Below are 129,029 nucleotides of genomic sequence, written 5' to 3'. Positions count from 1 at the left end.
GGGGGTACAGGCAGTGCTATCGGCCAGTGGAGGTAGGGAGGAGGGTTCAGGCAGTGATAACGGCCCGTGGAGATGGTAAGGAGGGTACAGGCAGTGATCTCGGCCGGTGGAGGTGGTGAGGGGGGTACAGGCAGTGATCTCGGCCCGTATAGATGATGATGAGGGTTCAGGCAGTGATCTCGGCCCGTGGTGGTGGTGAGGAGGGTACAGGCAGTGATAACGGCCCATGGAGGTGGTGAGGAGGGTACATACAGTGATCTTGGCTCGTAGAGATGGAGAGGAGGGTACAGGCAATGATAACGGCCCGTGGAGGACACACGTAGTATTGTAAATACACTGCAATAGGGGATGGATGGCTCTATTGTGACCGCCGCATGTGTTACAACATCATTTTACTCTCATAAGTCCGCGCTATTACAAGGAGGCGCCAACATACCCCGCCTCCAGCACTCATACACACAAGGACCTATACATTACACATGTAAAAGGATCGGTTTTTCTCTTCAAAACCAACACCCAGGTTTGGTGATCTTGGGTCCGTCAGGGTCTTACAGTCTGATATGATTGAAGTTTGGTAAATAAACACAGACACCGAAATATAAAATTCAGGTGGTTTATTAATGACATGGAAATATTTACGCACCGGGATATGAGTTTAGACCACGCTGTCACACACTCGAGCACACATACACATCAATAACATGACTTTATTTCCAAGTGGTACAAGGCCTAACTTACTATATATACAGACGGCAACACGGCCATATGCCTATCGAATAAACGACGAAATGATATACTGACGGCTACACGGCCATATGCCTATTAAACAGACGACGACATGGTTCAAAACACGACTCTAAAACTCCTACAAAAATAGTACATGGCTACAGAGAAACTACTGCTAGTAATGTGACTGGTAAACTATCTACGCTAGCGTTATCCTATTACGTTTTAGAGACCCTATACCTACAGCTACTCCTAAAGTAGAAAAGAAGTGAGCCGAACCAGTCATGTCAAGACTTTCATTCTGACTGCCGAAGCACACATGTGTACCGGCTTAAATAGGCAAAAACACGTCACTTTGCACGTGCAATAGTCGCGCAAAATTTCTCGGAACATTTTCGCTGTTGCTATAGAGTTCCGAACAGTATATCAACTTCCGGTATATCGATCATGATGGACGACTAGGCGTGGTAAGCAGACAGCCGTCAAATATAACTCTTTAAAGTTTTCACATTTACTGAACGTTTACACAATATGGATGCACGTCCCTTAATGGCCCTAGATGTAAATAGGACGTTAAACCCTATATAACCAAACCAAATGTAGCATTCGCTTTGTTACGTAACCTCTGTGAAATGGGTCCATGTCACAAGACAGGGCTGATTTCTGGCGTGCGACCAAGGTGCAATATGTATCACTGTAGACGAAGGCTTCACAACAGCTCAACTTTGAGAAAACCTGTTTGTCGTAGGTTGAGTCTCTAATAGCAAATAGCGAACATAAAAAAGACACACCTCAGTTCTGACCAAAATCACAAAAACTACATCATAATCGCCCCTTTTGTTGACGAAGGGGATTCAGGGTATCAATGGTGATGTCAAATCCGTCTAATTACTGGGATCTGGCGAACTCTGCATAGAAATATATCAGACAATAGGCGATCAACCGCCTTGGAACGGCCAGTTTTGTCCGCATCATTGTCAGTATGAAACCACACTTATCTCTTAATTGGAGCAAGAGCAAAATATATAATATCAATATAATTGAGGCCGACATACTGAATCCGGGTTCCGGAGGAGAAGGTCCCAATCTATGATTTAATATGGATCCTTGCAAGGAAGGACAACAGCATGACCCTTAAACAAATGTATACTAATTTTCTCTGGTCCACGCATTTCATCAACTGTGACCAACAATACAACATTTTCGTTTACATCGCAAATCCCTTAAGATACTTAAACTGTCAAAATAACGATTTAAACGAGAAAACGATAAAGACGGGAAACGGTCGGTCAATGTTGTTGTCATGACGACCAAAATGACAGACATTGGCAACCTTCGTTGTGTGAATTGCGCGGGAAAACATGTTTCTTCGTCTGAGGACTCTCCTGACTGAAGCTTGGAGAATGATGGAAGTACAGAAAGGGCTGCGTCCTCGTAGTCTAGAGTCCAATCTGCAATGTCACTGCTAGGAGTTTATGGTTCAAATTTCAGAGGACATGTCTGCCGTCATCATTACAGAGATCTAGTTCTCTCTTTTCCACATCTCAGTCTCAAATGAGATTCGAATTCACATCAGATGCTGCCGGGACCCGATTTAACTGACTTCTGTACCAAAGGAGTGTCCTACTGGAATGGACACAAATGCACCAGCGCTTCGTACTTCAATTCCATCGAAATCCAGACGAAACAAGAGAAAATGAATAACATTATAACTCAATGGAACATGGATTAAAGGCAAATATAGAAGAGTTTCTTGTCTGTGCAACTTAACACAGACAAATAACTGTTTTTTTTTCATTTATCTTCCTCCGATTGATTTTCTTAATTCTACTCAACTATATAACATTGTCACCCAAATCACAACAACATTCATAATCTTCGATTACTTGAATTTCCATAATAGCCAGTGGGGTTCTCCCAACATAGACAAGAGAGGAAGACTTGATGGTGTAAAACAACCTGAGAATCTCGACGAACTAATCAAAACCTAAAAGTATCACACTATCACATATTTTAGATATGAAAACGTGTGAAGACATGGATCCAAGCAGCCTTTCTGGAGTATACCGTATCACACCTGTACCAGGGGACAGCTTCGACGTGTACTGTCACATGGAGAGCAAAGGAGGTCCTTGGACTGTAAGTATAGCTATCTTCAAACACTGTACTGAAACTCTTTCTTTCTCAACATTTATATAAACACAGGCTATGTGTGGGGATTTAGGTTTTTACTGATGACGTTATTGCGCGCCTTGTATCCTTTATGCTTAATCTTAGATTCTGTGCTAAACCCGAAAATATTATTCCGGGGATAGATAAATGAAAAACCACATTTTGTCAATGATATGAAAGAGTGTTTTGAGAGGCGTAAAGCCGAGTACAGTTTTCAATGTCTAGATTGGAAATTTTGACCGTATGAATGATTTAAGCAAGGTATAAGAAAGTTGGCATCAGCACAGACTCCCTGACTGAGAATGAGAACAGTATCATGAACATGTGTCCTACTAGGACATGCCACCGAGAAATAGGTGATGAATTTTCCTCAAAAATAAGGTTGGTAACATATTTGAAGGTATCGTTTTATATTACCAGGGCTAAAATGTATATATTTCTTGACATTTTAAAATGGGCCTGTAAATTGTTCGTCTCTTTTGACACTGGAAATATACAATCATGTCCTTTGTGTTCTTCCTGTTACGTTCAGGAGCGATATACATATTTCTCATACTACAGGGAAATGTCACATCATAGGCGATGTTAGATTTGTATAACCCATTTTAGTGATGATATATTATTAAACGAGGATTGCATTTTTATGATTTTTTTTTTATATCTTAACATTATCACTTTTTATCCAATTTGGAATTACCACTTTTTGACATTAATTAAAATGATTATATCTGAAGTAGAAGATGGTGTACTATATGATTCTAAAGTAGAAGATGATGTACTATATAATAATACACAGCTGGATGCTGTACGCTTGTTATTCACTATTTATTATGACATTTATAACTGTATCAAACAGGTCATTCAAAACCGAGAAAGCAATGAGGTTGATTTCTTCAGAAACTGGGATCAGTACAAAAATGGATTTGGCAATCTTCTCGGTAACTTCTGGTTGGGTGAGTACTTTCAGCTTTACCAACATTGAATAACACGGTCTCTAATTTGTGTTTATGTTCATACTGTCAAACATTTGATGCCTATTGATATTGAGACTCAGGTGTGTGTTCTTGTTAGGTCACCTAAGCTTTAGCTCAAGTGACCTATTGCTATCCATTTATCCGTTAACATTTTACATTTTCAACTTAAACTGAAATACTGTCAAAGGGATGTCTTTGATACTTCATGGGAATGTTACTGACAACTCCCTAACCAAGTGTTGTTATTGTTCGGGTCGATTAGAAATCCAAAATGGCCACCACGGCAGCCATTTTGAAAAACTATTTCAAACTTAAAGTCAAGTTCTACAGGGCCGATTCAACTGAAACTTGGTAGGAATGAACAACTTATGTTCCTGACAAAGTGGTGTTATTTTTGGGGTCAATCATAAATCCAACATGGCCTCCACAACGGCAGCCATTTAAAAAAACTATTTCAAACTTAAAGTCAAGTTCAAACTGGCCGATTTAACTGAAACTTGGTAGGAATGATCGACTCATGGTCTTGACAAAGTGTTGTTATTTTTGGTATCTATCAGAAATCCAATATGGCCACCATGGCAGCCATTTTGAAAAACTATTTCAAACTTAAAGTCAAGTTCTACTGGGCCCATTTAACTGAAACTTGTCAGGAATGATCAGGTCCATCAAAAATCCAACACTGCCGCCATAGCTGCCATTTTGAAAAAAACCCTATTTAAAACTTAAAAGCAAGTTCTAATATGCCGACTTAACTGAAACCCAGTCTAGGATGATCAACTCACTGTCCTGAAAAACTTAAACTAAAGTTATACTTAACTTGTTTTTATTCAAATGTTGGTAGGGATGATTGACATCAATATCTCCACTTAATATTTCAACAAAAAAATAAATACTGTAGGACTCAGGTGACCGTTAAGGCACATGGGCGTCTTGTTTTATCATGTATGCATGGTTAGAGTGTTGTATTCTTTGTTTGTATGTATATACACACTGTACTGATAAACCGCAAGGTTTAAAGTTATAAAGAATAAATTAATGTTTACCTGTGTTTTATTTTCTTCATTTGACACATAACCCGTCACGATACAGAACCTCTGCAGTTGTTAATGATTTCGCAGTCATTAATTTAAAATTATGACACACAGCATAGGTTCCGAATTTCAATAAGTATGTTCATGGTTTGGTATTTTGTCTTTGTTCCTATGTTACATCTGGGTATATCAGTAAGAAAACATAAAACGTTTGCCTCTGTGTGTTAAAACAGGAAACGAACACATATTTTCCCTCACACGGACCCCGTGTTTGCTCCGTATACAGCTGGAATCCTTGAATGGCACATTTGGTTACGCTGATTACTCGAAGTTCCAGATTTCCGATGAGGGCGGTAACTACAAATTGTCTGTGACTGGTTTTAGTGGAAATATCAGTAAGTATACTATGTTGGTAAATCTTTTGATCATTATTAATGTAACAACTGATTCTTGTTAGGTTATTGGACACTTACTTACAACATATTCGAATTCATCAAATGTCATGTTCATTTTAAATTTTCTGTGATACGTCAGCGAATTTAATCAAGTTCATATTAATATTCGTATACATGTAATTATAATTTTTTGAGTTTTTATATATATAGTATCGTTGATTTCGTAAAAAAAAATACAGTTAAAGATTAACATTAGTATATTTGCTGTCTTTGGTTCTCTCTAGTCCAGGGGATTATTGTTTTTTAACATCTGTTTTATTTAAATTTTGTTCTTATATAATGTATCTGTTTGGCAATCTAATAAGATAAGACTTATGATACCGCTTCGATACAATACACTTATTTCAAACGTTTTTTTTTTTTTTATATATCAGAGTGTATCGTAATGGAAAGGAATTACATGTCCTATTTTGATTAGATTAAACATTTGACAACTTTATATTGTTTACACTGTTTCAAGACTTTCGTTGGTTTGGTTGTCTCCAGTTTGCCCTATTTACAGCTTACGTAATTTCAGGACATGCCTCTGTTTGTGTTATGTTTGCGTTTATGAGTTCTGGAGGCGGTATTTTGATGTATGTTCTTCCTCGCGATAGCACGGATATCTGATGCCGAATTTAGAGTGCTTCCTCACTGAAATACCACGCCGTAAGCACCAATCACAGGATACAATATTCAATATATGACCAATATTTTTAGTATCTCTTACTTAAATGTACTTATCCTTGTCTATATTACAGGTGATTCCTTTAAAAAGAGTGACGGTCAATTGTTCTCAACACTAGACAGAAACAATGATATTTTCGTTTCCTATCATTGTGCTGAAAAACGACACGGAGCTTGGTGGTACAAAAAATGTACACACTCTAACCTGAATGGTATGTACGAACATTACCCCACAGAACTCTTTTCGATGTATTGGAAGGATTTCTTTGGAGACGATTTTCATGATCCAATGAAAACTTCAAAAATGATGTTGAAAAAGCCTTGAAGAAAGCGACATTTAATGTTCTTGTTTTATGATGATGTATCGTCAATTTCCAGGAAGAATAAGTATTAGAAAAATATTTGAACTGAACACAATTTTTACATATCTAGGAAACCGTTTTACATGTAAAATCTCAATGTGAAGGCGGAACAAATACCTCCACGTGTTTAGAGTCTCTCACTTTGCAAAAGTATACCAATGTGTTGATCCCTATCCCTATCACTGATGAGGACGTTTATCTAAACAAAACGTGGATACAAATCCTAAATCCGCAATCTCACAAAGGAAAAACAGGTTGTAACTGTTCTTTATCTAAATATAAACAACACCATCGTCTGAAGAGAATATTTGAAGTAGTGTACCGGGCACTCGAAGATGTAGCTGGAAACCGGAAACTGGAAAATCAAGGATAAACTTGAACGGTGGGTATCATGGATACACCCACTCCCTACATAGCTGTTCCTATATAAATAGTGTTTTGTTCTTGACATCGAGGTCAATAGTTGTACGTTGACATTGTGAATCGCATTTCATTTCACGACACCGTCTGATCATAGCATACCTTCATATCAAGTCTGACGTCCATATACTGTACAGAAAACGTTACCAAGATTTGCTTTGAAAATCAACGCTGACACTGTTTTTATGCTTGAGGTCATATTGAGGTTGCAGGGAATCTATTTCATTATGCGACATTTTGCTTGACTATGAAGTACCCTCACACAAAGTCTGCAGTGTATACATGAAACGGTACTCAATTATGCGTCAAAAAACTCTACTGCACTGTATTTTAGTACTTGAGGTCAAGTTCAAAGGTCAATGTGACCTCATTTTCGTATGCAACTCACCTAGGTCAAGAGAAAATATCAGATATTGATCACATTGACCTCATTTAAAAATGTGACAGACTGCATTCCTTTGATGTACCTTTATACGAAGTTTGATGTCAATTCCTAAAACACGGCTGAGATATGCTGCAAAAGCGAGTCAGCACGGAAGCACAGACGGACGAACAGCATATTATATAAACCTCCGACTTCGGTTGAAGCAGACAATTAAGTTTTCTTCGGTTATTGTATTGTATATTCTTTTCACCGGTCTTAAATATTTGTTCATTTTTAAAGCATTTTACTTCTAGTGTCGCCCAGCTCATTTATAATGAACCATTTAATTTGTATACAAAATATGATGGCATCCGAAGAAAATAAATGAAAAAATGGAAATGTGTGTAAATCTAAGTCCAATCTATGAGATGTCACGTTCTTACATCGCGTATTCATGTGGTGATAACAACAAAATAAGGCACACAATATGGGTAAAAAGCATAATTAAGAACACTCAAAAATTGTCTTTGTAGTTATATTCTTCTTGTTAAATGGACACCGCTAGAAATACATACAGAAATCTATTTTTCAAGAATGTCGATATCTTTTCCGAGGACGTTGTTTCGCAAAAAAGTTTGATTGAAACAGTAAAAAGAGTTAATAACTTAGTTAGGAGGGAATATTCATTTTTGTAATTTTTGACTTCCCCCTTTAATTTCCGCACGATCGGTTAAATAACAGACGATTTCTCCAAAAACCAAGAGAAATCCAACCCTATCATTTTAATTCATAGGTATGTACCAGAGTGTTTAGTCTTAATATTGTAAAAATACTTGACACGTGTAAGATTTTCGTTCAATCTTAAACAGGTCATTCATACGATTTAGACACAGTATCCGAATGGGATTGTAACTGTTTGTATATGTAACACCTTTTTGATTGGACAGAACGACATAAACGCGGCAGTATAATCACAATGTACTTGTCGGAAAATGTGTTGAATCGTTCCGAATATTACATGAATAATGACAGCAGACGACACAAGGGCCACGATAGAAGACAGCCATACATCTGTGCAGATCAGTTGGACAATCGAGTTGCCCGAAGTTCCAGCAAGCAAACAGAAACAAGAGAGCCAAAGGGCATGCATCGCTCACCTGAATATTTTAGCAATCGTTGCATTAAATGTTATACTGTACTACAAATATTTCACTCGGAAACTTCGTCGACTCAATCAGTTGAAACTACCAGTCAAATATTACTATATGATTCTATGCTTTTTGCAAACTTTGGTGACCTCTATCCCAAGAAGCCACTAGTCAAATATTATGATTCTATGCCTTTCGATTATTCAGAAGAAGTTGATTGATGTTTTTGACATATTTGACCGCTGTGACCCTGAAAGTTGGCCAAAGTCATTTTCATGCTCAAACTTTGTCATGCTCAATCTAATGAGGTTACCAGCCAAATATAAAGATTCTATACCTTTCAGTTCCTCCTCCGAAGTTGCTTGAAATGTTTGCCATATTTGACCCCTGTAACATTGAAAAAAGTTCAAGGTAATTTGCACTTTCAAACTTTACTAGGATCCACCCCAAGAAGCTACCAGCCAAATATTAAGATTCTATACCTTTAAGTTCTTTTGAATAAGTCGTCTGAAGTGTTTGACATATTTGACCCCTGTAACCTTGAAAGTAGGTCAAAGTAGTTATCATTCTCAAACTTTGCGGGCTCTATCACAGGAAGCAAGCAGCCAAAATATGAAGATTATATCCCTTCCAGTTCTTCAAAAGAAGTCGTTAGAAGAGTTTGACACATTTGATCGCTGTGACCTTGAAAGAAGATCAAGGTCATTTTCATCCTCAAAGTTTGCGGGCTCTTTCACAGGAAGCTACCAGCCAAACATAAAGATTCAATACATTTCATTATGAGAAGTTCTTTTTACATTAGCGTTTTAAAGAAAAAGTTGACGGACGGACGACGGACACTGCGGTATGGCATAAGCTCGCCATGGTCCTTCCGACCAGGTGAGCTAAAACTGACAAAAACTTATTTAACTTTTTTTTATTTGGTGACTAGACAGACTGATCTTAGGGAACTCGATTCTCTCTACACACACCTTTCCACAGCAATGCATTGAATTTAAAGCGGGAAGAGATGTTCTTTCGATCTGCGAACAGGAAATCATCAAGATAACTATCTAGTGAAGATTCATGTGACTTGGACTCTACCAGCCAATAAATGACTGTAGCTACAAGCTAAGGAACATCCCATTGGTAGAAAATCAATGTAATAATCCCAACCTAACTGATACCCGAGCAAGTCAATGTGCGAAGGATGATTAAAATTCTTTTAACATCGAACTTTCCAAGCAGTGCGCCCTGGTCTAATTTACTTATAGGTATCATTTCAACAATTTTGTAAAACTGATAACCATCACATGCCGTGTTATCGAGCACAAACCTGGGTCAATATGATCAGTAACACTTATCCCTGGAAGATAAGAAGAATAAGTAATCAACACTAACCGCCTAATGACTTGGGTACTACCTCTATCGGTGAAACTTATTGAATAGAAATAGGTATATACTGCGAAGGCCCTTTGATTCTACCCAATTTAATCTCTTTTCCAAAATAGCAAGCAAGTCATTTAATCTGACACTAAGCCTATCCTTGATATAGTATAATGTTATTTACACCAATCAGTGACACTGTTTCCAAACTCTAGGAATTGACAATATGTGGATTAGTGTTTTAAAACCAGATAAAGCTTTAGCTTTGACAGGTGTTCCGGCTTTGACCCAAATATAAATGGCCTTGACATGAGGGCGTCCTCTCGGATGCAGTTGATTATATCCTGTTCCAGATCGGGTATAAAAAATCGAGATGGTCAGATATTTCCTTGTTTTTAAAAACAGCACATCGACGATATGGTGCTATTACAAGAATTTGCATGTCATAATCATAGCAATACACAAGTGTAATAAAACCTTAAGGTGCAGCGATAATTGTGTTAAAAGATTGTTTTTCAAATTATAAATGTTACCTGACACTTAGAACTTTATCAGTCTTATTATTTCATCCTCAGTATATATCATCTTGGTAATTATCTTTTTTTCCAGAATGTTAGTCCGGCTTTGCTTATATTTGTGGCAAACTTCCGGTTTATTTTATTTTTTTAACATCCGGTTTGCCTCTTGTGCAATGTGTGCGTTGCATTGAGCAGATAATTATTGTTTGTCGAAGTGTCTCTTTGGCACGTAAGTTAACAGTTGTCTACGACTGAGACCATATATACTATCTTTTATGTTTCTTCTTTTTGTTTGCATGTTTTACGTTCTGTTTTCTTCTCTATATATGACAGGCCTTGCATGTTTGGTTAATACGTCACAGGGGATCGTTACAGATGATGTGATATACATGAGATGGAACACATGTATATGTGACCCATCTCATTTATTATATCATTTGTCACGAACCCCTGTGATGATGCTGTTTAGACTGTTAGGCAATTGTTGGCTTCTAATAACATAACGATTCTGAGTGCTAACTGTCATGGTTTATCTGATAGATTTAAACGAAAAGATGTTTTCTCTTATCTTAAGAATCAATCGTATAATATTTTTTGTCTTCAGGACACGCATTTTACTCAGGATAAAGAAAGTCTTTTAAGAAGTGAGTGGGGTTATGAATGTTTTTTTAACTCTTATAAATCTAACGCCAGAGGGGTAGCTATATGTATTAATAATAATTTTGAGTTTAAAGTTCACAAAGAAAAGAAGGATAATACTGGTAATTTTTTGGCTCTAGATATTACAATTGAAGGATCAAGAATGACTCTTATTACTATATATGGTCCAAATCAGGATAGTCCTGGTTTTTACAATATTATTTCTGAGACTATTGATGATTTCGAAAACAGTTCTGTTGTGATATGTGGAGACTTTAATTTAGTTCTGAATCCTGAGATTGATTATGACAATAACTATAAAAACATAAATAATCCTAAAGCTAGAGAAAAGGTATGTGAAATTGTAGAAAACTTTGGTCTTATTGATATATTTCGAGAACAACATGAGGACAGTAGAAGGTATACATGGAGAAAGAGCAACCCAGTTAAGCAAGCCAGGCTAGATTTTTTCTTAATTTCTGATGATATGCTTTCTAGTGTTAAAAACTCTTCAATAGACCCAGGATATAAATCTGATCACTCTTTTCCTAAAATTCAGATAGAATTTAATAAGTTTAAGAGAGGGAGGGGGCTATGGAAACTTAACAATTCTTTGTTACAGGATATGGAATATCTTAATATAATAAAATCTCTTATTAACGAAATAAAAACTCAATACTGTTTGCCAGTTTATAATTTAGATAGTATCTCTACTATTTCAGACATAGACTTACAATTGACTATTAGTGACCAGCTATTTTTAGAAGTTCTTTTAATGGAAATAAGGGGGAAATCTATTTCATATTCGAGCTATATAAAAAAACAAAGAAATCTCAGAGAAGATAGTCTGAAAAAAACTATACAAGAATTAGAAGATAAAGATAATGTTAATTTAAATGACTTAGAAAATAAGAAAAAGGAACTTGAAGCAATTAGGTTACACAAAACAAAGGGGAATATTATTAGATCAAGGGCAAAATGGATAGAGGAAGGGGAGAAACCTACAAAATATTTTTTGGGCTTAGAAAATAGAAATTATACCTCCAAAATCATTCCTAAGTTACAGAAACAAAACAATGAGATAATATCTGACCAGGATGAAATTTTAAATGCAGTTAAAGATTTTTATGAAAAATTATATGATGATTCAGATGATATAGAAGATATTAATTTGAATGATTTTTTATCCCATTGCAATGTTCCAAAATTAGATGTTAATGAATCAGAAAAGTTAGAAGGTATTATTACATTGGAGGAAGCAGGGAAAACTTTAAGTAAAATGAAAAATAATAAAAGCCCAGGTTCAGATGGATTTACTTCAGAATTTTTTAAATGTTTTTGGAATCAGATCGGTATTTTTGTTGTTAGATCCATAAATTCTGGTTATTATAAAAATGAACTATCTATTACGCAAAAACAGGGTATTATTACGTGCATTCCAAAAGGGGACAAACCAAGACATTTCATTAAAAATTGGCGACCGATATCACTTTTAAATATTGTTTATAAAATAGCATCAGGAGTTATAGCGGGTAGGGTAAAAACAGTCTTAGGTAAACTTATAGATAATGATCAAACAGGATTTTTAGAAGGGCGTTACATTGGCGAAAACACTAGGATTATTTATGATATTATGAACTATACTGAAGACAACTATATACCTGGAATGCTTCTTATGATTGACTTTGAAAAAGCTTTTGATTCGGTATCATGGAAATTTATAGATAAAACTCTTTCTTTTTTTGGTTTCGGGGATAGTATTAGAAAATGGATAAAAACACTACATAATAATGTTTATTCTGCAATAAATCAGGGTGGGAATCTATCTACTTTCTTCAAGGTTAAGCGCGGCTGTCGCCAAGGAGACCCAGTATCACCTTACATTTTCATATTATGTACAGAAATATTAGCAACCAGGTTAAGAAACAATAACAACATAACAGGTATAAATGTTAATAACTTTCCTATTCTTCTCTCTCAGTATGCAGATGATACTTCGCTGATACTTGACGGTTCAGAAAAATCTTTACGGGAATCAATTTTGGAACTGAATTTATTTGCTCATATTTCTGGTTTAAAAATCAATACTAACAAAACTCAGGTAATATGGATAGGGAGTAAGAAATACAGCGATGACACTTTTTTACCAGAATTAGGTTTACAATGGGGTAGGGAAAAATTTACACTTTTGGGGATAGACTTTAGCGTTAATTTACATGAAATACCTAAATTAAACTTTGACAAAAAATTGATTAAACTTAAATCTCTAGTTAAGTCATGGAGTAGAAGACGATTAACTCCTATTGGGAAAATACATGTGATTAAATCATTATTAATTTCACAATTTAATCACTTGTTCATTTCACTACCCAACCCAAGCATTACTTTTATTAATAAGTTAAATACTGTTATATATAACTTTCTTTGGAATGGCAAAACAGACAAAGTGAAAAGAAAAGTTATAACTAAAGATTATTTTGAAGGTGGTCTGAAAATGGTCAACATCAAGTCTTTTATAGATGCTCTAAAACTAGGATGGTTAAAGAGATTTTTTCAAAATACATGTTCTAGAAAGTGGCAAGTAATACTTATGAATATTATTAATGTTGATTTTATTATGAATTGTGGAAATAATTACCTACGTATGTGTCATAGGACATGCAAAAATGTGTTTTGGTGTGATGTTTTCAAAGCTTGGGAAAGATTATTAAATTCTGATTTACCAAAGGGCAGACAACTCTCTATTCTGAAAACCCCCTTATGGCATAACCCACATATAACTATTGGTGGAAACTCTGTCTTTTACAATAACTGGTATGCTAAGGGTGTTAGAGTGATAAATGATATGTTGAAAAATACAAATCCTGTTACTTTCTATTCCTACCATGAATTTGCACAGAAATATAATATATTTACAAACTTTCTTCATTTTCATGGTCTTGTCAAATCTGTTAAATTAATTATTGATACACAAAGGATTCAGGATATAAAACTTCTACTTCCTTTCATTCCTTTAAACATAGAACCATTTTTTGATAAGACTCCAGGAACAAAATATTTATATAAAATATTATCAAAGAATGATGAAATTCCAACAGGCAGGAAAAAATGGGCAGATCAATTTGACTTTGATAATTCTAATTGGGCAAATATTTTTTCCCTACCTTTCAAAATAACAAACGATTCAAAACTTCAGTGGTTTCAGTTTAGAATTTTACATAATATTTTAACAACAAATTCACTACTATTTAAGGCAAACATAGTTGTAAGTCCACTTTGTACTTTTTGTAAATCAGAGTCAGAAACCATAACTCATATATTTTGGGAATGTCAAAAAGTTCAAAATTTACTGCAGAGCTTGGAAATACTCTTAGACGCACTTTTGATTCCTTTTACTATTAATAAAGAATCATTTATTTTTGGGTTCTGGTCAATTAGAAATGAGTTCAGTAAAATTGATAATGAAATTAACATCATCATTAAACATTACATTTACAAAACCAGATGTCTTGAAACCACACTTAACATAAATTCTCTTATCAATTTATTGAAAGACCACCACAATGTCAAAAAATACATAGCAACCGCTAAAGGTGATGCTTCTCTTGAAAGTTTTTACAGAGAGTGGGGAAAATGGAAAAAAGTTTTACTTCTTTAAACTTAAATTGAAATGATTTCTATATCTAGACCCATTCATATCTATTAATGGACTCTTGAACTCTGACAGTTGGTTAATATAAAACTTTTATACTTGTTTTGAATAGATATTACTATCTTTGAGCAAATGTTGCCAATAAAACAATTGTCGATGATTTAATTTCAACTTCTTTATTTTTGGAAGGCCTGTCTCTCTCAAATCTGTCGTCCTTGTCTCTGTGTCGATTGTCTTTGTGCGTATATGTCTTGTGTGTCTGTCTTTGTATGTCTGTCTATCTGGCAGTTCTTGCCTGTGTCTTGTTTGTCTTTGCCTCTGTGCACATGTCTACTTTTGTTTTTGTCTGTCTTTGTTTTTCCAGTAATTATCTGTCTGTCTCTATTTCTTTCTTTCAATAAAACCACAACACATGACTAATAGGATTAGTGTTTATTCCAATGTTTTGAAATGACATCTTGGATAGATTGATAACATATGCGCTAATACATATATACTATCATACTAAGGTAGTTGCTTGTGTATAATATATTGAATGATAGTGTGAGAACTATTCATATACATTTTTTTTAAATGTACATCATGTATAGAGATGAATATTTTGTACAGAACTGGTGTATATGAAATGTTAAATTATGAATGTTTCTTTACTGATGTATGGTGTATATGAAATGTTAAATTATGAATGTTTCTATACAGATGTATGGTGTATATGAAATGTTTAATAAGAATGTTTCTATACAAATGTATGGAGTGTATGAAATGTTTGATATGAATGTTTCTATACAGATGTATGGCATGTATGAAATATTTAAGATAAATGTTCCATACTGTTGTATGAATGTTTCTGCACAAATGCATGGTGTGAATGAAATGTTTAATATAAGTGTTTCTATACGGATGTATGATGTGTATGACTTTTTTTTTTATATAACTGTTCTTTACAGGTGTATGAAATATTTGATATGCATGTTCTATACAGATCTATGTTGTGTATGAGGATATATGAAATGTTTGAAATAAATATACCATAAATTAGCATGCTCTGTTATGATCATGATAGTACACACGGTCAGTAACTCAGATTAATATTTTCTTCAGACCCAATACTTAGAAAAGTGGGTATATGAAATGAGTATGGTTAACATGAAATGTGTATGGTTAACATGAAATGAGTATGGTTAACATGAAATGTGTATGGATTGTTTAGGATGAGAGTACAGTGAAGTATGTTATAGTCTCCCAAATATTGTCATGTGTATGTGCTTTGAAAAACTGAATAAAAATATAAATTAAAAAATAAATAAATATATCATCTTGTCTTTGTAGTGTTGGTTTTTGTCACAAAATAATCTACCCTGTGGTTTTATCGCCCTTCGCTTTTCTTGGAATCAAAGTCTTTCAAAATAGGAAAACGAATGCGTTCCTTAGGTATGGTAATATATGAAGTGGGAAAATCAAAACTTTAGATAACAGAAATATTTTGAGGAGAGAATATTCAAGACTGATACAAATTTCTTTTCTCGATATTATTTATTTATTTTCTCGCAGCCATATGGAGGTATATATTTTTCGGTACATTTACATTTCCGTAGGTATATGCCAGCATATATTGCGCTTCAGAGTTAACAGTATTTCTAAACAAAGATGAACTAGTTTTTTTGTGAGGTACAGTGTACGCAGGTTGATGAGACTTCGGCAGGATTTCAATACATCTTCATAAGGTAATACAAAACATAATTATTGATTATTAATAAACACAGAGACAGATTTATTGAAAGCATGCATGACTAATATATAACGGTAACAAATTTCAATCACTCATTTAAAACAAATCGTGGTATGTATTTAGTTTCTTGATAAAATAGCAAATAACAAAAATTCGAAGTCTTCTTTGGAGATGCAAAACAGGACGATGAGACTCTATCTCGACAGATAACGATATTATACAGCAGCGACTAAAAAGATGTCATTACGAATACATGATTATATTCAATTAACAGCAGTCAGACGACTATCGTGTAGTGTGCGAAAAGACGGAAGGGAGATAAACGCTATACGCGACGAAGTACTTGCCGATCTCTTCCCAAAGTTTAAGATTTGCAAGGGTAACATCCCTTCCCTCTACTCGTAATACGTTACATTGATATACCAACAAACATATGCTGTAGCAGTCATGGCGTAAACATTTTATTTTGATGTGTGCTGCCCTCATTACATCACTTGGGTTTATTTTGTCTTTGTAAAAATGCTTGGAAAGTACTTCCAATAAAAGCCAGAACTGTGAGCTAAATGCTAACTAAGGCAAATCATTGCAAAGCAAAAGTCTCCCACCAGTAATGCTTTCTTTATTGACTGAGCTGTACCCTTATTTATGTAAATAGGTCACTGACATGCTTCTTGTACATAACATACATACAAACCAAATCTTGTTAGCCCTGATGAACCAGTTTTGCTGAAATCGTCCTAGTAGTAGAGATTCAGTACAAATGTTTTTAACAAATGACCATAACTCATTTAAAAGGGCCGAAAGGATAATATAAACCTACCCTGATGCACGACATCAGGGAGTAATTACCATATCTCTAAACTTTCTTTTAAATTGCCCCAGTAGATAAGTAGAAGTTGTGAGGACAAGGATTTTTCAACAAATGACCATAACTCCATAAAATTATGTTTGGGGGAAAAACCTAGGAAACGAGAAAACCAAAAAGAACGAAATTGCCATTTTGACGCAACAAATGTTATCTTCGTTAGACTTTCTACACAGACAAACTAATGTTTGTTAGTTGATAGTAACTGGTTACTCTATTTGTTAATAAGTAGAATTATGAATCCCACATTATGTTATTGTAAGGGGCGACTAAAGTGGGACTCTTTGCTAAATCGGAGAAATTGTGTGGATTGCTAAGGGACATACACCAAAGTTAATCTACTTTCCAACTTGCAATACTTGGGATCGATATACTTTCTGTTCTGAAATCCTATTTCTATGTTTTCGAATGTGTCCCGCTAGACATCCGTTTTTATATGACTTTAACAACTGCGATGACATGAAACCCTAAAACAAAATCAGAAATAGTCAATAATAGAGTCGAATTTGAGCATTGTCGTTTTTCTCGTCTTTTATGATATCAGTATATGATGTTACAATTATCATGTAATATTTATGAATGTATTTCCAATTCGGAACCTTTTTGTCTGCCTAAGTATATAATCAAGATATGTGCGTGTATTAAAGAGGGTGATAAAATGTTAGAATAATAATAAAAAAAAGACTGTTTCGGCCTTAGTTACTCGTTTGCCCTATAAATCTCCAGTTTTATATTCCACCATACTATATAACATGTGTTGATTTTATCTATTCTACGTAGTTAAATGTAATGAAAATATGTTTTCGTATCTGCCTCGGGACCTTTGCGCCTATGTTTTCAAGCTGCCCTAGAAAATACAATTGCTTACATACGGACGTTTTTTGTGTGCAAGCGTTTTTCAAATGATGCCTTACAATGCCTTCCATTCCCAACAAATCCTCGATGGACTCAAATCGGAGATCAGCTCTATGATATTCACTACGTACGTGTACTAGTACTGTAATTACAAGATACAAGAAACTTTATTTAACGTCGCATACAGGTAAACAAGGAACAGTACCTCTTGAGAACTATTATTACGACAAACATATGTAAAATAACAATAATACATTATATTACAAGTAAAGAAAGATTATCACATTTATTGATAAAAAGCAGTAATAATTATCACAGAAAAAGAAAGTATCATATCCCAGGTTTCTTAGTGATTGGGAGTCTCCTACCTACAAAGGCCCCCGGGATAAGACCCTTTTGAAACAATAAAAATATAAAAAATAGTGTTAATTCATGTATATGGTTAAAATAAATGTCCATGTAGTATTCAGAATAAGTAAATAAAAGATATAGTTAATAGTGAATGAATACTTGTATATCACACAAGAATTACTTAGGACTTATGTTTAAAACACTATGGAGTGGAATATTACTATACATACAATGCTAATATAACAAAGAATAAAAATTGACAGAATATACACTAGTATAGTGTGAAATTAAAAAATGATACCGAAATAAATTAACAAAATTGATCAAGTTTTGTAAACATTTATATTTTAGAATGTATGGAATTGAAATACAAATAAGATGATGCAAAAATATAGAATAGAATTAAAACATTAACGAAATGAAATAAGACAATAATTGTATCACACAATCCAAAATGTCAGGTGGCAGAGGTAACCAGGGCACAGTATGAAGGTTCACTCTTTGCAGATATTGCAAAGGCAGATGGGGCCATCCCAGGAATGGGCCAGTCTCCTGAATTCTTAAAAGTTGTCAACTTTTCGGAAGTCATTTGGGAGACTTTTCCACACGAAAAGTCTCCCAAATGACTTCCGAAAAGTTGACACACCCAGACAGCCTCAACAGCAAACGTATGTCCCTACATCACAGTGTTGACCCTGGGCAACACTGCAGTATTTTCTTTCCTGAAGTCATACTTAGACATCTTAATATTTACAAGGTTATGAACATATTCAGGAGACATTTTGTTTATGATTTAAAAAAACTCACAACCAAAATCCTTCAGACGCCTTACATGAAGCCTGCCGCTGTTGGTAATACTCAGTAAGTGTCTGAAGGATGAGTTGTGATCATTATGTATAAACCTTAAAGCTCTTTCTTGTATCTTTTCTAACTTTTTGACACTCTTCATGGAACAAGAGTGTAAGACTAAAGGACAGTAGTTAAAATTTGAAACCAGTCTATTACATTTTGACAGTCATTTTCTATATCATATTTTAAAACATCTGGGTTTTTATTTAATTAACTGACAGTGTTGACGTCTGCATAATTATAAACATATCATTTACAAATACATTAAAAAGCAAAGGTCCTAAAATAGAACCCTGGGGTTCCCCCTTCAGCACTTCCAGCCAGTCACTGCATTTAGAGCCAAATTTTACCTGCTGCTTCCTGCTGCTCATGTAGCTGGACACCAGGTTAACTGAGGCTTTGCTCAGGCCATAAGCCTCCAGTTTCCCGACCAACAAGTTATGAGGAAGACAGTCAAAAGCCTTGGAGAGGTCCATCAGTATGGCAGCGACATACTCATGGTTGTCAGGGACTCTACGCCAATCCCCAACAATTCTCAACAGGGTGGATTGACACGCAAATCCTGGTCGGAAGTCCGAAAGGAAAGGATGAAAAACATTAGTGAAAAAGGCAGTCAGTTGATCACACGTGATTCTTTCAAACATTTTCGATATACAAGGTAAAATGTGACTGGTCGGTAGTTATGTTTATCTAAAATATCCTTTTTCTTAAAAACATGAACTATCTGTGCCTCCTTTAGTCTACAAGGGAACTCTGATTTATAAAAAAACAACAGTGGTCAATCCTGTCGTTCAGGGGCACACTGATGTCTGTACAACAGGACTCTTAAGGAGTTTTGAAGATATGGCATCGATACCAGTGGCCTTCTTTGCCTTCACCTTGGAGATATTTCAACCACGGAAGGAGAAAAACGATTGAACAACTTTTTGACTCATCATTATTGTGTGCACTAACCTCTTTTAAAATAGGTTCATCAGAAGAATCTTCTGTACCAATATCAGAAGAAACATTCCCATAAAAACTATTAAAATCATTGCTGACCTCTGTTTGATCACTGATAAAAACAAAACAAAAAACTCTTTAAATTACATTATTGCATTGTGCAGAGCCATTATTTGATAAAATTGTTTAACGGTGGGACAGAAATCTTTTGATTTGGGACCACCTGCACAGCGTTTGAAAAAAATAGTTGCGCATAGATTGTTTACGTAATTTACACATAATTTCTATGGTTACGATATGCCTCCCATTTATAGTCTGTTCGCAACCAATATATTTGTTAAAAAGCATACGTTTTTTATACACAGCTTTACGCAAGTTTTGTTTTCTGTTTAACTACTTTTTCTTTTATAGGAGCATGTTCACCAATAATGTTTGTGATAAAGTTTTGGATTGCATGGAAAGGGATTTTACTTATATCATCACTGAAAATGTTTTCATCAAAATTTTTAAAACACCTTAATTTCCTCTTTTCTTTCCCAACTGGTTTACATATCCCTTTAAAAACAGTCCCAATCATATGATGCCAGTCACTAAGACCACAGTTAAAAGCAAACGTATTAAATAAAAAAGATGTACTATCGTTTAAAATGACATACACAGATGAGGGCTGCGAGTTTTTCATAAAAAATGTTGGAGATGTAATTGTGTTTTTCATATCAAACAATACAATATAACTGACTGAACAACCGATGTATTGACAGTTTTACAGTCATTGTAATAAAGAGTAACGTACATTTAAGAATTTGGCGAATTTAAAGATTTAGAAAATTGTTTAATATACCGATCGGTTATCAAATACGTGTACAATGTACCTTATTTCACACAAGCTTCCGGACTCTTTTCATTCCGTAACGTTGATCAACCGATCTTACCATATCGCACTTAGATATGTGCGCGTATTATCGCAAAAAGGGCCAATCGATTCCTAATTCGTACAGCTGTGCGCACTATGTGTGGACGATGTGCGGACGGTAACTGTGGTGCGTTGTGCTGTCAGCAGTTGTCATATGTCTGTTAAACCCGTACGCAATTTAAAGGGAAAATATAAGACTTACTATTTGCTAATTTGCTGAAATGATAAAAACCAAAGATGCATCGTGCTCGCTGCATGGGGACGACCATTTACCCGTAGCAAGTTGAGCAATTTTGGCCGGTCGAAGTAAAAAAAAGTAACACCAATTGTTCTGATAAAGGTCCGCTCTCCAATCTGGGTATGAAAATCCCACCAGCTGCATTTGGTTTCTAGATTCGGCAGACAATACATATTTAACACTGACGACATAGTTGATACAGTTATGTTTACATCATCGAGAGAAAAAACATCAATCAATCTGTCAACATCTTTCGTCAACACATACAATCAACACTTGACAGGTTTGTAATAACTGTTTCAAGCTAGTTTGGTGGAGTATTCTCATTGGGACTGACAGGTGTTTAGTTGAAACAGGGTTTTATTTTAACCAGTTTTAGCTATTACTCGAAATGCTTAACGCCTTGTAGGGAACAATTGCCATCTCTAAGGACCTTGGTACATGTAATGTATCCTTGCCTGGGGACGGAACCCAAGCGAACACACAACTCCTTATACGTTAGTACTAACAATAAAATTATTAAAGTTAATATTAATAAATGGACAAATACAACTTCACTTATTCCGCCTTATGGTATTAATGTATTCGCCAACCTTGTATGTTATGATAATTCACCGTGTAAATGGACTACAGTATGGTAACAATAATTCACCGTTTAAATGGACTAAAGTATGGTAACAATAGTTCACCGTTTAAATGGACTACAGTATGGTAACAATAATTCGCCGTTTAAATGGACTATAGTATGGTAACAATGATTCACAGTTTAAATGGACTAAAGTATTGTAACAATAGTTCACCGCTTAAATGGACTAAAGTATGGTAACAATGATTCACAGTTTAAATGGACTAAAGTATGGTAACAATAGTTCACCGCTTAAATGGACTACAGTATCGTAACAATAATTCACCGATTAAATGAACTACAGTATGGTAACAATAAGTCACCGTTTAAATGGACTACAGTATGGTAACAATAATTCACCGATTAAATGGACTACAGTATGGTAACAATTGTTCACCGTAAAATTGGACTATAGTATGGTAACAATAATTCACCGTTTAAATGGACTATAGTATGGTAACAATAGTTCACCGCTTAAATGGACTACAGTATGGTGACAATTGTTCACCGTTTAAATAGACTATAGTATGGTAAAAATAATTCACCGTTTACATGGACTACCGTATGGCAACAATAATTCACCGATTAAATGAACTACAGTATGGTAACAAGTGTTCACCGTAAAATTGGACTATAGTATGGTAAAAATAATTCACCGTTTACATGGACTATAGTATGGTGAACAAAAGTTCACCGTTTAAATGGACTACCGTATGGCAACAATAATTCACCGATTAAATGGACTACAGTATGGTAACAATAATTTACCGATTAAATGGACTACAGTATGTAACAATAATTCACCGATTAAATGAACTACAGTATGGTAAAAATTGTTCACCGTAAAACTGGACTATAGTATGGAGAACAATAGTTCACCGCTTAAATGGACTACAGGATGGTAACAATAATTCTCCGATTAAATGGACTATAGTCTGGTGAACAATATTCCGGACAAGCCATCCTTATCCGCGCAAATGTCCTACGCTACCAAATTACATCAGTGTGTAAATTAACAGATAGCAGACTTCGACAATAAAGCCTTTTGTTGATTTTCCTCCCAATAAGTCCTAATTGAGAGGATATTATATTATGTTGTACACGCCCACTTGTTTGTTCACGTCATTAAACTGTCAAAGATGATTGTGGATGATAAACAATATCGCAATATGAAGCATCCTGGAGTAAATCTTTGTTGTGATAGGCCGCCCAAACGACGTTCACGTACACATTTAACCATCTGGCTCAGTTTATGCTCTACATAGAGAGACAGTTCGGTATTTTCGTCGATGCAACTTACTTAAATTTGAGTTTTTAAACTAATTTGAGACATACTTTTTATCTTTAGTGTTTTTACTAAATTTCAAATCAAATTCATTTTGAAATTGAAAGTAACAATGTTGTATTAACAGTAAAATCGATAAGTATTTAGCAAACATCATCTACAAAACCAAATGAAATAAGAAATGAAAGTAACAACGTTAAATAAATAGTAAAATTGATAAATATGTAGAAAATATTCACCTCCTAACTATGATAAATATGAGGAACAAGCATACATATAAACTATAAAATAAAATAAAGCAGTTATGTCTTAAAGTAGGATTGTGTCTATCTGACGTAAACAGGGGTTTTGATAGATTACCTGGCAAGTTGATTTAAAGTCAAAAATTAAATCGGTTGTTTTGGGGATATACAAATAAAAAATGTAGGTTTGTTGGAGTAATAGCATCTTTATTTATGATTAATGATAAGATCAGATAAAAAAACAAATTTCGAGATTGATTAACAGCTATAAAATAATCAATATAAACAAAAGATATCGGTGAGTTGTTAAAAACTGTCAAAGATGTGAAAATATCTTTAGATGACTCTCTGAAGTTGAACATAATCGGTCGATAAAACCTGACAAGAGCTTCGCTCTGGCGCCTTCGGCGCCCGAGCGAAGCTCTTTAATGGTAACACATGCGTGCGTAAACAGAGTTGCTTCCCCTTTCTACACCTTGCCTTTATTTTTTTTCGTCCGGAAGTAGACGTCCAGTGGAGAAACCGGAAGTGTATCCTTGAAGCAAAGACAATTGTGTTTAAACCCATACATGAACATCGTCATATAGTGAAAACAATACCCATGTTTTATTACTTGTTTATTTAGATAAAAACTAATATACATTCTGAGTGAAAAAAAAAATCATTCACATAAATTTTGATACTAGCAGACATGAAACGTCGTTTAGAGATTATCATACTGTGACGTCATCATCACGTCACACTCCATCGGCCTTCATCGGTTATTTCCGGATTGATGAAAAATAAACGGAAAACTTTGAACTGCTGGTCGTTGCATTGATCTCTTTGTCGGTGCTTCATGACTTTTTAATTTCAGTTTTTGCCACAGGCACAAAAAGTAAAAACGGGGATGTTTTCTGAAGATCCTATTTTGTCATCAACCATGTTCTGTTAATATTTCTACCGGGAGATATTTTCAAAGAGAGACGCATTAAACCAATAGGTCAACGTGAACATTTATTTTTCATCGTCTAAAATTTCATCTGCTTTTGATTTCCATTTGTTGAGAATATCAACGAAATACATTTTTGAAAGTCTGGTTATAGTCTTTACATAATTTATGTATGCATCACCACTCATAAAAGAAACAATGCATAATTCATTTATGTCGAAATCAACAATAATTTTCCAGACAACAAACCCGAGTTCAACGCCTTTTTTCAGCAACGTATTACTTTTTCACAACGCTTGCCGATTTATAACTAGTTAAAGACAGAAACTGTTTAATTCTATTTGGCATTATTACCTGTCAAACCTCAGTGACAGTTACACAATTTTAATTTAATCCGGAGTTTTAGGATGGAACAGGAATTCTAAATATCGATATAACGACAATCTCAGTTACATCAAAGTATTGCAATGTTTTCTTTTTTTAATTTCATTTTTTTAACTAATATCTCTATACATTTATTTTTATTGACTTATCGTCAAAAACGTAATATGCACTTTTTTTCTACAGCAATAAACAAACTGTTTTTCCCCACCCTATTTCAATCATTCTTTTTGTGACCTGACGGAAGCACGCAGAGGATTGTATTCCTAATGTGGGAGGAAGCCGGAGTATCCGGAGAAACCCCCCGTGGTCGGGCAGGTAACAGGGATTGAATTCGGTCATCTTGGTGAAGACGAGCGCGCTCTCCGCTGCACCACCCGACCCATCATATACGTTACGCACAAGAACAAATATCTACTTTAGCTTTGAAAATGGCGTCATTGATGCAAAAATTATATTGTGAATACATTTTTACCAATCATCAACGATACAAAAAAACTACATACGGGAGACCGGGGCAAGTTCGGCCACCCCTGCTATTTTTGTTTTTGAGCTAATATTTACAACATAAAGATCTTATCAGTTAAGTTGGCTGGGCATTCACACGAAAAAATGTCGAGGAAAACTCTAATGTAAAATCACTAAACAGGAGAAAATTACTCTTGAGAGGGTAGAAACAAAATCATAATTTCGCTTCTGGTCAGTTATGCGAACTTTCTGTAAACGGAATTGCTATTTTTTTTTTTACGGTCAAACGTGTAACACACTGACAGCTTCAAATGATACACATGTACATAAAAGCAAAACCAAGCACTCACTACCATATTGCTGTACTGCAAGAATTTATTGAAATATCAATTTGGGCCCGGACAGTTTAGGCCAATGATACCATGGCAAGTTCGGCCCATGTAACACATAAAAAGTCGTAAAATTGGCGATAAAATCTGACGTTGCAGGCTTTATAACGTCATAATTAAGCTAGTTCCAATGGGGCCGAACTTACCCGAATGTCTGCCCGAACTTATCCCATTGCGGGGCTCGGTCGGCCATCCGATCATCCGACAGGGAAAATTAAATAATGTTCAAAAACGGACGTGCTGCCATACTTCCAATAACTGACTTTAATAAAAATGGGCAGAATTTGCCCCGATCTCCCCTATTGTTATGTCGGTCTTAATCTCAATAGAGTTTATGTTTTATTGTTATCCCTCGACTAACCGACTTTAAATACATTTTCTCTTGCCTCATTCTGAAAGCAGTATTAAAATAATCTCATTCTAAGTCAGTAATATCAGAGATCAACAAAAGCTTCGCTCTTTTAAGGCTTTGCCTTTTCATATTAACGACTACTTGATCTGATTTTAAATTGGTATTTGTTTGGATATCAAGGACCCTAATGACTTTTACTTCAGCCCCTTTCCCGGATTTTTATTTATAATATGACCGACAGGGAAGGCTTCTTACTAAGCTGTATACTTAGCAAGTCGATTTCGTTTTATTAATGTGAACTTTACATTTCTTGAAAGTAATCCTCCTTATTCAACAATCTAAGTTGTTTACATGTTTCAGTAATAAATGTCGACTGCTGATAGACAAATGTACGACACATTGCTTCAAAAGATTCACGTTGATGAAGACTATGGGCAAGTTCTATGTCACTGTCGCGATCTCATTGAGAAATAAGCTGTTTCTTTGTATGATATGACGGTCGATATTTCTGATTATTCTCATTAGTGTGCTTATTTGTTTTTGCTGGCAATGCCTGGGATTTCTGTATAAGCATGTGACAATTACTAGGCTTTAACCTAGATTAACATAACTGGAATCGTTGATGAAGCAGAAGGCGCTTGTCCTTCAGGAACACGTGGTCTAAATCTCCTTATTCTAATTCAAGGGTCTATATAAGTATATTTTCCTGCTGACATTTTGCCCAATTTTCATCTATTTCAATTTCGAAACACAGTTTTGCTCTTACTTCAGTGTTCTCCTATTGTTTTTTGTTTGTTTGGGGTTTCAGTACTTCAACAGCTGAAGTGTTCAGAAGACGGGTTACTAGGGGGACAATGCCGACGAGAAAGAGCTGGGCAGTGAAAAAAAAAAGGATTAAGATCCCAAGTGAATCGACTGAAGGACCAGAGCAATTGGTGTTTCTACGTTGTCACCTTACAAGAAGGCAAAGTGAAATATATCTTGATTCTGCAGGCGCCCTTCATAAGTTGCCTATTACGATGACATCAAAATCATGTCAGTGTTTTTTGAGAAGTTCAAAATGTGAATTGTTTACGGGTGAACGACGGACAACGCCAGACAAAACGCAATTACAATAGATGACATGGCACTAGTCTCAGCTGACCTATTGCCATCGCGTTTTCTTCGTCGTCGTGCGTCTGTACACACTTCACATTGTCGACTTTGTTTCTAAAACAACTTAACCTATTTCAAAAACTGTTAGGAGGAAGGTGTATGGTCTATGGCAAATCTTAAACATGAATAAAATAGATCTATCCACAACCCCATAGAGGTTCGTCGGACGGGGCTTAACAGTTCAAGTCGGCTTAAATTAAAAACAATCTTTTTCTTCCTTCATCAAAAAGTCTTTAAGAATTAAAAGATCTTAAGGTGTTAATCATAATTGTGAATGTCATTACCCTGGATCCCCAATTCCCACTTGAGAGAGGCTAAAAGTTAATATAGTTATACAGGGAGATTCCACTTAACTTGGTAAGAACTAGCATGGGATTGTAAATTGATTATATACAAATTAAGAATCACCTAGATATGCTAGAATCACATATTTTTCATGAATGAAAGATTCTTTTTCGAGATTGTGAATTTCAATTCCCAAAGGGTCATTATTCCCTTTGAATTGAGGTACAGTTGGGTACATTATTTTTTCACTTTTTCTGACATTTAACACCTATTTATACGATATATTTTTTATCATTCCATAATATCATGTTGTCAGCAAATTCTTACAAAAAGCAGAAATATAACTGATTACATGTATATGTATGATTTTTTAGAATCAAATAATAATTGTACTACAACTTTAGTGACTGTTAAGGCCCATGGTTCTGTTGTTTATCATTGTTTACTTTGACAATGACCAAATATCTGTAAGTATTTCAGCTGATCCCTAAACAAACATGTAGATAAGTTACAGTGTATATACTGGTGCCCAGCGCTGTAAATGACGCGCGTCCCGCTCCGTGACGCAAATGAGTTCCTGTTTACGACACGCAAGACTCTAGACAGTACACGTCTACAAGTAATTACAAAGGAATCTCAGGATTTACTCAATCAATCGTCAAATAAATATCACGCAAATCAATAGCATTCTTTCATTATTGAAAAAAGGATTACTTAGCTATAAACATTGAAGCTTTTCCGCCTCCTACCTACCAGAGGGGAATCACCTATTACAATTTTCGTCAAGGTCATTGACTTGCCTTATATATATTTTTAGACGTTCGAATAGTTAATTACCACATGATGAATTGAAACTCGATGGTCGCGGCTGTATATGTGTTAAACTTTTGTTTTCTATTGATGGTTCTTATTGTGAAGATTTCTTTATGTACGGTTATGAGGTTTGTTGTTGTACATAAACATTTTCAAATGAAGTGAGAAAGTATCCGTATAACACTGTATGGCCTGTGCATAATCGACCTTCTCTCTACGGTGTTTTCTAATAGGGAGTTTTATCCAACATTGGGTCAAATCTCATCCTTATCAATATTATATGACAATTCGTAACCGTAAGATGGTATGTAACTGGCTACATTAAGTTTTAAATTTAAATTAAGTATTGTTTAGGCATAAGGTTGCCAATTAAATGGTGCTTTTGCAGCTTACTCCACCAATGCGTATTCACGGATTTGACATAAGTTGGTACCCATAGTGTCCGGACAAATACTGATAAAAAAAAAGATTTATTCTGTTTAACGTAAATTATGCTATGGGTCTGCTATGAAATATAAGCTGGTGTGAGTGACTGCTATTCAGATTGTGAGTTTTATAATTGGAATAACGGATAATGCAGCACACTATATTATAGTTTTTTTTCTGATCCATTCCATTTTATATCACTCAAGACAAAGTCAGTACCTTATATGAAGTGTTTCGTGTTTCATAGTTTTACAATGTATAATGGTTCATAGTTTTACAATGTAGAATGGTTCATAGTTTTACAATGTATAATGGTTCATAGTTTAACAATGTATAATGGTTCATAGTTTAACAATGTATAATGGTTCAGAGTTGTATAATGTGCAATGGTTAATGGTTTTACAATGTATAATGGTTCATAGTTTAACAATGTATAATGGTTCATAGTTTAACAATGTATAATGGTTCAAAGTTGTATTATGTGCAATGATTTATAGTTTTACAATGTATAATGGTTTATAGTTTTACAATGTATAAAGGTTCATAGTTTTACAATATATAATGGTTCATAGTTTTACAATGTATCATGGTTCATAGTTGTATAATGTACAAGGGTTCATAGTTTTACCATGTATAATAGTTCATAGTTTTACAATGCATAATAGTTCATAGTTTTACAATGTTTCATAGTTCATAGTTTTACAATGCATAATAGTTCATAGTTTTGCAATGTATAATGGTTCATAGTTTTTTAATACTGTTTTATAACTTTAGTTTGATAGTTTATATTGCGATTATAATTTTTGATTGCATAATGCTTAAAAGATGCTCTGTAGTCTATAGCATATTATAGCCTTCTATTGAACGTTTTATATTTTAAATCTTAACCTTGTAGAGTTAGGTATAGTTTTATATTTTGATTTATATGAATGTTTCATACTGTTTTAACATGTTTTGGTTTAATGTTAATTATTTCCATTTGGTCGCGCGTGTTTCTGGTAAGTAGATAATTTAATAAGTCTGTTTGATATATTCTGAGGTGGAAAAGGTATGAATAAACCGGCGATACATCAAGCATCCCTTTGAAATCGCGATGTCGACTTTCACAATAAATGTTTTTGAAATGATTCTTTGTTATTTCTTCAAACTGTTTATGAGGATTTTCTTGGTTTTTGTTTTCGCATATTTATTCCTTTTTAAATAACAAAACTATAGCCTATAATAGTTTAGGTAATGATGTGAATTATAGACGTTAATCAAGGGAAACGCTAATGATATCTTTTCAAGTGAAAATCTTTTTAAAATAGATGCTATTGTGTAAAAATAATTCTCAACCACATATGAAACTGACCATATTTTACAAGAAGACATGTCTAGAAATACATGTCAAATGTAAACCAAGAATAATGTCCACTTTCTAGAGAGAACTCATTTGGCCATGGTACCTATTTGAAATTGACGTTATATACTACATTTATTTGATTCCAGTCTTACCATCATACGTTTCACATGGATAGGACAGCTCAAATTAAACGGTAACATATTGAGATCCTGGTACAGGAGCTGTCAGACAGAGGAATGGTTGTTGATGTTGTAGATGGCCAATAACTCACTGCCTGTAATGCTTGTTTTGGTGTCGCGTCTATCCCCAGAGGACGAAGGCCTTGTAGTGTGATGTTCTGCTGGCAATAATTTAATTCTCAAGATTAATTTGTTCATAAACCCGGCAACTGTCTTGTTTAAAAGAACTTTCGCCTACTTGTATATCAGACTGAAGTGTTTTTAGGTTTTCACATTTCCTTCTATAACACTTTGTTGAGCATGGTTTTGGCCCTAATAACCTTTTGTATGTTGTTGGACCGGTAAGTATGGTATAATGATGATAATGGTGTTATGCACCATATTGAGAATTCCAGATTTCCATGAAAACAAAACTGTTGAATTATAATACATTTTTATTGTTAATAGAAACATTCAAGTCTTAAAATCGCAATCATTCTGCAGATAAATACATGTTTGTTAATTTAAATTATGTATTAGTGATTTTACAAGATAAGCATAAATAAAAAAAAATTGGTTATTTCTAAATTCTAATATGCAAACGCTGTTATGACAAGTATGATTATCTCATTATATATTTGTAACGGTTACAAAACAATAAATACCTCTATAGGTACATTGACGTGTAATTGTATCATTTTTATGATTAAGCGTCCTCTCAAAAAGCTTAGGGTATATACAGATTGGTTTTCAACGTTCCTTAAAACAATGCATTTTGCAAGCGATTTCACTCAAGTTGCTTCTTAGTACGTACGAAAGGATACAGCGGACGTATTCCTTTTTTCCCAAACCAACAATGGCGTTTATGTGCACCTTGATCATTTTGTTACAGAGAGAACATATGCGAACTTGCTATCGGTATTTCATTATAGACTAACTGTTCATGATCACGTGACTCAGTTTTAATACCCTACGCAAACAGGGACTATTGAAGAGATTTTTGAAAAATAAAATTGTTTGGGTCCTTTTATTTTACTTTGAGATATATTGTTGGGAGTTTATATTCGAAGAAGGACTACTACGTACATCTCATTTATCTTCAAGGCTTGAAATTACTGGCATTATGAAATATCTCATGCAACTAAACAATGAGGTATTTATTCAAAGCACAAACAGTATAGCACTACTAAATTCTCGATCGTTAACGTCTATTCCTCCGACAGTAACCCTTCAGCTTCCTCTGCTTATTACGCGTACACATTTTAGTTTATCCTTCTCCAACGCCTGATCTAGCTACCAGTATAGTGTCTGGATAGATACGTCAAATTCACAAATAAATCACTTGTACGTTGGAATTATATTTTACCGTAGTAGTGTCGGTCTACAATGGAGGAATTCTACGGATTCCAGTCATCATCACAATGATTATTGGCAGGTGAAACGCAAACCTCTACCATGAGAGTATGGCAGAGTAGTCTCAACCCGAGGGATGCTATTCTTGGTTGTCTAACCGAGGTTAGCTTCAAGCTGTTGATTACACATTCAAGAATCTTATCCAAAGTATTAACGAAAGGTTTCAATCACCACGGGGATAAATGGTTTTTTCTTCGCTCATCATTTCAATACTGGTTTTGAAGCAAAGATATTTGAGGAGAAATAAGACCTTATTGACAAGTTAGCTTTTCCAGCGGGGCGGTATAACCATTGAACTCACTCCGTAGCTCAGTAACAGTAAGGAACGTGGTCAGTGACCTGATGAGTGCCTCTCAAAGCTACATAAGGAGGCAGCGTCATGACCCTATAAGATACCTGTTGAGGCCAATTCCTGGTGGCTGGTACCTCAGACCCCGGGCCTTGTTCATAGTAAAGCAACACCGAACGTGGTCAGTGGCTTGATAGTTGTCAAAACAATAGTTTTTCAGTTTTATCCTCCTTTTTAGCCCCTGATTTGCACATGCCCTATAGCATCGACAGTTTATTGTGACGTTATGTTTTATTGTTCCCGTAACGTCATTGTTTTGCTCCTTTTTGTACTGCTTGAACATTTGCAGATTCGAAGAAAGAATAGATTTCTTGTATAGCAGTACACACGTTGTGAGAGGCGAGTAATGTTGTCTCCTGGTCTTTCTGAGAACATTGCACGGCGTACATGTAACACAGCAGTTATTATTTATGAGTGAGAATATAGGTCGTTGTGGTTTTAAAATAACGTTGGTTTAAGTGTACATTTATCGAAAGTAATGCTAGTATACAAATAATATTGTCGACTGATCGCCAACGAATACATAAGTTCAGTCTCTGTTCCGGAAAAAAATCCAGCGTAAATCATGACGTCATAATTAAATAACTATGTGAGGGCGAAACCAGTGAAGTGATCAAGGCTTGTTTTCCTGATTGATTGGGATTTAGTGACGTTGTCACAGCTGCGGTCAGACGACATTATTATACCATGTCGCGTAGATGTCACGGACACGGTACATGTAGCACGACACTGGTCCCGATCCTATTCTTCTGACCAAAGAAACATGCCTCGTGTAGACAATATCAAAGGCTATTGGAGAACTATATATACAAATATCAGATTATTGATAACCAAATACTACTACTTTGTACGTGCTGTGCCGTTGTAGAAACATTTAACAAACTTAAAGTCCCATCATGTAAGTCATAATATAATGTTGATATCATAGTAACATTGCTCAACCATTGAGAATCAGTTACATATAACCATGCATAGGACCTTCCACAAGTAACACAAAGTAACACAAAGTAATACAAAGTAACACAAAGTAATACAAAGTAACACAATTGGTCATCCTTCCGCACAAACTTGGAACATGATTTTAATACTAGTACTTTGAGTCCCAAATTAAACCAGGACAGCATTGTGATGCTAATTAATGTAATACCCACACATACAATGTGAAACAGACAACTCGTTAAACATAAATACATGCGTCCTTATAGAAATAGTTCTGCCGTTCAGGGAAATACAGGCAGATTTAATATTGACGCAGTGTAAAATCAGCAAATGGCAAAAAAACATGCTGCTACAACAACATGACAACCCGTAGGCAACGTCCCTCACATTGTTACATTGGTGCTAAATACGTATTAACTGTTAATTCATTTTTCCTATTTTGTAACTTTGGTCTGTACAAGTTTAGCTATTTCTAATGTTTTCTTACAGGTTTCTGGCCATGAGAGATACGGTTTTGCGTTGTCGGAAAGCCATGTAAGAGAAAGATCGTACATCGACATGACGTCACAAATCAAGGACAATGAGATGACGTAATGCCGTGGGAAGCGTTACGTCGTTTTAACCCTTTCTCGCTTACCTTTTTTACCGGTTCAAGTACTTTATCTACATTCATTGCTATATAATGGGAGGTATATTCTTTCAGTGTCAACAAAAGATTGATGCGCCTTTCTCAATTGTATAAATGATTAAGAATAGATTCAGTATTAAAGTTGGGTGCATCATTTAAAAGTAAGGCTCGGTTATTGTTTCGAGCTCTGTATCTTTGATTGGGAAATTTCTAACCTATACTTATATGATAAAGATATAAATAATATATTTTGCACGTTTCAAATTGAGTCATTTTGTTGTTAGTATATCTTCGTTTAGACGTTTGCAAATATAGCGTTTTATCATTTGAAGATTATTTAAGATAAAAAAGTATGCCGCTATCAATGAAATAGTTACTGTAGTGTTTCCATGCTACCACAAACAAAAACCAATACAGAATGTCCTTTTGAAATATGCAAAAAATAAAATGCTTCCAATATGAATCTGGCTCAATAATATATACTAAAATAGAAACAATAAAAAAAAAGATTTAAGTCTACTGTTTTTAGATAATACTGATATAATATACATACACATCATACAAAAAAACAGTGGTTATTTATTCGATTCCCCGTTGAAAGCAATCGCCGCAAAGTCTAATTGTTGTTTCTGTAAGTTGAACGATTCTTTTCCTTAATATTTGTGTTAGCTAACAAATAAACCCTACTTTTCTCATTTCTTATTTTGACAAGTGTAAGGATGAAGATCAAGACTTGTTAAAGGGAACATCTCAAAACAGTTTTTTCGTCATCATTAAACATTTATGTTACATACCCCATATATTAAATATTTTGTTTGAAACGCACGGGGGGAGTATCAAACCAGACATCGATTCAAAACGAAAGTAGGAAATATTATTAAACAGTAAGATAAACCTCCTTCCCAAAGTCTGTTGTGTGCTTTAAATAAAATTGTTACTTACAGTTCCATACTACCTGTACCTTGGAGAAATTGATTATTATTCTTGCAATACTAAACATATCAAACAATACAAAATGCATTAGAACTTTAAAAGCTTTATCAAAGGTTATTTAAGCAATATGATATGACACATATGTCATCTTCAAATTATGATCAAAGAATGTCTGTGTCTCGTAAAAACATTCCCTTGCTATTGGTACGATAGCTTAGCTACATAAACAACATTTCTGTACATTAAATAAAGAAAACAATAAGGTACATACACATGTAACCCCTTGACGACAGTCACGTTCTGTTCAAAGACATTTTAACAGTCCCCAACTTTGACTGCTGACCATATATTTTACCAAAGCAATCAATCCGATAGAGTATAGTTTTTACCAACGTTGAAGTATATAAATGTGATAATTATCAAGTCCCGTAAAATAGATTCGATTTTTCTTTATTGAAAGTGAAGTGCTTGTCCGTGAATACTATTGCCTTCTGTAATAGAGCATATCCTACGTCTTAACCAGGTAAAACATCAGATTTGGTTATTATGATTACTAGTTTTGTTTTAATTCATTACTTCTTTAATTAAAACCACTGGGGACCATTAATCCTTCTGATCAATATTTACAAAACGTCGTAGCTTTTTAGAAAAATATTTTCTCCCCTTTTTAATTACTTATTTTGTTTTCCGATACCTTACTGGGCGTTTACTTAGTTTAGGTGTAGAGCGTTTGTCAAGTCAAGGATGACTATGGATACTGTCCTATGGCAGATACAATCCAAAGTCGTAAATATTGATACTTGCTAACCTTGCTTCACATTTAGTTTTGAATAGAAGGCGGTAAGGACTGGTTAGTTTATGTCGGTATAACTTGACTCAGTGAAGCGCCATGATGCCTAAGTTGTTCAAAGACTAAAAACCCGAAGTAAATCAACAATGACTCACGGTTTGGTCATGGGCATACCGACTTCAATGATTAGTGGCAGACGACATAGTGTAGTAATATTCAAACATATAAAAAAAATATTCTGTGGAACTCGGAGTTTTACTGTCTTTTAAATACGGGAAAGTCCATAACTTTATTGTTTCTTTGTAATTTAATGCTGTTTTCGGGGATCAAAGGACAATCAAAAACAAAAGGAAACTGATAATGCGGCTAGAAGTAACAAGAAGCTTAAAGAACATCGCTTAGCGTTTACTCAGTTAGGATTTCTAGATTAAATCTGACAGAATCAATAGGCTACCATTTCTGACGTGCTTTGTCGCCCACACGATTAAACTGAATGCACAGTTTATCATACGACACAAATGCAAAAAGGCATATAACTCAGTAATATCTTCTTTTTATATCGATGCTTCAAGGATTGTTTGAGAAATGCAAATGGTTTGTGAATTTCCGGCAACCTTATATCACGTCCGGGTATTTACATAAATGGTAGCGCCCGAATGAATCTTTCACACGATATACACATCTCAAAGTACTGGACACTTGTAATGGGGAATTGTGTGACGTACTTGACTTTATATCTACAAAGGATGTATGACATTTATATAGAAACAGTACTAAAGGTCCGCGCAAATTACACCATATGGCTACAAAAGTCATCTTCGCTATCTCTACCTGTGATTCGTTAGGGCTTTGGTGCTTTAATGAGTTACTTTTGTTCAAAATGCATAATAGAATGTGCTGTTTTCGTCTACATGACACATTGTATGATATTTCAAGACATCTATATCCGACAGAAACTTGAAACCATTATTAATATATCATCATTATTACATTTCGTTTTTCATATTACGATATATTTTCTACGTCCAACTTTTCCTCTTTAAACATGTCCTACAATCACCGGGTATGAAGTACAAGTATTTAACGAGTTAATACGGAAAACACCGACAAATGTATTTATACGGGTGACTAATGGTAATGAAATACAAAGTAATAAACAAGGTGAAAATCAGAAAGAGATAACATATACAGACACAAACAATAATATAGAATCATGTAACTAATGACAAAAAAAACATATGCAGTTACCGTAATAAAGTCAAGGAAAGGTCATATTACCAAGGCAACAGAATGGTCACAAACGCAGGCGTGATATAAATGTTTCTTTTGCAGATATCACAAACGCAAGCATGATACATGTTTGCCTTTTGCGTAATTAACAAAAGAAAGCGAGATACATATTTGCCTTTTGTGGAAATCACACACGCAAGCGTGCTATATAAAAAATTATTGCAGAAGTTACAAACGCAAACAAGATACATATCTGCCTTTTGCGGAAACCACAAACGCAAATGTGATACATATGTTTGCCTTCCATGTTAATCACTAACGCTATCAAGATTATATGTGCCTTTCACGGAAACAAATTGTCTTTTGCGGGATCACGAACGCAATTGTGATACATATTTGCCTTTCGCAGAAATCACAGACGCAAGCGTGCTACATAGTTGCCATTAACTGGAATCATCTAACATACCATCGTAAAAATCGTATCTGAAGAGTGGTCTAATATCATTTGTGTACTGTTACTTTGCCTCAACAAAATACATAACCAATGACATCCCATTTTAGTCGCGCAGTTCTGTTATTGGCCTTTAGATTGGTAATGACTACAATACTCTCCCACATGCCTTTGTTGCTATTGATTTCTTGTGACAATGTGCTGTTTGTACTTTCCTTAATTAACTTTACTAAATGTTTCCCCCCAAAAAAGACAGACCTTCTAATCACATCAAAATGTCCTTACCTCAATAGGTGAAATTTGTTTAACAAAGTGTTAGCTTTGCGCCAGCTAATTACCACGCTTACGATTGTTATTTTGTATTTCAGTCCGGTCGTTATATTTTTCTTTTCATTGGTTGTATTTGTAGAAAGTTCAGAACTTCACCAGAGAAACAATAAAGCTATTTACACGTTTTTTTTTTTTTTATAACGAGCGAGAAATTGCAACACAATGGCGGGAACCAATCTTTTAAATTGAGCAAGCATCAGTCAATGGTGTCCAAATTTGACATGTAAAACGTCACATTTATTGTGCGATCATATTAGAAATAACGTCAGAACGATCAAACAGAGGCAAGTAGACTGAAAGGGCTGTCTGTCTAACAGTTTGTGTCTTCATAGTACATAGTTGAGACACTGTGTAAAACGTTAGACATGCCGATGTCTATTTAAAACACTTATTCACTTATATGTAAGATAATTGATGACATGCCTTCCTGGATAACGTCAAAGTGAGTGCCAGCTTAACTGAAACAAATGCTTCAACTACCGTAGCACGTGGTTTCAGCATCTGTTATTGTTCATTCAATGTTTCAAAAATACAAATGGAAGTGGGCTCAATATAGCGTAGTGAGTTATAATCATAGCAAATTTTACTATACATAGATGGATTACACACACAGGTAAGTGGGAGAAATAACTCATATGTCTAGGTTTAGTTCATAAGATTAAGCTTCGTTTGAACAACTAAGGATTTCAGAATGCATTTCCATGTGCGTTACGCACACGCCTGTGATGAAGAATGTTAATTGGAGCCTTTTCTTCCTTGCAGTACCGCAAATCTGATCTCGCCTTTAGAGTGTTACCTAGCGAAAATACCATGTCGAAGGCACCCAGTAGTCGTTACGCTTAATTAATACGAGTCAATTGTCTACCAGGGATTTCCCTAGTTGTCTACCATGGCTTTCCCTTTTTGTCTTCCAGATAATTCCCTATTTGTCTTCAAGGGACTTCCCGATTCGTCTACCAAGGATTTCCGTATGTGTCTACCAGGTATTTCCCTGCGACAAAGCCTCGGGTCTCCTGCTCAATATTTTATCCCTTGGGTTTGAATTGCCTTTTCCATACCTCACATCAGGTATGGATTCCATTAATCTGCAACAATGCCAAAAGTTAGGTTGTGGGAAGGCAAGCGTTACGTTACATTGTTACACTGTTGCAGTTGGGTGCAGTATACACATTATTGTCGCCAATATTCTTTTTTATATTTGTCATGTGACTTAATGACACATAAAATAATGCCTGACAGAAACAAAGGAAAATGCCCAGTAGAAACATAAGGAAATCCCTAATTAACACATAGGAAAAATCCCTGGAAGATACATATGGAAATCCATGGTAGAAAAATAGGGAAATCCCTGGTAGACAAATAGGGAAAGCTCTGGTAGACAACTAACAATCAGATAACAAGATTTTCACTAGAGGTATAATATGCTTACACTTCATTAAGATTATAATACATTAACGACTGTACTTCATATAAGTTCAGTATTGACATCAGTGTCAGCTGACTGTCGAACCCTTGTGTGCCAATTTATACTTCTCATGTGCTCTTAGATGCCGGTAGAACGTTAAACTACCCCCCTCCCGCAAAAACAAATCATGCTGATATTACAAGACGTCTTGGTTGTTTATATGTATTTTGACATCCCGACTACTTGATTCTGACATATGTGCACTGGTTTGTGTTCGACAGCTAGCATACGGCTAGTCAAGTAGTCAAGCCATTGTTAAGTACAGAAAAGGTAGGATACCATCAACCGTCTCGTCCAAAACAGGGATAGCAAACAAAGGTCTGCTTATCATTCACCAAACTACCGAAGACAAAGTAGAATAAATGATAATGCGATACGATCAGTCCCTTACGTACGTACAAAACAATATAGGTAACGTCACAACTTACAGGCAAAGTGTCAGAATAACTTAGTTTTATTTTAGCTCCGCCATTAAATGGAACCGCGGGGAAGGATATGAATATTAGGGAGCATCCCTCGTGTGTATGATTATTAAATTAGAGAAGCATCAATGGTACAATATGGAAACGAGCTAGCCCTGGCAATTACAGCTTCCGATAAATGGTGTGCGATAGCATCACAAGACTGGGCGGTTTCCAACAAAATAGATAATATCCATACACACTGGTTTAAAATAGACCAACTCTATTCATGAAGGTGCCTTAAGTCATCTATTTATAGATAGGAAATGATGCAGTCACCATAATTTTGAAATTTATAAATTGGCTTGCCATTTTTATGTCATGTGTGCTGACATGAGCTTTACTCAACTAATGTCCTGAATGATACCCAAGGGTGTCTTGTGTATTTCATATTCACTGCCCTGGATAATGATTGAAGTATATAAGATATTGCTAGAGAAAAGGCGAACTGATACGGCGTGTCTGTCGAACAGTGAATGAGATTCAACCGTGACGGAAAGGAATTATCACCAACTATCACATTACACTAGCACGTTAACTCGAATGACCAGTGCAGTTTTAATTTTCTGCAACACGTACACATAAACAAATTTTAGAGCCTAGTATACATAATTATTATTTAACATAATACATCCGGAATTGCCTTTAAACTATTCTAATTGAGTTGTAAGCTATGGGGTTTCCTTTTAAATGCAGTAGATATGCACGAAAGATACGAGTTACCTGCCTTTGTAGTTCTACACTGCACACTCAACAACGCCGTAAATACACTGTGGTGGACAATGTCTATCAGACTTTGATTGCAAACTGACGTTGTTACCAAGCATTGCAAACTGGCAATTATTCCTCGTAAAAACTTCGTTACGATACAATTCCTATATCCTGCTCAAAATGTAACTGCGTGATAGCCGCCACCAATCCACGGATATACCGATCGATGCTGTACATGATAGGCGACACGCTTTCCTGGACAATGCTGCGTTATCAGGGATATTCATTTACTGACTTAGTTATATCATACTCATATGCGTTATGTCAATAGAAAATGCCTTACTGCATACATGAAGTGTTGAAATGATGGATGGTCTTGGTGTATACTAAATCTTTCTTTTTGATTTGTTTTTGGTTCGAAGTTGCATTTTATTAATGTTATCAAATAAAACATCGGACCGTAGCAAATCTCGTTGCAACACCAGTTTTTCTTATTATGTTATTAAAATCTAAGGTAATTAGAAGATTATAAAAAAAAATATGTAACAGTACTAACCGCACGTGTTATACCTTATAATAGGAAACAGGAAAGCATTTATGCACGCCTACAAATTTTGTCATGCATACCCTGTTCGGGCGTTAGACACATATACACTATAGTATGTTGATTGAAAGGTTTAAGTCATATTCGTGAGCAGACTTTACTCCATACTGTTAAACGAGACTTACAAACAAGTATAACCCCAATGAACGGATTTTATTTGTGGATAGAGAGAAAGCTGGGTGAAAACTCAAGCCGGGTGAGAAAATATTTTACCATTCAACATATTATTTTAAGGATTTAAACTCTCTTAGAAAGGAGAAGAAAATAGAGGATTCCAATCGTTGCATTGCCTTTTTGGTCACTTTCGGGCCAGAATGTAGAAGGGAAATAAAAAACAAATGCAGGGGATTCCACATGGCCTGCCTCTGACAATAAATCTGGTTTAACGGCTGGGTGCCGTTTCACGACGCGTACGTAAATTTACGGGTACCCGTAACTTATTTACGTACACTCTAACCTACAAAAAACTTACGTACGGTTTACAGGTACCCGTTGATGTACGTACGCGTCGTGAAACGACACCAAGGTATTTATACATTATCACAGTCTTTTCACTGTTTTTAGCGTGATACATTTTCTTATCGCAATCAAGTGGATGAAATCAAGAGTCAAGCTTTCAGAAGTGAGCCCCACGTGGTGGCGATGAGAAAATTGTTCTAACAACAAACCCTGAGCACATGGTACGATAAACTGTTATCATCTATATACAAATCGTCTTTTATATTTCATCAATATAAAAGGTCGAGAAAATACAATAATTTAATTTTGCCTATCTCCCCCATAATATCTTTTTGGGGTTTATATCGTATATACCTAAAAAGTAAAACAACTGATGACGGAACTTCTTTTTACACTTCAGAATGCAAAATTACAATTTTTAGCGCAATTGTTTAGTTTACGTAAAAATTAAATAAATCTTTAACTGTGCATTTACAACGTGTTTGTCTACTTTTTTAAAATTAAATTATAAAGAATGCCCAAGATTTGGTTTTGGTATATACGGTATATACCGAAACAAAATCTTGGTCATTCCTTGAATATTCTTCGACTGACTTTTAGTGATCGTAGAGATACAGTGTCAACAAATACAGAGGAGGAAACAGATTTCAAAATGCATTCTTTTCCAAATGTTCCATTTGCATATTTATGCCAAAACTGGTGATGTTTTCCTTACACCATAATACTGGTAGGTGGTATACAGTTGTGTATAGAAGATACAAGCTTTACACCATAATACTGGAAGGTGTTATACAGTTGTGTATAGAAGATACAAGCTTTACACCATAATACTGGTAGGTGGGATACAGTTGTGTATAGAAGATACAATCTTTACACCATAATACTGGTAGGTGGTATATAGTTGTGTATAGAAGATACAAGCTTAACACCAGTATACTGGTAGGTGGAATACAGTTGTGTATAGAAGATAAAGCTTTACACCATTATACTGGTAGGTGGTATATAGTTGTGTATGGAAGATACAAGCTTTACACCATAATATTGGTAGGTGGGATACAGTTGTGTATAGAAGATACAAGCTTAACACCATTATACTGGAAGGTGGTATACAGTTGTGTATAGAAGATATAAGCTTTACACCATAATATTGGTAGGTGGTATACAGTTGTGTATAGAAGATACAAGCTTTAAACCATAATACTGGTAGGTGGTATATAGTTGTGTATGGAAGATACAAGCTTTACACCATAATATTGGTAGGTGGTATACAGTTGTGTATAGAAGATGCAAGCTTTACACCATTATACTGGTATGTGGTATACAGTTGTGTATAGAAGATGCAAGCTTTACACCATTATACTGGTAGGTGGTATACAGTTGTGTATAGAGATACAAGCTTTACACCATAATATTGGTAGGTGGTATACAGTTGTGTATAAAAGATACAAGCTTTACACCATTACACTGGTAGGTGGTCTACAGTTGTGTATAGAAAATAACGCTTTACACCATAATACTGGTAGGTGGTATATAGTTGTGGATGGAAGATACAAGCTTTACACCATAATATTGGTAGGTGGGATACAGTTGTGTATAGAAGATACAAGCTTAACATAATTATACTGGTGGGTGGTATACTTTTGTGTATAGAAGATACAAGCTTTACACCATAATATTGGCAGGGGGTATATAGTTGTGTATAGAAAAGACAAGCTTTACACCATTACACTGGTAGGTGGTATAAAGTTGTGTATAGAAGATACAAGCTTTACACCATAATATTGGCAGGTGGTATATAGTTGTGTATAGAAGATACAAGCTTTACACCATAATATTGTAGGTGGTATACAGTTGTGTATAGAAGATATAAGCTTTACACCATAATATTGGTAGGTGGTATACAGTTGTGTATAGAAGATATAAGCTTTACACCATAATATTGGTAGGTGGTATACAGTTGTGTATAGAGATACAAGCTTTACACCATAATATTGGTAGGTGGGATACAGTTGTGTATAGAAGATACAAGCTTAACATAATTATACTGGTGGGTGGTATACTTTTGTGTATAGAAGATACAAGCTTTACACCATAATATTGGCAGGTGGTATATAGTTGTGTATAGAAGATACAAGCTTTACACCATAATATTGGCAGGTGGTATATAGTTGTGTATAGAAGATACAAGCTTTACAAAATTATACTGGTAGGTGGTATACAGTTGTGTATAGAGATACAAGCTTTACACCATAATATTGGTAGGTGGTATACAGTTGTGTATAAAAGATACAAGCTTTACACCATTACACTGGTAGGGGGTATACAGTTGTGTATAGAAGATACAAGCTTAACATAATTATACTGGTGGGTGGTATACTTTTGTGTATAGAAGATACAAGCTTTACACCATAATATTGGTAGGTGGTATACAGTTGTGTATAAAAGATACAAGCTTTACACCATTACACTGGTAGGTGGTATACAGTTGTGTAAAGAAGATACAAGCTTTACACCATTACACTGGTAGGTGGTATACTGTTGTGTATAGAAGATAAAGCTTTACACCATAATACTGGTAGGTGGTATACAGTTGTGTATATTAGATACAAGCTTAACACCATTATACTGGTAGGCGGTATACAGTTGTGTATAGAAGATACAAGCTTTACACCATAATACTGGTTGGTGGTTTACAGTTGTGTATAGAAGATACAAGCTTTACACCATAATACTGGAAGGTGGTATACAGTTGTGTATAGAAGATACAAGCTTTACACCATTACATTGGTTGGTGGTATACAGTTGTGTATATAAGATACAAGCTTTACACCATTACACTGGTAGGTGGTATACAGTTGTGTATAGAAGATACAAGCTTTACACCATAATTCTGGTAGGTGGTATACAGTTGTGTATAGAAGATACAAGCTTTAGACCATAATACTGGTAGGTGGTATACAGTTGTGTATAGAAGATACAAGCTAAACACCATTATACTGGTAGGTGGTATACAGTTGTGTATGGAAGATACAAGCTTTACACCATAATACTGGTAGGTGGTATACAGTTGTGTATAGAAGATGCAAGCTTTACGCCATTAGACTGGTAGGTGGTATACAGTTGTGTATAGAAGACACAAGCTTACACTATAATACTGGTAGGTGGTATATAGTTGTGTATAGAAGATACAAGCTTTACAACATTATGCTGGTAGGTGGTATACAGTTGTGTATAGAAGATGCAAGCTTTACGCCATTAGACTGGTAGGTGGTATACAGTTGTGTATAGAAGATACAAGCTTTACAACAGTATACTGGTAGGTGGTATACAGTTATGTATAGAAGATACAAGCTTAACACCATTATACTGGTAGGTGGTATACAGTTGTGTACAGAAGATATAAGCTTTACATCATAATAATGGTAGGTGGTATACAGTTGTGTATAGCAGATACAAGCTTTACAACAGTAAACTGGTAGGTGGTATACAGTTGTGCATAGAAGATACAAGCTTTACACCATTACACTGGCAGGTGGTATACAGTTGTATATAGAAGGTACAAGCTTTACACCATAATATTGGTAGGTGGTATACAGTTGTGCATAGAAGATACAAGCTTTACACCATAATATTGGTAGGTGGTATACAGTTGTGCATAGAAGATACAAGCTTTACACCATAATACTGGTAGGTGGTATACAGTTGTATATAGAAGATACAAGCTTTACACCATAATATTGGCAGGTGGTATACAGTTGTGTACAGAAGATATAAGCTTTACATCATAATACTGGTAGGTGGTATACAGTTGTGTATAGAAGATACAAGCTTTACACCATAAAACTGGAAGGTGGTATAAAGTTGTGTATAGAAGATACAATCTTTACTCCATTATACTGGTAGGTGGTATATAGTTGTGTATAGAAGATACAAGCCTTACACCATTATACTGGTAGGGGGTATACAGTTGTGTAGAGAAGATACAAGCTTTACACCATAATATTGGCGGGTGGGATACAGTTGTGTACAAAAGATATAAGCTTTACATCATAATACTGGTAGGGGGTATACAGTTGTGTATATAAGATACAAGCTTAACACCATTATACTGGTAGGAGGTATACAGTTGTGTGTAGAAGTTACAAGCTTTACACCATAATACTGGTAGGTGGTATACAGTTGTGTATAGAAGATACAAGCTTTACACCATAATACTGGTAGGTGGTTTACAGTTGTGTATAGAAGATACAAGCTTTACACCATAAAACTGGAAGGTGGTATACAGTTGTGTATAGAAGATACAAGCTTTACACCAGTATACTGGTAGGTAGTATACAGTTGTGTATAGAAGATACGAACTTTACACCATAATACTGGTAGGTGGTTTACCGTTGTGTATAGAAGATACAAGCTTTTCACCATTATACTGGTAGGTGGTATATAGTTGTGTATAGAAGATACAAGCTTTTCTCCATTATACTGGTAAGTGGTATACAGTTGTGTATAGAAGAGACAAGCTTAACACCATTATACTGGTAGGTGGTATACAGTTGTGGATAGAAGATACAAGCTTTACACCATAAAACTGGAAGGTGGTATAAAGTTGTGTATAGAAGATACAAGCTTTTCACCATTATACTGGTAGGTGGTATAAAGTTGTGTATAGAAGATACAAGCTTAACAACATTATACTGGTAGGTGGAATACAGTTGTGTATAAAAGATAAAGCTTTACACCATTATACTGGTAGGCGGTATACAGTTGTGTATAGAAGATAGAAGCTTTACACCATTATACTGGTAGGTGGTAAACAGGTGTGTATAGAAGATACAAGCTTTACAACATTATACTGGTAGGTGGAATACAGTTGTGTATAGAAGATACAAGCTTTTCACCATTATACTGGTAGGTGGTATAAAGTTGTGTATAGAAGATACAAGCTTTACAACTTTATACTGGTAGGTGGTATACAGTTGTGGATAGAAGATACAAGCTTTACACCATAATGCTGGTAGGTGGTATACAGGTGTGTATAGAAGATACAAGCTTTACCCCATTATACTGTTAGGTATTATACAGTTGGGTATAGAAGATACAAGCTTTACACCATAGTACTGGTAGGTGGTATACAGTTGTGAATAGAAGATACAAGCTTTACACCATAATGCTGGTAGGTGGTATACAGGTGTGTATAGAAGATACAAGCTTAACACCAGTATACTGGTAGGTGGAATACAGTTGTGTATAGAAGATACAAGGTATATAGTTGTGTATAGAAGATACAAGCTTTTCTCCATTATACTGGTAAGTGGTATACAGTTGTGTATAGAAGATACAAGCTTTACAATAATTGTTTCAGGTGTAACACGTCGTCGTACATGTTTGAAGTACACAAATAAGACAAATGGTATTTTGTGAGTTTTTTTCAGATAAAGATAAATACGTCGAGTCATGCATTTTCCTTTGAAGACCCTTACGTTGCTCAGCTCACCGCCATACCAAAAACAGTTTAAAGGTTCAATAGGCCCCCTAAAAATGCTACAATCATCAAAAAATCCAAACCCCTGATGAGTCTTATTCGAAGAAAACCAATTAGGAATCGGATCTCCCATTTGTATTTCAATAAAATGAACTTGTAAATGAGCTAATGAAATGATGCATAACGAGGTTATCATAACCAATTATAAGACATAAAAGATGTTTAAAATCGTTCGACGGACTTGTAACAAGAGGTCAATCTCTTTTGCGACGATTAATGCTACGAAAGCACATACTCTCTCAAGTGCTTAATATTCTTAGGTCATGCGGGGCTTAATTTCTCTTCTTGCTGCGGAGAGACCATACCGATTTCAAACCAATATGGTTTTGGCTGTGAAATGCACAAAAATCAGAGTAAAATAACCGAGTAACCTATTTACAGGTATAGGTATGTAAAACCAATGGCCCTATGACTGTAATGAATAAATAGGTTTTCATTAAGTTTCCTTTCGTAACATTTAATGTTGTTACTTTAAAACTAGACATAAACAATATTACATAGTATAACGCTTCCATTTACAACCTTTTGAATTATCTAGCGCATTCATAACATTACACAATGTTTTGAAATGGCAAATCATCGAAAGTTCATATATCAATCTAGGTTACTTAGACGTTTTCTTGTTATTATAATCTGCTCAAATACATTACTAGGGAATTTTACTATGCTTTTAGTGGTTTTGCATAGCAATATTTATTTTGATTTTGGGCCGGTATGCCTCTCCACGTCTTGTCAAAGAGAAAGTAAGCTCTGTATGTCGTAGAAATAATGTGAACTTTATATAATATGTCATTGTGTAGCATGCAATTGGATCGCAAAATAGATTGACTTGTAATAAGCCCAGTGAACAATTCTTATACAGACATCAGCCTCAAAACCTTATAGCAGACTAACTAAACGTCGGTATGTTCTATTTCATTAGCTAATGTACAAGCTTAACATTAGTTGCTTCTTGAGAATCATGCAGGTGTAAACAAGATGTTTATTCTTTTCTAAATCTCCGATCTACAGGGATATTTTGACTAGAAAGTCGTTAGATTAAAAAAGAAAATCTGCAGGAATCCGATCGAGGATAACCCTTGCCGACTGCTGTACACTTACCAGTAAGTGTAAGAGTATAACGAATCGACTGTAGTACCCTACGAAGCAGTATTTGACGATCATACATGAGTTACATCAGTTATATCATTTTCTTAATTATTGAACTTCAGGGGAAATAATCCGAGAATGTGCAATCGAGAAATGAACCGGTAGTGACAAATGACATTGCATATTGTTTTACACGGAATACCGGCAAAATAAGTTTCCCAACTAACTATCTGGATATCAATACCACTATCGAGTCAGCAATATTCCCTTTTACGTTTCTAAATGTGTTTTAGTTTGGTAGTTGTATATTTATCGTGTATTCCTCCGTTATTTGTTTATGGAATAAGTTTGGATATACGTCATATTTATCAATTAGGACTGATCTATAAATCATATTTGTTTTGGTTAAAAATGCCCATCGTACAGCGATGGCCTCGTCAATATGAGTGAGTAAACTAACAGCTTAGACGTTTCTTCCATTAACGAGCGTTTTCTACAAAGTAGAGTACAACAAGCAAAACAAACATGTCATTAGGGAGAACATTTGAAATTGGATTTAAGAAGCCATTTTCTATCAATTTGCAAAATAAAAAAAAATATTGAAACGCATGAGGGTGCTTTTATTAGCTAATGGTTAATGTTGCCGTCAGTTTCTAGAATTGTTAGTGTGCCAATGGATTCGTTTGAATTATAACAACTTCGGCAACAACACAGAGCAGAACCAATGTTAATCAAGAGTGTATGTAGTTGTTTTGATGATTATAAAGTGATTTTGTGCCACTTTTACGTTTTCCATTTATTCAGAAAACGTATAGCTGAAATAGCAGAAAGACTATTTGATATCTATACAGCATATTTCAAAAGTACCTATCTTTCCATTACGTTTGGCTAACCGTGTATTTAAAGCTAAACAACCACTTTTAACAAAGATATAAAATTAATAAAAATAAAAATTTCATCAACCTAATTCATCCAATAATAAAAATAATAATTTCATCAACCTAATTCATCCTATGTGATAATTTTGTAATTTCCTACCAATAAGCAAACCTTGAAAATTTGTAGAATGTAATAAAAAGAAGACAACAAATGATCGTTAGAAATTTAATGTCGAATCATTACCGTTTTTGTGTCTCTGAAATTAAGCTTACCAAAATAATATCAAGAGTGTTCTGATGAAGTCTTGAGCTCTTTAATCAAAACAAAAGATGTTAGGATAAAAGAAATAACATTTAAGCGATAGCAATATTTTGTTAATAAATATAGTTTAAGTAGCGCCGGAATGACTTCATAACTTATTGTAAAAACTTTAGACAAAGGGCCATGAATCGGAAGAGGCATTTTCTGTTGTTTAAATGTTTTTATATTATGTAGAAGACGAAAGAAGGAAAACAAAACATTTGCTCATGTCATTCATGTATCATGCACGTAGTGGAACGTGTTATATGGTAGATATAGACATGTTGCTTACGAGGGGGAGGGGGTAAACAAAGTTAAAAAGCAAACAAAATGGGATGGGAGCACACAATCTATATATATGATAGTTAAGTATAATTTGATTTAATAGTTATATATTATGACATATTTGATTATATTTGTTCATGATAGGTGTGCATGGTAACACGAACTTAAACTGTCGAATTCATTGAAACTACTTAGGTCATGTTAAAATGGTATCGTATCAATGTATGCTTACCACTTAATGGACACCTTAACATAAAGGTCAAAACCTAGGTAACCGGTCACGTTATACCGAAAACTATCTCACCAGCCATTACCACCAGGAATTTAAACCTGAACGTCAAGCAGATAGGCGTACCAGGTACATGGACGATTTAGGGATGAGAAAATAACCGAGCTAAAGTAAAACACGACTTTAAAGTAATGGCAAGTTATTTTTCAGGAACAGAACACGTGGTTAGAAATAAGAGAAAATATGAATAACCCAAATGTTGAAACCGGTACAGGAGATGTATATTGATCGCGTTTTGTCCCAAAAAATACCTTAGTTCTGCACGGTGTTCAAATAAGCCATTCCTTTCACCGCAAAATTAAATACAGCAGGTGTGTTTTTATCTTAATCCCCGATATACAAGATATTATTATCATTCATCATACGATACTGTTTTAAGTGAAGAATGTTCAATATATTGCATTGACTCCGGGTTATGAGCTTAATTTGTATCTTTCAACCTTCTGCAATAAATAGAACAAGAGTACCGCGAGCTGGAACAATATACGCCCGTCGAATGCCATATAGTGTTATATATACTTTCTTACATTGAAAGAAGATCGGCATCATTCTAAGAGTGGTTAGCTATGGACAAAAAATCAAATACTGAAATGAACAAAGGGCAACACTTTTTGCAACAATCGTGGAATCAAATTTCTTTAAAGGGAGACACAACTTCACATCATGATGATAATGTATAACAGGTTTCAAAGAGATCCGTTGAAAAATGTAGGAGGAGATTGCCGGACAAAAATCAAATACTGAAATAAACAAAGGGCAATAACTTTGGCACAAATTTCGAATCAAAATTCTTTTAAAGGGGGACACAACTTCATATCATGACTATAATGTTTACCAAGTTTCAAAGAGATCGGTGGAAAAATGTAGGAGGAGAATGCCGGACAAGCAAAAGTTTACGCAGGACAGACGGACTAACCCATACCATAATACTCCCGTCAAATTTGACGGGCATATACAAAATAGGTCTTATGACTTGTTAAAACATCACTTTCCGTCTAAGAGTAACGTTGTATATTTTCGGAACCGACCGTATGGCGCCAGACTATAACATGAGTAGTCTTTTAGGCACGAATGGTAGCACACATTCCTAAAGGTACACTAGATAATTACCACAAGACCTGTATAATTCTGTTCTACTGTATTCCACTGGTACCTAGTACCAGGACTTCGTGGCCTTGTTATGTGGCTCCCTTTCCGTGTAAAAAGGCTGAAAGCTTTATTTTGACTCTCTGGAGACGGTCCAACGAGTCCAAACGATTTCATAAAGAAGCACATTCTAATATTTTACGTCTTTAATCAATACTCTTGAATATTCTTGAAGTCACTTATGCATGGATCAGTGTCTAACAGTCGTGTATGGTCTGGGCAAGGCGGATGTCACCAATATTTATAACTTGGATGAATATGATTTACTGATGTAACGAAGACGGATTCGATTTGTAATAGCAGAGTCTAAACCGGAAATTGAACTTTTACAACGGTGAAGGAGAGAAAATGAATTAGCTATGTATGAGATAATTGCTGTTTTTATACTGTAAAGTGACAATGTATGGATTGTTAGTATTTTGTTCATGCTCACACCTGTGAGAGCGTGTTTAGACTGTAAAATCGGTTAGAAGACGGTTCGCCTGTACGTAATAACACTAGTATGCACGGGTCATGATCAATATATAGGCCAGTCACGTGATGGCGTGTCATTGTTTGAGTGTGCTCGCTTTTTGTGTTGCGTTACTGTGTCCAGGTTGATTGGATTTTTGCGTAATCACAAAGCTAGGTTCATTTGAAGATAGTATCCAAAGATGATTGGGCGTCTCAAAGGTCATTTTAAGGTATCTTCTTTAATGCAGTTCGTACAGCAGGTCTATATTGTTCCCGATCCTCGGCCTGCAGGGATGCCGTGTTCATTTATAAATATTCAATTCGCGTTGCCCAAAGATTCTCTGGAACAAGTTTGGTTAAAATCTCTTCAACGGTACAGAAGGAGAAGGATCTTTAATGTTTTCCTCTATTTCCCCTAATGGGCCCCACACTCACACTTCAGTTTATACAAAATTGATTATTTTGTCCATAAGCATTCCTCTATTGGGCCCCGCCCCTATGTTCCCAGAGGGGCCACACCCTCCAATTATACAAACGTGAGGCTCCGTTGTCCAAAGATGCTCTAGGACAAATTTGGTCAAAATTCTTCTTTTGGTTGAGAAGAAGAAGATTTTTTAAAGATTTACCTATTTCTCCCCTATTAGGCCCTCCCCTCTGCCCCCAGGGGGACCATAAACTCCGTTTATACAAAACTGAGAACCCTTTGGCCAATGATGATCCAGACCAAATTTGGTCAAAATCCTCTGAGCCGTTCAGGACTAGTAGCGTTTTAAAGGAAAAAGTAGACGGACGCTGACAAATGATCTCTCTAACATTGGTGAATTTGGCAGGTATATGGGACATCAAATTCAACCATATCAAAACTAAATATGTAAAATTTTCTAGAAAACATAACAAACATCACCCTCCAATAACTTTCCAAAACAGCCAAATCACTGACTCAACAGCACATACACACTTAGGACTGACTTTAAAAGATGATGCATCTTGGAAACAACACATTCGGAATATATATGAAAAAGCTTATAGTAGATTAAATATTCTTCGTTACATAAAAACTAAAGTCAATCGTAAATCATTTATTAAAATTTATATAGCATTTATTAGGCCAATTTTGGAATATGCAGACATTGTATGGGATAATTGCACTCAACACTCTAAAGAACTTCTAGAATCTATTCACTTAGAAGCAGCCAGAATCATTACTGGACTTCGATCTGGAACATCTCATAATAAACTTCATAATGAACTTGGTTGGGAAACTCTGTCAACAAGAAGAAATAAACACAAACACATAATGATGTATAAAATAATGCATGGGCTGTCACCTCAATACTTACAAGATGTCTTAAATCCTTTCATTAACAATCAAAACAATAATCCCTATTTCCTCAGACAAACAAGACTGTTTAATCCACCAATATGCAGAACTAACAATTATTTTGACAGTTTCCTCCCTCTAATGTGCCGCACAACTAACACTACTGATAATGATCTCTTAAACTCCCCAACTCTTGCAACCTTTAAACACAAACTGAATAAAGATATTATTATCGATAATGAATCAACCTTAATTTTTAAAACTGAAGGTGATAGACGGGCAAATATTATTCTTTGTCAACTTAGAAACTTCTGTAGCAATTTAAATTTTGATTTATTCAATGACTATTTAACTGACTGTCCCTCTTGTGCTTGCTCTTTTGAATATGAAAAGGTGTTCCATTTTTTTCTTTTTTTTAATGATCTCAGACTTACTTTATTTACGTCATAACCATATTGGTACAAACATTTTTCCACAAGGCTGTCCTGAATGTGATGGACTAACAAGCAGACAGTTACTTAATGATGTACAGTTATTTATTGGTAAATCGAGGCGTTTTAATCTCTATACGATCTAACCAGCCATGACCTTATACTTTATACTTTTATACTTTACTATTCCTATTTCAATTATACTCCACACATAAGTAACTTTACCTACTTTTCTATAAATGGTATTCTTCTACGGACATAGGAGTTTTAAGTTGAGCATGTATGTTTGTTGTTTGTTTGTTGTAAGATTTGTTCAATCTGTCTTGTTTTACAGTTTCCATCTTATACATTGAATTAAAAATAGACTAGCTATCTGTTTGCATATAAGATTATAATAACTTAACAGTTTTTGCGACTGTGACTTGTGCATATATTTGCACATAGATTTTTGGTCAAAGTCTGCCAATATCTGTGTGATTTGATAGCTATATAGCTTATATACATTGTAAAATGTTATAAAAATAAATAATACCTGTGAAAGTGTTTTGTGTGTGATGTGAGAAGTGTGAATGTATTTGTATTTCAGTTATGTTAATCAAGAAGGAGTTCATCCCTTTATTTTTTATTGTTTATAATCTTCATTTCAAAATTGATATATTAATTAAATCAAATAAAAATAACACAATCCGTTAATTTAGCCACCGCTGGAGAAAATTTATATAGGCAATGCCTGTTATTCCATCCAATTGACTTGTATCAACTTTGTCAACAAAATTTGTTGAAATGAATAGAGCCGGTCTGATGCCAGGTAAACCAGTGGTTACGCTTACCCTATATGCTTAACGTTTTGCAGCGAATAACCTCTATGCTTTTTAATTTTAAGGACTTTGCAACAAAAGTTGCAAAATAACGTGAAGCTGCATATCATATAACAGCGTCGTTGATACGTGTATGTAACATTGAGTCGACTTAAAGTGTTAGGTTTCATGGCTTGATTGAAGAGACACTCAATATACTGTTTAAAATGACATCATTTAGTTATTTCATTCCAGAAATACAATTTCTGATCTTATAAATATTATGCAGTTTCTAATATTTTGGAATTAATTTCATTTGTAAAATGATAGATACATGAAAGAATCGCTAAACTAATGACCATCTAAATATCGAGTGTAAGATAAGGGTAAAAATCCGTTTGATGGCACATGAAAATTCGATCCGATATAAATCTCCGGGTTCCGGATATTTCTTCATCTTAAGAAAAAAACATACCCTTCATGTTTTCTTCTTTGTACTTCTGGTGAATTCCTTCGCTACAATGAAAGATGTCAATACAATTATTTTAACAGCCGACACAAGTTGTCCCAGACACCGGAGGTCGAACCATTGCCTATCAGACTCTGGGTTTTGTTTGTGTTTGTTTTGTTTGGTTATAATTCAACATCACAGCAACGCGGATTTCAAACGCTCTGAACCTCACGAACGCCCAGAGCTAGTTTGTTGTCTTGTGAGAAGTATGTTTTTAATTTCGGTTAGGGTTGTTTTTTAAAGAAATGATCCGATAGAAACAATCAAGTTATTGAAACTTCAGTGGTATTTTATGTTGACCATCTAAGGTGTTCAAGTGAAAGATATATAACGATTATAAAGAACCGGTAGGGAAACGTGCTAGGAAGGGGTATAAGACTCAGCAGGGTGTACCACTACCACTGTAGTCTACGTAATGAGGGCAGTAGGACCCAATACGAATTGAGGGACATATGCCTTTTATATAAAACTTGAGACATCAAAGGATGGTTGCAATTGCTCACCTTCATCTTCAATAGATTCAAGTTTGTCAAAGAAAATAGAAATTATATTCCCTTTGACTTTGTTAAATCGATAGAAAATATGACGTATGGATTTAAATTTATAAACACGAGTAGGTTTTTAACTGTTCCATTTTATACGTTTCAGTATCACCTCTATTTACCAATCTTTAGGTAAATGCCAATATAACATCACTTAACGAGAGGCAGATAAATAACATCATTGCAAGCCTTAGGGTTTCCACTGATGTCCTACCTATGATATACCCATGACAAAAGTGTATCATTAATAAGATCGCATCTTATATTTTCATAGAACATTCTGTTCTAAAGCAGCACGTCATAGTCGCTACAAATGAACGGCCCGGCCGTTGCAGGCACTCCCAACATGTTCCTATTGGTTTCTCTGACGGGAATATGCTTTACTCCTGTACAGATTGCTAACCACGTAAGCGGCCAATCGTCCTGAGTCGATGACACCCTCTGTACCCACGCATGGCCGTATTTGATAACAGTGGAGAGTGATAGTTAGCCACACACTTGGAAAGACTTGTTGACGGTGTAGGCTAAGCTGGGGTGGGTGTTTCTCTCTCTCTTATCTCACGTGTGCTCTCTCATAAAATCACCAGAGTGCTGTTGTGTACACTTAGTCTTGTGTCCCTAGCCAGGCTTTATAAGTCCGAATCTGCGGCGAGTTCACCAATGTGATCACCTGACGTTCAGCGGGAAGTGACGATAGCCTGAGTAAAACAAGGTACGCACGGCGTGTACTCAGGACAGTTGGCGGAACCAGTTCTATCAAGGTAGGTCGTACTTTTTATTTTTTAATATTCTAATAATACAGAATCTGACAACAGCATAAAGCACACTACAACTCGTTTAATATATACAAATAAGTTAAGTTCTTTTAAAGGGAGAATACTAGTATCTAGGTTTCATCTTTATAATTTAGCATAAGTGTATATTAAATTCCATACTTGGAGGAATATAACGATCCCATTTGTTTAAAGCCATGTTTATTGTTCTGAGGAATGGTATATACCATGAACTGAAACAATTGAGTACGTGATGAAACACGCTGACGTCCATCATTAAACCTTAAACGTGTGTGTTGGGGTAAAAAATAACACGCCATTCAAAGCAACATTTATGTTCTTGGGTGGTCGAGGTGAACGGTTTTCGTCTGTTACGTATTTTTATAAAAAAAAAAAAAAAACTAATTGATAGACATAACGTAATATTGTAACATGATTCAATTTCTGCTGATCTACTAGCATGTGTTCACTCGTTTACATGGTTATTTATTCTGCTTCTTAAATGCTGACATTTTAAGTGTTCACTGAAATTCAGCAATATCGGTATTTAAACCCTGTTAAATTTATGCTCAAAACATGTCGCATTATTCTTACGAAAAACTGAATTTCCTAAATTAAATCTCCTGATCTGTTGATTTTAACATTTCACGTATAGCGCACACATTTATGATTACATTTGACACGGAAATCCGATACTTTCCAAGCACTGTCAAGAAATAAACAAAATCTGTACAATTATTCTGTGATACTTTTTTTATGACCGATACAAATTGTCCAATATCGGGATTCAAATGTTACAGACTTCACAGCAATCCGGACGAACACCAAATAATGTTTCATTGTTTGTGGCCTCTCGAAAATATGATTCAAATACTTTGTCACAGAGAAGAATTAATAAAACTCAGATTATATGGTAAAAGATATAAAAGCGTCAACACTTAACAACCAATCAGTAATATTATATATTTTGTCCTTCGGTAAAGATAAATTCACTAAACGTATTCTATTTTATTACGATGATATCTTACAAAACCTGAGCAGACGCCAGAGTAACACATTGGCACCAATCTAAATTGAGTTTAAAAACTGATGAAAAATCGACAAATACTCATAGTACAAGTATCAAGTTGCTTTATCTTTCGTTTTGATTATAGACAGAATTACTGCACGTTGTACATGTATCATGAGTAATTGAAATCACTATTGTTTACATTTGCGTATTCCATCATCAATATAAGTTCAGGTTGATTACATTGGAAAAGTTTGTAAATGATATAAAAAAACCTAGCAAAACTATTTTGATGTAGAAAGCTAAACATAGGAACGATTACTTCACCATTTGGCAATATTCGAGTTAAACGAAATGTGTGTGCCGAAACCTACAGTAAATCGAGACATGTAGAACTACAAAGAATAATATCAAGCTAGAATTTCATGCAAGCTGTGATAGGATATGCATAAGCTATGATATTAAGTTATAAAGTAACCATGATAAAAAGTCCTCGTGAAAGTTTGATTCAAAGGTAATACGGAATTTCATTTGAATATTCTTAATCTGATCAATATTGGAAAATTCAACAATAAAAATGTATTGACAGTCATTTTCCCCAAACCGTTATGCAAGTCTTTCAGAACTATTGTCGAAACCTGTTTTGTTTGTAATGGTGTGTCGGGTTGTTTGAATTACCAAAAGGTCAGACCTTGAAGTGGACACAGTATTCTATCTAGGACGGTAAGGGCCTTTCATTAAAAATGCCTTTGTATGACCATTGGCAATATCACAATTTACAGAAATTCAATTTACCACTCAAATTCCAAATAAGACCTTCAGTGAAGCGGAAGGTATATGCACTAACAATGGAGCGAGCAACGACTATAAGGAGATTGACGAATATCGAATCGTCGCAGTTTTCTCTAAAATAATTTGATTTTCAATAAAATGCTTTAAATGAATGTTTATATTACGTAGTATCTTTTTATAAATGTATGTACATAAATCATTACTATGTATCAAAATAACTTCCAACTCTTTAATACGAAACTTGTCAATTTATAAAAGTTAAGGACTTACTTTGAACCAGAGATGTCCTGTGATTGCAGCTAGAGACGCATCGATTAACTTTACATTAATTATTAAGACCATGGCATTTTAGTACGTATTGATACTTTATCAAAATTATAAAGGGGAAGAGTAAATGTTGAAAGAACAAAGAGTTATTAGATTACATCGACACAAGAACAGGATCAGATGGTCTACGTGATCTGATTGGTTGACACTCGTTAAGGGCATTGCCGAGGTTTTGCTCGTATATCAGATACGCATGAGATACCATAAATACACTGCTGTAGCTCCTGGAAAACTCGTTCTCTCTATCTTTTCTTTGGGGACTTATTTGATTTGGTCGCATGTTTGGGGTTTCATCTCAAGGCCGTAGCCATTGCGAACATGAAAAAACTCCAAACAAACAAACAAATTAACAATGTCTTCATTGCTAGTGTAAGAACTCCTTGGATAAAAATCATGTCTTATTAAGATAGCATACATTATTAAGATACATATATACAAATCGTAAAATTTTAAACAAGGTTTAATTGTGAGGAAAAAATATTTTTTTTTCTTCTAATTAACCATTGCTGACGTTTCTAGTGAAAGGCAAAACTCATTAAACGTCTGAAGTTGACAATTTTAGACTTACATCAAGCTGCTACAGCTTTTCTATGCGATACTTTCTGGACAAAAACTACACCGTATAAAATGTGTATGTATCCTGTTCCAGGACAGAGTCTACCCTGTAACACGAAACCTACATTGATAAAGATCAATGTTATCCACGACCGCAGGTGGACAGTGTTAATTATGTTAGAGGTAGTCGGAAGCTTTGTGTATAACTCACTAAACACCAGCTGATCTATAACTGCTGTAGCGTTACGATGTAGCTCCAAATAGACAGAACATAAAACGGATAATGTCCTATTGTGATTTATATCACTTTAGGAGAGTAAAAAGGAAAGGCACTCGTAACTGTAACTTAAGAGGGGGTCAGGGAAGCCGATGTTGGATTATTTGGATTCTATATACGTCCGTGCTTCAAGAAGAGTGATTTTATTGATAAGCTAAGATGCTACACTGTCCCGACAAGATATTACATTGCACATAAAACAATGATCAGGATAATAAACAAAGAACCAAGGCAACTATATATTACAGGAAACGACCGCTCGTATCCCTACCTGAGCGACAATCAATAGGGAATCTATGCTTTTTATCTAAGAGACTTATGCCATTTTGCAATGATGAATACATTACTCTTTTTAAACATTTCTATTTATTAAATATCTCTTGCCACACGTTCCGCAACTATGCGGCGAGATTTGAACAAATAAGAGTGTTGAGTGTTTATTCATAACTATTAATACCCATTTTTTAAATACTCGTCAAGGTAGTATATAATGATGTGTAAGAGTAAGGTGATTTTAATCATTATGCCAATCATAGGAGTCCTGCATTTGTATACACAAAACGTCGATATTTTTGCATGTTATTTTCCACATGCATGGTGGTCACGTAATGTAAATGTTTAACTTGTTTCTAGGATATTGTATTGTTTTGCTGGGCTAACATATGAATCTGTTTTATACAGTTGTACAGATGTTAGTTAAACTGAAGCATTTGAGAAAAGCTGATTGGTCCGTTATCATGTAAAAGAAACACAGCGAAGCAAATTAAAATATTGTTAGATCAGATGCGGGTCGCCAGAAACAATATATCAGGTCCTACATTTATATCCTGTAAAGACGCAATGTTCAGAAGAGCATTCTCATGCAGCATTTAAATCATTCATAAATACTTTTCCTTTGTACCTTATTGAAATTATACCCAGTGCAGGACGTCTAAAGTGTATGAATATCATGATAGTACTTTCGAAAAGCAAGTATCACATAGGGACTGCCAATATATCCCCTGGCAAAATCACTGTACTGCCCTTCTATCGACTTTTTAAATTGCACGTAGTGCTATTACGGGGAGCAATGATCGCTTTCTTTCACTCATCTTCAATAAGGGCTTTAATCATCTAACATGCCGCGGGGCGATGGCTGCCAGTAGTTAAGACGCTGTAGTCACGATTGAGATTGACCATGGGATCATTTGAACATTATCGCCTCCTTCTTGCGTACTTAATCAACTGATTGTGTTTCATGTGAAGATGTGCCACTCGGCCACATCATGACAATGATAACGAGATATCACTCTAATTAGTTTGAGATTTGACATCCTACCAATAACCCGTTGTTGTTGTTGTTATGGTTGGAAATAATTGAAAATGATATGCCAATCACACGGAATAATACATATTATAATTATAATTATATGATACACTTTATGATATGTGAAATTTAATTAACAGAAAGTTACAAATTTTGAAATTGCAAAGCTCATTTTCACATGTACCAGAATACGTCATCTGCAAAACTAAATGTTAATTAAAAGGATGCTTCAACCGGGAATAAACGATCGATAGATCCGGGCAAACCTAGTAATTTAAACTAATGAACCTTTGAGCTATTGTAATGTCTAGGTGAGCCATAAAGCGAGCATGTTTTGTTGTTAGTCTAGGAAATATGAATGCAGAGAAAAATTACAGAATATTCTATCATATATTACAGCAGGCCGTATATAGCCTTCAACTATTGCCTACGATATATCGTTAATATTGGGAATCATGTTAAAACCCTCTTTTGTGACAATATATATAAATATTTCCTTATGTTCAAGAAATCAATGCACCTGCTGTACATTTCGTAGCAATTAATCTGCCCCCGCCCCCCAAAAAAAAACACTTCTGCAGTTCCGATGGTTTTAACTATTTTTCCTGCTGCAGAACGTGCTGCCCTGCCTACCTTGCAACACCAGAACCTATCTTTTATTTTATTCTTGCCCTTTTCCCACATTTTGGCGTTGTCGCCTAGTTGCCCGTTTCCAAAAACCGTAGGTGTTGTGCGGGCGTATAACCTCGAACAAAGCTCAACAAAACCAGTCACATAGTCTTTATCACGAAATATATGTCGCTGATATATAGTTACGGCATTCGTAATTTTATATTTCATCTCGAGCAAGGTTCACCGTTGGCTATAGGCTCTCTTGATATTTCAAGAGAACACATGCAAATCAAATTATGTTATTATTACACCCGTTATTGACTGAGGGTGTTAGGTGTGTAGAACCAATCAGCCTCGTTCGAGTTTAAAGTATACATTGTTGGTGAAACTCATTACAGTCACGTCGGTATGATCTTGTGATTGATCACAACAGGTTTGCTATTTTGTTCCATACAATAAAGTCAGGTGAGACTCTTGAACGGATCTGATACCAGACTTCGTAACGTGATATGTCTTTTTATTGTAAGTACCAATTTGGTTTAATTAGTAATTTTGTTCTAAGTGACAAAAGGAATTGTTTCAGCACGATTTTGCTATATTATTATGTCACAAGAAACCAAATCTACCTAATCTAGTGCCTCAACATATACCTGTGTGCTTATTTCTGCTGTATTTGATTCAAATCTATTAGAAAATACAAGGAACTTAATTTATATACACTCAAGCAAAATTAACAGAGTAAGTCATTTTAAGTATTGATTAAACTGAAACACTTATTAACTATATGTAAATGAAATAAACAGGTATCTATCCCATTATGAATATTTGTTAAACAGTAAAGATATGTTAAAATTAATGATAAATGCGTGACCCGAGAGCTATTGTTGGAGTGGGGGATTAAAGTTACTGCGACAAGAGTTGGACGATTGCGTTTTGCTTGAAAATATAGCTTTCAAGGGCCAGATTTCCTCCGAATGTCTATGAGAAGTGTTATTTTCGATAATATTTTACTTTATCACATAATCGGCCTGTTATCCAGTGAATTCGCCCGTGTAATATTTTACATATGTCACTAGTGTAATATACCCTGGAGCGTTTTTCTTTTGGCGTGACGTCATATAATTTAAGTTTTCTGAGTTATGTGATAAAAAGTATCGTAAATTTGTTTTCATTTCATATAAGCTTTTATGAAATTTGTCTCGAAGGTTTTGATTTTCATGTGAAATGCCATGTTATCAACAGCTAAGGTCAGTTAAGGCCTCCATATGTGTTATGTATGCGTGCTTGTGTATATGTGTACTGAATGCAGGGCATGTTGGTGTACCGATAGGGCGGATCTGATGACGCTCGTATACCGCTTTGTTAACACAACTGAGTGAGACAATATATCAAAGTTTTACTTAACTTTCTACACAAACAACGTACGTATTAAACGTGTCGCAACGTTTCAAGACTGACTGGCCCCTTCGTCAAGCTATGACTGAGTGAGCGATTTGTATTATTTACCTGTACAACGATGTGACGAAATGGTATTTTTTATGTCACTCTACCCGAGTGTTCTAAGTTTTCCTGATTTTGATTGCTTCTTTGATTTGTCTCGTTTTTGTGTGTTGTTCCCTTTCAACTATCTTGGCATTGTCTCAATCGACGATGTATAAACGGTCTTGAAACGTTGCGACACGTTTAATACATTGTTTGTGTAGGAAGTAAAACTTTGATATAACACATTTCCAAACTGATGAATCTTATTGAAGATATGAGTGTGATAATATTATCTTTGTGTCAATGTGGTATTTAGTGATATTTAAAAGTAAGAGTAAGATATGAACTCTAATGCTCTGCTGAGCATCTATCTTGAGATGCAGTGATATCAATAAACAAATCTGAATAATTTAAAAGCACTTTTTGTAAATACGCTTAAAATCACCTTTCCAAGGGGCAGGGCAGGTGAGTTAATGTAATGAAAGAAATATAGGCCATAGTATTTTATTCATAAAATGTTGCAATAAAGCGCGTTTGTTTAAATGGGCGACAGACTCATTTAAAATTTAAACAAGGGTCAATATCTGAAATAACGTTTGAAAAATGCTTTTGAATAACCAATTAACCTAATGTCATGATACTTGACATATACAAGAATTATGTGAAAGCTATAACCCTTCGACTAGTTTTTGAGGTCATATGGGTTGAATGATGTTAAGTCAATACATAATGAAGTCATTATACAATTGTTGTAAGTTCTTTCAATTCTTTAACCAATATGACTTGGATTATGATAGAGATATTAAGCAAATTATGTGATGGGATGAAGGGCTGTCAGGTTTGTTCAAATAAATGAACCCGACCCACTTTTAACGTTTTTGGTTTTGTGTTTGATTTGTTTGGAATTTTCCGTCCTCTTAACAGTCAAAAGTCTTTTGAAGACGGTGTCCATGGATGAGGGGGCCACTTAAGTGCTACTTTAAAGTGACAGTTCACTGAAATGTCATAACCTGGACACGGCAGTCTTGTTAATGTAACAGGCTGCAAATGTGTTCAAACTTCAGAAGTGCTAGCATGTTTCTTGTCATCTTCGTTTTAAAAAATTGTTCTTTGATGGTCATAGATGAAAGATGCATTTGCCGACAGTATAACATAACGGGTGATCGATACAGGCAAAAGGCGTAATTGCTTCTTGTCAAGAACTACACTTTTACACTGTTCTAATAGCGTATTATCAGAATTTCTCATCTGTATGTCCAGTCAGAAACCTAAATTATATTGAGCTAGACACGAAATTTCATTTACCTTAATCAATTTTGTCTATTTGTTAAATGGAAAATCAGAAACTGAAGCTTCGAATCATATTCATTCTTGCCAATCAACCATTATTCACATACATACTAGCCAATCCATTACAATGCCACAGTGCTTAAGTTAATGTGTCCAGTGTTGGTGTCAGTGTATGGTGAATTCACAATGCACATGTGAAACAAGGGTATACTCAGACCATTAAGTGTAATGCTTACCATACCATACTATTCTGCCTTCCAATACATTTTATTTTATTATACGATCAGCACATACACATACGGGATACTGGGTTATATGACTGTCTAACGCCAGTAATCTACCTCTGCTGATAGGGCACTCCACGTCCAGCCCTCTATCCTTGTTAAAGGCAATTATTGATAATTCAATAGTTTAATAACACCATCACTATACACCGCTCGCTGATCGGCTCGGGGTACGACAACATCGGACACTCAACATTGTTTATTCATAGATAAGATTCCCGCGTTGCACATAAACTTTACTCCCCTTCGAGAAATAAATGCCAAATATTCATAATCTTCAACGAAGGATATTTATCTAGGCTTTATTTCAAAATATAATTAAATTGAAGATCAAATCGATTCGGTACATTGTTACGTATTGTGGATTTACCGAAATAAGACGCCTAGCTATGTCAGATTTGTACGCGTTTCCATACATAGTGTTCGTATTGGGCATGCGGCTTAGGTCTACAGTAGAACTATTGCAATGTGTGAACTAGTGTTATACTTGATATCGAAGTGTTCAGATTTGTTTTTCCCTATTAAAGATGCCATTAACATCAGTGATACCATCCTATCTCATAAATCCGTCGAAGTGAAATACCACCCTATTTCAGATACAAAAGTACCCCAATCATTGCATACAGTAATTCTTAATCAATTGATTTCAAGCTTTTCAACTGAAGTAAGTGCTACACAAGCTTCACATTTTTTACTTTAGAATAACGTCTCCTCCAGTATCCACTTTTTCTAAACTGTTAATCAACTATGGTTAAACTTGACACAGTATCTTGCAATCTAAATTGCATTCATTGTGTTAACCTTCGAGTGCTTTTCATGAAGTGTCCAAAGTATCGAGATTTCTACTAACAATTGGTATGTTAATGTCAAAATAATGATCGACTCTGTGGATCATTACGCCAGACTATGGGTAAACAAAGACATGTTCAATTGAATTCAGTTTCAGTTTTGGTTAAAATTTGTCAGGGCTACCATTCAAAGACAAATTCGTTGCTTAAAATCGAAATGAAAACAATACACAAGTCTTTATTTTTTTTAACCAACTTGCAAACGACATTCAACGATCTGCATGGTATTATGTATCGGTGTCGGCAGAGATCATCTAGTGACGCGATCTTTTTCTATAAACACTCTTATATTTCCTGTTGTCAGCAAAGAAATAGTCTTGCTTGATAATTCAATTTTTAATATACAGTGCCTAAAACATTACCATCTTTTTGAAAGACAAAACATAAGCGAATCATTCTTTTACTGAACAATATTTCGTAATACCAGTGAACGATTAGGATACGGACCCGATGCGTTTGTATTGGGATTGCGAAACTTCTGTTGCTATCGTGGTTCTTGATTAGAGGCCCTGTCAATACTTTTATTTGACATAGGTTTTCATGTCGGGTGTCTCCGATGAAGAAGAGGACGCTTACCCTTTCAGAGTTTATGGTCTGATTCTCTTTGTAAATTTTCCCATTGTTCATAAGATGCTCTAGTTTTTCAGTGGTCAACACTTAACAGTAGCCCTATTAAAACGTTAGTTTTCAGTTTTGACACATAGTTATCGATATACAGAAAGGACGGTGGTGTATTTTACGTGGTTAGTTTGATCAACGTGGTAACGTTTGGTACCTCTTTGTACTATTGGTATGTCCCCTCCCATACATCATGCTTTTGCATCAGAAAATCAGACATGAACAACACCTTTGGGAATGCCGTTAATCATAAATCATTATTTGAATAAGACGGCGCCAAATTTCTGATATGAAATTTGTTTATTTGGAAATAATTCAATTTTGGAATAACCACTGTGTCTGTCTCATAACAATGTCCCGTTTTTACCGACTTTAATATAATTATCTACTCCGGGCAAAACGCGACAAATCGCCAATCCACAAGGGACCATCACATGCAAAGAACCATCAACTTGCTCAACAAAATATGTTGTGTTTGACTCCCATGGGACATCTGCCAAAACAACGATTTATCTAAAACAATGTATGTATACAAATTATATTCCGTGGAATTGAATAGCATTGATCTGATGTGTGTTAAAATAGTGATTCGTTTTGAAATGAGGCAAAAACCTATCCATTTCTTTTTCTTCAATGTTCTCTACTCGTAATTGCAAAGTTCCCACATAAATAATCTCTGATGATAGCACGCATCGGGGAACAACAAACTTTCCCCCAAACCAGTATGGAACAATTTCGAAACTGTAAAACGTTCTACCAGTCGAACATTTGCCCTCCAATGGTTAAATCCGTTTTTGTTCTGATAATTTTGTCTTTAATACTATACACAGTTAAGTACTAATATTTAAGTTCATAATAAATACACTAAAACATTATCCATGTATTTGGAAACTGGTATTTATATGTTTTCGACGAAGAAAACTTTAATTTGGAGTCATTTTTATACCTGGATTGGCTTGTTTATTTCATTAAGGAAAGCGTTATGTTCGAAACTTTATTTTTATTTTCATTTTAAAAATCTCTTGGTTATAAATAAAGGAGACTATCCAATCCGCTGCGTTCATAATATTAGGTATGCTATTACGCTTCTGCAGCATTAATGGGAATCACTGCGCAATGCTATAACAAAAGGGTTCTTAACATATAATTGGCTCTGTATGGATATAGTAAATAACAAAAACAAAAAATAATGAAAAATACCATGTCAATGCTTACATACAGTAATATACAAAACTTATTGGATTATCTAACTTGATATTCCCATTATTGTTATATGACCTTAGTTGTTAAAAGACTTAAAACTGCAAACATACACATCTGTCATGATTAGTCAACGTGTGTTCTGTATCTGATTGTGTTCATAGCCGACAGGATTGGTTTTACAATTTCACTACCCGCTACATTTCGTTTATATTCCTACGTCTTGTTTCTTGTGCTGTTTGTTTAACTGATTGGTAGCGTAGAACAGCATAAGTTTTCATTTTCATACATGTACTTCTTTTCTAACATTATACTTTTTTGGTCCCATACTTACATGTAGGTACATGTAGCACTGGTGTTTACTAATCGCCTAAGAATTATTATTTGTCAACTCTTCATTTTAGTTGGTCCAATAAACAGAGAACTTTTTTGCCGACCTAGTTTTTTTGGGGCCTGTCTGTACGTGGTACAATATTAATTTTGATTATTTAGGTAACGATTCATGATCATAACTTTGCATCAACTCGTGAAAGAATTTGACCCTATGGGCATTTATTACAAAACTTTATTCGGCTTCTTAAGGCAACATTCCTGTTTTAGTATTACTTCCCAACTGTGTACTGTCTTGTTTGTTGTAAATGGTCAATTATGCGTGTTGTGTATGAGTGTATGTATGTTGGTGTATTTGCCTCCTTGTGTGTAATGTATGTGTGCTGGAGGCAGGGTATGCTGGTGTATTTGCCTCCTTGTGTGTAATGTATGTATGTTGGAGGCAGGGTATGTTGGTGTATGTGCCTCCTTGTGTGTAATGTATGTGTTCTGGAGGCAGGGTATGCTGGTGTATTTGTCTTCTTGTGTGTAATGTATGTGTGCTGGAGGCAGGGTATGCTGGTGGATTTGCCTCCTTGTGTGTAATGTATGTATGTTGGAGGCAGGGTATGTTGGTGTATGTGCCTCCTTGCGTGTAATGTATGTGTGCTGGAGGCAGGGTATGTTGGTGTATGTGCCTCCTTGCGTGTAATGTATGTGTGCTGGAGGCAGGGTATGTTGGTGTATGTGCCTCCTTGCGTGTAATGTATGTGTGCTGGAGGCAGGGTATGCTGGTGTATTTGCCTCCTTGTGACAGCGCGGATATGATGCCGCCTTTATAGTGCTATGTTACCGTGGCGAAGGCACCCTGCATTGCATTCCGCTCAGCACCATTATAATGACAAAGGTTGAAAAGGTTGTTGTCATTACCCCTCAATGTTGAACGTTGAGCAGAAAATAACAACTACCATATTAAAGGACTCTGGTATGTCCCAGATAAATACATTATATTTTGTTTATCAGAACTATTCACATATTATGCATTGTCTTTTGTTCGATAGTTGGGATTGTAGCACTCCTTTTGTTTTTTTTTCTTACATGTAAAAGTCTATTGTCGAACTTCTCGCCGACTGTACTTTAGTAGGTCCAAGTGATCGATAGAACGGTTCCGTCTTTGGTTCCTTTTCTCGGTGATGATACGTGATGGAAATTGCACCTCTTTTCGGTCTTGATGAGGTCGTCGACGTCATTAGCAAGGCTAACGGGTAATCTTCCACAGTTAAATGATTTGATCCAGTTTTATTGTCACGGACACTCTTCCATTAATAAGATTTAAGTAACTATAGATTGGGCATTAGTATATTTACCATAAAGTTACACGGCATTCCGTAGGTAATTAACGAACATGTGTGTAGAAGGTAGTAATGATTCTGTGTGTTTAGGAGTTTTAGTGTAGCAAACGAAATCAGTACATACTAAATCTTTTTAAAACAAATATATATACGGCTCGAATCACACTGTAGGGTTTGTGTTGACTTGTGCGGTTTGATATTGTAATATGTTATTAAAATACATACAGTCAAAGAGATTTTGGACCTGATTAGACAGGACTTCCATTGTGAACTGGCTTATTATTGTCCATTTATTTGCCTTTACATGTTCGATTTAAATACGCTTATTATTGCGATCTTGTTGTTTAGAAACTGAAAACGAGCAGGGTCAGGTTTATTTGTCATTATATCACTTCTGCATAATATCTACATCAACCCATGTAAGTAAAATATTGATGAGAGAAAGAATATCCCTGCTGGTACCCATTACATGATCGAAAGAGGCGATTAATGTGGATCTCTGCAGAATTTGATAGCAACACTTATAATTCTTTTATTTTCTTTCCTTTTCAAACGCAATTCTTGGCGATACCTTACACTTTTGACCTTGGTTTTGAGCGTTGGACCAAGCAAGAAAGGTTAGTCATTCTGTCCCGTAACAAAGACTAACAAAAGTCCTTAAAATTGGTACTTGCCGCTGTCTGCTCAACGTTCAGATTTGAATGGGTGGTGGTAATCTGGACGCAGTCGTGGTGTGACCGTAGCTGTTGCATAACTTGTATTGTACGATATAATTGTATAAATTTAACAATGTATCTATATATATCTTTATTTAAATAACGAGTTCAATTCTAGATGTGATACAAATACCTCCTTCAAATAGAGCCTACTATTTTGAGAAACACTGTAAATGTTAAAACTAAAATATAAACACAGGAAACAGTGACTGTTTTTCATTGAAATAATAAAAATGAAGGTAAGGCAGGTGCTCTTGAAGGGAACAATTAAGACATACAAAGTCGCAAAGCACAGGCATATTTCTACAATGTTATTGATCTTATCTACAGTTGTGATGACTCCGTTTCAACTTTGATGTTCCGTTCGACTTTTGTTATACTTATATAGAACAAATCGCCTTAAAAGCACATATAGACCTATATAGATACAGCTGTTGATTTGTATATTACACTGCAATTCAGCTTATGTCATCGCCATGTAGCCGGACGAGTGGCGTATATGTACACATGACTTCCGTCCGTGTTGGCTTTGTTTTAGGGTTTACGTCCTTGTGATACAAATGATGTTAAAAAACATACATCTATGGTGTAAAGTTTAACATCCTAGGTACAATCAACAGCCTCTGTTTTCTACCAGGATATAAATATTTTTTGTTGGTATAGCGAATGAAAATCACAATGACATTACGCTGCAATAACTGCTAAATTGTAAATTCATCCTAGTATTAGTTTGATTAAATTCATGTTAGCAATACTGACAAGAATATTAGATCTGCATCATGAACCTGCATTTAAGATATCCAATGTTTAGTTTATCGAATTAAGGTATCGTTCGATCCCGCGCCCGGGCGGTTGGGGGACATGTCCGGTATAGGGTTACTATGCACTGTGTTTGTTCAGCCCTACTTTTACAAAAATGTACGGCTTCGGAAATCTATACGTGACACTTGTATGAGAAATACAGAATTAAATAACTAACGCACGGCCGTTAAGGCAATACATTTGTGAAGAAATTCTAACAATGTAACATTATTACTGAATGCGTCCCTAGAGTTTAGGTAAAGTGAAAATACATCACAAGTTGTTTGAAAATTAAATATATTGTTATGAGTCATAAAACCATTAATCGCACTTCGGACAAAAATGTCCAAAAAACATTGGTTTAGAGGTGTCACGTGGTGACCCTCTAATTTTCTATAGAGGGTCAGTAGGATTCCATTATAAGGCAATATGGCCGCCCATTGCTCACCGCTTCAAAACTCAAACAATAGATACGGGTACCTGAATATTCTCACAATTAACAAATGAGAAAACGTTAACGATCTGTGTGATATCTTGTTCCAAGGACAAACAAATTGTTACATGTTATGTTTTTGTTATATAATTTATTTTATTTTCATTTATCAAAGTTGATTAAATTTGTTAAATGTTCATATTGTTTTGTTATGCATTACATCATTTTCATTTTAAGCAAAAAGGGTCCTCGATGCGATAAATTCGTTATATAGTCAGTTACTGACCCTCTACAGAACTATAGAGGGTCAGTAAGATGTATTGGAGGCTCGGGCTCCGCCCTCGCCCCCTATAGATCTTACTGACCCTCTATGGTTCTGTAGAGGGTCATTAACTGACTATATAACTAATAATATCTTAACTGATAGTCGTGACGTCGTTATTATCGTGACGCCATAACCGTGACGTTTGAGAAAACTGAACGACGCCCCTGTGTTGGTCGGCATCAACCGCGAATAAGAAGAATTAGAGGATGTCCAATGGTTTCACATTGAATACCATATATGTTCCAAGAGGATGTCAGTATAACGATATTTTCACGAATACGAAACAGGATTAAAATATCAGTATAGTTTCCCGTACAAGTGAACTATGTATGGTATTCAAGAGCAAAATAATTTAATATTTTCAAAAAATTGAAAGGTCGCGGGATCTAAAGATTATATCGTCAGTGTCTTTAAATGTTTAAAAAAAATGTGTGATACTTCATTACATTTTTATATTACTACTTCTCTTTGTCAGGAATAAATATCTAATCACCTAATGATGCCGACGAAAAATGTCAGATACACCTAATGTCCACATGTCTATTACCAAGCCATATTAGGCACCATAACTTGTCACTATGATGTGACCGAGTGTATTGTCAGCCACACAAGCTATTACATATCAATCGTACCATGACCAATTTGTCAGATACACTTATTTATCACAAATCTGTGTCACTACTTAATCTTTTAAGGCACATTATCTTATTTTTTGGTTAATAAAACCGACACTAATTTGTCAGGTAACCTTATGTATTAGGTTCCCCTGGCGACCTGATGGAGGTCTACAAAATATTGTCCGTGAAATATGACTAAAGTTTCCGACATAATTAATAATAGGTAAAGTTTATCAACACGTGGACACAAATTTAAAATTTACAAATCGCATTCAAGATTAAATTATGGATTTTTTTCGTTTACACAGAGAACTGCTGATTTATGGAACAATCAAATTTAAACAATTGAATATAAATTAGTTGAACACTGGCAAAACCAAGTGCAGACATACAGTTTTAAAGACAAATCGAAATCTAAACGTTGCAACTTTAAATATGTTTTTATTTTAGCAGTCCTTCAAAGGATTTTACAATCTTTATTTTGTCAGAATAAAATCTATATATCACTAGTCTATGTAGTTTATTTCTATGCGAAATACCTCATCACGTACATATAACTGAGTGTGTTTTGGCACAATCTTCAGTCAACTCTACCGAGACTAATAGGGTAGGTTAAAGCTGTATAACATGTCTATATTGTTTCCCGTTAACTTGTCAAGCCAGTCGTTCTGGTAGTGTTAATAACGAGTACAGATAGTGCATATCCACACTGTTATGTCACGAAGACTACAAGGAAGTCCTCCTGGTAATCTACACTTTTGTGATACCCTATTGTGTTCTGTATCTGTTCTTCACTCGTACAAAATGTCAGTTGTCTGTTCGGTAGCATCGTCCTTGGAGTTTTCTTCTTTTACTGTTAATAATATTTGCGCTTTCAAATTTCTATTCTTTGATGGAACGTTTTTCACCATAACTTATTGTGTCGTCTATATCCAAAAAGACATTTTCATTTCAAGAGAGGATTTCGTATTAGCCGAGTGTCAATGGACATTGATCTTTTGCTGTTTCAATACACACAAACATTAATCTACTCAGACAGATTCCGGTAGAATTGCTGTGATATTTGAGTCATATTTAAGCCTGACTTCAACAGAGTTACTCTCAGTTACCGCATAACCAGGGATCTGTTTCGGATCAAATTTTACCCATTTGCATATTCAAGTGTATAAGAGAAAGCAAAATAATATAAAATAGAATATTTCAATTATTACCGAATAGAAATGTGTTTGTGACGTAACTATGACGTCATATTGAGATTGCCTGAAAACGTGGAACATGATGTTAAAAGGATTTATCATCATTTACTAGTTATGGAAACAAGAAACTCGGCAGTGGATCGATATGGGCGTAGTATCCGCCTATCACGAGATATGATTGAATCACATGGACCTACACGACATACGAAAGTATTTATGTGTCCGACATTGTGGTCAACTCCTCTCGTACACGTCGTCTGGGCCGGAACAAAATGGAAATTACGGAGATTATTCAGACTTATCACCAGTGAATCAAGCATTTATGGGCTTTGATATTAAATATCAAGAGGTGATTGATTGTTTTCCCATTAGCATGCATAGTGTTATTTTTTACAATTATACCCAGGACATCTGCACAATCACACGCTGAAGTACCAACGGGTTGTTTGATATCTAAGTTAGGTGTTAAGTCTGCAGAACATAAAAGCGTTGGATTATATGAATTATTAACAATATGCATCTACGTCATATACTTTCTTGTCGGGTATTCCATACTTAGAACAGGCATAGAACTGTAAACAGTTTTAGACGAGGTATAACTCAGACATTGTACGAGTGTATGTATTTGAAGTATTATCATCAAATCATATGTCTTTGATGTGTGTGAGATTTACTTCCGTCGCTAATCCAGATCAAAATTAAGAAAGCAGAGATGTACAACGATATAAATATATATATATACATACTTTATGAATTTAGATATGCACGTGATGACCTTTATTATGTCCCGGTCTGGGAACAGAACCCACTGCCTTCCTCACCTGGGTGAACACTCACCATTAAAGCCAAAAGTAAGGTGTTGCCTAGCAAGGCGCTAAGCAATCAAAGGTAGCTAGAAATTTAGAGTAATTTGAAGATCCCTAATATTTGAATGGGTTTCAGCATATTTATTTTGGACGCTTTTGTTTCGCAAGGCACAAAGGCAACTTCTACAGGGGGTTCCCTCATTAGTCGCCTTTTGCGATACATGCATTGGGTAACAGCAGTGTATCCTTTTCTCGATTTCCCACCAGCAGGGCTGTATAATGATTACTGATATTGAGATATAAGACTTTTTTTTTTTTTTTTTTTTTTTTTTTTTTTTTTATCTGTGATAGGATGTACAGATACATATACGTGTACATATTTGATCTCGAAGTATCTGGACAATGGCATTATTTTGCTAATTCGCACTGATGTAATTAGTGGCCAACCTTTTGTTGTCACTCGCTGTTCGATAGTTTCGCAACCAAACATGGTTTGCTATGAAGCACGGGATGTATGTCGCACTTGATCATGTTATAAACCAGAAGTGGGTACATTCCTGCCTTTGGAGGATGTCAGTCGCTCTAGAAGAATAAAGACATCCGTTTTGAGTCGGGAGAATGATGTGAAGGGATCGACAGCTTAACAAACAGACTGCACGCAACATGTAGTCTTAACGAAGAAACATATATTCCTGTTTATTATCAAATTATTCTCTATCTTTTTCAAACTGGGATCTTGAGATTTTCACCACGGTCGTGAGGAGCCTACTTGTCTCGCTAGAAGTTTGTATGGCCTCGGGTATCGCCTGTATTGACATATAATTTCAACTGCTCAACGTCATGGCAAGCACCATCTACACTAATATTAGTGAGATGATTATATTCTTGTACACATAAAAATAGAAATAAGGATTTGATAAAAAAAAAAAAAAGTGATTGGCCTCAGGATTACAATATGTTTCAAAGAAGAAGTGTGTATCCTTTGTAAAAGTGAGATGAATATATACTTATTCATTGCATCAGCCAAAAGAGCTTTTCGCTAAACTGTTAGTTGGCCAGTATGGATCTACAATGGATATGGTTATTTGATGCTACTAATTTCTTGATTTAAAGATTATCAAATAAAAGCTTAAAGTACATCAAATTGTTTAACACTTGACAATGATTTTAACGAATACGTCTCGCGCACGCCATCTGAAACCACTGGGATCCCGCTGTATCATTACACATAACCCAATGCCCCCCTTCAAACGTAATAAAATTTCGGGAGAACACACAGACGCCGATTTACCGTCTGCCCGTCGCGCGTTTTCTCTCCCCTTTTGGTTTGGTGAAATAACAGTATCTCATTTCATGCTATGGTAAGAAGAATCACATTTATGTGTGTCTTGCAGAATCTATGCTACCATCTGTCTTCAGCTAAGGGACCATTTTATTTGATTTTCTCTCATGCCTGTCTTCTAGCTAAGGAGCATCTGCTTTGTTGTCTCCTCACCACAGCTACGGCAATACAAGGACTCATGTGATGGAGCTACATGAAACTATTTAACAGTGGGAAATCAGTATCATTGCAGCGCCAGAAATATTACCCAATCACATTACTCTGACAACGGTATATCCTGTCCTTACCAGCACCGATTCAAAACTTTACATCAAGCAGAGAACATTGATTGGTTTTGTTTTATTTTCTTTAACGTCCTGACAGATAAGGTCATTTAAGTGCGTGTCTCCATGTCTGTTGTGTAAGCGTGTATGTGTGCCGGAGACAGGGTATGTTGGTGTACCTGCCTCATAGTGCTATCTCACCGACATACCATGCCGAAGGCACCCAGCACAGTATTCTGCCCGGTCACATTATATTGAACCAGTAGTTGCCATTACCATAAAAGGCTGAACGTAAAGCAGGGAATTACAACTTCCAATTTTTAAGGACTTTGGTATGTGCTGGCCTGGGAACAAAACCCATTGCCCTCCTCACCTGGGCGAACGCTCATCATTAAAATCGAAAGTGAGGTATTGCCAAGCAAGGCGATAGGAAATAAATATGTAATTTGGTTGCTTTTGTTTCTCCAAGCAGAGGGCACAAAAGCAAATTCCCAATTAGGCAGGAGGTTCCAACATTAGAACCGCTGTTTTGACAATTGGTTTATCTCGGTCAGGTAAAATAATTCATAACCTCTGTTCTGGGCTTGCGTTCTAAGTAGCATTGTCAAATGAGGGTGAGGAAAAGAAAAATAATAATAAGAAAGTTAAGATTTGTTTGTTTCTGGTTGAACGTTCTTGCAACAGCAAGGGTCATACGGTTAAATGGTTTACCACACGACTGATACACACCCCAATGTCATGTTATACGGTTAACCACACGGCTAATACACACCCCGTGGTTGCTTGGACAATGTAGTTCTAGTGAATCTACATCGATATACGAGTAAGTTTATGAAATACGCAGTGAACAACACTATTTGTTCCTTTCATGGCTTTTAAATTTTAAATTAAGCAATTTGAGAAGCCCTTCGAACTTTTCTTTTAATTTACAATGGTCGTCATGCACGAGCATTGATTGCCACACTGCTCATGGATTGACGCGGTCAGACCGAAGCCGCCATTGTTGACGTAACCGCCAAAGAAATTTGAATGTGCATCCATGGAATCAATGGCATAAGAAGTTTGTCAGCAATCTTTTGTTTTATGATTAGACATAATGGATCCAGTACATAGTTTTCAAGTTCATACATGTAATTTGCGTGTACATGGATTCAAATAATTAATTTAATGTTAAGTACGACATCATTTGTATGATAAAAAGTGCTATTGATATCGATTTGATTTCATTAGTATTTGCATTCAGTGTTTATGATGCATTTATATAATCTTCTTTATGATGGATTTATCATTTTATATAAACTAAAACTTCTCTCCATCCATGTAGAACAGATTACGAATTATATAGGATAGTGTTCCCATGTTCTTATTTGTTACAGCATTTTCTGTAAACAAATATATAGCCGTATGACTGCCAAATTTAATTAAGTTATGTTGCACATGAATGCAGGAAGCAAATTTGACAGCAAATTGGCGGCCGATGGAAAGGACAATTTTATTACCATTAATAGAATCTCCATAATCTTAAACTGACTATATATCCGAGACTATTGCGCACAATTCCGAATGAATGTTTAACCATGATCCATAAGTGCCCCGTGCCTTGTTAACGTACAACCACAAACCAGGAGGTCTAACCAGGCAGTCGTATGTGCATCAAGATTGAACACCGAGACAACTAGGAAGCAACAGCCGGACATGAATACGCACATCACGTCAACTTGAAGTCCCAACACACCATATCGATACTAGGGAAAGGTCGGACGCCAAGTCAGAGGATGCATGTTATAGTGAAGTTTCACTATGTGTTGGGAGGTGTTCTTAGATACAAATGTCAGATATTGGTACCTACATACAGTTTGTCTTTTTGTTTTTGCTGTTTTTATTATCATTAGATGCGTATGTGTATATATATGCACGTAAGTGCAGTTGGTCAGATATTTATGATAGTGTATCGTTTTCTTTGAACACAATCAATCCAATCAAAGAATATGCATGACTAGCATGACTTTGATAAACCATGGAAACTGTAATATTTATAATATGATAAAAAAAACATGTCCTGCATCCATTTAAAGAACCACGGAAATGTTTACATGTAACTTGATATGGCCATTTTCTGTTAAAAATTGATTGACGATAAAAAAAACACCACAACATTATACATGTACATAGTAAGTATCTGGCCAAGTCTACAGTGAGGTCATATCTGATGAAGTACAATGATAACGTATCATAGAAATGTTTACTGTACTAGTTTGTTTAGGGTTTTGAATTCTTAAAAAAAAACCGGCCATATAAAGCCGTTTACAACAGAGGACATGGCCACTTTAAACGCGAATCTCAGAACAGGTGTCATAACACATCAACTGGTGTCATTACACATCAACAGGTGTCATTACACATCAACAGGTGTCATTACACATCAACCGGTCATATTATCTTGACAACGGACTAGACTATACTTTCGTAGATAAAATTCATTGGAAATAATCTTGGTTTACTAACATTTAAATATCTACATAAATAATGGACGTTTATGTTGGCAGGATGTCCAATACCCTGACAATATTTACAGAGCAAACAATCAACTGTATACAAGTCTTGACGTTATATAACATGAGCTGCAAGCTAATCGGAAGTACACTTAGTTACCCAGGTCACATCCCTACAAAGCATGATATAGCCGTGGAACACTGATGATGCATCGTTATTGGGCCTTTCTATTAGTTATTGGACTGTCATCATTCTGTGTACTTACTATACGTCAGCTTTGACTAAACTCTGCAAAACCCCAATATCGAGATTTTTTAAGGATAATTATAGTCGGCAATTATATAATCAATAATTAAAAAGCGATGCTGATAAAATGGACGTTTCATTGTCGATTATTGGTCCCTCCGAACAAAAGTTCATTTTGTGAATATGCAAGTTAAATACAGCTGCAAATGCGCCAGTCCAAGCAGCGTACAGCTGTTACACGTGTTCCTATCACATATCAAGGACTGAAATACATATGTAGTGATATATCGCATATGGACTGAGTTTATGACTAATATGCGAACATCCCACAGTAAGAAATGGGGGCACACTAAAGCAACGACCAAAAATGCTGCATTATATATGTGTCATCCAATCAACACTAATATATCATTCATTTTCCAATTAAAATGGTTGAGATTAAAATGTTTAAATTGGGGAAGCATGTCTGCCCTCTATTGACTCTGTTAATCAACTGTCTAAGGAATGGACAATGGAGATACCAGCCGTATCACCGACATTGGTCACCAGACTAAATATACTGAGGTGCTTTTCTTATCAATTGCGATGTTTTAGGCTATGCTGAGGACTATATTAGCTGTCTCAAGTTATCGCTGTAATTGGAATGGACGGACGAGCCAGGGTTAACATACTGTCCGACATGTTTTCAATGTATTGAGCAGAGGTTTTTGTGTATGCCAAGGGGTGTCGGCCAGACGACATGTATGCTTAATCATTGGCTGTAAGTTCATCCAAGCGTTCTGAATAAGTATAGATCGACCGTAGACATTAGAGGAGAGTGCTGCACTGTCCTTAACCCTATATACCAACATAATCATCTGACACCAGAGACCTATTGCAGCCTCTCCATGCCCGTAACAGTCAATATAACACGTGGTGAGACAACCCATTAGCGAACTGCAACTGACAAACAAAACTGGTATTGAAATATAGACGTGAATTGACATAGGTATTGATATTGTCCATTGAATGTCTACTGCCCATCACCAGTCCCCCGAGACATTCAGTGATTTGAGTATACAATCACCTAATGGTGTCTCGGGCTCGGCCGTATATGAACAATGTAACTACAAAAACAAAACTGCGTTAATTTGTAACGGTGTTGATTAAACTGGCAATAAGGTAATTTCACGTAAAGCAACATTTTCAATGTGTGTTATGTCCAGCGCTGTTGACATTAAAACTAATTTGGTTCAAATGGCTATGAGCAGATAAAACAAACATTTTAAAACTGAAAAAAGTCAATTGGCTTGGGTAATTAGCACTTTCTAAACACTTGACGCGTCGTTATACTAATGAAACGTGGTCCCATCAAAACCCTAACAAGTCCGTGGCGAAAATTTGATTGAGAGGAATGAGAGTATGACGTTATGTTTTGTTTTAATTGCTACAACAAATAAGCATATTGATAACAGATTTTTTGGATATCATTAATAACTGTATTCTTACAGAATGGAAGAGTAGGAAAATCGATTGTTTCCAATTTCATAATGCTTTATCGACCTGTAAACACATCTAGACGTGAATATATACATGTAGTTTAGCTAACAGCAAAGCATTTATATATGGCGGGATAATAATCGTTTCTGATAATTATCTTCAACCCCCGAAATAGAAAGAAGGACAGGTGGTATATAAACTGTATAATTTGAAATATTCGTGGGTATTATCTTTCGTGGCCTGAAGCCATTTATGTCGTTTCGTGGTACAGACATTCTTGGATACCCCCATATAAACAAAGAGTATTCAAGTATATCAATTAAATTCGTTGTATTTTTGTCGGGGTTTCGTAGCATCCACGACCACCACGATTGTTTATATACATCGAACATTTCATGTTATAAAGTACATATTATAATGTATGCCACTAGTCCTTCGTGCACTGCTGATTCATTCCTGAGATTGCCTATGCCGAGTTATTTACGCGCAAAGTGTACGATTTTCTCCTAACCTTCTGCTACTAGTTAGCATAATCGTGACCTCCGTGATTGGGACCATTTGGCTGTGATGTCACAAGTTCAACAGCTGTAGGAGCAACCATGAAAGGTACAAGCGATAGCAAGTTTTAAGGAATCGGATTTTGCTGACGATGACATCATATGCAGTTTGCATCCAGTCATATCATTTGGCAGAGAGTGGGTCTAATGGGGTAACACAGACTGGTATCATTGCATGACCAATTATTTAGCATTAATGGGAAATTAACTGAATTACCGTATCGGAGGGATATTAAACAACAATGCTTTCTTTGTTGTTCATCAACAATTTTGTTATTCTTTATTTTAGCTGGAAAATCTGTTTGCAATCACCTCCCTTACTCTACAGTGAGAACTCATTCTATCTTGTCGCCGCCGTCGATGCCATTTCGTGACTAGTTTCTGTACCGGATTATTTCTATTTCAAAACGCAATGTTTACAAAAGAGTTCAATGTTTGTGTCTGCATCACATGTATGGCATATTTAAATATCCACTCTGACCTACCCTATAATCACAAATTGACGGTAGTGTGTCCTCTTTGTACTAGGTCGACGAGTTAACAACATATTACCGACAAACAGTTTTACATTCATTAATGCTATCGGTCTCAATAATATTATCGAACTATGAGGTTAGAAATAAACTCTTTTTTTTAATATGATATACATAAATTATAATATCTTGGTTTAATAATGAAAATGATCTCGATCCACTTCCTTAGCCTACTTATGTGTGAAATTCGCGTACGTGTAAATTACACTAAAACTCATGCAGACAGCAGGAACCGGAACACACAAAAGAGTCAGTAGGTGGGCAAGGGAGTACCTGATATTATTACGTAGATTACGTGTCTGCCAATTTTCCATTTAAATAAAATGTCCTTAGCTGATATAACTGGAAAATTAATAAGGAATAAACTTCAGGTAAGTATGCATAAATAAAATGCGTAAGCACTGTCACAGATTGGGTTGCATTTTATGCAAACCCCAATATATACAACTGCATCGCCCGTAATAACGCATATACTGGACCATATTTTGCACTTGTTATGTCTGATCAGGTGATTCAATGATGAATAACTCGTATTTGTGAGACTTGAACACGCTGATTCATCAGTATATTTACTATTAATTACAAATGAAAAAGGTGCATTTGTTCCTCAATTCACTCGATTGCATGAAAAATAAAACCACGGAAACTATTCCCTCCCTTTACCTCTATTTAATGCAACGAGACAAGACAACTCATGCCACTAGTAGTACGTACTTATTCACAATGGTACACGTTTTTATTACTGGGGGTACAAGTACATATGTTGCTGCTCGTTATGAATATGAAATATTGTACCAATGCATTAAAGGAATGGGGTGCACTTACATTTGTCTTTATTATCAAGACTCTTAATATCACTTGGAATGTGATTTCGAAACATTAATGGAACTTATGCCTGATAATTGGCAAATTAAAAGATTGAAATCAAAACACTATTCTTTAACTTTTACCTGATGTGCAATCTTCACACAACAATTTCAAGAAGTTTGCAGTTGAATCAGCAGAAACAAAGCATGTAACAACGTAACCATTGTCTGCAGACACTTATATTTCCTGCTTGCAACAATAGACGAAAAACTAACTAATCATGCTTCTGTATTACACGTTTCCGAATACCGGCTTATGTTAAGCATACGAAACTGCCTCGTTTGCGATTGATTCCATATTATTTACAACATGTTATGACTGGTTCTTCTAGTTGCTCTACCAAACCTTTATTCAGACTTCTTATTAAGATTTTAAGAACCATTTCATCAGGGCAGCAGTCGTATTGTGAAACATTATACTCCGGCAATGGGGTTTACGGAATGTAGATTTTGAAAAGCTCAAAAGATCTTTTAATAAATCTTTAGCATCCTTTCCTCAAACTTTCTTTTATCAGAACATCTTGCTTATCCATTTCTTACACTGTCATACCTCATACCTAGGTGCAGAATACCTTCGTTGTCGTATTATGAGAGATATTACTTCAAACGGTGTGGAATTAGGAACATTTGGTAAAGTCTGAATGTTATAGACTTTAAAGTTGAGATTAAGCGTAAAGTATGAACAAACTTGTAACACAGCATATCCTGTCTTATTTTGTCTGTTCCTGTTAAGCAACATGTAGTCAAAACAAATCAATTGTAGATTTCGGTTTGCAAAATGAAGGAGGAGTGATCCTTCCGTGTCGCTTGATGGTGTAACCTGCTGTTACCCATTGCATGCGACTACATGTAAGTGGCGACTAATGTGGCAACCCCTGCAGAATCGGGGATTTGTGTTTGTGCCCTCTTCTTAGGGACACATAGCGATTAAAATAAATCTGCTGCATCCATTGCAATATTTGGGATCTTTATATTTATTTCTACTTCTAACTTCTTTTAATTATCGTTTGCTATCTTTCCTGTCTTCTTTCTTCTCTATCTACTTTCTGTTGAAGGCGGTGTCTCCCTAGGTAACCGTCCTTACATGACCCTGGCTGTTGCGATGACGTTGAACCCATAACAAACAAACAAATTATTTCCTAGCGCATTGCTTGGCAATACCTCACGTTTGAACGTTCCCCGATATGAGGAAGGCAATGGGTTCTGTCCCCAGGCTGGGGCATCCTGTTTAACGCTCATTATTAAGGGTAATGACAACAACTGTTTCACCAGTTGTCAATATAATGTGATGGGGATAGAAGCAGTGCTGGGTGCCTTCGGCATGGTATTTCAGTGAGATAGCACTATAAAGCCGGAATCAGATCCGCGCTATCACAAAGAGGCAAGTACACCAACATACACACATGAACTTGAGTGGTCCCGTCATCTGTGGAAACCGTGTTCGTATAACGTTATTTGTTGCGAGGATGCAAACCTCCTAAAAACAAATAAACAAATAAACAAATAAACACTATATGTATTAATTATACATAGACATTTTCAAAACTTGACATTGGGACACTGCCTATACGTTAATGTATCATAAAGGTTAATGAATCTCAGGCAGAAATATCAAAGGAAATCAGGACACTACAGCCATAATTTTCAAAGCGATAAAGTGATCTATCGCCGTCTGCCCATTCTTTGATAAATAACCAGAAATGTATCCAAGCATCCGTTTCCGGTGTTGTTTCAGGTCAGTGACAGTTATCGTAGTCTGACGGGAAATACTACCGGGGTAATTAACGATCTGCAGAGTGACGTGGGAAGTCTGCATACTGAAATTAATTTATTCAGAATGATGGAGGAATTGATAGGACTTTTACCTGCAAAGTTAATCAATGACGAGTTTTAATGTACATGAATATATTACAATATACATGTAGTCTGGCACATGGTTATTGTAGTATTATATCATACTAATATAGTATAATGCAGTATCGTATAGTATACAAAGTGTTCTATGGTATATAAAAATGCATGCAGTATATAAATCAAAGTGTTCAAATTACCTAGGTTTTTAAACTATCTTTAGCAACGATATAACCGAGGTCACTTTGTCAAAGTTCCTCTTCCAGAGGTCGATCACACGAAACGCTACAGTCCAGCGATCTTCTCAGTGAGCTAAATGGAAATTCTCATCTGGCAGGGTCAGTAATAAACTACTGGCTTTGTGACAAACAATATAGTATATTCCTAGTATAATATAATGTTTGTAGGAAGGAAAGTACTGTTTTAGCTTAGCGTGTTAACAGTGTGATAATAACCTCTTGAGGAAATGCTGCCTTTCTGAAGAGTTTTTAACACGTGACATGTTAGGCTTATTATAAGTAGAATTGTGTTCATTTGTGTTTGAATATGATACAACACCCCTGGTGGTACGAGACAATTTGCTGTTCCAAATTTTAGAGAAGAGTAAATATACCAAGCAAAACAGGATGAGCTACTTCCCAGTCAATATTGAACAGATATACCCCCAGGGCTCATTTCTCAGTGGCAGCCAGACAGTGACTGAGATATCAGACTATTAAATTTGACACTGTTATAGTTAAACTTTCATTTTAGATTCATTTCAAGAACGTTAGATTAAAGGTTTTAGCAATGTTTACGCACACTTTTACGTCGTATAGACAAATTAAATGGCTGTCAAGAAAAAGACAATCAAATTCAGTTCTGTTGATGTTGTAGTTTCATTTTATATTTCAAACAGTTAAATTGGACGTTTTCTTTAATATTTACACACTTCAACGTTGTGCAGACCGCTTAGGTGCTTGGATCTGTTTGTTATCGAACGAAGAAATCTTTGCTGAACGAAATGAACCGATACCAAAGGATCAAAAAGTGGTCTTTTTTGCAACTGTACGTAATTTTAAACTGTTCACCATGAATTATTTGTACAAGTGTCTAAGAAGGTGCACCTGACCTATGTAAATACATTCATGGTACACAAAGGCCATCGTTGATTTTAACATTGTTTACAGTCCTCCGGGAAAATGAAGTAAACGAATACTCCTTAGGATAAGTACTACAGCCTACGTAATGTAAAACAGCCATAGCATTGTTTACGAATAGCAAAATCGAACAACGCTACTCTGCTTTATCATATTTTATGTATTGGAGGTTAAAAGTAGCACAAGAATGAATTCGATTTAAAACCGAGTTACTGCGAACAAAATGTTATTTATTAGCACCGATACACATAATTTTTTTATCCTTACGCAAATTCAATATTAGATAAATTTCATGAATTATAGTTTTCAATTGTTAGCTTAATAGTACAGGAATTTGTCTATTTCTGTTAATTTTCTGAATAATCGATTGGCTGTAGAAATCCGATGTATTTGCAGCATTGCTAAACATTTAGCATCCGCCTATCTAAGTATTCAAACCTTGTTGTACAAAGAGTGATATTATCACATTGTTTGTTTCATAACAGCAATGTTTTAGATAAATGTGAAACCCATGTCTAAACCACTCGTACGCTCGGATAGCCGGCACAGATTACAATAAATTCTGACTGGGAACATGGTAATGAAATACAGCTGTGAAATGCAATTACAGATAGGAATTAATATGTCTATCAGTCAGTTTGATGTATATCTTTCTCCCACACGTTTATTTGTTTACAGTTCCATGAATTACTTGTGTGATTCATGCCTATCTATAATGTTAATCAGAATTTATTTGGTCATGTCAACTTTCTATATCGAAAGAGACGCACTCTAAAAAATTCGAAACATTGAAAAATCCTGCAAATAGGAATATTTGCAACTTTTATTAGTTAAACTACCGTGTAGTCATACAAACTCGAGATATAACATAAGATAGTCTGAATAAAACTGCAATACGTAAATTAAATTTTGGAACGGAACTATTTGATATCAGATGGAATAATGTTTACTTTTACGAGATAACTTAAATTTACTTTAGTAATCTGTGAAATTGAGGTTTAATGCTGCAGTGACAGCTAAAACGTCTGGTCAGATGAACCATAGACCGTGGATACCATAGACCATGGATACTGTAGACCGTGGATACTATAGATCGTGGATACCATAGACCGTGGATACCGTAGATACCATATACCTTGGATACCGTAGACCGTGGATACCATGGGCCGTAGATACCGTAGACCGTGGATACCGTAGACCGTGGATACCATAGACCGTGGATACCGTAGACCGTGGATATCGTAGACCGTGGATACTATAGACCGTGGATACTATAGACCGTGAATACCATAGATCGTGGATACCATAGACCGTGGATACCGTAGACCGTGGATACCATTCCGTGTTTATACTTTTCCTTTTCGCTATTTTTGTACATTACATGGTTTACAGCACGTCACATTATATCTCTATACCAGTAAAACCTGTAAAGTGTCCCTGCAAAAAACATTTTAATTTATTTATACAATTATTCTGGTTTAACAGAAAGAATGGTAAATGTAATTTAAAAGCTTATCGTGTTGATTCAACAGGCACGTGGGACGCGATATTGCGTGACGTATTCACCTAGCTGTTTAACTTGTCGAACAAATTAGCACTTAAGAAATAAACGACTCTGCTGACTGTTTAAGTCTTGCTGTGCTTAACAATTCGGTGTCAAACCCATTTGTATTGCCAGAGCGGAATCACATTAGAAACGTTTGTTATATAGTTCAAACCGGGGATACACTACGTCTTTGAAATGTAAGTTTTGGTTTTGTTAAATATCGTGCAAACGTGTCATTCTCTCAAGGTTTTTGCGCGTGGTTTATGGACCATTCGTCGCATATCACTAACATTTTCATACAAGATATAAGTAAATTAATTAAAACTGGTTAGAGTCATGTCAATTCCCATAGTGCTGAATGACTATAAACGCAGATTATTACCTTTTATCGTTCAGGTAATTCAATTGTAACTAGAAATGTAGTTTTGTACGTTTCCCTTTATTATAATTAGCCAAATTTACCTTTACAGTTTCTGGACAAAAGTGTATGGTATACGTAAGGCATATACCTATGTGACCGCACCTATGAAATAAGTATTTTTTGTAGAATGCGAAGAAGGAATTGCACTGCATCATACAGCTGTTTCGTCGCTCTAGGACTCATCGGTGATGCTAGGGGCAAAACAAGGAATTTCTAATAGACCTTAACTTCTGTCTAAACAGTTATGCATGAAACAAACTTGTTGATAAATGTATGTCTATTTCGATTCAATGTGTGTCTGTTCTTCGTTAAACCTCCCTTACTGATCCAGCATGATCAAAAGTAACAATTAGGCTGTTTAACAGAGACCAACTTCAGTCACGTGTGCATTGACACTTTTTAACTCTGGAAACAGGAGTGTAACCATGTACGTATTGCATTCGGTTAATATCTTCGAGGTGTTAAGAACGTACATCCATTTTCTTTCATAAGCGTTCCATGAACATATAAAAACATTTGAAGACGTGCCTTCATTTATGTATGTGTATAATGTATGCATGTATGTGTGTGGGTGGATGCTAGAGGTTGTATGATTGTGAATGTTGATATGTTATTGATGCCTTTACATAACACGGATTCGCCGCCGACTTTTGAGTGCAATCTCTATATAAAATCATGTCAAGGCATCCAGCATTTCAATGTGTCTAATATTAATAAGATCTGTTTTCTTTCATTGCAGCCCCTGTAAGAAGAATGACCAACACTTATGTGTGGGTGTGCTTAACATGCATGTACACGTTGCCTTCCCTGGTCTTATCTACCGAAGAACCACAGAAACAAATCACGCCCGGTGCAAGGTAACTGTCTCTGTTAGATATCAATTTTAAGCAAATCCATAACATATTGAGATGACACCTCAGATTGGCAATCAACTGGTCCCATCATAATTATTGTGAGATAGAAACCAAAAAATCCGAAGTGTTGCATTTTACTGATCGATGCTACATTACACATTTTTTCAGTGATCTCATATAAGCATTATATCTCCCATTATCAGTATCGAAAAATGTAGAATTGTCTAAGTTGTAATATCCTCGTGTCTCGTCAAGAGCTAGATAATGTTCAAATTATAAATGCAAAAACAAGGAAGTGCTGTTTGGCAGACATCTGCTGAAATATATAGGATTCCAATCACACACAAATTAAATACGTACACGGAAAAATGTGTTACAAACTATGAAATTTTCTCGTGAAAACTGTGAAACGAGTGAGCTCAACAATTGTATTGTGATGTGGGAGAGATGGTTGTGGGCACGTCGCCAATCCCTGATCTTCACACAGCCGTATTAACGTGATGTTTCCACAAATACTCCGTAGTTTAGATGGTCACATAATTATTGGACTTTGAAAGATTAATATACTCCATTTCAACCGACACATAGGCACTACATCGACTGTCCTGATTATACCCCACTTCTACCGACACATAGTCACTAACATCGACTGTCCTGATTATCATCACATCCCATTTCGAGGAAAACATCTTCGAAACTTTTTTTTTTTAAAGAAGGAACACTTACTATGCTATTTGGCTCGTTGTTTTTGAGAATAGATACATAGAAATTTCACATGAAGATGCTTAAACATGATTTTGTTAGAGTATCCTATGACAATGAATAGTGTGTGAGGTTGCCTCGGAATTTTTGATATTTCTGTTGTAACAAGGTAAATAAAATAGAAGATATGGGTCTGTATGCCTATCACAACAAAAAGCAAGAAAAAATCAAATGCAAATTGATTTTTATCAATCATTTACTTATTTAACAGAGCTGACATTGTTAATATTTTTTGGGTAAAGTCTTAAGAGCCTATTCCTGTCGGATAACTTCACGTCTAAATGTATTCAAAATAGAAATGATCTGTCTTACTTACAGATGTCATGGTACTCTGTACTTGTCTTTAAAAAACGTGAAATATCCGATGGAAATATAATCTAAATTAATATAAACTTTGTACATACATGAGTAAACAGGTAGACTCATATATATATATATACCGATTCTGATTGATATATAGTTACAGAACGAAAATAGTTATATGAAATAATTGTAATGTGCATGTAACTGTAGTAAAATGTGATTCTGAAAAAAAGTTGAATAAAAATAAGTACATAAAATCAAGCTTACAAATGGTCAAAAATGTTAACGGTAAGCATCATACAATACAATCTCTTATTGGTTCACTCCTTTTTATCAGAGAAAACCATGGAAAGGAGGCACCGCCTGACTTCCTATAGTTCAAACCTGTTTTACACATTCATTATCACTTTAACGAGAGGAACATCCGTTTTGCCATCCATGTAATGAACTATGACTGACTCACATTTGAGTTTTATTGAGTTTTAACACATTTTCTAGCTAGAATAGAATGAATCTACTGAAAAATGTTTCAGTATTTGGACATAATTACTAATCTCTTCTCACTTCACTGTCATCCAATACCTTGTGATATCCACATAACTGTAAACGATTACAATCTACATTGTCAGAAAGAAACTAGCAGACTGACGTGTTACACGTGGTGGTACCTTCATTAAATGATACGTGATGTTATTCAATTGATCATGTATTTCCCAGATGGGGTAAATTTCGAAATTTTTAAAATATCATCTTTCGTACGTTTCCTTATGAAACGTACTCCGGGAGATTTATGTCGTTAACTTTCGCGCAAGGTTATTAGTTAGTTTCTGACAATGATCCTGTTTCATCGTTAGAAACAACATTACATACTACTGGGATCATCGTCACGAGCTTATACACTAGCAATATTCTGATACTTCTTTTAAAGATAAAAAGTAAAATAAATGGATCTAATTCATATTCATAGGATGACAGCTAGGAAATGTTGTTTTTAAACGCGTAGCATTGTATATAATCCAAGCTAAGCTAGTGATTGGTTTTGAATAATTTATTTTTGAAATAATTATGATTTATTGTGAGATCTTACTTATGCTTACACATTGCAGATTGGTAAGGTCACTAGATGAAGCTCGACACGATATCAACGGTATGACTAACACCATCTCCAGCCTTGACGAAGAGCTAGCCAGTAAACAGTAAGGGTCCTATTACTACCTACGTTGACTGTAAAATATTCGTCTCACTGATATTATTTTGTTTTATAGATTTACGTTTACGGCTTAGATTTCATTATGAACGATCGGAATACTTATATTTCATTTAAGTCTTTGTGAAAGCTTACCGTTATACGGTTATCGTCCCCCAAGTTTTCCACTGAATGTTTGGATAAAGAAAAGCCTGTTATATCCCACTGCATGATCAGTGACTAGATGGGGCTATTAATAAGTTCCCCTGGCAGATTCGGGGTTTACATAATCAATTATAACACAATGCGACTCTTTCTAAGCCGTTTTCAGAAAAATGTGAACGGGTTCGGAACCATGTGAAAGTCAGTAAAATAGAAGAAAAAGAAAGCATAAAAGGTTCAAATCAATGCAAAATGTTTCCCAAGAATCGAGATAAATAATAGAATGTTGTTATTTAGATTCGGATACATGTTTGATAAGTAGAACCAGATTCAGTTGTATTAATATCATCAAAGCCGGGTTGTGTTAGGAAATGTAACTGTCAGTTTAGATCCAGGTCAAAGTTACATCAGTTTTGTCAAATCGAGGTCACGATTGACAGGCGGTATCAGCTTCATGTTTAAAATAAAAAGGTATAATGGAATTTGATTCACTCTGGATGAGTTTTTACCTGATGCATACCTATGCCAAATACCACATGTTGCCTGTCTCCGTCTAAACATGAAAACCTTGACATTTGCCTTCACATACTTTGGTCAAACAAAGAACAACCGACAAAGTAATGACATAAGGGAGAAAATTGTAAGCTGTTCTCACCACGGGAAATATCTACCCAATTACAACAAGTTAATTAAATGATCATTGCTATCTTAAATGTTTCACTTAATTAGTGGTTATCCAATGACCTTTTGTACTAATGTATGTGCTTTCGTCTCATTGATCCATGTCAATCATTGATTCATAGCCTGTCCTTATCAAGTAAGACGACCGGAGTTGGATTGGTGTTTTTGCTTTTTTCATTGACGGATGTACACGACACAGCGTTATGTTTCACCTCTACCTCAGCATGTTTCCTGCTGTTTTCTTTTTGCATAGGGGGAAATGCACCATTTAAAATCTACATATTCTCATTTCGCATTTTCCTACTCTTTCGTCGGCTGGGTTCTCCTATGAACCCGTCTTCATATGATCTTGACTATTGCAAAGACGTTAACTCCCCCCCCCCCCCCCCCCCCCCCACACTAACAAAAAGGTAAATAAATAAAAAGATACTAAATAAACAGCTCAAAATGACTATATTGATTCAGACACAAGAATCAAGTTTATTAAATGACATAGATGCATGTTTGATCAATTTTTCTGTTCAGGTTTGCTTTAAATACAATTTAATAAACACGGGTGTTTATCTAATGTTGACTATAATTACACGAGTACTATCTAGGTATCCTTGTTACCAGGTGATTATCTAATGATGACTTATTACACCAGTACTATCTAGGTATCCTTGTTAACAGGTGATTATCTTATGATGACATATTACACAGGTACTGTTTAGGTATCCTTGTTACCAGGTGATTATCTAATGATACCTATAATTACACAAGTACTATCTAGGTATCATTGTTGCCAGGTGATTATCTAATGATGACCTATTACACAGGTACGGTTTAGGTATCCTTGTTACCAGGTGATTATCTAATGATACCTATAATTACACCAGTACCATCTAGGTATCCTTGTTACCAGGTGATTATCTGATGATGACTTATTACACAGGTACTATCTAGGTATCCTTGTTAACAGGTTATTATCTAATGATGACGTATTACACAGATACTGTTTAGGTATCCTTGTTACCAGGTGGTTATCTAATGATACCTATAATTACACCAGTACCATCTAGGTATCCTTGTTACCAGGTGATTATCTAATGATGACTTATTACACAGGTACTATCTAGGTATCCTTGTTAACAGGTGCTTATCTAATGATGACGTATTACACAGATACTGTTTAGGTATCCTTGTAACCAGGTAATTATCTAATGATGACTATAATTACACTAGTACTATCTAGGTATCCTTTCTGCCAGGTGATTATCTAATGATGACTAATTACACCAGTACTGTCTAGGTATCCTTGTTACCAGGTGAATATCTAATGATGACTTATTACACATGTACTGATTATCTAATGGTGACTTATTACATCAGTACTATCTAGGTATCCTTGTTAACAGGTGCTTATCTAATGATGACGTATTACACAGATACCGTTTAGGTATCCTTGTAACCAGGTAATTATCTAATGATGACTATAATTACACTACTACTATCTAGGTATCCTTGTTACCAGGTGAATATCTAATGATGACTTATTACACAGGTACTATCTAGGTATCCTTGTTCACAGGTGATTATCTAATGATGACTTTTTACACAGGTACTATCTAGGTATCCTTGTTAACAGGTGATTATCTAATGTTACCTATAATTACACCAGTACTATATAGGTATCCTTGTTACCAGGTGAATATCTAATGATGACTTATTACACAGGTACTATCTAGGTATCCTTGTTCACAGGTGATTATCTAATGATGACTATAATTACACTAGTACTATCTAGGTATCCTTTCTGCCAGGTGATTATCTAATGATGACTTATTACACATGGACTGTTTAGGTATCCTTGTTACCAGGTGAATATCTAATGATGACTTATTACACATGGACTGTTTAGGTATCCTTGTTACCAGGTGGTTAGCTTATGATACCTATAATTACACCAGTTCTATCTAGGTATCCTTGTTACCAGGCGATTATCTAATGGTGACTTATTACACCAGGACTATCTAGGTATCCTTGTTAACAGTTGATTATCTAATGATGACTTATTACACATGGACTGTTTAGGTATCCTTGTTACCAGGTGAATATCTAATGATGACTTATTACACAGGAACTATCTAGGTAACAGGTGATTATCTAATGATGACTTTTTACACAGGTACTATCTAGGTATCCTTATTAACAGGTGATTATCTAATGATGACTAATTACACCAGTACTGTCTAGGTATCCTTGTTACCAGGTGAATATCTAATGATGACTTATTACACCAGTACTATGTAGGTATCCTTGTTAACAGGTGATTATCTAATGATGACTTATTACACATGTACTGTTTAGGTATCCTTGTTACCAGGTGATTATCTAATGATGACCAATTACACAGGTACTGTTTAGGTATCCTTGTTACCAGCTGATTATCTAATAATGACCAATTACACAGGTACTGTTTAGGTATCCTTGTTACCAGGTATCATTAGATAATCACCCTGTGTAATACGTCATCATTAGATTATCACCTGTTAACAATGATACCTAGATAGTACCTGTGTAATAAGTCATAATTAGATAATCACCTAGTAACAAGGATACCTACATAGTACTGGTGTAATAAGTCGTCATTAGATAATCACATGTTAACAAGGATACCTAAGCAGTACCTGTGTAATAAGTCATTATTAGATAATCACCTGGTAACAAGGGTACCAAGATAGTACATGTGCTAGAGTAATTATAGTCATCATTAGATATTCACCTGGTAACAAGGATGCCTAGATAGTACTGGTGAATATCTAATGATAACTTATTACACCAGTACTATCTATGTATCCTTGTTACCATGTGATTCTCTAATAATGACTTATTACACATGTACTGTTTAGGTATCCTTGTAACCAGGTGGTTATCTAATGATGACGAATTACACAGATACTGTTTAGGTATCCTTGTAACCAGGTGATTATCTAATGATGGCTATAATTACACTAGTACATGTACTATCTTGGTATCCTTGTTACCAGGTGATTATCTAATGATGACTTATTACACCAGTACTATCTAGGTATCCTTGTTAACAGGTGATTATCTAATGATGACGTATTACACAAATACTGTTTAGGTATCCTTGTTAACAGGTGATTATCTAATGATACCTATAATTACACCAGTACTATCTAGGTATCCTTGTTACCAGGTGATTATCTAATGATGACTATAATTACACTAGTACTATCTTGGTATCCTTGTTACAAGGTGATTATCTAATGATGACTTATTACACCAGTACTGTTTAGGTTTCCTTGTTACCAGGTGTTTATCCAATGATGACTTATTACACCAGTACTATGCTAAAGTAACTAGGCTGTCCTGTGTATGCTAAAGTAACTAGGCTTTCCTGTGTATGCTAAAGTAACTAGGCTGTCCTGTGTATGCGTAAGTAACTAGGCTTTCCTGTGTATGCTAAAGTAACTAGGCTGTCCTGTGTATGCTAAAGTAACTAGGCTTCCCTGTGTATGCTGAAGTAACTAGGCTTTCCTGTGTATGCTAAAGTAATTAGGCTTTCCTGTGTATGCTAAAGTAGGATGGTGATAACTGATAATTATGAAAAGAAAAGAAAAAAAGAAAAAAAAGAAAACAAAATGAAAGTGATCAATCAAATGGAAAATATTATTTACCTTAAAACAATGTCTCCATACTTAGAATTTGATCGCAATCATATCGGCATTTTATCTTGAATACATATATAGTGTATCTTAAATAATCTGGTTATCCTTTCACAGAAAACGGACATGCAATATAGGCGTGAACAGTCACTTTTGCGCCCTGGCTGATCTGGACAGTAAGATCCGCTCAAGAGAATGGCTCAACAGTATATACAGTCCCGGTAAACGCAGTATGGGTGACACGCAAAAGCAAGAAGACGACATGGACGAAGTAACAAGGTAAGTTGCAATCATTCGAAATTAGCAGACCGGGTTAACGATAACGTGTACTGCTGTTAACACGTCTATGTAGCATAATGGCGATCTTGCGGATATGAAAACGTAAAGGATGTCCACTGGGATTTTCTATTTATTAATTATTTTCTAGAGATAAATATGTATTTTATGTAGCCCATATCAATTGTTCAATGAAATTAATTCCATTAAAAAAAAGATGATATGAAATCAATAGAATGGCGCCATGACATACTAAGGAGTTATACCTTAGCCACAAAATCCCGAGTCCGATGTACCTATATTTGGCTTGACGAAGCTGATGACCGCATAGTCTTAAAAAAAAATAAAGGCGTATATACTATTGTTATTTTGATATCGAAATCCAATCAGTTTTCTTTCAAATTTTAAATAAATGCTAAATGATTTGACATTTTATGGAAAAGGACTATTGTAAACGAGCATATTTTTGCAGTAGTCTTGCTTCAGACCTTTTCTCGCTTTAAGTATTGCGCTATTTTTTATTGTGCTATATCCAGTTGCGATAAATTACAAATTCACTAATCAGATAAATAAGATAATGCAGTAAGATCTAAGTGAACTAAAATCAGTACGTTTACAGTATTTTCGAAAATAACGGTATGTACTGTAATTGTAATCAGTTCTGTAAAATATTAATTAAATAGATAATAGAGTTTTCGTACAACGCGTAATTTGCTTAAAAGAAATAGTTTTTCATCATTCACACACAGAGCGAAGTATGTATTCGAGCATAAAACGCCAAGTACTACTTTTTTCTAGGAGTCAGTTTATCGTTCTCCTGTCGTTACTAACCGGGAGGTCAGGCTGGGTTCACCGATGACAAAGGTTAATTAAAAACCAACAGTATAGCCTCTCCTTTACAGTAGTTTCATGCCGTTCGGACGATACTGTTCTCTTGGCTAAACTATCACGTTTGCAAGGTCGCGTTTTATATTTGTTCAATACTGGGAATAATATATCTACAGAATTTATTGTATGCTACATATTCAAACATTTGCATTCAATAGAATGGCAATTGCAACAATGACTTACACTTCAAACTTAGTCAGACGAAAACGTCTATTCAAAACTTATACTTTATGTATGCATTTCTGCCAACTAAAAAAACACCAAGACGTGTTTTAATGTTTAATCTATAATGTAAGATGAATCCCAAACTCCTATTGTAAAGGAATCAAATTTCTCGGGCTACTAATCGAAAATCGGTGATGGTATCCAAGCTATAGATAAAACCGCCGAGACGAGGTTGTCATTGTCCGTCTCTGGTTTTGTCATTCATACTGAGCATAACACATTCTTATTTATTCAAAAGCGAAGACCAGCATCAATGCATAGCATGTCACGAACCATTTACTGTAAAACACATGTTATTAGATTGCATTGACCTTCAGCTAACAAGATATTTTTTTTTATAATAATATAACAGATCTCAAATTACTTTTCGAAACAGTCAGTATCTCTACCACTCTTATCTACTAAAAACTGTTGGTCTGTTCAAGAAGATATAACTTAATTATTGTCACTTTTACTATTTTTTAAGTTGACGTTTGTCTTTTACCTTTTTGTTCAATTGACGAAATTTCCTTTAACATGTTTAACCTACTTTTATTAGCCCTAATGATCTCTTTTGTGTTGATGGGCCGTTCAGAATCAAATAATAATAATAATAATTTTGTGGTTTCGACTGACCACAACTATTTTGATTTGAGGCCAGTAATCCTCTCGATATATGGCTATAGAAAAATTAAACCCTGCTTGACCCAGGTATACATGCATAAACGTTTTTTTTTTCATAACGCCATCAACCTTGATGCTTTATAACAGCCAAAACTTAATTCACCCTGGCTCTGTAAAAACAAATTCAAGTGCAAGTCTAAGATATCCAAATTGCATAACTCCATACCCATGCTATATGAGTATATCATACTATGACTTATTGTGTTGAAATGAACGGTGAACATATCATCTTTTTGGGGTTTGTTGAACATTAAACTCATGTAACGAACATATAACTGTGCCTTGCATACCGACCGACTTTGCCGATTTCAAACAGATTTGAGACAAATATTATGATGTGCCTGCTATATAAACATTGTTCTGCACCATTACATTGTCAAGAGATTTTGAATTTCTGAAATACCTTGCGTATAAATATCTTAACATTTTGCGGTATACATATGGTTTCATTTGTGGTATGAAGCTGTGCAAGTGTCCCATAGAATTGTTGTCCGACCATATATGACTTGACTGTCGCTAGACCGCTCCCGTTGTGTGAGTGGTTTTAGGTCCTGTTGGTGTCTTTCCGTATGGGGTATTATATCTTATAGCTTTTTTGCTATAATGGAGCAATGGTAGTTATGTTTTGGACGATAAATAAGTTGACTTATTGGAGACAGCAGCTTAGTGGAACTAGACTGAACACCAGTATATCAGCATATAACTCAAGATAACACAATTACATTGATGACCGCAATAGTAATCACGCCTAACAACCCTCCAATTGGGACACTCTATCTGGACAAAAATGAAACGGAACAAACCGGTCGTTGGTATGTAGATTTAATGGTGGAGGAGAATGGCCTAGTCATGCAATGTGTACCAGCCAAAGTGATATAACTGGATAGTTGCATGTCATTACCTAGAGCATTACCATTCTCAGTATAGCACAGCGGCTCTACGGATAATCATGTTAACTAAAACCCGATCAGTCGGGAATATGACCCTGTTATTTAGACAGAGTTCTGCACCATTTCGTCATGCGTTATGCAAGATGCACTTTATAATATTTTATAACATAGACATTTCGTCGCGTAGGCTAGGCGGTAGAAAAGCAGTAATGGATAATTTTTAACGTGCACCCTTCATCACCTTTAGGGAATAATATTTACTTTGTATTACACACACGGGCCAATGTTATTAGTTCTTATTTACAATACGTAGAAATAGAGTTATGGTAATGCTGCTTTATGTTGGTCCTTATGTACGTACGAGTGCCATGGTAGATTATCTTATGGTTCTCGGTTTTCGTGGTTTTGAGCATTATTCACATCCAAGTCTTGTTAAAATACTTTATAAACTCATATTAAGCATGTAATTAAAACTTATGATATGAGGAAATATCATTTTCTGACTTTTTACACTTCAAATCATATCCCAGCGTATTATTGACTGTGGTGTACAGTCAATATAACGTTCGAAACCATATCGGAACTTATTCCGTTATTAGCATGAGCCGCCTATACAGATAACTGAGTATGGTCCCTTTCCTGTGCCAGGCAATATCAGTTAGTTTTACCTTCCATGTCTACGCAACACTTTTTTCTTATAATAAGCAAGTGGACAAACAAATACTGTTAAGCTTGCGGGTAATATATAATGTAAAGTCCTGCCAAGGATTCTGACTTCGGGCTTGTTGAACAAGAAATCATGAAATGCCAATTCTTACATAAGAAAGGATGTTAAGTTAAGATACGAAGTATTACAAAGAAGTTGATTTATGTTGACTCTTTCAGATGTCCTCTAAGTATAAGGCACACGAATAGATAGGGGTCAACATTAGTCGCCTCATGCAAACATCATGCATAGTTTGCTTTATAGTGTTAGTTGTCCTATTGAACTGTGGACTTTTCAGGATGTGTCGCCATGTGTTTATAATGTACAAAAGGTTTGTCGGATTATTTGATTCCTTGTGATAGGGGGAATCTGATGCCGACTTTAAAGTGTTAACTCACTGAAATTCCATGCTTACGACACCCAGTGCAGTACTCCATTTAGCCACATTATACTTTCAAAGAGTAACCCAGTCGTTGCGCTCACCATAAATGCTGAGTGTTTAATAGGAAAATTACAACTAGCATTTTTAAGGTTTTTTGGTATGTCCTGGCCTGGGGACAAAACTGATTGCTTGTCTAACATGGGCGAACATTCTGCAATATAACTAAGGTGTAGGTGGTGCCAAGGGAAGCGTTACTCTTGTCGTGTGCCGTAGTGGCACAAAGGAACATTCCTAGTATAAAAGGGGAGGGTCACTTGTACTTTGTCTTGTCTCCTCGACCACTGCAACCCAGAAGCTTATTTATAACAAGGGGTTAGCAATCCATCACGTGGTTGCTGCATAAATAACTGTTGATTTTAACACTGTTTCAAAGGATTGGGTGAAATTACATTGCCAGTATATGATTATATAATCGATTAAGAGGACTGTATGTTTTAATAATGACCAATGTTAGAATGTTAGTATTTCAAATGCAACCAGCTACACAGTAAATTCAAATAATCATTTTACATGATGCATTGCCATTTCGCGATATTATTGTATCTTAGTTAATACCGTTTTCACATTGTCGATGGGCCGTTAAACAATACCAAAAAAAAATACGTTTTTAATCTAAGAGTTAGTGTTCATGGTGTACATACCGAGTAAAGTGTGTTTTGGGGGATTAACACACATATTCCCATTGCATGATTGTATAAGGTACTTTATATGGAGGTCCCTGGAAAGTTTATTGGTTTCTTTATTCTCTATTTTGAGTATTTTCCTTCGATAGGATATGCTAAGCACCCCTGGTTAGCCCACTGTCAGAACTGTCCGCCATATTCCTTCTTCTACTTAAGGCATTTCAGTATGTTAACATTTCCACTGCAAGTCTCATAATAAACAATTAAGATTAAGATGATCACTTACCGCTGACAGTCCAACAACCATATTAATGGCATTAATTTAACGTTCAGATTATTCTGTTCACGCCCAATGTCCTCACATGCTTCACTGTTGTCACTCAATACTTTCCCAAGGCACAAAAGAGTACATTATTTACTGTATGTTTAAATGTCAACAATTTGGTAATAACGTCAACCTTTTTTCATTGTAAGATAGAAAATACAGTACATGATATACGAAAAATATAATGTATACTTGCTGTTTTTTTACAAAGACTTTATTTGATAATGTACTTTTGAATAAAATATCAACTGTCTTCTGGGTCTGTTGGATAACCGAACTACTCGGTAGTGAAGTGGACGTAAGACGATAAAAATCAATCAATCTTCTGCGTTGAAGTGTCAGTTATAGCCCCTTTATAATTGAATTTTTCATAAAATGTTATTTTCTTGTGAAGAATACTTGACAAAGAAGTTGTTACGTTTCTAGTCTTCTACGAAAACACACTCGCACATAACGCTAGTTTTCCAGTTGTAATAACGTATTTGTTTCCAACGAGTGAAATACCTATTTAGTGTTCAACGGGAAAATCATTAATCTTCTTTTTAATACAATTTTTAAAGTAACGCGAAGAAAACATTGCTACATAAGAACAGTGTGCCATTTTGAATGGGGTTCGCAATGCAATTTTTGCCGTTGCTGCTATTTTCTGGTAAGATTTTCAAACAAAAATGATATCAATAGTTTAGTTATGTATATACCATAATGTAAGTGCAAAATTAGAACAAAACAGCCACTTATTTCGCCGTCGCTTCATCTGAACTTGAAACTTAAAATCTTTGCAATGATGAGAAATTACCGTTCTGATTGGACAATAATGACAATGATATCTTTACTTGCGAAGATATAATATTTCGTATATCTTGACTGCAGTGAAGATAAAAGATTTTATCAAACGTAAAATTCATGATATTCTCTGGTAAAATGTATTAAATACAGGTATCTTAGAGTTATACTAATACTTTTTTGTATATAGTATGCGGCCTCAATTTCCAAGAAGGCTTTTCCGCATGGGGAAGCATCGGAAGTGGACAAAGTGTTTACAGATCAAACCCAGTGCCGCGTAAGGGTTTTTAAAAAAATGTTATTGGCTCGGTCCGACATTTTTGTTTACAATTACATAAGGATTTGTGTGACTGATAACGACATCAATCAAATAGAAATGTTTGTGAGGCATTAATTCGATTTAAGAAATCTGATTAATTTGTCTGTAAAGTTGTCGGCATTTTGCGGGCACGATTGTCGTATTCCCTTGTGAATGATTGAACTGTTTGCGATGGTCGGAACAAAAGGAAGACAGGAGCTTACCCGATGTGTATTTTTCAACGCGTGCAAACTGGACCCACGGGAAGGGTCACTACAATCTTAGAGTCTTATTTACAGATCACATCCAACAACTATACCGCACCTAAACTAATCTGTGTGACATTCAGTAAAATGATGCTTAAATAATACATTTCTTCGTTGTGAGAATCGGGGAATGGAGAACTTGTTCTGGATAAGGGGGAGGCAGCACTTTGAAGAGTACTGTTATACTTTATTTAAATAGTGTGGACCAACACTCCCAATTAAAAATTAATTAATTAATAATAATGTAGGCGGGCATGATGCCTATTAATGAGTATTGCCTATTTATATTAGCAGTGTTGATTCAATGAAACAATCTATACCCAAAATTAAAATGAAGATAATTGGATGGTTTTGGCCCATAAGTCACTCGCTGGAACGAAATTACACATTTCATCTTCTGAAATACGATTTCCAGCTCGTCATGTACAATGATGTTGTAAATCTCCTCAAGCTGCAACTAGTTCGATGTTATCCCGAGTGTACATTATACTAGTGCTGTCAGGACTACAATTTGCGACAGAAAATGGTTATAGTCTCTAACCCACCACACACATCGTGTATTAAATAGCTACAAAAGCCTCCACTAGAAGGGTACAAGTCATCATTAGGTCACAATTAAATAATATGTTGGAATTCGTGTCACTAAATATAGCTACAAATATAAATTAATTATTGGTTTCCGTGTTCTGATTCAGCTATCGGATGAATCATATAGCTTTTGAAGCATCAGACTTGATAATACATTTCTAAAAACAATCACATTGTGTTATTTTGAAGCCTGAATTTACTCTCTAATCAATGGAATACATTAAAGTATTATATTACCAGGGTTAACGATCGGAGCTATCTAGTGATTTTTCTTTATCGTTGGTAGATGCCTTATTGTAACCACAATTGGCAGGATTGTTTGGTTTTTGTCTGACGCTATTCGTTAAAACTAATACGTGCAATCAATTTCTCCATTACAATGGTACAATTAAATCATCTCTAAAAAATATAATTTCAGAGCATATGATGCTTACCAAAAGCTCAGATAGTCACTACCATTTAACAAACCGTTTATTTTTGAATCCTTAAATAGACATATCTAAGATCTAAAGTACATTGTTGTGAATTGCATACACCTACGTTATCTATTTACCTATTAACTGCTGTAGTTTTGTCAAATGTGACGTCACATTGAGGATTAATATAATCTTTCCCTTTCTTGGGGTGGGCAGGGGTTGGGAACGACCAGGCTTTTAAGAATCTTACCCCGAGGTTAACCGGATTGATTGTCACGCTGCTGCGTCCAAGTCCTTACATTTGAGGGAGATGACACTATCAAGTGGCCCCTTAGTGGCCTCATCATCTTAGTGGCCCCTTCGGGCCTCATCATCTTAGAAAACACTCTTCTTATGGCTCTATGTTTTGCTGGGACGTAAAACCCTAACAAATCAAAGGAGCCAGTCTCGCTGCAACTTAAATGGCTGAAAAGTATAATGGGGGAAGTGTTGGACACGTTTTAAAGGATTCGCTTTTTTGTCCTCTTATTGGGTACACGAAAACGAGAAAAATACATCTGCTGCACCTCAGGCCGTATTTAAGGTATTTCCATTTTCTCTCTGTCATAACAACTCTTTTGTTTTCTTACGATTTACTTGGTCAATACTTCTTTTTGGCCTTTGGTTAGAGCGTTCGACAGTTTGACAGCTTCAGAGAATGTCCTATAAATCAGTACTTAATACTCTTTGCTTTTCGTTCAGGTTTTGTATGGGAAGGTTAAGGGCTACTTATTCAGTTGTCAGTATAATGTGACCGGGAGGAAGCTGTCGTTTCTAGGTTATGACATACCAGGGATATGCCTCTAACATCTGGAGATACCGTCTCCGTATGACCTTAGCTGTGACCATAACAGACAAACCAGTTAGAACCCAACGTGCTACTGTCTGGGATATTCTTCATTTCGTTTGGTGTGTCTCATAATAAGTGTCGATGAAATGAGCTGAAAGGCTTAGTCAAACCCATTATTGCATTGCCCCATTATGCAGCAAGCTACATTTCACATATACCGGAAGTTCCTCATTTAGGTCGCGTGCATTTTGGATATTTATGGCATTGACCTGACCTGCCGTTAGACCATCCTGGTCATTGATACGTTTGTATGACGCGACACCACATACTGAAAAAACATGAGCTCTCTTGACATAAGACTATCGAAATACAGCAACAAAGTGAATCATAGTTCCGCTTCCTGTAATTCAAGAAATAATATCGTCAAAATCACCAACACCGTGATAACGTTATTGAACAAACGTGATACATAAGCATTAAATGGAGATTTTATTCAGATAATATCTGTTATTTAGATACACATGTATATTAAATACAACGTTTTGGTAACATCATTGTTGTATAATTCTAAACAAACTTCTGATTAAAATATTCTATTTTTGAGTTTTCAATGAATTTCTGAAGTAAATGTGAATGATCTTGTCTTCCTAGAGAACTGAAGGAACTATTGCAGAAGCGTATTAACCTTGCCAAATTGAAGGAACTACTGCGTGACGCCGAGCAGGACATTGTTCAACAGAGGTAAGTACATGTAAATAAGAAATTGTACCATTACGACAAGCCCAGGGTGATAGAGTTACAATATAAAGAATTTCAGATTTTGAAAGTCAATTTGTCGCATGTGGAAATATATAGCTAATGCACTTTCGATTCCACAGTAAAGATTACTTTTGTATTTCTAACCTTTAACATTATTGCTTCCTGTTTTGAAAAGAGGCTACAAAACGATCGGTCTTTACTTGTCGTTACCTTATCACATGTAAACTGCCAACGGAAGGAACCTGATAAAGATAAACCCTCATTGTATCATTGTATACTTCTAATCATTGTATGTTTGTTTTAGGCGAATAACGTTAGAGGGCTGCAGAATCGGTGGGGGAGGGGGTCATACCGTTATTGATTAGTTAACCTTTTTGCAACACTGGCCGATACCTCTATAATGTCATTCTTACCTATTATTTTCTGTGGGCGGTGTCTCCGTAGGCTCCCGTTTTCATATGATCTTGGTTGTTTCGATGACGTAAAACTCTGAACCAAAACACACAGTTTGAACTGATCATTGTCCCTCATGTGTTTCTTACAGGAAGAGGACATGCGCGGTTGAAGTGGGCGGGACATGTAGAACAGAGTGGGCTTCGTCCATCGCTGATCAGTACTACTATCTGTTGGGTCCACACAGCCCTGGCAGGAGAAGGAGGAGATCTCCCATCCGGCTCTTCAGGAGAAAAATCGCCACACAAAAACTTTTCGGAAAGCCTGTAATGTGATGACTTTTCAAATAATGAATCTTTTATTACATTAATATGTCAACATCAGCTCTTTTTATTCATCAGCGTTTATTCTTGTCATATGAATTTGAATAAGACTACATGATATTATGACACATTTACAATGCTTACTTTTGCAATATCTGTTAGTAGCATATGTTAATAAAAATATATTAATGAAATTATAGAAATCTTACGACTTAGAATTTATTGATAGTGATCAGATGGTTAGTTCGGACTATTTTTTTCCTCTGAAGTACTTAAATATTTTTTTCACATTTTTGGTTGTAAAACAGCTGCAACATCCGAACGTAAAGTATGAAGGACTGTATTGTGATAAAAGAGCAGCAAATAAAATAAATGATTAAGGACTTCCCAACCTTCGTAATACCTATTTTTTTCTTGTCGTATTTTCGTGTAGTCATTTCCGTATTGCGTATCGGGCATTCCATCACCGTAGTGTAAATTATAGTAACACCGGGTAAACAATAGTACACGTGCGTGCCGATGATATGTTAACACCCGATATCGAGACTTAACTTGGAAATAAAGGGTACGATAAAAAGATATAAATTAACTCACGGGAAGACATTGACATACGATCAGACGACTTCAGGAAGGTCGTTTATGGGGCGTATAGATTGCAGACTGATGTGTTTTGTTTACACACCTGTACTTTTCACGTGCTAACACTTGTTCACAAGCTCGGGGTCGCTACGATGTTTGTTGTTGAGCGAGTTACGCTCTGTAAGGTAAATCATTTCACAAATGCTAAAACAATAACTCTGAAAATAGTATTTTATAAATTATCAAGATCCCTATAAAATGCTACCATGCGATAGCGTATGGCTACATATGTACCTGACATGTAAATATCCCAGGCGTTAATTCATTTGTTTCCGTCGTTTTTGGTAAAGTAAAGAAAATAAACTTTCTACAAAAAGTTCCGATTTTTTTCAAGATAGACAACTCTTATCAGGATCAAAATGATTGTAAAATGTAAAATAAATGAATTTGTGTATCTTTGGTTCAATTTTTCACTCTTTTTGTATTAAACTATGTGTCCTGTTTGCTTTTAGCTTGTATATAACTACTTTTATCCATACAATTTCAATAAAAAACACTGTAACGTGTTCAAGATATTTTATGATAAATAAATTAGTTGTAGGGTTGATTAGCAATGCTTCTTTTCATTATGTTATTGTTGTTATAGTTTTGAACAATGCCACGCCCTCAAAAAATGTGAAAGTGATAAATTTGACAAAAATTCAATTTTTCGGTATTTTTTACAAAAAAATCCCCAGTTAATCGGAATGCTTAGATTGTCATAAATCATCTCTACATAGTGACATAACCGTTATGGGAGACTTTCATTGAATTCTGCTGGTTAATTGCAAAAGGGTGGAGCCTCCTTAACAGTGTTAAAGCGTTGCATTACTCAACTAACGTGTAGTACAATGGCGTACGAGTGGTAAGGTTTGAATTGATATTGTAAACGAGTGCCATATTGTGTGATTATATAACAGCTTAGGAAGGTATGGATGCTTCTCTCTTTGTAGCAACACTTGTGATACATTTTGTATGTAATGTTCATTTGCTCCATGACTAATATACCGCGTGTTAGTAATTCATTATGGTGTTTTCCCAAAGAGTTTGTGGCACTGCAGATTCAACTTCCACAATCTGAGCAATCAATTTGGCAATATATTTAAATTATTCGATGGAACACTATCAGAGGTACAGTTAATATATGATTTCAAAAATAAAACTAATCAGAAGATAGGATAGCTCCTGTTTTCCAATCAAAGTATATGGGTAACATTTACTTTTCAGATGTTTTGAACGGAAGTATATATTTTTCATAAAATAGAATAAAAAATCTCTACCATACTGATGTATTTTAGCGGGATGTTTCGCTTTGTAAAATTCTACTGTTTGATTTTGAATAAGAAACAAAACTATATATATAGATGATATGTTTTTGTTGTGTTTATATAATCATCTGTAAGTCAATTTCGCGACCAACTCGTGTATCCAAGACATACACGACATCAGACAACCTTTCTACTATTTGTTAATATCTGTGAATATTTTTGGTTTTATTGTGTCCTCAAAAATAATTATAATGTGAATTAATCAACAATTTGAACATATATGTGTGTTTCTATACAAATAAATGCAGAATCAACAGGTGTCTATTTAGTGTCGATTCTTTTCCAAACGTCCGGGCAGCAACGGTCGCTCAGAGACCCTTATCAAATACAAACACAAAGACCATAACACAGCGATTACCTTCAAACTTCGTTATCTCGTTGTAATGAGACTATAAACGAGAGTATAAAACGGTACTTTCTATCTGTTGTCAAGGACATGTTTACCAATAATCATAATACAGTCCTCTCCTCTTACAATGTCGATATAAATAGTTTACTATCTTAAATTTTATGTTCAGACAATTGGAAAAACAAGAGGAAAGCATGTCCTTTACTACTGAACAGGATTAATAATTCTACATGATACTTACAAAATGGAAATGGTCAAAATACTGATTGTGAGATATCTTTATCGTAATATAATGGCAATTTGTTTTTCTTTCTTTTCACTTGGCATTAATATGATTACTTTAGTTAAATAGATACATGTTTAAACATAATTTGAGATAATGATCAGCCCTTTAGAACAATTCTTTATGATTGGAGATTAAACAACGATACAGTGCCTAGGGGATTTTTTTTTCTGAAAGTAATACTTTCGTTGCTAAAAAATATCTCACGAATTCAACATGATAGTGAACAGAACAACTGTTAAATTCCCCAGTCTCATAGACTCAGTGAGTATTATACAGATTGCTACAAGTTATCGTCATTGTATTCATCTCGCCGTATTGTTACATGTTAACACACGAGACTCAAATTTAGATCTAGTTAAATTGGTTTCCCAAATCAAAACTTCTAAAACTGTCCAACCATCTTTTTCTCATATGTTTTCCTAGAATATATCAGAGGACACATGTGTGTATAACGTATTTACAAATGCAGAATTTAAAATTCAGAATTCGGATAGGACATTCAAAAGATCAGATTTATAAACCTTTATTTTTATTTTATAAGTACAATATTCTAGAGACACTGCCCTGTCTGTAACACGTGGTATGACTTAGGACATTGTGTGACACATATGCGAGTTCATATTTCACTGGTTGTACTTTGTTAACATGTATGTAATATACATTTACCAACCGGAAAAAAGGTCTCGAGCTGTGGAAAAGTCATTAAAGTGATCGTCAAACATTGAGTGTGAGAGGCTATAGTCACTTAGATGGTTTGTTTGTTTGTTTGTTTGATTTTGTTTAACGTCCTATTAACAGCTAAGGTCATTTAAGGACGGCCTCCCCTGTGTGCAAGATGCATACGTGTAGTGTAAGCGTGTGTATTTTGGGAGGCTGCGATATGTTCGTGTTTGTCTCCTTGTGATAGCGCGGAACTGATGCCGACTTTATAGTGATACCTCACTGAAACATACTGCCGAAGACACTCAGCAGGACGCCTCCCCCGGTCACATTATACTGACAACGGGCAAACCAGTCGTCCAACTCCTAATTTGCTGAGCGTTAAGCAGGAGTATAAACTACCATTTTTAAAGACTTTGGTATGTCTCGGCCAGGGGACAGAACCCAAAGCCTTCCTCACAGGGGCGAACGCTCAACAAATGGCCAAAAGTGAGGCATTGTCAAGGGAGACATTAGGAAGAAGAAAGTTATTTAGAAAGGAGAGAAGAGATAAGGTCCCAAATTGAGTCGCCTCTTACGATCATGCATATGGGGGCAGCAGGTACAATTCTTACGCCCTACCTGCAGGGTCTCACTCTTAGATGGTGATGAGGAAGCAACATTACCGACATTACATGTACCACCGGGGAAAACAGATTCAGCAATAAAAGAAATAAGCAGCATACACTGCGTTATACAGTGTAATATTTAACTTCTGTCCGGACACAATCCAAAACCTATTTGTCTTTGTAACAAAAGAATGAAGGATAACATAAACAGCTACCCTGCTGTGAGAGTGTGAGCCAAACAGACAGTGTCGTGCACCGAGCAATAAAAGCTAATTATATATGTTATACAACAGGGAGTCTCAATGACAGCTTACAGTTGTGTAATGAAAACGTGAATGTTAGAATACATCTACGTTCAAAAAAGAGTCCTACCAATTTACTGCAACGCTGTATTTCTTCGAACACGTGAAATTGTTTCTAGATATGTATCCATATTGGCTAGTAATAGACATTTTATCAGCTTAGAGAAGTATTTCTATGATGACAAAAAGTGTGTTGCTGGTGTTCGTTGTAAGTTTTCACGTTTAAAGTTACTGTTAGGTGACCTTTAGAAGAAGGAGCAATTCCTTATTTTAAATATATTTGATCGTCGTTTTTCATCACGAAAACACAACTTTGGTGGATGCATACAAACACAGCGGAGAACGTATGATGGTCTCTAACTAGTCTTCTGATGAACAGGTGACAAATCTGTCGACTGGTGGGTGTTACCCGAGGGATCTCATTACCAAAGAGATGCAGTTTACCATTGACAACGCCAAGTGCCTGCCACCTATCCAGAATAGGGTTCTCCCATTCGTGTGTATGTAGTAAACATATATGTGTTCCAGTACCAAGCCCACGCGTTCGATTAATGGATGACACTTCCAGACATGTGATTTTAATACAAATTGACGTTGTGTTTCTGTTTTAATTTGGTGTCTAATCCGGAGGGACTCTTCTAGCCACCTAGGTTTCTCGTTAATTTTATTATCAATAACAACTTTCTAGCAATTTTCCACATTTTGTATTGAGATTTTTATAATTGGAGCATCGAAATAAATAGCATACGTTACGACTTAAAAAAGAACTAACTAGAACTGTTGGGTGTATCCGAATAATTTCAAAAAAGCGTTTCTTCAAATATTCTTGTTATACTTGGACAAGCATATTAAGCTACCAAGCATGGTGTGGTGTATAAGGCATTATTGATTCATATTATTGTTTTAACTTCGAGAAATCGTTAACAGACCAACGAGAGCCTTGGACGATAAGTATACATGCCAGTAAAAGTGATGTCCAGTCCCTTGAGCTATAGACACGCGCCTGGATCTTTACATGTCAGCGTTGTGAGGTAAACATACCGACAGGACTATCTATGACTGGAAAGACGTCTATATATATATATCACATCAACGATTTGACAAATTATTCTATATAGCTATATCGGCTGACATATTTGAGTGTATAAATATTATATATAAATGTTAAATATATGTGTCTACGGAATCAATTATAGATTTCATATCACTAGTTCATAATTGCCATAATTACCGATATCCCCTAAATACCTACTTATTAATTACATTTTCATGAAGATATCGACCGAAGAAGGAACTTGTATGATCTATGAGCGATATATCTAGGTCATCTATTAGAACACAGAATTAATTGTATATCTTGTATGTCAGAGTGCCAAACATAACTTTATTCACTACGTCATATGATTCTTTATTCTGCAATAGGCAAAAACCTGGAATATTTCACCTGTAATCACTCAAGTTTGCCGGCAGGTTAGTGTATGGGTAAAAAGCGAATGCAAATATTGGGGCTTCAGAATAGATTTGATAGTGCGCAGGCCAATTTTTATAATAAATGCTTTATTGGGCTTTATTGGGGCCTCATGTTGCAGTGGATAGTGCGCCGGACAATTCTCATCAAAGCTACAAGTCGAATTCCACGGACGGCGTAATAGAACTGTGTCATTGATTAAGGCACGTCACTCTTGTTGATCAAAGCAAACCTGCCTAAAGTGAGAATAATATTGACAAACAAGCAGCACACAAATATTAACAAAACAAGAGAATACCGAAGTTTCAACAAAACTGTACAATTCGAACTCAATGTCGATAAAATATGAAAGTATTTGATCAAGGGTAAGATTGACATGTATACCATTGAAAAATAACAAGAGAATAATACCATGTGTCGCATAACCTTGAAGTATAGTGTACAGTGAGTTACCTCCCTTCCTCTTCTAGGGTATTATGGGATCGCGCACATGTTTTTGTAAAGTCCATCACCATGAATAAACACGCCACCGAGCATGATCCTGAGAAAGGACTTTAAAGTTATTACATTGGCGACGAGGCGGATTTAATATTTGGCAACCTGTTCTAGGACAAACAGGAGAACCCGGTAATGGCTGCATTTGGAAAAATCGAGGAATTCCGGGCTGAAACGGAGGTATTGAATCAGTACATTGAACACCTTGAACATAATTTTGTGGGAAATGACATTAATGACCAAGCGAAACAGAAGTCGATTTTGTTATCGGTATGTGGGGGAAAGACCTACAAACTTGTGAGCAATTTATTGGTTCCAGTAAAGCCTGGAGAGAAATCTTTCAAAGAGATAAAAGATTTAATTCAAAAACATCATCACTCAAAACCATCTGAAATCGTTCAACGGTTCAAATTCAACAGTCGATTTAGAGCCCCAACCGAGACGGTAGCTGTGTATGTGTCGAGGTCAGTCACAACAAGTAAACAAAATTCGGTGTCGTAAGGGGCCTATAGGCGAAATAAAGGTTCAATATACACTGGAAGACCAGTAAATCAAGATAAAGATGAATGTTTTCGATGTGGAAAACATCATCCGCATGCTGTGTGTAGATATAAAGACATTGAATGCTATGGATGTGGAAAAGTGGGACAATTGAATAAAAAGTGTCCACAGAAGGACCAAAGGTTTCAACAAGAAAAGTCAGGAACAGTCAACAGTGGTGGAAACTACAAAGGACCTCACAATACACAAAACAAAGGGAAAGGCAAACTACACACTATGTAGATACGGAACAGGACGAGGAACTTGAAGTCTATACTATGTTTCGTGTAGGCCATACAAAAGATCACTTCATAACTATAGTCAAAGTGGAAGGGAAGCCCCTAGAAATGGAAATAAATACCGATGCATTACTGTCTGTTATAAGCAAAGACACCCTAGATCAGCTGAGAAGTAGGGTTGCCGAGATCCAGGTAGAACAATCAAGGTGCAAGTTAAAGACATACACTGGAGCAAAAATGCCTGTGTTCGGACGATGTGTGGTAAATGTGTCGCATCAGGGACAGGATAAAACTTTACCCCTTGTAATAGTACATGGGAGTGGACCTAGCCTCATTGGTAGAGATTGGTTACGAGACCTGAGGCTAGACTGGGCAAATATTTTTCGCACAATGCATCAGCCAAGAGCTGGAGGGATATCTGATGATCTAGACATGGTACTGGACAAGTATGCAGAGGCATTTAAGAAAGGTCTAGGTACTGTGAAAGGTGTCAAAGCCAATGTATATGTGGACGCAGGAGCTACTCCATAATATTTCAAAGCCATTCCAGTACCCTATGCCATTCGTGAAAAGGTATTAGAGGAATTAGGACGGCTAGAGAGGGAAGGAACTATTGAGCCAGTTCAATTCTCGGAATGGGCAGCTCCAATTGTACCCATTGTGAAAGAGGACCAATCTATCAGGATTTGTGGTGATTATAAGGTCACAGTTAATGCAGTGTCCAAGCTGGACAATTACCCTATACCAAAAATTGAAGACTTGTACGCTACTCTAAATGGAGAGTTTACAAAACTGGATCTCCGTCAGGCATACCAGCAACTTGAACTTGAGGATGACTCTAAGAAATATGTCGCCATAAATACTCACAAAGGATTATATATGTACAACCGACTCCCGTTTGAAGTTTCCTCTGCTCCAGGCATTTTCAAAAGGACAAAGGAAAATCTTCTTCAAGGCCTACAACATGTAGTGGTTAGAGTAGATGACATACTAATCACAGGAAATGATCGGGATGAACACTTAAGAAATATCAGTGAAGTCTTGAGGGGGGTTACGCAAGCTGGAATTAGGTTGAAACGGTCTAAGTGCGTATTCTTGCTCAAAGATCATACAAAAGAGGTGGATGTACCTGGGTCACAAAGTGAATGCTGAAGAAATACAGCCAATTCAGGGAAAAATAAAGCTTTAAGTGAGATGCCAGCACCAACAGGTGTCAAGGAGCTCCAGGAATATCTTGGAATGTTGTACCTTTACCACAGGTTTCTATCAAACCTATTCACTGTGCTAGCATCATTGTATCAGTTTCTCATTAGAGACACAAAATGGACCTGAGGAGTAAAAGAGCAGACAGCATTTCAAAAGTCCAAAGACTTGGTCGTGTCAGCTGACCTCTTAGTACATTTTGATCAGAACTAAGAAATCATTTTGTGTTGTGATGCTTCAATTTACGGAATCGGAGCTGTACTCTCTATGAAAATGGAGGATGAATCAGAGAGGCCTGTCGGTTACGCATCGCGTACGTTGTCACCAGCAGAAAAAACTACTCTCATTTGGAGGAAGAGGTCTGTCGATTGTGTTTGGAGTAAAAAAAATCCATCAATATCTGTACGGAAATCACTTCTTGCTCTATACAGACCATAAACCTTTACTTCGGTTGTCAAAGGAAGATAGACGAGTCCCAGAAATGGCTGCAGCTAGGCTACAACGTTGGGCACTAACTTTATCTGCGTATGAATATACTCTAGTCTACAGAAAGGGTCGGAAAAGTATGCGGATGGACTTAGTCGACTGCCAATGCAGGAGAAACCAAGTGAACCTCCAATTCCAGGTGTTTTTAAAATGGTACTGCAACAGCTAGAGGACTCACCATTAAAAGTGGAACAGGTTAAGTCATGGACTCAGCAATATCCACTGCTTGCCAAGGTCAGGCGCTACGTAAAATCTGGATGGCCCCCAAAGAACACTGATACCCAGATGAGGCCATACTACAGCATCCGCACTGAGTTGAGTGTGGAGGGTGGTTGTCTGCTTCGCGGTAGTCGGGTCATTATTCCCCTCAAGGGACAAGCACAGATTCTATACACTTTGCATGAAGGGCATCCAGAAACAAATCGCATGAAAAGTCTAGCCAGAGGGTATGTCTGGTGGCCCTCCATAGATAACGACATTGAAAGGGAGATAACAAGCTGTGTCAGCTCAACAGGAAACCTCCTCCAAAGGCACCATTATATCCATTGGAATGTCTTAGTCATCCATGGACCAGGATCCATATAAACTATGCCAGGTCATTTATGGGGGAAATGTTTTTGGTGCTTATAGACTCGTACTCTAAATGGCTAGAGGTGTTTCCCATGAACACATCGACATCTACAGCGACGATTGAAAAACTACGTTTCGCGTTCGCGACATTGGTACATGTTTCACAGGTCAAGAGTTTGCTACATTCATGATCGAAAATGGATTTCGACATATACGCAGTGCTCCATTTCACCCAGCCCCAAATGGTATGGCGGAGAGAGCCGTGCAGTTACTGAAAGACGGTTTACGAAAACAAACAGATGGAACACTGGAACAGAGGTTAGCAGGTTCCCTGTTATCATACCGTATCACGCCCCAAACAACAACAGGTATAGCACCATGCGAGTTACTGATGGGACGTCGTGTAATATCTAAACTGGATCTTGTCAAGCCTAGTTTGACGAGCAAATTGTTAAAAATGCAAGATATTCAAAAAGACTAGCATGACCGACATGCACTTGAAGGGCAGTTCCTACCATCGGATACCGCGTTTGTGAAAAACTGTGCAAGTGGGGAAAAAATGGTTGGAGGGAACCATCGTATAGCGAACGGGTCTAGTGTCATATATGATACAGCTAACTGGTGGTCGTGTGATCAAACGCCACATTGACCATGTCCGGGTGAGGTAATCAGCCGAGTCATCCGAGGTAAAATCACATGAAGATATTTCAGTAGAGCTCGAGTCCACAGATTTATCATCAACTGCACAGGATATTCCCTGGGACACCGGAAGTCACAGTGGTACAACTAATCCACCAACACAGATCACTCCGAGTCAGTCAAAAACCATCAGAGTCAAGGAGAGATTTGACAGGTCAGTCTTCACGTGAGAAGACAAACCAACTGTGTCGAAACAACCAATAGTCCCTATAACTACTCGACCAGTTCGTGAAGTGAAACAACCGGAAAGATTCAGACTATGTTCTGAAAAATATTTCGAGTTAAATGTTAAAAGTGCACGCGTTTGTTTTTCGTAAATGAATAATAATTCTTTATTGTACTTATGAAGAGTGCTTGTTCATAGTTCAGTATCGAGTGACTATTCCTCATGGAAAGTTTAATCTGGTTAAGTGTTCAATTATAGAATTGTTCGGATAATTTCTGTGCACTAGAATCCATAATAGTTCATTTTAGCAGTCTTGGAAGTTAGGTATTTCTTTAGTGAAATTTTGAAGGACTTCTCGATAAGAGTTTATTTAAGATTTAATTGTATGTTCCATCCTAGAAGGGAGGAGTGTAGTAAATGGTAAAAGATAGTGTAGTAAATGGTAAAAGATAGTGTAGCACAACCTTGAAGTATAGTGTACAGTGAGTTACCTCCCTTCCTCTACTGGAGTATTATGGTATCGCGCTCATGTTGTAGGGAGCCATCACCATGAATAAACATGCCACCGAGCATGATCCTGAGAAAGGTCTTTAGAGTTATAGGGAATATCATAAGATTTTATAAAGTTGTTTTTCATAATTGTTGTTGATAATGCTTCAGTTTCATGCACACCACTGTAAATTTAAAGATAAAAATCTTCTAAATAGCTGTAAAAGTTGAATTAAATAAATCTGAGAATATTTTAAAATTGTCTTGATCCCAAAAAGGAAAAATGTACCTAAAAAACATACTATCTTATACGGAGGTAAACAAGAACACGTATTCAGGCATATGGTCAGTGTACAAATATCTACCTAAGCATACCAGTTACATCTGTCCATACCCGAAGACAACATTGCTCATTACGTTTTGTATAATTCTTTGCACAATCAAGATTTTTGGGTGTTTTTCCTGCACCAGAGCCGAAACAAGCTGATATTGTGTAACACAATGACTACAGAAATTATGATTACAGGTAAAAATATCCGAAGGATCACATCTCTACATGAATGTTGTCCCTGCCACACCCTGAGATTAAGTGTTTCTCCCTGTGGCACTGTCTGTGCTGGTAAACACAGAATCGTTATCACCTTTGCTTGCTTCCTTAACAACAGTCAACTGCGTACTTACAGCTGCACCTTCAATGACATACTCCTAATGTACAAAGAGAGCATTATGTTCTGTACTTACGCATCTGTAACATGTATGGTAGCCATATCCTGATCACTGGCTATTTCAAAGTATATGGCAGAATAATCTGCAAGTGATTCTAACTAGATGGTGGTGTTCACATTTTATAGTAACTATGTCCATGTATTCTACTTTATATTATAGATATAACCAGGAAATGTCCAAGCAAAATTAAACTATGCATAAATGGCATCCTGTTTCAATTGTCTTCTTTTTCGATAATATTAGACAGAATCAGGAAAGCAACAATTGATCAAATTATAGAAAAGACCTTTATGTTGTCTATAAAACGTAGAAACTGCAATGCAAGACAACACTTCACGGATAAGAGATGAAAACAGGAGAAACATATAAGTAGTCCAAAGGCATCTGGCTCTCGTGACGTAAATACATCCAAGGACAGCTGGCTCTCGTGACGTAAATAAGTCCACGGACATCTGGCTCTCGTGACGTAAATACGTCCACGGACATCTGGCTCTCGTGACGTAAATACGTCCACGGAAATCTGGCTCTCGTGACGTAAATACGTCCACGGACATCTGGCTCTCGTGACGTAAATAAAGTCCACGGACATCTGGCTCTCGCAACAAAGAAAATTGAAAAGAACTGGAAATACAAGCCATGACATGGACATTACGATTTCATCCTTTGATGGAAAAAACGCATTAAATTAACAACTGATTTCATAAAAATGTTGATGAACGGGATATTTTCAAGAAACGAACTACTTTTTGGTGAAGTTTATGATTCCTTTCGTTCATTCGCAGTAGTTTTATACAACGCATGATGCAATATGGCATCCTGGGAAGTTTCCATCTGCAGACAGACTACATGTAACAGTCTCATTCTAGTATACAGCCTGGGTATAAAAATGTGATTTAGAAGACAAAATCAACTTTCCCTCCCACGTTACTAGTAGATGGACCATCTACAGAGTGTACCTGATATTAATCAGCTTAGCAATAGTAAACAGAGTAGTATATATGTGATAATGAAAGTTTATATTGGTTTTCCACACAGCATTGTATTGAATTGATCCAATACAAGGAAACTGTTTGGAATAACAAGATTTTCGTATTAATGAAATCAAACTAAATTCATTTAAATGAAAAATAAGAAAACAAGCATTGACAAATAATTGGTATACAGCCAGAAAATCATTCTAAAAAAACAGTCAACAGAGAGGAAGTGTGGGTCGTATGTAGATAACTGGCTTTCCCGGCGAAGTTAACCAAACTTATCGAGCTTAACTGTCAGGTGGATCCATCTGCGAAATCCAGCATCTCAAATAGCGTGAAACAATGCTGTTTCTCGCCCCAGTGCTCTTCCTTCAACTTCTCTTCAGGCAAATGTTGCTATACACCCTCAACGACCTCGATCTGCAAAGGATACAAGTCTGCGTTGCTAAATCGGGAAATAGACAAAGACAGGGTACTGGACAGGGCAGGTCTGCCTGAATATAAAGTCAGACCTCAAGCACAGACTGATGTTCCCAGTGTCCCTTATATAGGGATCTCGTGATAAGTAGCAATATACGTCTACCTACACCAGCCTCTGCTCAGCAAAAGGCTCGTTCAAAACCCGCTTCAAAAGTGTTTGCAAATTGTGTCTATGCACAAGCTCCACAGATGAAATTAATCGAAAAGAGTAGCACCTATATAAGAGGGGGAAAGGTACCCCCTAGGTATAAACGAAGATAAGCGCCTGTTCTCTGTTTGTCTGACTTCCCGACGGTTAATTGACAGCTAGACTAGTTAATTGATATTGGTCCGCTGACTCATCCTTACCATTATTGCAACATGCCAGTGTATGAGGCCGACACACGATGCCAGATTAAGTGGACGAATTGTCTGTTTCTCAGTGTATTGTATATTTTCGCCATTTCGTCAGTCCTTTGTAGTACTCAATTGTTCTGCACTCACTAATTTTGATAGCATATCTGTAGCAAGATTAGATATTTGCACCATATAATTAATTATTGAAGACGTTATTTTGGGAATTGTACTCCACATCTCAATTTCTAATCAATGGACGAATCGTCGTTTCAAGTTTCTTATGACAGATATTTCCCATCTTCCGCATCTTTCTTCACGATTCATTTTTCAGGTTTAGTTAGAAAAAAAGATATCTTTCTCAAGACTTCGGTTTGCACAAGACGAGGGCCTCATTGTTTTTAAATATTAGTTATAGTTATATTATATCATAATATATATTCATATTATTTTAATGTAAGTGTTCCGTGCTTTTTTGTGATTCGATAAAGGAGTGAATCGCTCCGAAAATTTGACAAACGTACTTCCTTGCCCCATTTATATTATGTATAAAAGTATATGTATATAACTGGTTATAGTGAGCTTATGCCGTCGTCCGGCGTCAATGTTTTACTTTAAACAACCTCTTCTGAATAACCAAAAGGCCCAGTATGGTGATATTTGGCCAGCAGAATGCTAGAATGAACGGCTTCCAAATTTGTTCAAATGAATGACCTTGAATTATTTTCAATGTCACAAGGATCAAATATGTTCAAAATCTTAAAACAACTTCTTCTGAATAACCAAAAGTCGCAGGATGGTGATATTTGGCCTGTAACATGATGGGATAACGGGCTACCGAGTTTGTTCAAATGAAATACCTTGAATAATATTCAAAGTCACGGAGGGTCAAATATGTTAAAAATCTTTTAACGACTTCTTCTGAATAACAATGAAGCCCAGAATGTTGATATTTTGCCAGTAGCATGCTTGGATGAAGGGCTATCAAGCTTTTTTCATTTGAATGGATTTGACCCACTTTTGAGGTCATATTTAGTAAAATATGTTTAATAATTTAAATGACCTAATTTCAATAAACAAAACGATAGGGTGGTAATGTTTTGCAAGTTGCATCCTGAAATGAAGGGCTATACAATTTGTTCAACATAATTACCTTGTTCGACTGCCAAGGTCACAGGGGTGAAATGTTTTTAAATCTTTTAACAAAGTCTTTTGAATGACCTTTGATAATAAATACTGATATTTTGACTTTAGCTTTATTTCAGATCACTTTTAAGGTTACAAGTGTGAGATGTATACCAGGTGGTCGATGCAGGCCCATTGGGCCTCTTGTTATAAACAAAGTTATATAATTACTTCAAATTCGCCTTCATATTTCTGTGTTAATTATTGTCCATGTATTACATTAACATATGACAAAGGTCAGCGCAAAGTTACACGAAATGTAAGTAATCTACAGTTATCCATTTCTTGTACTTAGAATTATCTATAGCAGCAATAGAAACCGTACGTATTATGACTATGCGGTCAGTAACCTTACAAACATACAAAGGCAATTTTCGTTCGCAATGCATCGACCAATCCCACGGTTTTATTGAGTTGGGTCAATTCCGTAGTGCTGTCAGGAGCAATACATTTTACCTCGGGAAAAGTTGTTTGTAGGAAACCAAATCGTTTGGCACCTCCTGGACAGGCTAGACAGATATATTCGCAATGACCGATATCATACAACACCTCTTTTTAAACAAGGACGGACACACGACAAATATACACAGAAAATACCAATTACTTCGTGTTTCCAAGCGTTATTTGTTATATGCTGAGCGACCCTATCGGGTGTAATCTTAAGTAGGATGCAGATTAAACAGCAGTCCGAACACGTTGTGACACTGTTAAGAGAATAGCGCATATCACATTTATTTGACAATGAGTGATAACAGTTTATACTCTGCTGGGTGTTCTAACCCCGAGGTTTGCCGTAACCTTGTCTCTTTTGAGTTCTACAACGTTCATGCAATACACAATTTACTTATTATCAAGAGCTATGGCGGGTGCTATGCCTATTTCCTCAAAGTTGTTATCCGCTAATGCGCGCGTGCCACCGTGTACTTTATGACGCATCTTCGGGTATTTTTTTTATACAGGTAGCCTTATCGGAATCCTGTGTCTAAGAATAGATTATTGTGAATCAAATAATCCCGCGGTTCTTAGTAGAAGAGGGAATAATTTGTCTCGTGCGGCACGAGCAGCAGAAGGATGTCACGTGTACTCGGGTATACGGGTGGTAGATGTTGTCAGCGTGGTCATTTCTAGTCGCCTACTCAGGACGTACGGTTCATTCTAAACTTAAGGATGTATAGGTTTTTCTTTTTTTTTCTTAGGGAGGTTCAGTAGCTCTGATATAAAAATAAAATGTACAGTAGACAGCGGTCCAACTGTCACCTCAGAGAAATCGGACTTGCAGGGAAATAATATTTGTCCCGCTTTAGGATACAGGTTTCCGGGGGATATCTCCGGTTTTTCCTGGGCGTGCAGGCTGATTTCGATGATCGAGGTATTTCTATCGTCGTTTCGCGCAGTCTACATTAGACTTCGGCGTAACAATTGTCACGTCAGATGACGGCGTCAACTATCGGTTATGTACGAGGGTTTATTTGTAAATATGTATTTCGATTGCATTTTGGTTTTTGTCATGGATTATGTGTAAATGTTGTGCATGTACATATACTGATTAAACGCCACCGCCGTACGTCCTTTCGGCGAGCTAGCGGCAAACTGGATATTTGCGTTGTGTTTTTATATGCCAGTCGCTCAGTTGAGCGAAACCATACATGCGTTGAACGATAAAGAATCAACAAAATGCTTATTTCGCGTTATTTTTATTAATTTCAAACCAACCATACGCTGTATGTCACACAAGATCGTACAATCATTACCAATAAGTTTTGAAAAGATTTAATTTTCTGTATTACTGCCTGCGAAATGCCGTTACCTTTTTTTCTTATAAACCACACACATCTTGATTTTGTTCACCTGCGCTTTTGAGTGGCAAAATTACATATAAATTTTCAATAGCATGTCTTGCACATGTATTGCACTCCTTAGTTTGTGCTGAAGTCTTCCTGTTCTTTAAACAAATGAGACTGTCTTCTCTAATGACCTTTTCCGCATTTTCTGTAATATATTTGCGATAATAACAGTTCTTTGCTCTGCCTTTTTTATTCTGACGCAAACAAATCCCACATATTTTGCATTTCGGCACCATGTGTTTATGTTTTAAACAATAAATAAAATTACTAGTGCCAATTGGAGGATAAAACAGTTCATAAATATCATATAAAATTATGTCTTATCTACGAAGCGTAGCTGTACTGTACACGTGTACAGGGATTTGATGACAGATTAAGCAATAGGTATGTTATATAAATATAAATAATATGTTCCATTGATTTGAAAAAATATTTTATAACTCAATTAAGGAAAAAGATCAAATGCCTAAATATTAAAAAATAAAAGTTAATTTGAACGTAGATTCTAACTTGTTCACTTGTTTTGGTTACAAGTTAACTGCGTTACCCGTTCGGCTACCTCTGACATAGACAAAGATAAAAATACAACCTATTTTAACCCAAGAAACACCTGTCGCAGTTTAAAGAAATTTGAACATCCCTGTTTTTCATTATTTTGAGCACTTTCCCAAAGGAGGACCACATTTTCGTCACAAGATTTGTATTTGCATATTACATCACGGAATCAAAATGTTCATCTAAAAGCTAGTCATCGGATGGAAAAAGTGTCGAAAGATTTTGTTAAGTCTGGGAGACCCCGTCACTTTCATGGATATTGTGAGTATGGTTATATTTGCAGTATTATATTAACAATACCGAATATCTCAACAGTTCGAAAATCCATATTCATTGAGTTATATATCTATTCCATGCATTTTCGCTACTAAAATCTATTTACTCATTATTATCATTTTCCGTTTTCATAAAAGCCGGCTTAGGGAAATAAGGGCAGTTATCCGCCATAGCTCTTTATTTGAACTCCTCTAATTTGTTTTAATTAGTTTAATTAGGAAATTTAACGCACCTACCCTTCTGTTTCAATAGTTGGTTAGACCAAGCATTACCGTAGATTCCTAGAAGGACGAAACAGCTGTAAGTTGCAATGTAATCCATTTTGGCAATCTGTATCTATTAAAAATTGTTATATTTGTTTTATCAAATAGTAGTAGCAGTAATTGTTGCAACGAAGTTGTTTACATGAACGATTGGGGGAAATGTCTGGGTTCGAACTCACAACACTGTGAGCTCCAGTCGAGAATAGGTTTTTACTACCAAACATTGTGTTGTTCATGTCCTTCAACCGGTCAAGTCAAACTCCTTCTACACGTCATAAACGCACACTGATGGCATATCCGCTATTTTCAGATACACAACTTCACAAGACGTCAGCTAGGACGATCCGTACACGGAACATGATATGTCCGTCAATTTTACACTGACAATGATTAGTAAGAAAGACGAGAACGATGTAGATTTCTGTCGTGTCCTTCCTCGTTTATTGATTCTGCGTTACAATAAAATGATAATAATGAGCTTGCTTTTAATGGACAGTGAGAGGATTTGGGATTTCTCGGGTTCCCGTAGACAAATGTAACTTACCCATATATCTTTCCATTTGTAGCAAATGAAAATTGCTCCAGTCAGGAGCACGGGGGTGTATGTTATCACCTCGACAATAACGTCCGGAATGGCGGTTATTTGATTAAGCTTAATTAAGGTTGTCTAAGGTTTTAATGTCGCACAGCTGTTGCGATTATACAATATGATATATCCAATTAAAATGACACGTGCTTTTTAATATGAAGATAGCCCTGTAAAGTATCTGAAAATAAACAGCTTTAAATTGCCTGAACGTGATGATTCATATATCGGTCATTAAAAATGAGAAGGAAATGTATTCAGTTATAAAAATGAACAAAACGTTCTATATATTAAATTAAAGAAATGACATATTCCACTTGTTCGCACCTTGTACACAAATACAAGAGCTACAATTTCCCTAGAGCAGCCTAGGTATTCTAAAACAACAGGGTACATGTATATGCAGCAAAAAGAATAATTCAGATAATATATTAGGATGTATATGCAAAAACATCAATGGTGATACGGACAACTTAAGAAACTGCCAAGGATATCAGCCTGTTAAAGCTCAGCTAGTGATATGATAGTGTGCTATTTCAACTACGTATATGAATACAAGGTGTTTAAGATGGACAACAGAAACAGCTAATGTAACAACATCCTTACAAATAAAACAATGTTCTAGGTAAGAAGATATTTTCCTCCATCAACAGTACTAGAGACAGCAAGAAAAAATTCATTTCAACGTTCACTTGCACGTCCGTAATTATACACTGTATATAGCTGTAATTATACACTGTATCTACCTGTGATTATACACTGTATCTACCTGCAACTATACACTGTATCTACCTGTGAATATACACTGTATCTACCGGTAATTATGCACTGTATCTACCTGTGATTATACACTGTATCTACCTATAATTATACACTGTATCTACCTGTAATTATACATTGAGTATAATTATAATTATACAATAGGCTTTTTGTGGCATTAACAATGAATGAAGTTGCGAATGATTCAGCAAACACTTCTTCATATTTTCAGGATATCAATGTTACTTCGGTAACTATAGCAAACGCAAGCAGGATCATAAGAACACACCGTGGTGTGTCATATAAGTGTAACAGGAGAGGAAAAAATGCACGGCCAGATCGGGGTTCTAACCCGGGACCTTACGAACTCTAGACAGACGCTCTACCAATTGAGCTATCTGATCGCCGACGGTCGACCCATTCCAGTTCCGCTACATTCCTCCCTCCTTTTTCTTTGTCTTCACCCTCGAAGACACAACTATTTACAATCCAGGTTCGGGTATCCCCATACGCCACATTCTTGAAACAAGGGTTGGTCACAGGCACCACTGTAACAGGAGAGGGAAAATGCACAGCCAGACCGTGGTTCGAACTAGGGACCACTTGAGCTACCTGGTCGCCGACGATCGACCCAATCAAGTTCCGCTACATAAGTAACGATTACTTTTAAAGGGTGGGCATGTGATCCCTTCGTACCATCTGAAGTGAAGACAGAATTATCATCCATCTTACAGGTGAGTCTAATTTAATTCTTAAATTCTGTCTTCACTTCAAATGGGACCCCATGAGAGGTTAAAAGACAGTGTTCACCAAAACAAAAACCATAACCACTCAGTCATCACAATATGAAAGTGTATTAAATGAACTTGGCAACAAACTACAGCATTACACATTATATAGTAATTATATAATACTTATATAAGGCGTATAACCATGTCCTATCCTACATAAAAAAAACTATAAAGTCAATGCATCTAGTACAATAAATATATCAATAAGTGTTATGAAGACATTTAGCCATGTCCATAATGTAAGTCCAGCTCACCACACACAAATCCAGAAACCAGGCCATCCAAATCAGTATAAAAGTTCAAATATATTGTGAAAAGTATATATACATATGTATCCAAACTCTAGACTTCAGTTTAGCTGATATTGAGTACTGCTACCAACAGGCTTATCGTAAAATTTGCAAATGTTGAGTCACTACACCAGCCTGCAGTATTGAGAACTGTTTGAATAGGGACATGTGCTCTAAGGGCTGCTGATGTTGATGCCGCGCTAGTGCTGTGCGGGGTAAATATTGTCATATCAATCCCTGCCTTGAGCATAATATCTGGAAATGTTTGATTTTGAGTCTGGCAAGTGCGGCTTATGAAAACTTATAACAAGCTTGCCCGTTTTCTCAGAATTGTCCCTCAACAACTCTGTTCTGCGTATGTATTCTTTTAATGTTTGTATAACACACAGGCTAGTTTCATTGAATATTTCCAGGATTATTTCAATTTGGTGAAATCCAGGTCTTATTGTTTTAAGAATGTCTCCAAATCGAAGTTTCACCTGTTTGTCCATTAGTGTCACATTCTGGATGTTTAATGCATGTAAGCTCTGAGCAAGTTGTCCTGTGAAAAGTGCTAATAATTCAAGTAATAACAGTTGTATATGTTAGCATTTTTAGGTCACCTGAGCTTTAGCTCAAGTGACCTATTGCTATCCGTTTTCGTCCGTCGTCGTCCGTCGCCCGTTAACATTTTACATTTCAAACTTAAAGTTCTGCTGGGCCGATTGAACTGAAAGTTAGTAGGAATGATCAGCTCATGGTCCTGACAAAGTGTTGTTATTTTTCGGGTCAATCAGAAATACAATTTGGCTGCCATGGCCGCTATTTTGCTACTAAGTTCTAATAGGCCGATCTCACTTAAAATTGGTCTAGGAATGATCAGCTCATGGTCCTGACAAAGTTAAGTTAACATTATACTATTTTTTACTCAAATTGGTACATATTTCAACAACAAAAATAAATACTGTAGACTCAGGTGACCGTTAAGGCCCATGGGCCTCTTGTTAATGTTATCACATCCATGCTGCGAACATATTCAAAAACAACTTCAGGGTCCCAAGTTACATTGTACCTCGGTAGAGCTGGCCGTAATTGAAACACTCCTTTTAGAAACCTTTTGATATACACATTATTGCCACAGGGTTGTCCAAAAGCGAAAGCAAAAGGATCTGGCTTCAATGATACATATTTTTCAGTTTGATTATTCGATCTAGAAGCAAACAGATCAACATGTGGCATCCCTAAAAGTCCTTTGAGTTTGGTAAACAGCTGTGGATTATGTTTCCATTCTGTATTTTCATGCTTTGTTCTACTTTCAGCATCAGCTTCTATATTGTACCAACCTGGGATGTGTGCTGCAGGCAGCCAGTTATTCTTAATCTTGGACCAAGCCCACATTTCTTTAACCAAACCGTTACATTTTATAGTTTTACCACCCATGTGTGACACATAAGCTATGGACGTGGTATTATCCATATTCAGTTTAATGTGTACATTTGCTGAATTCTTACAAAATGCCAGTATTGTAAACTATGCTGCTTTCAATTCTAAATAATTAATATGTTCTTGAACCTCAGTGAAAGACCAATTTCCACCTGCTTTTTGACAATTGCATGTACCTGTTTTGCACAATCTGTTCTGATGTATTACACCTCCCCATCCCACTTTTGAGGCATCAGAGGTTAGAATTATATCTGGTGAACCATGACAGATGTTACTAAATGCAGTTTCAACATTTATAATCCACCATTGTAAATCTTGTATGCTTTCAGTGGATAGGTACATATGACTATCAAAGTTGCCCTTTGCATGTTTTTATTTTATCATATTCCAGGGATCTGTAATGGGATTGTCTATATTGAACCCCCGGAAAACTTGAAACCATTAGCTGTATGCAACGAGCGACTTCCTGTATTGTGGGAAAAGCTGTGGCTATTAATATCTTACATTCCTGTTTAAGTTTTCTAGCTTTTTTTTGTCAGGGAAACAGTCATGTTTGTTGATTTTATAATAAAGCTTAAGTATTCAATCATTTAACTTGGCTCAAACACTGTTTTTTCTGGGTGAACAACAAATCCTGGGTTTTTTCTGACAATAAAACTGTGACATTAGTGCGACATTCCTGCAATGTGTCGCCCAAAAGCAATTAAATCATCAATGCATGATGTGTTCAGCAATCAGGTTTTCTGAGAGTAGAGAACAATGGCTTGGTAATTTTAGTAAACACCTAGGCAGTGCTTGAAATTGATACAACTCCCCATAAATTCGAAACGTAGGTACATTTCAGACACATGTACTGAGTAGTAAGCATCTTTCCAATCTATGGAAGCCATGAAACAATCCTTTGTCATTTAGTCGATTGCTGTTTTGGGTGTGCCCACTTTGAACTGTCGATAAATTAAAGAGGTTTTAGGTTCAAAATTGATCTGACACCTCCATCTTGTTTTAGTGCGGATGAATATGTTTGATATGAATTCGCCTGAAGTATGTTGATCCTGTTTAATCACTACTTTTTGCAACAATTTAATAATTTCATTGTTGATAGATTCTTTTTCGTGTGCTTCAAATTTATACTGAACAGGGTTTAAATGTTTTCCCTTAGAAGTTGGATTGTCAAAGAATTCAAGTTTGACACCTTTGATAGTATCTAATATGACAAAGTCTGATGTTAATGTCCTCCAAAAAGTAAGATGTTTACCCAAACTACCTGCTTGGTAATTCTGAACATATCAGCGTAATTTTGTTTGAATGTCTGACAAAAACAATTCCCAATCATGACTTTCGGCAAAGAAATTTTGTTAGGCCTACTCACCTCATCATAAACCGACTGGGTCTGTACAGGGGTTTATTTCTACTCCTGTCCCTTTTTGTAGTTTTTTGTCAATGGTTTCTTGCCAGACATCTGTTGCTGGGACTGTTTGTACTCATGATTGTTACCGTCATGATGATACCCCCTATTTCCACCATGCTGGTAGGGTAGGGCACGGAACTTCCCTCTGTTGGAAAACTTTGATTGTCCCTTCCTAAAACAAGTATGGTCCGCACCCGAGCTCACCCGAGCTCACCCGAACTCACCCGAGCTCACCCGAAGAGCCACTCGGTTAGTGTCACTTATGTCTCTCATAGCCTTTGATATGTCATCGCCAAACAGTTGTGTTGTGAATAGGTTGTACTTTGAACAAAGCGAGCCAAACTGAGTGTTTGAATCAGGCCGAATTAGTTCTCGGTGGCGCAGGCTGATCTCCTGTGACGCACTTCCCATTAGGGTAAAACACTCAATTGACAACTTCAAAAGTTCGTCGGCTTTTGGTCTAACATCAATGCTTTTGTCTTTTTTCACGTCAGTCAATAAATTAATTAACCTTGCTAACGGAATACTAACTTTCGCGATACGTGTTTGTGCCTTCTGAACACGAATATTCCGACTTTTTGTGTCTGTTTTTAGTTTCCTCAATATCTCGGGATTTACCCGAGGCGCCTAGTTCTTGTCACCATATCTGTGAGCAGATTGTCCAGTGTTCAATTGCCATTTTCGGGCCTGTACTTTCCTCATAGCTTAAATCTTGCACGAGCGCCCTCATACATTCGGGCAGCTCATAGTCGTCGCCCGTTTCCACAGTTTTGGTCGGTTGAGCGGGCACAACATTAATTGACCTCGTCCGTTTCGTCATCTGACGATTTAAGGAAGTCGTCTATTTTAGCACAAACATCCATTGATTCGTCTTCGCTAGAATAGCAGTCCATGTCGTCCTGTCGGGGTCCGTACTCGAATGTCCTGCAGCATTTGTAGCTGTGCATCCATGATGGATGTAAAATTTAACATCATTTCTTGCATTCCTGCAGTATTAGTGTTCATAGAACCCGCATCATGTACACTGCTTGTGCTGGCAACGGGCTGTGACTGGGTCAGCGCGGACCCCGGGGTGTTTTTCTCCAGCTCCATCAATTTTGGTTGCTAGTCCTGTCCACCATTTTGGGAGGGAACGCTTTTAGTAGACTGTTTGTCAGCCACTGTCGTTTTGGACGATGATTTTGTGTCCATGGACTTGCCCTTTGACACGTTTCTGGGCTCCATCTTGTAAAGAATTTGCCCTACGAAGTCAAACTCCGCAACGATTTTGGAAATTTTACTTTTTCCAAGATGGCGGCCATAAACTCGCGCCAAATGGACAGTGGTCAACACTGACCCCACAGGGTACAGCGCCAAAAAACATGAGTTAAAACCTCAATATAACTTAAAACCTATAACAAACAGAGCAAGGTCCCTCCTGAGTGATATTAATGTGTGCACGTTGTATAAATCTGAAAACATAAGGCCAGGTAAAATTGTTAACGTCTGTTCTGGTAATGAAACACGCTATGACTGGTGATATGCGCACGCATTTCATTGGGTCCCGGAGTACCTATCTGAAGTGAACACATAATTAAGTTTACGAATAAAGGTTCATCACAACAAAAGGAGACTAATATCGAGTGTTGCGGAAGGTTAGGCGTCCTCTGTTGTATCGACAACATCCACATATAAAACTAGGAGCATTCTCAAAAACGTCGATAATCTTATCGCACAAGGAAACAGAATATATAAAACTTCTCCAAAGTCTTTATCAACTCAGTTGCACCTCCCGAAACCTGTCTTGTTTTCCCTACAATTTTCGACATTTGTGACAATTCGTGAGTATAGAATGAACTGCGACGTGTACACACTTAAAGAGGACACAGAGATGTTGCTATCATGAAAGGAAAGTTCACGATCGGACGTATTTTATAGTGTTCCAACAATGATTAACATTTTATTTGATACCGTTTCTTTGTCATTAATATATATGTATACTCAATCGATTTTTACCATGATATATAGGATATATATAACCAATTCGTTTATTTTTAGCTCACCTGGTCCGAAGGACCATGGTGAGCTTATGCCATACCGCAGTGTCCGTCGTCCGTTCGTCCGTCAACTTTTCCTTTAAAACGCTACTTGTCCTGAACGGCCAAGTAGATTTTGACTAAATTTGGTCTGGAGCATCCTTAGGCCAAGGGGACTCAATTTGTATAAACGGTGGATGTGTGTCCCCTGGGGGCAGAGGGTTGGGCCCAATAGGGGAAATAGAGGTAAAACATTTAAAATCCTTCTTCTACCGTAGGGATTAAGGGATTTTATCCTCATTAAGTCTAAAGCATCCTTGGTCCAAGGGGACTGTTTGTATAAACGGTGATGATTGTGCCCCCCCCCCCCTCTCTTGGGGCAGAGGGGTGTGGCCGAATAGGGGAAATAGAGGTAAAACCTTCAAAACCCTTCTCCTATCGTTGGGATTAAGGGATGTTATCCTAATTTAGTTTGGAGAATCCTAGGGCCAAGGGGACTCAATTTGGTATAAACGGTGGGTGTGGCGCCCCTTGGGGCAGAGGGGTGGGCCGAATAGGGGAAATAGAGTTAAAACCTTTGAAATCCTTCTTCTACTATAGGGATTAAGGGATTTCATTCAAATGTGGTCTGGAGCATCCTTGGGCAAAAGGGACTCAATTTTATATAGTGAGTGGGGTCCTCTAGGAGCTGAGTAGCTGGGCCCAATAGGGGAAACATATTTGGAAGGCAGATCAATTTTGTATAAATGTTTGGTTTGAACCCCCTTGGACCCGAGGGGCGCGGTCCAATAGGGGAAACAAAGCAAATTCTTCAAAATCCTTCTTCTTCTGTATGAATGACAGAATTTTGATTAAATTTGGAATGAAGCACTCTTGGGTGAAAGGGAACCAATTTTGTATAAACGGTGGTTCTGAACGATGGTATCAACGATTGGTGTGACCCCCTGGGGACAGAAGGGCGAGGCCCAATAGGGGAAACATAGCAAATTCTTCGAAATCCTCCTTTTATTTTAGAAATGACAAGATTTTGTTCTATTGGATATAAATATAACCCCTGACTAACCATGTAATACATGTACACTTCCAGTGACACCATGCTATTCTAACTTCAATTTTGCTAACTTTTCCAGGTGAGCGAGACAGGCCCTCTGAACCTCTTGTTTATGTTAATTGCATATTATACCTTTTCATGCTTTTCCCCCTCGGCGACTGAAATTTTGTTAAAAATACAAAAACCAAACAACTAAAAATCGAAATCCTCACGTTTATTATAAAGCTTTGTAGCTGCATATTGTATGTACTCTCCCTTATTACATGTAGTCATGTTGTTAGCAAAGTTCAATGTGAACGACTGATGCATTATGCCTCTGTTCAATGTAAACGACTGATGCATTATGCCTCTGTCACACTTGACCGGATTGAGCCTCCGAACGTGAAACGGATGACTTATTTGTATATCCGGTGATGTTCGTCAATATTCGTTTTAAGTCAGTTTTATGTTCGGAACATTCGTTTCATGTCAGGTGATGTGCGGTGCGTCCGCCTGCATCCGTTAGAAAGTTTTGTGCATGCACAAAAATTGAAACGGACAGTGACGAACAATAACATTCGTTGGTTGTCCTGTGCATGTCCGTTTTGTCCTGTTTATCTCCTGTCATTGTTCGCAATTCCTTCGTTTATATGCTGTAGGTGTACGGCGGGGATACGTTGTCCAGTCCGTAGATGGAACTTGAACGCATACGCCACGCATTAACCGGACCTTAAACGAACACCTAACGGACAAACACAGGATGCCTGCAGGATTAACACCGAACACGACGAATAGACAAACGAATTGAAAAACGGATAAAACGTACAGAACTGATGAATACAGAATACCTACAGAATACCTGCAGGATAACTACAGGGGGAGGAACTGACTACCGGCAGAACCTGATCATCCCAGGGCATATATAAAGGTTCTTGGAAGCTTCCAAATCAGATTCACAGACAGTTTTCCAGCATCACCATGGATTGTCAGGCTAGAGTTTCCCTGCAGTTTAGGGCCGCCTTACTGCAGGCAGAAATGCATATGAACAATGTTCAGATGGACCTTCAGCAGTATCTTTCCCACAAGAGAAGAAGGCGCCGCAGGGGTCAGCGAAGACGATATTGGTCGAGGTCATGGCTGAGCCCGGAGAGACGAAGGCAGTTCGGTCTGTATGACCAA

The 129,029-nt window shown here is 36.0% G+C and overlaps 2 protein-coding genes across 3 annotated transcripts; both read left to right on the top strand.

Annotated features, from left to right (window-relative positions):
• The first annotated feature begins 2,763 nt into the window (after window positions 1-2,763).
• On the top strand, window positions 2,764-6,349 carry LOC110441777 (angiopoietin-related protein 7-like). The gene is made up of 4 exons (XM_021485028.1): window positions 2,764-2,865; window positions 3,755-3,851; window positions 5,137-5,298; window positions 6,099-6,349. The coding sequence occupies exons 1-4, from the start codon at window positions 2,764-2,766 to the stop codon at window positions 6,347-6,349; spliced, it is 612 nt and encodes a 203-aa protein (XP_021340703.1).
• Window positions 6,350-54,809: 48,460 nt separating this feature from the next.
• Window positions 54,810-102,887, top strand: LOC110441776. Of its 2 annotated transcripts, none has more exons than XM_021485026.1 (6): window positions 54,810-55,192; window positions 85,835-85,952; window positions 88,121-88,210; window positions 92,832-92,993; window positions 101,584-101,673; window positions 102,236-102,887. In XM_021485026.1, exons 2-6 carry the CDS (start codon window positions 85,849-85,851, stop codon window positions 102,417-102,419), a joined length of 630 nt encoding a protein of 209 aa, XP_021340701.1. In that variant the 5' UTR covers window positions 54,810-55,192; window positions 85,835-85,848; the 3' UTR covers window positions 102,420-102,887. The 2 variants fall into 2 exon arrangements, with proteins under 2 accessions (XP_021340701.1, XP_021340702.1); XM_021485027.1 differs by lacking the exon at window positions 54,810-55,192 and adding an exon at window positions 84,738-84,871.
• The last annotated feature ends 26,142 nt before the right edge of the window (window positions 102,888-129,029 follow it).

Source organism: Mizuhopecten yessoensis, unplaced genomic scaffold, assembly GCF_002113885.1.
Source record: "Mizuhopecten yessoensis strain PY_sf001 unplaced genomic scaffold, ASM211388v2 scaffold716127, whole genome shotgun sequence".
Classification (NCBI taxonomy): domain Eukaryota; kingdom Metazoa; phylum Mollusca; class Bivalvia; order Pectinida; family Pectinidae; genus Mizuhopecten; species Mizuhopecten yessoensis.
Note: the sequence above shows the minus strand (reverse complement) of the source record. Positions and strands in the feature narration are given on the sequence as shown.

What these genes read in the sequence shown, in the direction of transcription:
- LOC110441777 (XM_021485028.1), top strand. Translation starts at nt 2,764, where the DNA reads ATGGATCCAAGCAGCCTTTCTGGAGTATACCGTATCACACCTGTACCA. An exon ending in GCAAAGGAGGTCCTTGGACT is followed by an intron (nt 2,866 to 3,754) that starts GTAAGTATAGCT and finishes TGTATCAAACAG; the next exon opens with GTCATTCAAAACCGAGAAAG. An exon ending in TGGTTTTAGTGGAAATATCA is followed by an intron (nt 5,299 to 6,098) that starts GTAAGTATACTA and finishes TCTATATTACAG; the next exon opens with GTGATTCCTTTAAAAAGAGT.
- LOC110441776 (XM_021485026.1), top strand. Translation starts at nt 85,849, where the DNA reads ATGACCAACACTTATGTGTGGGTGTGCTTAACATGCATGTACACGTTG. An exon ending in GAAGAGCTAGCCAGTAAACA is followed by an intron (nt 88,211 to 92,831) that starts GTAAGGGTCCTA and finishes ATCCTTTCACAG; the next exon opens with AAAACGGACATGCAATATAG. An exon ending in GACATGGACGAAGTAACAAG is followed by an intron (nt 92,994 to 101,583) that starts GTAAGTTGCAAT and finishes TTGTCTTCCTAG; the next exon opens with AGAACTGAAGGAACTATTGC.